Genomic DNA, 114854 nt, shown 5'->3' with positions numbered 1-114854 from the left:
AATTTTATTTTTGGTGTTAAATAGGGCGAGATTTTTACGATTTTTTTTTGCCAAAAAAAGGGACACCTTTATTTTGAGCGTAACTCGCTCAGTTTTGATGCTAGAAACTTTAATATTAAAAAATAAAAATAAAGAGTTTTTTAAACATTTAAAAAAGTTTTAACGAGTTTCCCTGAAAAGTGCTTCATTCTTTGATTATTTCACGTTGAAATACATATTTGATTTAGAATTGGACGAATAGGAACAATTTTTCATGAGCTAGAACTTTGCTTTTACTGTGTCGATGGACTTCATGAATACAAAAATATTTTGCTTAAAATATTTTTTTTATTATTTCATTCATAGGAGATTCTGACCAATAGAAAGCCACAGAAATAAAAATTAAAGTGATAATTTTTTATAATATCCCGTCGTAAAGCATTAGGTCAGATGCCCTTCGTTACTATGCAAAAATGAACATTCAGTGACATTAATGACAATTAATGTCTTACAACTTGTCACAGATAACACCAAGAAACACGTTTAGCAAATATTCAGGTGAAGATATCAATAGAATATTAGTTAAAATGATTTAAAAAGACAGTTTTATTCATGAAACGAGCGAATTAGCCTCGATCTCTAAAATTATTATCGACTTGTTGCCCTCGTGCCACTTTGACATAATTCACGACCCGATGGGAAGTGACCCTTCGGGTCGTAAAATTAAAACCGTCAAAGTGTCACTCTGGAAAAAATCGATAATTTTAGAGCTCTCGTGCAGTAATTATTACTACTGATAATATTTAATTCGATAAAATACTTAATTTTTGAATTATTTGCGAAAAACCGCCTGAAAACATGTTTTTTTGTTGAAAAATAAACAATTTCACTTGCAAATAACTCGAAAAATAGTGAAAAAAGGTTGCTTATAATTAGCCAATTTATCCATTTCCGGACTTATTTTAAACGTATGTTTTTCACCCGCCCAGTGAAGGCTAAGTAGAACCCAAATTGGCCAAATTGTCGAGCAAATCCGTCGTGACGCTGATAATTACACTCCAAAACGGTTAATTACTGGGCTATTAGTGTATATTCATGCACTGTTTATGACAACTTACATTTTTCATCTGTATTTGTACAAAATAAAATAGAAAAAAATTAATAAACGATTACATTATTATTATTGCATAGTATTATTGATGAGGGGAACAACTTTCTTAGTGAACTACTATCAGCGAGTATATCTACAATTTTATTAATACATATTATCTATCTGATGGACACCTTCATTTTCAATACTACACTGCTTAAAAAACGTTGCGTATGTATGCGTAAAATAATATAAAAATGACATACTTTTACATATTATATTAGACGACAAGATGGGGCCCCTGACACATTGGGACCTCCGCAAGCTTCATGCTGCGGGGGCCTCTGTTACGCCTCTGCACACAACATACACATCAATACCACAACTTCCTATGTTGGAGATCAAATTAAATCTGAGGTCCAAAGACGATTGAAAAAAAGTTAATCAATATTCACCCAAAGTGTGGAAGAAGCATGAAATACTGTCAAAACTATTTCCTGGGGAATACATACAAAAGGATGTTAAACAAGTCAAACAATCCTGGCTGACTGAGAAGATACTAATACTGATAAAATAAAGAAGACATATCGGAATTAAGAATATCCAACAAAAATGCAGAGCAGTACAAAACAACATTCGCCAGAAAATACGACAAGCTAAAGACAAATGGATAGCTGATAAGTGCAAGGAAGCAGAAGAATAGTATCATTCGCAGAATTGTTATAAAACATTAAGAAATAGTACATGGATGTTTCAAACAAAAAACATCCGTTCAATAATAAATAATGGCAATAGAATTGTAATCGACTGATTTTAGTTCATATAAATCTAAAATTGTATGTAATATAAATAGTAATTTGTCTAAAGTGGAAGTGGTATTTATATGGGCAAAAGGACATGCCGGTAGACTGAGTAATGAGAATGTGGACTGATTGGCCAAAGATGCAATAAAAAAGGGTGGGATCGTAACTCAGATATTAACGACAGATGCAATAAATGACGTCAAAGCTAGAATATGGAAACAATGGAACAGTATTTCAAGCCAGTCAAAAAATTTATATTTTTCTTTACATCAACAACTTCCTTCGCCATCTATTTAAGTATAGCCTGCCAAAGCGCGATATTTCTAGTATCGTGAGATTAAAAACGCGACACGGAAAATATGAGGCACATCTGCATAAATTAGGAATAGTTAATTCATCAGTTTGCTTTTGTAATAATGTTTCGATTAGATATTTGAATCATATTTTCTTTGAATGAATTAACGAGAGATACATAGACCAATTATATTACAATCTACGACAAACACAAGTGTATATTCCAATTAGTATAGAGTATCTACTAAGTTGTCATGAAATGGAGATAATTCAATTACCGATTAACTATTTCAAAGAAACAAATATAGTCATTTAAATTAAACAGGTATAAATATAACAAAACTAATAGATTATGGTAAAAACAAATAAAAATCCGTGGCTAACGTACCTGAATCTAAGCCATCTTTTCACACGCACACGCCCCTTAAGAGATGCGCAACACTTTGAAGGAAGGACTATATTACAAGGCGTATTTAATACTAATCGTCCAATAGAAAAAAATAACAGATAGTACAAGCACACTTATTCTTATAGGAGCACCCACAGTTCAATTAGAAGTGCTTACACATATTAAAAATGGCAATACATCTGGCGATCACAAAATATATGAGTCCTGAAACCGATGGGTAGGAAAATCTTCTGTGAACTTTTGAACAAAATTGGCTAAGTCAACATTTTTTGCTATTCCTATGAAGCCAAATTCCACGAGTTGCAAAGAACACATGCTTATTGGACACATGAGCCACGATCTTAAAGCATTTTTTTTTAATATTCATTGGAGAATATATTAAGATCTGAAGACGTTAGTGGTGAATCGCAGTTTTGTTAGGTACCAGAAGCGTTCGAGTTGTGGTGTTACCGTCGCATACTCAGAATCCCATGGACAGCACACATCCAACAAACGTGTGCTGGAGACCATGCACAAATAGCGAGAATTGATCAACGTCATCAAAATGAGAAAGGTTCAATACTTCGGTCATATAATATATAATGTTCTTGAACTCCTAAGTGGAGCATAGAGCTTCAGTGAAAACGCGCCATCGGGTTCTATTCTGCGCTAGGGCCTTCATCTCATTCCAAGACTTGCCTTGACTTCTTATCTCGTCCATGATGGATCTTCTCCAAGTTTGTGCTGGGCGACCTCTTTTTCTTTTTCCTTGGGGATTCCACTCTAGGGCAGTTTTTGCAATACTGGAACTATCTTTTCGGAGTGTGTGACCTATCCACCCCCACTTTCTTAATTTTATTTCATTTTCTACCCTTTTTTTGTTGGGTCAGGTGTAGCAGATCTTCATTTCTGATGGTGTTTGGCCAGAAAATACGGACAATTCTTCGTAGACATTTGTTAACAAAGACCTGCAATTTGTCTGTAAGGGATTTTGTCACTTTCGAGGATTCACATCCATAGAGTAGAACAGACATAACATTTGACTGGAATATTCGGATCTTTGTCCTTGTAGTATATTCCCCAGACCTCCAAACAGGGTTAAGCATGCTGAATGCTTGTTGAGCTTTTCGTATCCTCATACGAATATCGTTTTCTGTACCTCCGCTTTCTGTTATGACACTTCCAAGGTACGTGAAGTTTTCCACATTTTCAATCTGCATGTTGTCGATATTAAATAGCTTGTTGTTCCTTACATTTATTCTCATGGATTTGCTTTTAATAATATTGATTTTTAAACCTTTTTTATGTGCCTCCGTGGATAGTGTTTCCAATTGGTCGGCCATATCCTGGAACCTTTGTCCTAACAGGCAGATATCGTCGGCGTATTCTAGATCACTTAAGCGTGTGGTTAACGTCCATTGTATCCCTTTTGTGTCGAAGTCTAGTTTGGAGAGAACATAGTCTAGAGCTATGTTAACAGAAAAGGAGAAAGCACACATCCCTGTCTGACTCCAGTAAGTGCGTCAAATTCGACACTGTTGATCCCATTGCGTGTCACGCTGCACGTCGTCTCAGTGTACAGTGACTTTATAATCGAAATTATTTTATGAGGAATGTTTCTTCTAAAAAAAGCTAAAAAAATTTCCATATAGCAGCATGAGATAGGCTGTCAAAGGCACGTTCGAAATCAACAAAAACCATGTATAGAGGTGTGTTCCATTCAACCGATTGTTCCATTATTACCCTCACAGTATTAATGTGATCTATGCAGGAAGATTCTGGTCTAAAACGTGCTTGATTTGCTCGAAATTCAACCTTGTTTGTTAATCTTTTATGTATGATGGTCGTAAAAATTTTATTTATGACGGTAAGCAAGGTTATTCCTCTCCAATTTTTGCACAGTGTGAGGTTGCCCTTTTTTGGAAGCTTGATAATGTTACCTTTTTTCCAGCCCGCTGGAATGCAGTTTGTTTTCCACACCTCTCGGATTATGGGGAGCAAAAGTTCAGCGGTTAGATGCGGGTCAGTTTTAAGTAGTTCGACAGCAATGTTATCGATTCCCGGGGACCTGTTATTTCTCAGATATTTGATAGCTGCTATTATCTCCGTTTTGGAAGGGGACTCGCAAGATATATGCAAGTCTATATTCTGCGGGTTTTCGACAATTTCATCTGCGTTATCCCTGGGTGTGCGGTGTGCCTAGCATCTCCTGAAAGTGCTCTTTCCATCTCTCTACTTGGTCATCCGTTGTAGTAAGTAATTCACCTGTCTTGGATCTTACAATGTTCGAACAGTTGGGCCCATTTTTTGTTAATCGTCTAGTAATTTGGTACAGCTCTCTAGTCCTGTTGTGTTATGCATGTTCTGCCAGTTCTTCAGCCCACCTCCTTTTGTCTCTTCTTGCATTCCTTTTAACTGCTTTATTTAGTGTTTCATATTCTCGATGTCGGTTCGTTCTTCCTTCTACAGTTCTTGCTTGCAAGATATCTTTTTTTCGTTGTTTTCTTTCCTCGATAAGATTCCAAGTTTCATCTTATATCCATTCCTTTCTATCTTTCTCTTTTTTACCCAGTTTGTCTTCAGCTATTTCTGTCAGAACATTTGCAAAATCTTCCCAACTATTTACTTCACGTTCTCTTGTTTTTACTTGAAGCTCCTCCCTAGACATGTGTTTTCCTGGGAGCGTTTTTAATTTGTTTAGATTATATGTGGGTCTGTTAGTGTTTCTTGTGATTTTGTTTTTTGCCATCTTGATTTTAATGGTACCAATTAACAGATGGTGATCACTTGCGATGTCTGCTCCTCATTTATTTCGTACATCAAGAAGAGATGATCTCCATCTTTTTGATATGGCAATGTGGTCTATTTGGTTTTCTCTTGTATGACCAGGTGCAGTCCATGTTACCTTGTGAATATTTTTATGTGGGAAGCTGGTTCCACCAATAACTAAACGATGATTGTAGCAAAAATTTGTAAAGCGCTCTCCATTTTCATTCATCACTCCCAGGCCATGTTTGCCCATTATGGTTTCTAAATTAATATTGTCTTCTCCAACTTTAGCGTTCATATCGCCCATCGCCGGTCATAGAATGAGAGAACCTAAATATCGCTTACTCTTGTTGATCATTCAGGCCAAAATCGAAGGAAAACGCTGGGTTGGAAGAAAACAATTGTCCTGGCTGCGTAACATTAGACAATGGACAGGTCGAACGGTCAAGGAATTGTTTCATATAGCTGCTCATCGAGAAACATTGCATCAGCTTGTTAATAAATACGACGACAGCCAACGCTTGAAAACAAGCACGGCACACAAAGAAGAAAGGTATTATTTTGTATGCCACTACTGGTACAAAAATGTTACTTCTTCTTCTTCTTCCTACTTTATAAATAGGCATAATGCCTGTTTTACTTCGGTTTTTAGCCTCAATTTACATTGTCTGACCATCTTTTCCTCGGTCGTCCCAATGATCTTCTTCCATTTGGCGATTTGTCTCTTGCTATTCGTACTATTCTATTTTCTGTCATTCTTTCAATGTGTTGATTCCATTCCATTTTTCTTCTTTTGGTCCACATGTTTATTTCTTCTATACCACATCTCGCTCGTATTTGCTCACTTCTTACTCTGTCTCTTAGAGTTTGGTTTGTTATTTTTCGTAAGACTTTCATTTCTGCTGTTTCCAGAAGTCTTTGTGTTTTTGCCGTATCTGCTCTGGTTTCCGCTGTGTACGTCATTATTGGTCTTATTGTTGATTTATATATCCTGGTTTTCGTTTCCATTGTGAGGTATTTGTTTCTCCAGATTGTGTTGTTGAGACATCCTGCTGCTCTGTTCGCCATGTTCACTTGTTTTTGCACTTCTTCTTCCACTCGTAGCTTGACAGTTTTATTCCCAAGTATTCCGTTTCCATCACTTGTTCTATTATTTTGTTATTTACGACCAATTTACATCGTCTCGGTTCCGCTGATATTACTATCGATTTAGTTTTCTCTGTTAAGATCACCATGTTATATATTAGAGCCGTGTCTTAGAATTCTTTAATTAATCTTTGTAGGTCATCTTCATTTTCGGCTGTTATTATGGCGTCGTCGGCGTAGCAAATTATCTTGATTTCCTTTTCTCCCATTCTATATCCTCTTCTTTTTTTAACTTTCTTTATGATTTCATCCATTATCAGATTAAATATTAATGGGCTCAGCGAATCTCAGCGAAAAATGTTACGATCAGACAAAATATTTATTCATTTGTTTTATCGTGTACCAATAGGCTTTCGCTAATGTGCGCCATTCTACATGACACAGGTGACGGCGAAAAAGATATTCGGATTATTAAATTTCTCTATTTTAACCAGATGGCCGAACGTAATATTGTTGTCTGTCGGGCCAATTCAATTACACTGGGGAACAATTTGAAAGTCAATTTCTGTTGAGTTAGATTGTTTAGCTGTTTTCTATAGAATTATGTCCACTTTACATCAACAATAAATTGAACAAGAAATTGACAAAGTTATTCAAGGCCAAATTTGACGTGTACAAAATGTATGGTTTGTAAAAGAAAATGAAGGAATTTGATGAAATAGAACAATTGGATATGTTTTATTTTGTCAAATTTCTTTATTTTCTTTTTATTCACGGCAAAATTGGATGTAGAATTGTGTTTTGTATAAGTCAAATTTGACCTTGAATAACTTGTTGTCAATTGAACAAGAAATTGTTGATGTAAAGTGGACTTTAGGCATGCTGATTTCAAAACTGTTTTTAGTTTTCTTCTATCACGTCACGTTCGTTTTCTATGTGGTTGGGGCGCCTGGTGGGGGTAATGACGCTCTGATAACTGCAACGTGTCTAGACTTGCCTGTTAAATTCAGTTGTGTCTGTTATACTGTGGTGAAACGTTGTGTGTAGGTTAGCAGTATTTAGTACATATTTTGTTACTGAAGTGTATAGAACTGCTTAGTGTGTTTGAACTGAAACATTTCCTCATGGCTACCTCTGCTAATATACGTAGTAAGTGCGAAAACAGCCCCGATTCGTTTTGTTATATATGTGACAGTTTTACCATTTCCAGTCAAAGGACAAACATCAGTACATTTGTCAGACAAGAATATTTTGCCTATTTTAAAGTGAAACTTGGTGATCAAGATAAAGTATGGGCACCTCATAAAGTGTGTAAACAGTGTGTTGAGGGTTTATGGATGTGGACCAAGGGAAAACGTGCTAAACTTCCATTTGGTATACCTACGATTTGGCGTGAGCCCAAAGATCATTCAAGTGATCGTTACTTTTTTATAGTGAAATCATCAGGATATAACAAGAAAAACAAATGTAAAATAGAGCATCTTAGTTTACTGTCAGCTATACGCCCAGTGCTGCATTCAGCCGAAATTCCGGTGCCAGTTTTCAATGAATTTCCCTCTTTGGAAGAAGGGGAATACGGATATGGTGCAAATGAAAGCGACTCCAATGATGAAGATTTCGAAATTGAAGATGACTCCGTACGTAAGGAATTCGAGCAACAAGAGCTAAATGATTTGGTAAGAGATTTGGGATTATCCAAAAAAGCTTCAAAACCCTTAGCATCACGACTCAATGAGAAAAACTTGCTTGAAAAGGGAGCCAAGGTATCCTATTTTTGAGCACGAGAAAGGGCATTTCTGCAATATTTTCAAAGTGAAGTTGAATTTGTGTTTTGCCATAATGTAAGTGGTTTAATGGAAGAATTGGTAATTTCAAACTATAACGCATCTGACTGGCGACTGTTTATAGATAGCTCAAAGCAGAGCTTGAAATGTGTTCTCCCCCATAATGGAAATTTATTTGGTTCTGTTCCAATTGGCCATTCAGTTTGTTTGCGTGGAGAATATGACGACATAAAGAAAGTCATTGATCTGTTGCAATATCACATGCACCAATGGATCATTTGTGTTGACCTTAAAATGGTCTGCTTCCTACTTGGTCAACAACGTGAATACACAAAGTATCCCTGCTTTTTGAGTATGTGAGACAGCAGAGCTCGTGCGCAACATTGGGTGCAGTCGAATTGGCTGCCAAGACAGGACCTGAGACCTGGTGATCCAAACATTGTAAATCAGCCACTTGTCGTCAGGAAGAACATTATATTTCCACCTCTGCATATAAAATTGGGTCTCATGAAGCAATTTGTTAAAGCTTTGCCAACTGAAGGAGACTATTTCAAGTATCTCGTGTCGAAATTTCCTAGGCCATTTGAAAAGATAAAGGCCGGTGTTTTTGATGGTCCACAGATTCGGTTGCTTCTTGCAGATGAACATTTCGTGGTCACAATGTCAGAAATTGAAAAGAATGCTTGGTTGGCATTCAAAAACATGGTTAAAAACTTTCTTGGAAATACACGAGCATTGAATTACGCCGACATTGTCCACCACCTCTTGGAGAGCTTCCAAAAGCTAGGTTGCAACATGAGCATTAAAGTGCATTTTTTACATAGCCACCTTGCTAATTTCCCGGACAATCTTGGTGCGATTAAAGATGAGCAGGGTGAGCGTTTCCATCAAGATTTGAAGGTCATGGAAGCACGGTACCAAGGTAGATGGGATGTACATATGATGGCTGACTATTGTTGGAGCATCAAACGCGAATGTACACAAACTGAACACTCCAGAAAAAGCCATAAGCGCAATTTTTTTCCTAATTTGTAAGTACTGTTCATTAATTAAACAATTTTATTTTTATGAACTCGATTTAACTTAAACTAAATGATTTGTAAACTGTATAATTGGTACGTTTTTATTTTATGTTCCTTTATATGCATGATTTTTATGATTTTTGAGGATATCCTGCAGTTTAAAAAGTTGACGTGATAGACAAAATCTGAGGTTAATCTCAGATTCAGACGCCAAAAATTAGTGAAAAACAAGTGTCAGATCTAACTCAACAAAAAATGTGTTCCCCAGTGTTATTAAAAACATTTTTTTTGTTTTTTAATAATACGCGGTAGATGCATATTTATTGTTTATTTTTAAGCAAAATTAATGATATAATATTTCAAAAATTACAAATATTTCTAATTGTTGGAACACGTTTGTAAAACAGGTAAACATACAACAATAATTAAACATATTCACAATTAAAATTTTATTTTACTAGTTAAATGTGCTTCATCTATCTATATCACCAAAGACAACGTCCAAAGTAGCTGAAAAATAAAATCGTGAATTATTTAGTTAACATGTTACAATTTGATATAATATGGTTTAATATTGATAATTTAGGTCAGTGTATTAATCTGTAAATTATATGAAGTCACGAATGAACTTAACATTCCCCATAAATTAATAAGACTTAAAAACGATAATGAGTACAGTGATCTGCAGAGCGCAAATACGACGTAACGAGGTGATCTGTCACAAGCCTTTGAAGTTGAAGCCTATGCGCTATGCAGGGTTATGGCAGGAAGACACATTCTTCGAAAATGCGGAGAAATCGGCCTGACATATTGTCTGTAACTCTAAGCCTGACCAGGTAACAAATATCTCTTATAAGCGAATAACAGGCTTTCTTAGAAGCCTTGATCTGTTGAACTGAATATATCCCAAAGAACGGTAGTTCTCGCCAGTGGCGCACACACCCTCCATGCGACACTATAATATGTATATATTATATACCTACACAAAGTTTTCGATTCTGTCAACTTGACTGAATTGAAAAATGGGCCAAATCCCATCTTAAAATTTAGGAAAAGTCCCGCCAATCCATTTATCAAGATCAAGGGTTTTGATTTTACGGCTCTCCCCATTTGGGATCTGTTTTTCGTTCTCGTCCCTAAAACTCCCAAAAATTTCGAAAATTTAAGTACGACCTCTTCGGCTTCTGATAGTATTAATCATTTAAGTCTGGATCCCGCGTATGAAAAAAAGTTGATTAATAGCAAGCTGAGAATTTGTTAATAGCTTAAGGGTGTCTAGTTGGATAAACTTTGACATATGGGAACACTGGAAAAGGGGCAGTTTTAATTGTGGAACAGGTTAAAAATTTGGAACGGTCAGACCACGAAAACGGCACATTTATTTTGTCCGACAGAACAGACTTAAACTCTCCGAACAGAGATTAAACTCTCATGCAAAAATCAGACTGCTATTTATCACCTGTCATAATTCCTGTCATTTGACATATTCTACATGTTCCACTCATTAAAACGTCCATTTGGTGATAAATGGCAGTCTGATTTTTGCATGAGAGTTTAATCTCTGTTCGGAGAGTTTAAGTCTGTTCTGTCGGACAGAATACATGTGCCGTTTTCGTGGTCTGACCGTTCCAAATTTTTAACCTGTTCCACAAATAAAACTGCCCTTGTTCCAGTGTTCCCATATATCAAAGTTTATCTGACTAGACACCCTTAAGCTATTAACAAATTTTCAGCTTGCTATTAATCAACTTTTTTTTCATACGCGGGATCCAGACCTAATTACCTTTCCAACGAATGTCTAATTTTGAAAATCGGTTATACCATTCGAAAGTTACCGAGCTCAGTAATTTTACTTAAAAAAATTTTAATTTAAAAAAGGAAAATGTTTGTAGGTATTTATGTTTGTATATGTGTGGAAAAGTTACACCGATCTGAATTTTTTTTCTATGGTTCAAAAGGGGGTCGGGGCCGATCCAGAACCGCTTTAGTTTGTAACTTTTGATCACCCATAAGCCGGCTATAGGACTGGGTAGGTACAACAGGGCATATTTTTTGGGTAAATGTATCTTAAGTTCAAAGAGAGACAGGAAAGCAAATATGTATACCAAATCAATAGCGCTTGAGTGCAGCTTTCAAATGGCAACTAAAGTGTAAGGCTGCATCTACATTGGATCCGTATTTCTCCCGATCCGACGTCGGATTGAAAACAAACTCATGGTATTAATGCGTAGTGCCTATACTGGAATGGGAAGCCCGATCCGATAGTGAATCCATCGATAGTACATCAGATCGGGAGAAATACGGTTCCAATATAGGTGTACCCTTAATGGTCAGGTTTGGACATACACACGGCTCATTATAGCCGAAAAACTGAAAAATTGAACATTAAAAATTTTGGTTTTTCGACAATTACTCAAAATTTTCACCTACGAATTGCGCCAATAACTGAGTCTAACGGTGTATATCTCCTATCTAGGAAAATTCGAATTTTTAAGTTACAGGCCTCATAAATATGATCAGATCCATTTCCTATTTGAAAAACGGTTTTTCAAGCTCACTAAATCATATAATATCTACCTCCAGATATCATATGTGACCTTAGGTGCATCAGATACTACATATCAATATTTTTCAAACTCATATTTAGTGATCAAAATCGGTTAAATCGTTTAGAAGTTATCGAACTCCAAAAGTATAATCTCGAACTCAAAAGAAAATATTAATGGTTTATTAGTCTAGTTGTTACGACCCTAAACTTCATCGGGCAATCGGAATTCATTTGGCGGATATCTCAAAATCTTTTTTCATTATATTCCGAATAGAAAAAAAATCTAGTGTATATTCGATGAACACAAAGAATTATATTAAAAAAATATTAAGATGGTTTGGACATGAACTCTGATTGGCCTATCACTAGTTTAGTGTCGTACGCTTAACGCATAATCGAGAAAATTACATTCAAGTTCATACATTGAAGTCATAAAAAACTTTGAAAAACTCCTGATAAAAGAATAAAAAAACCGCTAAATGCGGTAAAAATGAGTGGTGCACAAAATAATCCAGCTGCAAAAGAGCTGATATGATTGTTACGTGGCGCAAGAATGTATTTTCATTTTGATGGAAAATAAAATTATTATTTTATTTTGAAAGATTCTTCCACAATATTTGCTAAGTTTGAAGTGAAACGTGGCACAAAAGATCCTCCAACTGCAAACGGTATCAAAGGTATTCTTTTGTGGCACGTTTTACTTCAAAATTATAAAATGCTATGGAAAAATATTTCAAAATAAAACTATAATTTTATTTTATTTTCCATCAAAATGAAAATATGTACATTTTTGCGCCACTTAATATTCATATCAGCTCTTTTGTAGCTGGAATATTATGTGCGCCACTCATGTTTACGGCGTTTAGCAGTTTTTTAATCATGTGTAGGATATACACAAAAGATCTTTCACTTTGCAGTATGGAAAGGTCTACAAAATCAATCAACTTCTTTGAAATCTACAGTCTACCATGTCCAACCGATCAATACGACGGTTACGGAGAGATATGTAATCCTATATAAACTATATAAATGAGTATTTTTTATCTATTTGCCTTTTAACATATATTATGTAATCTACTTACCTAAAATAGCTACGACGTCTGCCAATAAATGGTTTTTACCCATATAATCCATTCCCGATAAATGGATAAAACTGGGCGAACGAAGTTTGCATCTATAAACTAGGGATGAACCATCAGAAACTAAATAAACACCAAATTCACCTTTAAATAAAAAATGTATTTAACATTATACGGTAATGATGTACAAAATGTGTTTATAGTTGGCTAGTTCAGTACATCATCCAATGATGTAACACCTTTTAATTTGCAGACCAATAGATATTACTGTATATGTTACAGTTTAAGTTGATTATCCAGTTGGAGTTGACTATACCTAGTTCGAGTCAACTCAAACTGCTGCTTTTAGTAAAAGTTGGTTTTAAATATAAAATGAAGACTTGTATTCAACATTTCGTAGTAAAAGAAGACTCCAACTAGAAAAAGTATACTCTTCCCAATGCCATGTAGTAAGAGTTGATTCTTTCACAACATAAACACAAACAACCGATTCTAGAAATAAAATGTTACTGGATATGTTCAAACCGACCTAGTTGAAACAGTCAAAACAAAGAGATGCGCACTCATGAAAAAAGCACGTGAGATTCTACATTTAGTGAATCTATCCAGGAATAGTCAACTCAAACTATCAGTAAGAGTTTATTCTCTTTTCCTTGCGATCTACTCTCACTAACACTAGTTAGGTTAGGAAGAGTCTACTACAAGTACTACAACTCGGAATGGGACGTTTCATCGCCGCCGGTTCATCGCCGCCGTTTCGATGCCGCCGGTTCATCGCCGCCGTTTCGATGCCGCCGGTTCATCGCCAGTCCGTTTCATCGCCGGCCGTTTCATTGCCGGCCGTTTCATCGCCAGTTAGTTAGTTGATCTTGTATTATCGGAGATGACACGACACGACGTTAAATTCAGTTCAAAACTTATGACAAATTAATAGATGAAAAATATTATTATATTAATTTACTGTTCTATTTCTACTTCCCCTAAATTTGATACTAAACAGTATTAAATTTGTAGTGTTAAATTATATTTTATATTATAAAAGTTTAAAAGTCTATTAAAAGATTAAGTATGGCAACGGGAATGGTCATATCTCGCATTTCCTAGAATTCCTAATTAATACTAAAAATAAATAATAAATGTAACTGTCGAAAATTGGTCGAAAATTCGGAAATATATCAGTTAGCGATTAACTGACTGGCGATGAACCGGCGGCATCGAAACGGCCGGCGATGAATCGGCCGGCGATGAACTGGCGGCATCGAAACGGCGGCGATGAACTGGCGGCGATGAAACGTCCTAGACCCACTACAACTAGTAAAAGTTGAGTTAAATTTTTCAAATCAACTCTTACTGCTATTTTTTATATTTTTTATGATTTAAGTTCAGATTTGCATCCTTTTTTTTTATCATTAATGTTTTATCACTTTATCAGAGTTCCATTATTGTTTTTATTGTATTATTATTGTATTGTATTATTTATTGTATTACTATATTGTTTCTGTTTAATTTTGTATTAGGGATAGGATTGTATATTGTTTATTGAAACTGGCTGAATGACTAATGTCTATGCCATTAAATAAAAAAAAACTCTTACCGCTTGTTTTAGTTTGAGTTGACTCGAACTAGTAATAGTCAACTCTAACTGAGAATCAACTTGAACTGTAACATACACATACACAAAATATATAAAAAGCACGTAATAACACTATACTGCTATTTTGGAATATACTGCTATTTAGCAAGAGATTTTAATCAGATTAGATGTATCCGAGATGAAAATAATAAAATACTAATTCACGAAAAGGATGTCAAAAAGAGATGGAGAAAGTATTTTGACAGTTTATTAAATGAAGAATTTGACAGGCCTGTGGAGTTAACGGAGACAGTAACAGCATGGTTACCAGAATAACAAACGAGGAAGTGGCTCAAGCGCTTAAAAAAATAAAGAAAGGAAAAATAGTCGGACCAGATGATATTCCTGGGGAAGTATGGAGAGCATTGGGAGAGACAGGAATAACTTGGCTAGCAGGTCTATTTGATAGAATTATGGAAGTTGGACAAATGCCAGACGAATGGAGAAGCAGTATATTAGTACCTGTCTACAAAAACAAGGGAGACATACAACAATGCACCAACTACAGGGCTATAAAACTACTTAGCCACACCATGAAAATATGGGAGAGAGTAATTGATAGACGGATACGTGAAGAAACCGAAATATCCGATAATCAATTTGGCTTTATGCAGGGCAGATCAACAACAGATGCAATTTTCATTGTAAGGCAACTGATGGAAAAATACAGGAATAAAGAGACCAACGCTCATATGGTATTCATTGATCTTGAGAAAGCATATGATAGAGTTCCTCGAGAGATTCTGTGGTGGGCACTCAATAAGAAAGATTGTGAGAGATATGTATGAGGGAGTAACGACTAGTGTTAGAACAGGTGTGGGAGAGACTGATAAATTTCAGGTGAAAGTAGGATTGCACCAAGGCTCGGTGCTTAGTCCTTATTTATTTTCATTAGTTAAGCGAAATACCACCAGATAACCAGATAACAGCGAAACTACAGGGTAGTATTCCATGGTGCCTAATGTATGCTGATGATGTAGTGTTAATAGGAAATAGTGAAAGAGACTTAGAACAAAAACTGGAACAGTGGAGACAAGCTCTGGAGGAAAAAAGTTTAAAACTTAGTAGGACAAAAACAGAGTATTTGGAATGTTCATTTAAAGATGGAGTTACTACAAATAAAATGGTATCTTTGGATGGTGAAATGATTGTGAAAAGCAATAGTTTTAAGTACCTAGGATCGGCATTACAGAGTAATGGAGAAATAGATGGAGATGTATGCAGTACAATTAAGGCTGGATGGATGAAGTGGAAAGAAGCGAGTGGTGTGTTGTGTGACAGAAAAATGCCAATGAAGCTGAAGGGAAAATTCTATAAAACAGCCATAAGACCGGCTATGATGCACGGAACTGAATTTGGGCAGTAAAAAAGAAAGAGGAACAACGAATGCATGTGACGGAAATGAGAATGCTTAGATAGATGAGTGTAGTGACAAAGAAGGATAAAATTAGAAATGAGTATATTAGGGGAAGTCTAGGTGTGGCACCAATTGATGCCAAAATGAGAGAGCATAGGTTAAGATGGTTTGGTCATGTTCAACGTCGAGACGTTAATCACCCAATACGAAGAATAGCTGAAGTGCCGATTCCTGGAAGGAGTAGGAGAGGAAGACCAAAGAAGACCTGGGGGAGACGATAAGGCAGGACATGTTGGTAAAGGGGATTAACATTGATATGACCCAAGATAGAATTGTGTGGAGAAATGCAATTAGGGAAGCCGACCCCGCATAGGGATAAGGCAAAGAGAATGATGATGAACACTATACTGCTATTTTAATCTAGAAATTTCTCCCATTTCTCCACCCCCGTAGATCCGCACTAGTTCTGATAAAAGCAAAGGATAGGACCCCCTTCCTAGCAAAGGATAGGACCTACTTCTTCTTTCACGTGCCATATCAGACTTATCTGACTTTGGCGATCACCACTGCGAACGCCTCGATCTACTGCAACATGGAACAATTGTCCTGAATCTGAAATCTGAGTCCATTCACGAATGTTTTTTAACCAAGACACTTGTTTTTTCCTACACTTCCACCGCCCTGTATTTAGCCTTTAGGAATCAGTTGTAATATTTTATATTGATTTCCCTCACTATGTGTCCCAGATCCAGATAAGACATTTTCCGGTGTCTAACATCAGTGTCTTTAGCAGTTTTCTCCCTTTGTTGACCCTCCTTAGTAATTCCTCATTAGTTTTTCTTGATGTCCAAGGTGAAGTAGTTCTAAACTGAGATAAAATTATTTCAAAGAAATTATTTCATTTTCACAAAAGTAGTTTTAGTCGTTGCTATTCTGCATTTTATTTCTATGTCTTGATCTAGTGGGTCCGTTTTAAAAAAGGATTTAAATATCGTTCCACGTTCTCGAAAAAGCTATGCTGAAAAATCATGTGCTCAAGTTCTTTAACCCTTCTTCTTCTTCTTCTTCTTCTTAACTCAGGCGAGACTCGTTAGTCTCTGGCACTTGGTCATAAGACCTATGTACCAAACCCTGTTCTTCTCCTTACACTTTAATAAGTCCTGTGGCCTCAACGAAGGCCAACAGTTTTCTTATTGGTAGTTTTAAGATCTCTTCTGGTTCAAACCTCATTTGACCAGTGAAGTTCTGCCTTACATCACCTAGCACACTGCAATAGCATAGTATGTGTATGGCAGTTTCTTCTTCCATTTCGCACTTTCTGCACCATGGTTCATTCACCTTACCTAGTTTGTATAGGTGATTTCTTAAACGACAATGTCCAGTCACCATTTCAGTGACCGTTTTGATCTTTAACCCTTAAAACTACCCCTAAATTAAAACATTGAATATGTATGATTTAGTTTTTGGGCCATAACTACTTCAGTTTTGAAGCTATCACAACTTATAAAAAACAATTTTGAAGGTAATTAAAAGAGCTACAACTTTTTTCTTCATAATATGTAGTGAAAACCTTTTATTTTGAAACGGTTAAGGGTTAAAGGGCTCGACAGGGACTGTGGTTGCGCTACCGCGCGCTTTTTAATCAGTCATATCTTCATCACCTATTTTTTTTATTATTACACTTTTTTACGTATCTTTCCTTATTTTTGAGATATTATGAAAAAAAGGTGTTTTTTTTAAATTCGAAAATTTTTTTTTCTTAAAATCATAATTTAATAAAAAAATATGTGTTCTGAAGCAGCGAAACTGCTAGAATCCATCAATCTTTTTGAAGTAATACAAGATACTGCATGGAAGTCAACTCCAGATGATAAAAAAATTACCACCCATGATCATAACATTCCTTTACAAATTAAAGAAATTTTAAATGAAAAAAGAAGAGCTAGAGCCAAATGGCAGCGGTCAAAGAATCCCCGGGATAAAACACAATTAAATCGGTTAACACATCAACTGCGTACAGCTTTAATCCAGGCCCGTAATGAGACTTTTAAATATTACATCTCCAACCTAACACCTAATGACCATTCATTATGGCAAGCGACCAAAAAATTCAGGAGACCAATAGCATCTATTCCACCAATTAGAAAATCGGATCTAAGCTGGGCAAAAACTGATGAAGAAAAATCAAACACATTAGCACAACACCTCGCCCAGGTATTTAGTCTACATACAGAAGTCAATGCTGAAGATGAAGAAGTATACACATTTCTCGACGCTCCTTGTCAATTATCACTACCACTGAAACCATGTACACCAACAGAGATCTGGAAGGCGATAAATAAAATAAACCCTCATAAGGCTCCAGGTTATGACTTAATTAATGGTGATGTACTAAAGCATTTGCCTAGAAAAGCGATAGTCCTGCTAACTATTGTATATAACAGCATGATAAGACTGTGTCACTTTCCTATTCAATGGAAATACGCACAAATAATTATGATTGCGAAACCGGGCAAACCGCCTACAGAACTCTCCTCCTATCGTCCTATAAGCCTTCTACCAATAATGTCAAAAATTTTCGAAAGACTTCTTTTAGTCCGAATTATCGAAAGAATAAACATAAATAACATAATACCTGACCATCAATTTGGCTTTCGACAGAACTACTCAACAATACAACAGTGCCATAGGATTGTAAATTATATAAAAGAAACTTTAGAGGGAAAGAAAATGTGTGCCGCAGTATTCCTTGATGTGGAAAAGGCATTTGATAAGGTGTGGCATAAAGGCCTGTTGTATAAAGTGAAAAAGAATATGCCTAATGAAATATATATATATATATATATATATATATATATATATATATATATGTATATGTATATGTATATATATATATGTATATATATATATATATATATATATATATATATATATATATATATATATATATATATATATATATATATAATTAAGAAGACAATGAGTCTTTGCTGACAGTAAATGTACAGTTTTTGGTTATTGGGTTATGCAGCAATTGATAAGTGTACTCTTTTAAGTCTTTATTCCGAGCTTTCGTTCATGATTATGAACATCGTCAGGGTGCTACAATTATATTATATATGTGAAACAATATGAAAATATGTATATAAAATTATATGTACTTACAACTTATTGAGGATATTTCAAATAGGTGGTCATTAAAATGAGAATTGTACTTATTAAAATGGTCATGTAATGTCTCGATAAAACAAAATTATTCAAATAAAAATTTTATAATTTAGTTCAACTTCAAAATCGACGAAATATAAAATGACACTTGGACATTCATGACATGGCATTATTTGAAATATCTAACAAAAATTTTTTAAAGATGATCAATTTAGTAAACGACCAATAGGGTCAATGATAATTAAGAAAGTATTTTTTAAATTTTATAAATTACTGTTGAAATTATAAATTAAGGTAAAATTTAAAAAAATTAGTAAGATTTTTTGATCAAGTTTAATTAGAAGTTTTAAATTATTTATATAAAAGTAATTTATAAAGTTGTTGACAAAAATTAATTTATACAAAAGTAATTTATAATGTTGTTGACAAGTCAGAGTATCTAGAAGAGGAATTAGGAGATAACTCACGATTATCTAAAAATAGTAGATAAGAAAACATTTCATTTAGGTGGCCTATATCAGTACGATGATTCATCGAATTTGGATTTTTATTTATGTGAACCATTTCCAAAAAAAGCCGCTTTGAAGTATGTGACTCACGGTCTAATATTTTAGCGTTATTGTAATCAATTCGATGATTATTATTTAAAACATGTTCACCCAATGCACTTCTGTCAGGGTACAATCTGCAGTCTGACTTATGTGAAGTTATTCTGTCTTTTAATCTTCTTGATGTTTGACCAATATATATTTGATTACAATCAAAACAAGGAAGACTGTAGACTGTACCAGTTTTAGAAAGCATTGAAGTCTTATCTTTGACGTTTGAAAAAACCTTATTGACTGTGAGAGTCGTCTTAAATGCAAGTTTGATGTTTTCGAAAGACTTAAAAAGTCTAGTAAACTTCGGTGCAATATCGCTAATATATGGTAAGGTCATATAAGTTACGTTAGTAACGGGAGTCGCGTTGGTTTGCGAGTTGTCTGCATCAAAATTGTTATTAACATTTGTTGGTTGAATGTTAATTGTATTAAACAGTAATTTCTTCAACAAAGACTCTGGATAACCGTTTTCCAAAAAAAGTTGATACAATATTTTTAAATTTTTTGAGTGAAAAGAAACATCGCTGATTTTTAAAACGCGGTTTTTCATGGATTTAATTAAATTGATTTTCATAACGTGTTTATGGTATGAACAGACTTTTGGTACACCTATGGGTAGTACAATTTCCCCTATCTTAGCTGATTATGTTATGGATTATATTTTAGATTTTGTGTTACGTGTGTTACCCTTCAAATTATTTTTCATCAAAAGATATGTAGATGACATTCTACTTTGCTTGCCTACTAATGAACTTGATAATTTGTTATTCTATTTTAACAGCTTTAACCATCATATACAATTTACTCTTGAAAAAGAGGACATATTGAGTTCTGTACCTTTTTTGGACACTAGAGTTATACGTAAAAATAACATTTTATTAGTGGATTGGTATCGTAAACCACTTAGTTCAGGCAGATATCTAAATTATAGTTCATACCATAAACACGTTATGAAAATCAATTTAATTAAATCCATGAAAAACCGCGTTTTAAAAATCAGCGATGTTTCTTTTCACTCAAAAAATTTAAAAATATTGTATCAACTTTTTTTGGAAAACGGTTATCCAGAGTCTTTGTTGAAGAAATTACTGTTTAATACAATTAACATTCAACCAACAAATGTTAATAACAATTTTGATGCAGACAACTCGCAAACTAACGCGACTCCCGTTACTAACGTAACTTATATGACCTTACCATATATTAGCGATATTGCACCGAAGTTTACTAGACTTTTTAAGTCTTTCGAAAACATCAAACTTGCATTTAAGACGACTCTCACAGTCAATAAGGTTTTTTCAAACGTCAAAGATAAGACTTCAATGCTTTCTAAAACTGGTACAGTCTACAGTCTTCCTTGTTTTGATTGTAATCAAATATATATTGGTCAAACATCAAGAAGATTAAAAGACAGAATAACTTCACATAAGTCAGACTGCAGATTGTACCCTGACAGAAGTGCATTGGGTGAACATGTTTTAAATAATAATCATCGAATTGATTACAATAACGCTAAAATATTAGACCGTGAGTCACATACTTCAAAGCGGTTTTTTTTGGAAATGGTTCACATAAATAAAAATCCAAATTCGATGAATCATCGTACTGATATAGGCCACCTAAATGAAATGTTTTCTTATCTACTATTTTTAGATAATCGTGAGTTATCTCCTAATTCCTCTTCTAGATACTCTGACTTGTCAACAACTTTATAAATTACTTTTATATAAATAATTTAAAACTTCTAATTAAACTTGATCAAAAAATCTTACTAATTTTTTTAAATTTTACCTTAATTTATAATTTCAACAGTAATTTATAAAATTTAAAAAATACTTTCTTAATTATCATTGACCCTATTGGTCGTTTACTAAATTGATCATCTTTAAAAAATTTTTGTTAGATATTTCAAATAATGCCATGTCATGAATGTCCAAGTGTCATTTTATATTTCGTCGATTTTGAAGTTGAACTAAATTATACAATTTTTATTTGAATAATTTTGTTTTATCGAGACATTACATGACCATTTTAATAAGTACAATTCTCATTTTAATGACCACCTATTTGAAATATCCTCAATAAGTTGTAAGTACATATAATTTTATATACATATTTTCATATTGTTTCACATATATAATATAATTGTAGCACCCTGACGATGTTCATAATCATGAACGAAAGCTCGGAATAAAGACTTAAAAGAGTACACTTATCAATTGCTGCATAACCCAATAACCAAAAACTGTATATATATATATATATATATATATATATATATATATATATATATATATATATATATATATATATATATATATATATATATAGACCGGTCACTCTAGTATAGAGTATAGGTCGCTCAGGTTCATGAGCTCTTTTAATCCATTTCATGCGGTGGATTGGTCCGCATAATTCCTCTTCATTATCCTTTATAGATTTTCGTGTTTTTTTGCTTTTTCTGTAATCTGTTTCCATTCTTTCCTATTCTGTATTTTTTCTCTCCAGCCTGTAATTTCCATATTGGATATATCCTCTCGCAGTTGGTCTTCCCATTTTATTTTCGGTCTTCCTCTAGGTCTGTTTATTACTGGCGTCCAATTTGTTATCTGCCTAATTAGTGCATCTGCTTCTCTTCGTTGGATGTGGCCAAACCATTTTAACCTTTGTGCTTTAATGAATCTCACTATATCTTCTCCTTCCATTAGATTTCTTATTTCGTGATTCATCAGAATTCGTATTTCTCCTTGATCTGTTTTGATTGGGCCATGTATTCTTCTAATAATTTTTCTTTCTATTATTCTCAGTTTTTCTTCATCTTTTTTTGTAAGGCACATTGCTTCTGCTCCATAAGTGATGACTGGTCTAATTGCCGCTCTATATATCTTTGTCTTTGTTTTCTTGCTTAGGTTTTTATCTTTAAGTAACTTGTGGTATTTCCAGAATGCCCTATTCCCTGCTTTAACTCTTTCATTTATCTCTATGCTTCTTCTGTTTTGACCATCTACTATCACTCCTAAGTATTTAAAGCAGTCAACCCTTTGGAATACATTATCACTTATTCTTATCTCTTTTATTCTATTTACTTGGTCTTGATTTCTCGTACTTATTAAGTATTTTGTTTTTTTCTGATTAATTATTAACCCCCTGATTTTTGCCTCTCTTGTCAATGTTAGCAGTGCATCTTCTAGACTTCTCTTGTCACGGGCTATCAACCCTAGGTCGTCTGCATACCCTATTATTTGTGTAGAACTTTGGATTATTGTCTTTTTTGTTAGTCCTGTGTTTCTAATTACTCCCTCCAAGGCTATATTAAAGAGCGTTGTCGATAGGCTGTCACCTTGTCTTACCCCGTGTTCTATGTTGATATTCTTCGTTTCACCATCCACTGTTTTGACCTTTGCTGTTGTGTCCATCATTGTCATTCTGGTCAATCTTATTAATTTTGCAGGTATATTCATATTTTTCATATAATGAAATATACCTGATATTAAAATCATATCTGAGCGAGCGATTTTTCCAAATCAAAGTAAATACCTCACTTTCCAAATATCATCCTATACAATCCGGAGTACCTCAAGGTAGTGTCCTCGGTCCCTTCCTTTATCTCCTTTACACTGCTGATATACCTGCTGATGATGACATTACTATGGCCACATTTGCCGACGATACAGGAATCCTTACATCAGACGATAACCCAGATAGAGCTTCTAATAAACTGCAAAACTATTTAAATTCACTTCAAACATGGTTAACAAAATGGAAGACTAAAGTAACCGGTGAAAAGTCTTCACAAATTACGTTCACAACAAGAAGGATCGACTGTCCACAGGTTCATATTAACAACATTCCTATCCCCTTAAAATCAGATGTCAAGTACCTGGGACTCCATTTGGACCGAAAGCTGACATGGAAGAACCATATCAAAACCAAGAAAGCTCAACTAAATTTAAAAGTCAGACAAATGTATTGGCTGCTAGGTAAAAGATCCCAGTTGTCATTAGAAAACAAAGTATTATTATACAAAATTATACTAAAGCCGATATGGAGTTATGGTATAGAGTTATGGGGCTGCAGCAAACCGAGCAACACTAAAATACTGCAAACTTTTCAATCAAAGACGCTGCGCATGATAGCGAATGCACCATGGTACATTTCCAATATAACTATCCCTAATAACCTTGGGATACCATTCATCGAAGATGTTATTAAACTACAGGCAAACAAAGCCCAAGAAAGAAATTTCGCCCATGAAAGTCAAACTATTCAACAACTCTACCAGCCGCCACTTGTGGGAAGAAGACTGAAAAGGACATGGCCAGAGGACCTAACTGATTAGGTGTATTGGAGAACCATCGATGGATGGTGCCCAAAGCATGCCAGGATTCAAGACTTTGCTACTATTTGCTAAATACTCTGTGTTGTAATTGGAGTAGATTGTAAATTTGCACTTAATAAAATGAAAAAAAAAAATATTAAAGTTGATTCTATACGGAATACCATTAATTTTAATTTTGGTGGAAATGGCACTTATGAAATCCATTGATGTAAAAAAAACCATTAGATGTTCCTCCATTTTTCATTACAGCTCACTCATTTTACGTACAAAAGAGTTTTAACAGTGCTCATTTAAAGCTTATTTTAAGCACTATAAAATCCTTTCTCATTAGCATGCATAAAATTTATTCGCTCTCCGCTAGATTGCATTGAATACATCGATTAAATTTCACACAAAATAAAAAACAGCTTTGATCTTCAATATCTCGCATAATACTAACACTCTTTAAACAACCAATTTGTTCATTTTGTTACCTGCTATAATTTTGTTCATTATAATATCGTTAAAATGCATATTTTTGGAGATATTTGCAAAAAACTGTTGAAAGTCGTGAGAAAATTCCGAATTTTCAATTGCCAATAACTTGAAAAGTATTGGGTTTTTGAAAAAACTTTATACAACATTTGTTGCTTAAAAATAGGTCTTCTATTTATATCCGAGGTTATTTTGAAAAAAATTTCCACCACCGAAAAGGGGTGGCAACCACCCCTACGGTGAAAACGGAGGTCGGGTCAATATCACTTTTTAAGTTAAGGGTAGGATAAGCCTAATTCCAAAATTTCATGTAAATCGGTTCATAGTAAAAAATTTCTGAGCTAAAAAGCTTCAATGACTGCACTAATATGGAAATTTCGTCGGTATAGTTATCTCCAATTTTTACGATAGCATCCAGCATAAATTTTTATTGACACGAATATCTGTATCATCTATTCGTATATTGTTAGCATCTACATTAATTTTATATGCTGTACTTTATCAAATACCTTTTAGAAGTCTACGAAGCATGCAAATACATCTTTTCTTTGATCACGGCATTTTTGTAATAGGATGTTTAGCGCAAAAACTGTCTCCATGGTTCCCATAGCATTTCTCAAACGAAATTGAATATCTTTGAGATATTCTTCGCATTTGCGTCTAATTCTGTTGTGGAGTATTCTTAGTTAAAATCTTAGGATTCTGGCTCATTAGGCTAATTAATCGGCTAATTAAAAAAACATAAAGGTGAAAATATATTATCCCACAGGAACAAGTCAAAAGATGGTATGAATATTTTACCGAGTCTCTAGATGCAGTCCCAGCACCACCAGAAGATGCACAAAATACAAACTCAAATGTCAATAAACTAAGAATTAACACCACTGAACCAACAATGCATGAAATAGAAATGGCCATAGAAACACTGAAAGCTCACACAGCAGACGGCCATGACAGAGGAAAAGTTTCCCAAATAATGGAAAACGGATTTATAATAAAGATAACAAAAAAAGGTGACAAAAGATTTCAGAAATGGAGGAGAGTGATAGTTTTAACAGCAATAATTAAAACAGTTGGAACCAAAGTTAAGAAGTGAAAAAGCCGGCTTCAGATCAAACCGATCGTGCTTATACCAAATTAACACACTTATTGTGCCAAGTTCGCCATAATAGTCGGAGAGATAGAAGCGGATTTTGTGCATGATAAGTAATATGGAAAAACTATACGGGGATATGTTGAATTAGTTGTGTACATGACTTTCACCAACGGCCGGAAACCAGAGTTTAGGCCGAGGGTAGTTATAAGGGGTCAAAGTCGCGGATTTTATTATTTTTTTTATGACGCTCATGATCGAGATAGTGCACCAAAATTTGGGAATAAGTAGGTCATGACGTAACTAAGTAAAATCTCTAAGGGCGGAACGCTGCGTGGCCGACAAAGGGGTGGGGGTAGGAGAGAATATAAAAAATATAAAGGCGACGTTTTTTGCGACGTTTTTTGCGACGTTTGTGATTGAGATAGTGGACGAAAATTTGGGAATAAGTAGATCATGACATTACTAAGTAAAATCTCCAGAGCCGGAAACCAGAGTTGGGGATGAGGGTAGTTATAAGGGGTCAAAGTCGACGTTTTTATTACTTTTTTTGCGACGCTCATGATCGGAGAGTGCACCAAAATTTGGGAATAAGTAGGTCATGACGTAACTAAGTAAAATCTCCAGGGGTGGCACGCTGCGTGGCCGACAAAGGGGTGGGGCAGGGGTGAATACAAAAAATATAAGGGGTTTTTTGCGACGTTCATGATTGAGAGAGTGCACCAAAATTTGGGAATAAGTAGACCATGACATAACTAAGTAAAATCCTCAGAGCCGGAAACCAGAGTTGTGCATGAGGGTAGTTATAAGGGGTCAAAATCGCCGTTTTTATTATTTTTTTTTGTGAAGCTCATGATCGAGAAAGTGCACCAAAATTTGGGAATAAGTAGGTCATGAGGTAACTAAGTAAAATCTCCAGGGGTGGAACGCTGCGTGGCCGATAAAGGGGTGGGCGTAGGTGTGAATATAAAAAATATAAGGGGTTTTTTGCGACGTGCTAGATTGAGATTTGCACCAAATTTTGGGAATAGGTAGACCATGACTTAGCTAAGTAAAATCCCCAGAGCCGGAAACCAGAGTTGGGGATGAGGGTAGTTTTAAGGGGTCAAAGTCGCAGTGTGTATTATTTTTTTTGGGACGCGGCACAACATTTGTCCCCCACGCAGCGTTCCGCCCCTGAAGATTTTACTTAGTATTGTCATGATCTACTTATTCCCAAATTTTGGTGTACTATCTCGATCACGAACGGCAAAAAAACCCCCATATATTTTTATACTCACCCCTGCCTACCATCCCTTTGTACCCCAAGCAGCGTTCCGCCCCTGAATATTTTACTTAGTTACGTCATAACCTACTTACTCCCAAATTTTGGAGCACTACCTCCATCATGAGCGTCACAAAAAAAATAAAAACCGCGATTTTTAACCCCTTATAACTACCCTCGTCCACTACTCTGGTTTGCGCCTTTGGGGATATTACTTAGTTACGTCATGGTCTACTTATTTCCAAATTTTGGTGCACTATCTCAATCACGAACGCCGTAAAAAACCCCTTACATTTTTTTATATTCACCCCTGCCCCACCCCTTTGTCGGCCACGCAGCGTTCCACTCCTGGAGATTTTACTTAGTTACGCCAAGATCTACTTATTTCCAAATTTTGGTGCACTATTCTGATCATGGGCGTCACAAAAAAACATAATAAAAACGGGACTTTGACCCCTTATAACTACCTTCCTGCCCCACTCTGTTTTCCGGCTCTGGGGATTTTACTTATCTATGTCATGGTCTACTTATACCCAAATTTTGGTGCAATATCTCGATCATGAGCGTCACAAAAAAACAATAAAAACCGCGAATTTGACCCCTTATAACTACCCTCGTCCCTCGCTCTGGTTTCCGCCTCTTAGGATTTTATTTAGTTATGTCATGGTTTGCTTATTCCCAAATTTTGGTGCACTATCCGACGGAATTGGACGTTTCATCGCCTCTGGTTCATCGCTGCCTTTTCGATGCCGCCGACTCATCGCCAGCCCATTTCATCGCCACCCGTTTCATCGCCGTCCGTTTCATCGCCGTTCGTTTAATGGCCAGTTAGTCAGTTGATTTTGTATTATGGGAGATGGCCTGGAACGACGTTAAATTCAGTTCAAAACTTATGACAATTAAAAAGATAAAAAATATTATTATATTTACTGATCTATTTCTACTTCCCTTAAATTTTATACCAAATAGTACTAAATTTGTAGTGTTAAATGGCCTTTGTAGAAATATATATGTTCAAATTTATGTAGGGTTATGTTAGGTCATTTCCTAGAATCCCCCCCCCCTTGTCGGCCACACAGCTTTCCGCCAATGGAGATTTTACTTAGTTACGTCATGACCTACTTATTTCCAAATTTTGGTGCACTATCTCGATCATAAATCACAAAAAAAATAATAAAAACCGTGCCTTTGACCCCTTATAACTACCCTCGTCCCCCACTCTGGTTTCCGCCCGTTGGGGAAAGTCATGTACACAACTAATTCAACATATCCCCGTATAGTTTTTCCATATTACTCATCACGCACAAAATCCGCTCCCAGCTCTTAGACTATAACTTGTAATCCACACAAAATTTTCATAAATATCGTTAAAGTATATTTATAGTTTCCGATATTTAGGCCCGGTCTTTTCACCTCCGGATAACTAGTTATCCGGTGATGAAAATACCGGGCCGTGAAACACCTGGTATAATTGAAGTGCTTATTTGAAAAACAACACTTGTCCAAAAATTAAAATTTTGGCAAATCAAGAAAAACTGCCCAGCTTCAATTTCTTTTAAATCCGACTTTTACTAAGGTATTCATTGGAAGGAATGTGCATAGTATCAAGATTATAATAATATAATTATATAATTTTATTTATATAATTTTGTACTCTACTTACCTTTTGGAGCTTCAACGACAGTATATGTTGCTCCCGGTGGTACTTGAAATCCTTGACTGAATAATTTAAAATGATGAATTAGAGCTTCCATTGAAGTCTACAACAAAGTATGTAATGTATCTACTTCTTGAAACAAAAGTAAAACGTGTTCCTTAAAAGTAAGCAACAAATGACAAAACTGTTGTTATAATTAGAGCGGGCTGTATCGTCGCCCCCGTTAGCGAAACTATTCCGATTCGATTTTTTTGTACAAACTCACTCAAAAAGAGTTCCTTATTAAAAAGTGGTCCTATTAGGTCTAAAAATTGTTTAAACAATTTTTTTAAACAAATTCACAAAAATTATTTTTTTATATCTTTTTTTAGATAACTTGGGTTATTCTGAACAAAAAAGGTCTCTTGTCATTTTTCTATAAAATTGATTGTTGTCGAGTTATACACGATTTAAAATTTGAAAAATGCGAAAATGGCCATTTTCAAGGATTAAGGTGATACAGTAGCGATCAACAGGTAGCAAAAACGCGTTCCAAGATTGCGGCTGTAATTTTGAATATTTTTTCGAGATATTTGGCACACGTATTCGTAATATAATAAAGAATGGCGGTACAGAGCCCAATTTAAAAAATATTAATATGTGGAAATTACTCTATAATTAAATACACCATTAAAAAAACGAGCCTGTACCGCCATTAAGAAGAACAAAAAAATACACTTTCTTCAAATAAACTTTTTTATCCGATGCCTAGATTTTGTGTCATTTTTCATTTTGGAACTACTAAAATTGTTTATTTCATTAGTAGTTCCAAAATGACACAAAATCTAGGCATCGGATAAAAAAGTTTATTTGAAGAAAGTGTATTTTTTTGTTCTTCTTAATGGCGGTACAGGCTCGTTTTTTTAATATTTTATTTAATTACAGAGTAATTTCCACATATTAATATATTTTTCAAATTGGGCGTTACTCTGTAACGCCATTCTTTATTATATTACGAATACGTGTGCCAAATATCTCGAAAAAATATTCAAAATTACAGCCGCAATCTTAGAACGCGTTTTCGCTACCTGTTGATCGCTACTGTTTCCTCTTAACAACCCGATTAAAAATTATTATTATGAAAGTCAAAAAGTGACCAAATCAAAGTTTAAGACCCCTCCTTCAAGAACCTGAAGAAATTTTTATCATAATTTTATTACAAAGCTGTTATTTTTAATTATTAACAATTAGCGCTATAGTCCAGGTTGTATCGTAGCTCCCGTTAGCGAAATTATTTCGATTAGATTTTTCTGCACAAAGTTACTCAAAAAGAGGTTCTTATAACAAATCCACAGGGTGCCGGGCGGTGCCGTGGTCGAAAAATTGTTTAAACAATTTTTTAAGTTCTCAAAAAACTCAAGAATTTCCCCATGGCTCTTAATTTGCTGAAATTTATCACTTAATGCATTAACAGTTGTGTATATATAATTTTTAAATAGAAGTCTTATATCGTGTCTCTGGATCTAGGTCCATATTTTCATCTTCAGTCTCATAGCCAAATTGTCTTTTCACTTTACTCTTTCTTGCTATTACTGTGCCTCCGATTTTCGGGTTCTCAATTTCTAACTTTGACGTTTCTCAATTTCTAACTCTTTTGCGTCTGTCAAATAGCTCTGGAATTTTAAATCACTTCTGAGAGACTTAAAAATGGATTTCGGTTTTTTCTAATAAACTGACAGCTTGATACATTCCCAGTATCAATACTCTGCAGTGATTTGCTGTCTACGCTGATGTAAAGTAAAATGTCATGCCATATTACCACAGAGCAAAGAACAGTAAAATGACGGATTTGATTTACTAAACAGTTTGCCTCAAGAGAAACCATTTTATCGTTGTTTTTATTGACAGTGATTTCTACAAGAGCATCGTAGATTTCTTTAATTTGTTATCTGATCGAAGTCATTGCACCAATTCTACTTTCCCATCTAAGTTTCGGACAAAGGTTTCAATGTTATGCTAGAAATATGATTTTTCAGTATAGCCCAGCGATGAATAGATGCTGAGAAAAAGTTGTAAATTTTTGTCACTAAGGAAAAGAAACTGCAAACTGTGAGGCTTTAGCAACATCGTTCACGACTAAGTTGAGTGAATGGCTAGAACGTGGGACAAAAAATGCTCTTGGATTCATTTTCAAAATTCTGTTTTGAACTCCCAAGTTCTTTCCTTTCATGTTTGCCCCATTATCATACCCTTGTCCTCTCATATCTTCCAAAGGTATTCCCAGTTCATTCTGTTTTTGCAAAATAACTTATGTAAGTCCTAATCCTAAGCCAGTGGTTTCCAGTACAGGCACAAATCCAAGTTCTGATCCCACTATTCTTATGCGATGAAGAAGTAGGTGGTGTTGTCGATTTCCCGTCAAATGAACCTTGCAATAATTATTGTTATTGTTTCACTGATTTAATTCTCATTTTTACAGTTGCATTTTGCCGCTCTTGTTCATAGTATTAAAAACATAATTTATGATTTCTTCAATTTCAAAAATTGGCTGTTTTCTAAAATTTGCCGCCCCTAAATTTCCCACCCTGGGCGGCCGCCCAGTTCGCCCACCCCTGGGGCCGGGCCTGCATCCCAAACATAAAACCCGATTCTGTTGGTTAAAAATCTGTATCATAAAAAAAACTGTATTATAATGAAGCCCATTATGATACAGGAATGATACAGGTATCGAAATTGTAATTGGTAGGTATATAAAAGTACTACAGCAGAAAAATGCTAATATGAGTTACCTTCATTTCAGACCTTGTTGGTGGACATATTTTGTGATCATCCGTCTTGATTTCTCCTTCAGGCATTTTATTTAGGCATTGAATTATCATGTTACAAGATTCTCTAATTTCTGCACATCTTACTAAGTATCTAGGAAGAATAAATTTGATTTAAAAAGTAAATAAAAAAGTACACAAACCTAAAAATATAAATATGTGCCTTCTAATAAAAGACTAATGAGTTTAGAAACCGGTAGAGGTGCTCAGGGCCGCCGCTAAAGTGTTGGCCGCCCGTGTGCAACTTAATATTTGCCGCCCCCTTTTAACACTTTAGTCGTTTCAACATAGGTACTAGTATTTAAAGAAATGTGCAGGAGATACATCGTAACCGTAACGGGTATATGAAAAATAATTGCTCTGATCTCGACGTTACTTTTAGACCTGGATCCCGCGTACCAAAAAAAAGTTGATTAATAGCAAGCTGAAAATTTGTTAATAGCTTAACGGTGTCTAGTCGGACAAATTTTGATGTATGGGAACACTGGAACAGGGGAAGTTTTAATTGTGGAACAGGTTAAAAATTTGGAACGTCAGACTACGAAAACGTTCCATGTATTTTGTCGGACATAACTTCCAATTGATTTGTTACCATTTCAATAAACTCATGCAAAAATCAGACCGGTGTCTATGACCAACTGGGCATTTTAATATGAGTGAAACACGAAGAATATGTCAAATGACAGGAATTATGTTGGTTAGTAAAAGCAGTCTGATTTTTACATGAGAGTTTAATGAAAGGGTAACAAATCAATTGGATGTTCTGTCCGACAAAATACATGGGACGTTTTGTAATCTGAAGTTCCAAATTCTTAAACTGTTCCACAATTAAAACTTCCCCTGTTCCAGTGTTCCCGTACATCAAAGTTTGCACGACTAGACACCGTTAAGCTATTAACAAATTTTCAGCTTGCTATTAATCGACGTTTTTTTGGCACGCGGGTTCCAGGCCTATTTGAAATACAGTAGTGTGCAAAAGAAACGGGCACACTACTATTCATCTATTACAAACAAAATCGTTTATCAAAAGGGTGTCTAAAATCATCAAATTCTCAACTTAGACTGAACTATAACCCATCCTTTTTTATTACCTTAACCTTTTTTATTACTAAATGAGAGCAACTTAACAAGCACTTACCTAAATTCTTGGAAAGTATCCTATTGTCGTGTCGTACTCTCTTAACAAATCATAAACGTTCAGAATTTGAAAAATTCGCATATGGACCACGTAGATAAAAATAACCTTAAAGTCCGAAAACCTCCAGCCACTTTGAATTAAAAAGCATTCCCGGAACTACTTTATGACTACAGCTGGAAAAGGGCAGTTCATATAATAAATAACATTTTCTGTCATTTTTGTTTAGATTGTTTGAAATATTAGAGTTTATAGAAATATCTGAATCATTACTATTTGTTTTTTGAATTTATTTTCGTTTAAAAAAAATTATCATCAGTGGACTGCTTTTGGCCGCCCCTATAATCGGTCGCCCTTGTGCGATGCACACTTTGCACACATGGTAGCGGCGGCCCTGGAGGTGCTTGCTGCACTCTCTGATTGGACTAGAATATGCTGCAGCTGTGTTTTCGTTTTGCAACGAAATTGAAAATGGTTATTCATTTTTGACTAAAAAAATAACTTACCAACTACAGCGTCTCAATGCTAGTGGTCAAGTCATCAAGACAAAATCGTTTTTTGTAAATGTTTTAAAAGGTTGTGAACATGTTTACGAATTTATATTTTTGCAATATGTATTAAGAGTTGGATACTTTGTGCCTACTATCAGCAGACTTAAGAGGAAACAGTAGCGATCATCAGGTAGCGAAAACGCGTTCCAAGATTGCGGCTGTAATTTTGAATATTTTTTCAAGATATTTGGCATACGTATTCGTAATATAATAAAGAATGGTGGTACAGAGCCCAATTTGAAAAATATATTAATATGTGGAAATTACTCTGTAATTAAATACAATATTAAAAAAACGAGCCTGTACCGCCATTAAGAAGAACAAAAAAAATACAATTTCTTGAAATAAACTTTTTTATACGATGCCTAGATTTTGTGTCACTTTGGAACTACTAATGAAATAAAAAATTTCAGTAGTTCTATCTAATCTAGGCATCGGATAAAAAAGTTTATTTGAAGAAAGTGTCTTTTTTTCTTCTTAATGGCGCTACAGGCTCGTTTTTTTAATATTTTATTTAATTACAGAGTAATTTCCACATATTAATATATTTTTCAAATTGGGCGTTACTCTGTAATGCCATTCTTTATTATATTACGAATACGTGTGCCAAATATCTCGAAAAAAGATTCAAAATTACAGCCGCAATCTTGGAACGCGTTTTTGCTACCTGTTCATCGCTACTGTATCACCTTAGTGACATAAATACTTTATTTAAAAATGTATTGCATTTCTATTTATGCCAGAGTAAGTAAGTAGCAGATAAAGAAACTATTCATGACGGTACAAACGATAACGGAAGAAAATTATATCACCTATACAGCGTTTCACGTTAAGAGCGTAAGCACAAAATCTCGGACCATTGCATTTTAAATGTACATATTCATATTTTTCGAATCCTGAGAAAACCGATAAATATTTTTGAAAAATTTAAACGCAGATTGAAATATTACATTATTAGCGAGGGCCGAAAGTCCCTTAGAGTAAACAAAAAGTTTCTTTTGAATGAGATATTTGAAATTAAAAATCACATTAAATTTTCTCTTTCTTTTTCACTCCAGTATATATATATATATAACAGCGCTAACAGGCCTTATAGGCCTACGGCTTCTAAATTCTGGATAATATTTCTCCATTCTTTTCGGTCCTCTGCACTCTTTCTCCAGTCCTTCACCCCGATTTCTTCCAAATCCCTCTCTGCAGCCTCTAACCATCTCTTCCTTGGGCGACCTCGTCTCCTTTTTCCCAATGCTCTGTCATTCAATATTCGTTTGACGTTTCTAGTTTCTGGCATTCGAGTAATATGTCCCAGCCATCTAACTCTTTGGGCTCGTATTTTTGTCGTTATTTTTGGTCTCCCATAGATCCTCATTACTTCTTCATTTGTTCGTCTCCTCCAGGTTTTCTCCGCTATCTGTATACCTCCAAAAATTTTTCTCAGGACCTTCCTTTCCCATATCTGTATCTTCTTCTCCTCTTGTTGATTCATTACCCACGTTTCGCTCGCATACAACACTGTGGGCCGTATTATCGTTTCATACATTCTGATTTTCGCGTTTATTGATACATTTTTTGCTTTTAATATCGTGTTTAAGGCACCCACAACTCGACTTCCCTTCAATAATCTTTTATCTATTTCTTTTTCTTCCCTTCCAGTACTGGTTACAGTCACTCCCAGGTATTCGAATTCTGATACTTCCTTAAATTTATATTCATCTCCTTCTCCTTTCATTTTTATATAGTTATCCTCTTTATTTATATCTCCTTTCATTACCATGTATTGTGTTTTTCCTTGGTTGATTCTTAATCCATACCTTTTTGCTTCCGCTTCGAACTTTTGGAATATTTTTTGGAGATCTTCCTTTGTTCTTGTTAGGATTACTAGATCATCAGAGTAAGCTATAAACTGCTGTCTGTTGTTAAATATGGTACCGCTTGTACTAATTTTTATACTTCTTACTATGTGCTCTAGTACCAAGTTAAATGAGTCTATAGATAGAGGGTCACCCTGTTTCAGTCCTTTATTCACTGTAAATTGTTTTGAAAAATTTCCTTCCAGTGTTATCCTGTTTTTTGTATTGTTGAGCGTCATTCTCACTAATTTAACCAGCTTTCCTGAAATACCCAAGGATCTCATTGCTTCATCTCGGCCTACTGAGTCGTAAGCCTGTTTAAAGTCAATGAACAACATGTGTAGTCCCAAATTTTGTTCGTAGCTGTTGTTCTGTATTAGTTTTAATAAACATATTTGATCTGTTGTTGAGCTTCCTGGTCTAAAACCTCCTTGGTATTCTCCAATGATCTTATTTACCTCCTTTTACAATCTATTTCGCATGATTTTTGCAAGTATTTTATAGGCCACTTCTAATAGAAAATTCCTCCATAATTTTCGCAACTTGCTTCATCACCTTTTTTGTAGATTGGACAGATGAGTGCATTGTTCCATTGTTGCGGCATTTCATCATTTTGCCCGACTGTTAGTATTAGTCGGAAAATTTTTTCTTGCAGATTTTCTCCTCCTGCTTTAAAAATCTCTGCCGGAATTCCGCTTTCTCCTGCGCTTTTGTTATTTTTTTGCTTCAATATTGCTTCTTTTACTTCTTGTAGTGTAGGTTCTTCTTCACGTAGTTGTTCTGTATTATCCTGTTCATGTTGTTTTATTTTCTGGGGTTCTGCTTGTTTATTTGCATTTAATAGTTCTTCAAAATACTCCGCCCATCTGTTCAATTTTTCTGTTGTTTCTCCTAAAAGCACATCGTCTTTACCTCTACAATAACTTGTTTTACTCTTTGCAGTTCCTCGGGATTTTTTTACTTCTTGGTAGAAATTTCTTATTTCCTTGTTTATGTATGATTCTTCTATTGTTTTCAACTGTTTGTCAAGATGTTCTCTTTTTTTTTTTCTGCAGATTTGTTTTACTTCTCTTCTTGCCATTTTATATTTTTCTGTAGTATCCTGTGTATTATTTTTGTCTTTTTCTATTTTTGCTTTATTTATACGTATCAATGCTATTTTACAATCCTCGTCAAACCAGTCTCTTCGTTTCTCTGCTTCTACTTTTCCTATACATAATTCCGTTGCTTCTGTCATCGCTATCTGTATATTCTTCCATTCTTCATCAATATCTTCTGCGGTGGGGTAACGAAGTCTTTTATTTATCTCTGCCACAAATCTCTTTGCCGTTTTTTCTTCTTTAAGTAATTCTATCTTGTATGTTAATCTTTCTTTTGCTGTTCTTGGGTTTCTTGGCAGCTCTTGTTTAAGTTTGGCTATCGTTAGAATATGATCGCTATTGGTATCTGCCCCTCTGTAGCTTCTGGAATCGGTAATTGCTCTGATATGTTTACTTTCTATTAATACGTGGTCTGTCTGGTTTTTTGTCCTTCCATCTGGAGATATCCAAGTTATCTTATGAATATCCTTATGGTCAAATCTTGTGCTTACAATTTTCATTTTATTTTCTGTTGCAAATTCAATTAATTTTTTCCCATTTTCATTTGATTCCTTATGCAAACTTTTCCCACCCGTTATACTTCTGTAAATCTCTTCTCTTCCTATTTTGGCATTCATATCTCCTACGATTATCTTTATGTCATATTTCTGAATTTTATCCATCAAATTACTTAGCTTCTCATAGAACTCTGTCTTGGTTTCTAGGTCTTTTTCTTCAGTGGGGGCATGCGCATTAATGATGCTCATTTTTCTGTACTTTCCTCTTATTCTTAAATAACATATTCTATCTGATATTGCTTGGAAGTCTATAACTAATTTACTTATTTTTTATGTCACCATAAATCCAACTCCAAAATATCTGTTTGTCCCGCCACTCTTAAAAAAGGTTCTTTTTCCTATTTTGACTATTTCAGTTCCCAAGTGTTTTGTTTCTTGTAAGGCCAGGATGTCTACTTTGTAATTCTCCATAATATTATCTAAATTTTTTAAGGCACCCTCTTCGTACGTACTTCGTACATTCCAGGTTCCAATTTTTATTATTTCCTCAGGTTTTTCCTTATTTGTATCGTTTTTTCCTCATTTTCCAAAGTCGTTATTCCTTTTTTTGCCATTTCAATACCATATTTCAGCCGCTGTTCTTCGTTTATTAGTTTTTTGAATTTTCTATCAGCTGTTCTCTCTTGTCCCATATCCAGATTTTGCCATTCACTATTAATTTCTTGTAGCCGATTTTCGTTTGCTTACCTTTGCTTCTTTCTTCCTTTGCTATTTTAGTTATTTCCTTTTGTATTTCTTTTTCTTTTAATGTCAAATCGTTGTTTATATAGATACGGTCTTTATGCTGTTTTCACCCCAGTAACTTATTAAAATAAACATTATAGAAGTTTTCAGGGACTTTCGGCCCTCGGTAATAATGTAATCTTTCATTCTTCGTTTAAATTTTTCAAAATACTTATTAGTTTTCTCAGGATTCGAAAAAACTTCAAGCACAGAGGAGAACATGACTGATATCTGGCACAATAGTATTATACTAAATACTAATATCCAAAAAATGGAAAAGAGTAATGCATGTCGTCAAGCCATAAAGGAAGAAAATGCGAACACAGACTATTTTCTAGTAAAAGGAGAAATAAAAATGAAAGTAATTAAAACAGAAAGAACAAGACAAAACAAAAGAAGATAAAACCTGTAGAAATTAAGAGTACAGGAACTAAGAGAACAATATGAGACCTCCCCAAAGGAAAATCTAAAGGTGCGATTCTGACAACGACTGCAGACGGCAGACGGCAACTGTAGACGGCAGTTACAGTTGTCACCATGACAGACGTACTAACTTTGCACTATTAATTTGTATAATTATTAGCAACTGACGTTTTGCCGGACAGCCGTTGCAGTCAGATGTCGGAATTAATCTCATACAAATTAATAGTGCAAAGTAGTGACGTCTGTCACGGCGACAACTGCAACTGACGTCTGAAGTTGCCGTCTGCCGTCTGCAGTTGTTGTCGGAATCGCACTTTAACAGAACAAATAACATAGAGGTAATATGAAAAGAATTCATTTTGAATTCAGCTGCAGAGGTGCTAGGATAGAGGAGAATAAAAAGAACGAAATAATGGTTCGAAACAGAATGCAAAATCAAAATCAAACAGAACACCAAGCAAAAATAAATGAATATGAATACAAAGACAAAAAAAGCAAACCAATGTTGCAAAAACAAAAAAAGGCTGTGGATGAAGGAGTTGTTAAATAACCGAGAAGAGAATAGTAAGGACAGCGCTGAACTATTTGGATACCTAAAAGCTCAACAAATAAAATGCAGACCGGTGCCGGTGGTTAAAATTGACAATGGATCATGGAAAACACACTTCACTGAACTATACATTGCTAGCCAAAAGTTCCCTCCTCCCTCGAATCTTGTGAACGGTTATACAGGGTGTAAAAAAAATACAGGTCATAAATGTAATCACATATTCTTTGACCAAAAATAGTTCGATTGAACCTAACTTACCTTAGTACAAATGTGCACATAAAAAAGTTATAGCCCTTTGAAGTTACAAAATGAAAATCGATTATTTCCAATATATCGAAAACTATTAGAGATCTTTTATTGAACATAGACATGTGGCATTCTTATGGTAGTAGTATCTCAAGAAAAAATTATAGTGAAATTTGGACACCCCATAAAAATTTTATGGGGGTTTTGTTTCTTTAAACCCCCCCCCCCAAACTTTTGTGTACCTTCCAATTTAATTATTATTGTAGTACCATTAGTTAAACACAATATTTTAAAAACTTTTTTGCCTCTTAGTACTTTTTCGAAAAGTCAGTTTTTATCGAGATATTTTGAATATTTTTCAAATCCACCACATATTTGTATATGACTAAGTACGAGTATGGAGACTTGGTAATAATATGAAAATTGATTTATGATTTACATTTTTAGGTATATTTTGAACCATATTAAAAAAGAAGTAATATCTCGATAAAAAGTGCCTTCTCGAAAAAATACAAAGAGACAAAAAAGTTTTAAAAGCACTGTATTTAACTAATGGTACCGCAGTAAAAGCTTAATTGGAACATACACAAACATTTGGGGGGTTTAAAGGAACAAAAGCCCCATAAAAATTTTATGTAAACATATTAAAAAAGAAGCCGCAACTCGATAAAAACTGCCTTATCGAAAAAATACTAAGAGGCAAAAAAGTTTTAAAAATATTGAATTTAACTAATGGTCCCACAATAATAATTTAATTGGAACGTGCACAAAAGTTTGGGGGGGTTTAAGGGAACAAAAACCCCATAAAATTTTTATGGGGCGCACAAATTGCACTATAATTCTTTTTTAAGATGTTCCTGCCATAAGAATTCCACATGTCCATTTTCAATAAAAAAATTTTAATAGTTGTTTTCGATATATTCGAAAAAATCGATTTTCATTTTGTAACTTCAAAGAGCTGTAACTTTTTTTATGTGCATATTTGTACTAAGGTAAATTAGGTTCATTCGAACTATTTTTGGTCTCAAAATATGTGATTTAATTTATGACCTGTATTTTCGTTACACCCTGTACTTATAATTACATTTAAAGGAAGGGAATAAACATAGGTAATAGGCTTCTCAACTACAATAGTTATTACAGTTGACGTAATAGTCATAGATGACGTCGTAGGGACACTGTGACGGATAATTTTAAATGGGATCTTATGGCAAGTGATATCTCGTTTAAAAGGTCTCTTTATCTGCTTTGCAACGATGTATTATTCAAATATTTATTTCTACAGGGTTAACAAAAATTATGTACTTAGTAAAATATGATGCAAAAGTATAGAATAAATTGATTACTTTTAATGTTTGAACGGCCATCAATTGCTATAGGTATATTTGTTGGGAATTCCGTCATCAGTGTTAGCGTAATGACGTAATCGACGATTTTTTAAACACAAACTGAGGTCACGGAATACCTGATTTGAAAGATCTCCTAATCGTTATTGTAACGATACAATAATTGTAATATATTTATTTCTACAAGGTTGCTTTTCTATTGTAATTAACTTTACTAAATGTTTTTAATAATAATAATAATAGAGTTTATTTGTAGCAACTAGTTACATAATAAATAAACCCAGTTTCTCACTGAAGTTGTTTGTCAGATGGACTACAACTTGTGCGTGAGGGTTAAATTTTGATTATATTAAACAACATTAATTTATCTTAAAGTTTACAAAAATCAATCAAATATTGTTTTTTTCGCTCATCTGTCTCCAAATTTGGGCTCCTCTTCTCACTATTTTGTTTATCAGAAATACGAAAATCTCTCATAAAATTCAAGAAAGGATTGCGAAACATTTCCGATGGGATTCTTCCGACGGACTTCGTTTTCTATGAGAATTATCGTAACTTTTTGAAGGTGTTTTGTCCATTTTTACAATAATTTTCACAATTTAAACATCTATAAGTGACATTTTTTGGTTTAGTAATATACAATAAAGTTATAAGAAATAATGAAATTGACGACCTTCAGCAATGATGCAATGAGAAAGACAGGCAGTAATGTCTTTCCGAACGTAATTTAGTTTAGCGAATGAATTTTTATTGTAACTGCATTTTACTTTACATACATAATTTTGGTATACCCTGTAGAAATAAATATTAGAATAACATATCGTTACAAAGCCAATTAGGAGACCTTTAAAAAATATCTGGTATGGCCACGTTAACATACTTGAATAAAAATCTATAAGTATTAAACAAATATTGGACATTAATTTAATAAAAAAACTTCAACTTCAATAGCTCACTCATGATTGACAAAGACTAAAAAAATCTGGCAAGTTTATGATTCTTTAACTGAGAGCGTAAAAAACTGACCTATCATAGATATCCCCATTTTTACCGACAGGTACATTAAAATCCAATTCACTATATACTTCATACGGTTGAGTTTTTCTCATATCCCATTTAACGCCAGATGCTCTTAACATAGGACCACTAAAACAATAGAGAGTATGACAAATAATTTTTGTTAATTTATTATAGGTACAAAAATTTCTTACGAAAATGCTCTATTTAGTGCTTCGTGGGCATCTACAACTCCAATACCTTTAGTTCTTTGTACAAACAGACGATTTTTTGTAACAACATCTTCCACTTCATCAACTCTTTCTGGGATTTTCTTTACGATCTCATAAATGTCATCCATTAGTCCAAGTGGTAAATCCTAAAATCATGCAGATATATTGACCAGCAAATGAATAGGTACGTCCAGGGCCGTCGCTAAAGTGTTGGCCGCCCGAGTGCAACTTAATATTTGCCGCCCCCTTCCAACACTTTAGTCGTTTCAACATAGGTACTAGTATTTAAAGAAATGTGCAGGAGATACATCGTAACCGTAACGCGTATATGTATAAAAATTGCTCTGATCTCGACGTTACTTTTAGAACTGGGTCCCGCTTACCAAAGAAGTTGATTAACAGCTAGGTAAAAATTTGTTAATAGCTTAACGGTGTCTAGTCGGACAAACTTTGATGTATGGAAACACTGGAACAGGGGAAGTTTTAATTGTGGAACAGGTTAAAAATTTGGAACGTCAGACAACTTCCAATTGATTTTTTACCATTTCATTAAACTCTCATGCAAAAATCATACTGGTATTTATCACCAACTGGGCATTTTAATGAGTGGAACACGAAGAACATGTCAAATGACAGGAATCATGTTGGTTAGTAATAGCAGTCTGATTTTTGCATGAGAGTTTAATGAAAGGGTAACAAATCAATTGGATGTTCTGTCCGACAAAATACATGGGACGTTTTCGTAATCTGACGTTCCAAATTTTTGAAGTGTTCCACAATTAAAACTTCCCCTGTTGCAGTATTCCCCGTACATCAAAGTTTGCCCGACTAGACACCGTTAAGCTATTAACAAATTTTCAGGTTGCAATTAATTTTTGTTTGGTACGCGGGATCCAGGCCTATTTGACATGAAGTAGTGTGCAAAAGAAACGGGCACACTACTATATTATAAAATATTACCATTGATTAATAACCTACACCTGGGTAGTTTTTAATCAATGATGTTACAAACAAAATCGTTTATCAAAAGCGTGTCTGAAATCATCAAATTCTCAACTTAGACTGAACTATAACCCATCTATAGCCATACATAAGCATAAAGGAACAATATTATAACAGAGCAACCATCGAGTAATTAATAATATTTTTTAAACCATCGAGTAATAAAAAATACTTTTTTATTACTCAATGAGAGCAACTTAACAAGCACTTATCTAAATTCTCGGAAAGTATCCTGTTGTCGTAACTCTCTTAACAAATCATAAATTTAATAAAAAAAAAAAATTTTGGTTTTCATAAATGTTCACAATTTGATAAAATCGCATATGGCTCACGTAAATAAAAATATCTTAAAGCCCGAAAGCCGCCAGGCACTTTGAATTCAAAAGCATTCCCGGAACTACGTTATGACTACTTACAGCTGCAAAAGGGCAGTTCATATAATAAATATCTAACATTTTCTGGCATTTTTGTTTAGATTGTTTGGAATATAAAGGCGGGTATACATATGCGCTCTGCTCGGTGTGCGAGCCGCTCGCGCGCAGCATATTCGTCAGATTAGTACCTGTTTTCAAGTGGCGCACAAACGGCACGCACACGGCGCACCACGATCTATCTTCTGTCGGTTTTTCAACAAACGCTTTGATGGTTCGCAATACGTATTTGGACGGGTTTGCAAATGGTTTGTTAGTAATGAATGGAGTGGTCGGAAATGTCGGAAGGAAATATCAAACTGATTGATGTTTACCGTGGAAAATAATTATTGTGGGATCCTCAACAAAGAACTATTTAAAGAAACAACTTAAAGCCGATATCTGAAGGGAAATAGAAGCTGAAATAAATATACATGCAGACCAATGTAAAATAGCTATTTGTATAACAATGGAGGAAAGTGCTACTTTTCCTCCCGAGAATGAAGTTTACTGCCCGACGGGTAGCGGAGGGCAGTAATCATTCAAGGGAGGAAAAGGCACTTTACTCCCATGTTATACATATGGTTTTTCCACCTTCCTCAAATAACAAGTCATTTTTTCATTTTTACTTAATTTATTTATGTAACTAACCAACAAAATTTATTAGAACTAAAACTAATAAGTCGGGAGTTCGAATCCTACCAGGGGCAGAAATTTTTCGTTTATTATAAATTAATAAATGAAAAATAGTTCCTGTCCTTGTGGGATCGGTACTCACCGGAGGGACCGCAGACGTTCGGAAACAATTAGCGTCTCTTTGCAAAGACAATGACGTCGACTTTGCAAAGTAACAAGACACTTACTCAACACACACACTACACATTACTCCCCTGACTTAGTGATAAGTTATACAATTACGTGGCTAAAGGTTATATAAACCAAAGCCAGAATCAGAGAAAAAAAAACTAAAACTAACAAGTAGTTACAATATAACTGTCAACTGTCAAATATAAGTCAAATTATTAATGTAACCATTGTTAAATCAAAATAAAAATTTACTGTTTTTTACCATTCTGTAAAATACAGGGTGTTTTATAAATAAACATTAAAATGTATAAATACTTACGTAATAGAAAGTAGATATTGTACGTCAATAAGTTATATTTCATGAATGAAATACCATGACGTCACTTTTACTTTTCCTCCCTAGGGAGGAAAAGTACAACTTTGCTCCCTACAATCAGGTCCGGAAAAGTATACTTTCGGTAGAGGTAGGTGGAAAAAGTCATTTCATTGTTGTCTTTTTACCGGCCCGGCGTGAGAAATACAAAATAAAATTTACTATTTTACTTTTTATTAATTATTAGTTTATTAATTAGTAGTTTTTTTATAAAAACTACTAATTTACCATTATAGCTGATCGTATGGATAATGAAAAATGTAGGAAATCTTGTGCTAAATCGTAATATTGCTGTTTATATGGAAGGGATAGTGAGTAAAGTGCATCGTATAAGTACTCAGGACACGAAATTCGGTTGGGTAGGGATAACCAGACATCTGAGCTCCTATGTCGGATAGGATTAGCCTAGACAGCGTTTGGTAAATTAAACTATGTGTATAAATCGGACCTACCCATATGCCCCAAAAGGGAACTTTGGCCAGTGTGTATTACCTGTAGGTACTCACTTATTAGTCAAATATTAGTCCACAGATTTAACATAAGAGCAAAAGAATTCAATATGACAATTTCATCTCAGAAAACTAAAGCAATAGTAATCAATAAAGGATCAATCAGATGTAAAGAATAGAAATTAATGGTATCAGTATGCGCAGAACATGGAGTGACAACTTTCTATAGAGGTATGAATCCGCCAATGAACACGCAGAATTGCTTATAAAGAGGAAGAAGAAGAAGACTTATGAAGCGGAAACATTAATACACACAAAAAAGGTAAAAAAAAATGAATAACCATTTTCAATTTCGTTGCAAAACGAAAACACAGCCGAACCATATTCTAGTCCAATCAGAGAGTGCTGCAAGCACCCCTACCGGTTTCGAAACTTATTAGTCTCTCATCAGGAGGCACATATGCTGCTCTCCCTGATGCTGCTGCTCTCCGGTAGGGGTGCTTGCAGCACTCTCTGATTGGACTACAATATGGTTCGGCTGTGTTTTCGTTTTGCAACGAAATTGAAAATGGTTATTCATTTTTGATTTACATTTACTCTGTGTGGAGTATGAAGGGAACCATTCTCGTTGGAACTTTACCGCGCTGAGCAGATGGGACGTGAATTGTAAATTGTGGAATTCCGTCATCTTCCTTAGTCTCAGCATCCGTATGGCTTGCAAATTGTAGAAGCCTCGGAGGTGTAACCAGAGAAGGTTCCCATTGTTTTCATTCTGGTGGGGTGTAGAATAGCATTATGTTGTTTTATATGCCATTAGAGTGAAAACTTAGTCTTTTTGCTAGCAGTTGCCGCTAGGGCATCTATGCCATTTCGTTCGTTGCAATCCGGGACTGCACGCTGGGGCTTGTTTTGGTTGGATCAGGGAGAGCAGCATATGTGCCTCCTGATGAGAGACTAATAAGTTTCGAAACCGGTAGGGGTGCTTGCAGCACTCTCTGATTGGACTAGAATATGGTTCGGCTGTGTTTTCGTTTTGCAACGAAATTGAAAATAGTTATTCATTTTTGATTTACATTCACTCTGTGTGGAGTATGAAGGGAACCATTCTCGTTGGAACTTTACCGCGCTGAGCAGATGGGACGTGAATTGTAAATTGTAGAATTCCCTCATCTTCCTTAGTCTCAGCATCCGTATGGCTTGCAAATTGTAGAAGCCTCGGAGGTGTAACCAGAGAAGGTTCCCATTGTTTTCATTCTGGTGGGGTGTAGAATAGCATTATGTTGTTTTATATGCCATTAGAGTGAAAACTTAGTCTTTTTACAAAAAAGGTAGTGAGTGAGATTCGCGTAACTCAGAGGGCTATAGAGCGCCAGATAGTGGGTGTCTTTCTGAGAAACAGAATCCCAAACGAAGAAATACGTTGTAGAACAAAAAAACAACAGACGCTATCGAAAAAATCGTGTCGCTAAAATGGAATTGAGCAGGAAACGTCCGCAGATTATCAGACAACCCATGGACAACGCGTATTGTCGAATGGAAGCCAAGACAAGAAGCACTACGGAGCAGAGGACACTGACCAACCAGATGGACTGACGACCTGCAGCGTGCAGTAACTGAATACAAGCCGCACAAGACAAAGAAGGATGAAATGGGCTGATGGAGACCTATGTCCAGTAGTGGATGGCTATAGGTTGATGATGATGATAAGCTAAAAAGCAAACTTACCTGGCTGACTCCACCAATTCTGAAATAACAAGCGTGCATTCTGGAACCGCATGCTCGTTCACAGAGCTCATATATTTTTTCTCGTTCTTCGAAAAACCAAAACAATGGTGTGATAGCACCAACATCAAGGGCGAGAAAAGCAGTAGCGGCCATATGATTGCTTATTCTGGTTAGTTCAGAATACATAGTTCTTATATACTGAGCTAAAAAAGCAATTGGAATAAATGCCAGTAATTATGTGGCATGTGGATATATTAAATTATATAGGTTTATAGAAGTAGTAGCCTTTTATATAGGGTGTCTCAAAGTAGCGAGACGGTAGAATATTTCGCGAAATGAACATCGGATCGAAAAACTGAAAAATACGTATTCAATATTTTTCAAAAACCTATTGAATGACACCAAACTCGACCTCCCACTCCACCTCCTGGAGGTGGGGTAAGGGGTATCTTTAAAATCTTAAGTAGGAACCTCCATTTTTTATGACAGATTTATATTCCTTACATAAAAATAAGCAACTTTTATTCGAGACATTACCCTAGGTAAATTATAGAAACGGTCTAATATCTCGAGAAATAAACTTATAAATGGAAAATAAAAAAACACGTGTTTAACATTTTTTAAAAACCTATCGAATGACACCAAACAAAAACCCCATTCCACCCTCTGGAGTTATGGTGGGGGGTAACTTTAAGGTCTTAAATTGGAAGCACCATTTTTTTATTGCAGAATGTTGTAACAAAAGATTACTTTTGACTGACCCTCGTATAACAGGTCCCATCTCCACAGACGCATTCCACGTGGATTTTCTAGATAAGACGCGATGTACCGGAACGGAAGACGAGAAATTCTCCGAATGTCTGGCGATAACTAGAGATGAGCGTGGAACGTTCCAGAAATAACGACTAGGATATATAAGCCATAATTTTTGTAAATAGAGTCAGTGTATAATATAAATTCATCTGTAACTTGTATAAATAAATTCGTATAAACGAACCGAGAGTATTATTTTAACGGTAATTACGCTACAGTGGTGTTAACGGTGTGGAGTGTAAATAAATTAAAAGTGAAAAAAAAAGAATTTTGAACTTTATTCGTCGGGAATAATTAAAGTGCGTTGATTGTTCGGTATTCGGAAAGACTTTTAAAAGACATTTTGAAAAGTACCTACGTGTGTGCCGACCAAAGATGTTGCTACAAGAACTTTCCGTAAAACCGCTCCGTGAACAGCTAGAGGAACGGAATGAAGATAGCAGTGGGACCAAGAAAGTCCTACAAGCACGACTCGAGGAAGTCCTCACGAAGAACGGAGATGATCCAGAGACGTTCCACTTCTAGTCAGCAGAACAAGCAATCTTATCGAAATTAAAAACTGTTTCTCAAACGATTAATGAGAGATTCGACGATAAATTCGAAAATGTTGCTAAAAAATTTTACGAGACTTCTCAAATAAATTAAAGACGTTTCTCAAAAGATCGATGAAACGTCTAAGATAAATAATGAGAAATTCGACACCATTTCTCAAAAGATCGATGAAACTAGTAGAAAGAACAACGAGACATTTGAAAAAGTTTCTAGAACATTCGATAAGATACAGAAAAGTGTAGACGACAATCGACAATAAAGAAATGTTAGAAGAGAAGATCAAACAATTAGAGACCGTAGAAGAAAATATCAAAGAATTAGAGAGCATAATAACTAATACAAAAGTGCAACCGTCAGTTAATGCAGTAGCTTTAGATCCTGTAGTGAAAGATGAACTACCGAGAGACGAAACGTCGCATCATATGAGATTTAAATTACCACCATTTGATGGAAAGTCTTCTTGGTCCATATACCTTAGACAATTCGAAGCTATTGCGATCGCCAATTATTGGACCGAACAAGAAAAGGCTGTTTACTTGACTGCTGCTTTACGAGGTGATGCTGCAGATATATTAAGGTCAATTCCTAAGGGTCAAGAAAAATGTTACCAGACCTTGTTCACTCTCACTCGTCTAGAAAAACTCTATGGAGATGCCCATCTACAACAAGTATACAAAGCACAACTGCGAAGTAGAAGTCAACAAGCAAGTGAGAATCTGCAAGAAATTGAAGCAGATGTGGCTCGTGTGGTGAGGTTGGCTTATCCGGAGGTGCCAGACAGCGTTTTAGAAGACATTGCGGTAGATACCTTTGTCAATGGGTTGAAAGATAGTGAACTACAGAAAGCTTTACGACTAGGAAGACCGAAAGTTTTAGATGAAGCACTTGCTATTGCCTTGGAACCGAAAGTTTTAGATGAAGCACTTGCTATTGCCTTGGAACACGAAACAATCAAGTACTAACTGTGGAAAAAGGCGATAAGAGAAAAGATGAACGTTTGATGGAAATGTACGGAGGGTGATTCGTGACACGATGCCGAAGAGACGCGTGAAGAGGGCTGGAATAGTTCGTTCAAATACAGATGCTTCCTCGATACGGCCATGCGGTGAAAGTTGTAATCACCGGCTTAAAGTAGAGGAACAGGTTTGCCCTGTGAGACAAACTACCGTCGTTAATGAACAATGGCAGCCCCAACAGTTACAAGACGCCCAAGAAGATGATCCATGTATAAAAAGAGTATTGAACTGGATGCGGCAAGGTGAGAGACCTAGTTGGCAAAACATTAGTGCATGTAGTCCGGAAGTCAAGGCCTACTGGAGCCAATGGAATTGCCTGGTACTAAAAGATGATCTTCTGTACAGAACCTTTGAGAGTGATGATGATACAGAATCCAAGCTGCAGTTAATTGTACCTAAAAGTAAAGTGTCAGAAGTATTGCGTCAGTTGCATGACGGCATTTGGTATTACGAAGACTCTGCAAAAGGTTCGAGAACGGTTCTATTGGGTGAACTGTAAAGATGATGTAAGAAGATGGTGCCGGAAATGTGAACTGTGTGAATCCGGTAATAGTCCAGTTGGTAAAAAAAAAGCACCCATGAGACAGTACAATGCTGGTAGTCCTATGGAAAGAGTAGCAATCGACATTGCAGGTCCATTTCCAGAAACCGATGCTGGAAATAAATACATCCTGGTGGCCATTGATTATTTTACGAAATGGACCGAGGCCTATGCATTACCGAATCAAGAAGCTGCTACCGTTGCAGAGGTACTTGTTAAAGAATTCTTCAGCCGATTTGGTGTTCCCTTGGAGATCCACTCCGACCAAGGGCGAAACTTTGAGTCAACTCTTTTCCAAAACGTTTGTAAGTTGATTGGTATCAATAAGACCTGAACGACACCCCTGCATCCTCAATCAGATGGAATGGTCGAGAGGATGAACCGAACGATGGGTAAACACTTGTCCAAAGTTGTATCTGAACATCAGCGAGATTGGGACCAACACATTCATTTATTCCTGATGGCCTACCGCTCGGCCGTGAATGAAACTACAGGTCAACCACCAACCGGCCTGATGTTGGGTAGTGAAGTTCGTTTGCCCTGCGACCTAGAGTTTGGCTGCAGACCTTCCGAGGAACATGTTGCAGGCGAAGAATACGTCGACCGCCTGAAGTTACGAATGAACAACATTCATGAACTTGCCCGACAACACATCCAGATAGCCAGTGACAGAATGAAAGACCAATATGATTCTCGATGCAAGAATGAAAGCTTTGAAGTAGGTGATCTTGTCTGGCTTTATAATCCACAACGTCGTCGAGGCTTGTGTCCTAAACTGCAAAGACAATGGGAAGATCCGTATGAAGTTAAGAAGACAATAAATGACGTAATATACAGAATTAAGAAGTTGCCAAACGGTAAACCAAAAGTTATTTACATAAATCGTCTTGCATCATATGCTGGCTCAAATGAAACAGAAGAAGCACGAGTCCTCCAACAGGAGATGAAAGATGCCGCACAGCCAAGTTTTAAGGAATTTATGTCAAATTACGCAGAGAGACAGAGTGCTAGATTTGGCGTGACAACAGAAGTTCAGCAAGATCTGTTTAGTGTTCCAGAAAACGTCTCTCTAGCCCACTGTGTTGCCCAAGACCTTGAGATGACTAAAGGAATCTCGTCCGTATTCAACAGAAAGTTCGGCCGCCTGGACGAGTTAAGAAATCAGCAGCTTAAAATTGGAAGACTACTGCAATTGGAAGATGGACCTCGATCTTTGCTGTATATGGTGACCAGGAAGTCTTATACGGACACGCCAAACTACGAGAACATATGGCGTGCTCTAACCAATTTGAAGAAAATCTTGTGTAATTATGACATCAAAAATTTGGCTTTACCAAAAATAGGCCATGCAGTAGAAGATCTGGATTGGAAGATTGTGAGACGTATGCTTGAAGTGATCTTCAGAGAGACCGGCGTACGAATTACTGTGTGTTGCATTAACCCAAAGATGTCGTACCCTTCAAAGACAGTAGACTGTTACTTCTTCTTGAGAGGTGTATGCAGAGCTGGAGAATCCTGTAAATTCCGCCATCCTCGGCCATCTAGAGTTGCTGATCGGGACGCTCAGATCTTAAGAGGGGAGCAGTGTAACAAAAGATTACTTTTGACTGACCCTCGTATAACAGGTCCTATCTCCACAGACGCATTCCACGTGGATCTTTCTAGATAAGATGCGATGTAGAGGGACGGAAGACGAGAAATTCTCCGAATGTCTGGCGATAACTAGAGATGAGCGTGGAACGTTCCAGAAATAACGACTAGGATATATAAGCCATAATTTTTGTAAATAGGGTTAGTTGATAATATAAATTCGTAATATTAAAATTAGAAAAACAAACGTTTTTCAGTGTTTTATTGTGAGATAAAATGAACTTCCATCAAGTAACGGTCGAATCCATCAATTATATAAATTCGTCTGTAACTTGTATAAATAAATTCGTATAAACGAACCGAGAGTATTATTTTAACAGTAATTACGCTACAATATGTAATTTTCAGTTTTCCCATCCGATGTTCACTTCGCGAAATATTGGTCCCCCCTGCTACTTTTGGTGCATCCTGTTTAAAACTTTTGTAGATATGTACTTCAGTCGTCAGAGATGAAAACATCTAGTCCACAGTACATCGTACTTTTTGGAAGATGGTTACAAAAGTCTTAAAAATTCTCTTAACTGCTTCATTTGAGCGAGTCTACCACTTTCTGAAAAATTTCAGAAAGTATGTTGGACGCGTTTCCGCGTCATGCGTCATTAACATATTTACATTGTCGGACTAACGAAACGCGGCTGTAAATTTGTCTGACAAGAGATCGACAATCTTTATTAATTAAATATAAGTACTTTAAATTGAAAATTAAGAGTTTAGTAATAACAAAATCGTAGAGTCCGACACCCGCAAGATGTCACTCTGGCGCGGTAGTTTTGTTTTCACAAAACTCTTAATTTTCAGTTTAAAGTAGGTACTTATATTTAATTAATAAAAATTGTCTGTCTCTTGTCCGACAAATTTACAGCCGCGTTTCGTTAGTCCGACAACGTAAATATTAATGAGGCGGGACGTAAAATCGCGTCCAACCTGCACTCTAAAATTTTTCAGAAAGTGGGAGACTCGCTCAAACGAAGCAGTTAAGACCACTTCTAAGACTTTTGTAATCATCTTCCAAAGGATGATGTACTGTGGACTAATCGATTTACCAAGAATATGTACGCCGCATAAAAATTTTTTTTGAACAAGAAGTGGAGCTGAGATAATTTTGAACGAAAATATTTGTTGGCACTTTTTGTACTGAATGAACCGTCCTCTCAGAAAAAACGCTTGAAGCGACTGACGATTTTGAAAAACAATAAAATTTGTGTAAACTCAACGCAGAGTAGTTCCAAATGCTGAAAACGAGGTCATGAGATAAAAGAAAAAGTCCCTATCTAGGGATTTTCTTGTTTATAGTTGCTTGCTTGCTTGCTTGGTTATTGGCCTTGCTTTATGCAATTTGGCCAGCTCGATCAGGTTGGCGGTCACGACGTTGACTGGCTCATGACCATGTCGGGCCCACCGAATATGTCTACTTCTTGATCTCTTTTGAAGTAAATTGGCTATGGTGATAACTTTGACTAAATATTTACTTTTTGTACAAGGTACAATAACAAACATAATCTATTAGTAATAAGCATGGATTATAAATAAGTTGTAGCTAGTTGAACATTATAATTTTATTCTGTTTATGCTAAGAAACCTCATAATTGCTCTGATTGATTCTTCATCAGAGCCGTGCGGTGCTATGATGCGGTGAGGCAGCCGCATCAGGCGGCATCACAAGGGGGGCGGCATAATCAGTAAAATCAAAATATAAATTGAGCCATTCAATAATTAAAAATATATATAGGGCCAAGTGTCAGCCGAAAATATTTAACTGGTGAAGGTTTAACAGAACTTATTTTGACAAATTTGGAAAAATTAGTTCTTGATTTAAAACGGCTCCGAGGACAAGGCTATAATAACGGGGTTAATATGAAAGGAATGTAGGGTGTACAAAACAGAATATTTCTTCTACAGAAACAACAACCCTTTTTTGTATTATACAAGAACTGTGCACTTTTTCCTGGTTTTACAAAGCTTTGAGAAGTTCTGAAAAAAAACATGTTTCACAACAACACTAAAACCGTTGAGTACTACCAGATGGTTCAGTCGAATAGATTCATCAAAACCTCTAAGATTTAAATTTTGTGAAATATAATATAATGATTCGAAATAATAGAAGACGTCAACAATGATTCAGAAACTAAACTCAAAGCACGAGTATTATAAATTTATATGCGGTGTAGTTCTTTGGCATGATATTTTATTTCATATAAATTTAGTCTCGAAGATGTTTTAACATGTAACTATAAATTTGTCAGATTGTGTAAAAATGTTATTAGAAACTATGGAAAAAATGAAAATTTGCTGACAATTTGGCTATGACCAAATGAAAATTACAGAAATTACATGAAATTGCAGAAAATCTTGTAAATAAGTTCCGAATTTCCTGCTGAAAATGAATACTGAGGCAAGAGAAAAATACGTCAATTTGATCTGTGGATCAGCTCTCAATAGAGGAAGATAAATTTAAACTAAATTTTTTCATCTATATTTAAGACATTGACTTTAATTCTTTGATTGATCGATTTTCGCTTTAAAAACTCATAAAAAAAATTCTAAATGTTTATATGATATTTTTAAATTGAGGGAAATATAAGAAAAGGGAAAAGGGAAAGATGATAAAATACTAGAAAAATACTAGAAAATCTTCATTCAATACTTTTCATAGAAAAAGAATCGGATATAGAGGAAAATTATTTTCTAGAAGAATTATTGCATGATTTATCCCAAACTTAATTTCTTTATACCCAAATATAGTTGTAAGGGCCGGTATTATCTGTCCCGATTAAACCCCGGTTAGAGGAATTTTGTCATGCGAGGTGTAGAAAGTACGGGCCCTAAGAATTTTATTAACACTCTCTCTCGGTAACTTGCGGAAAGAAGTTTTTCAAAATTAAAAATGATTAAAAACTATTTACGAAGCTCCATAAGACAAACAAAACTAAAAAAATTAGCACTTATTTCCATAGAGTCCTCACTAGCTGCTACTTTAGACCAGCGGTCCGCAACCCTGGGGTCGCGACCCCATGTGGGGTCGCGAAAGATCTTTATGGGGTCGTCAAAAAAGTCAACAAGGTCCTGTACTTATCGAATTTTATTAAGGTTTATGCGTAAAATATAACCTCTCTTTACTTACACAATTAAACAATGTCCTTAAAACGGAGAGAATCGAAAATAATTACGACTGTACGTCCTGTCCAGTCCCGCCCGTCACAACCTCACGTAGGCTTTGTTCACTGTATGATTCACCGTGAAGCTCTTGCAGCAAAACATTTGCAACCAGATGTAAATAAAGTGTTAGAATAAGTCGTAACAATAATAAATTTTATTAAAGCTCGCGCATTGAACAGTCGCCTTTTCAAAATAATGTGTCGCGAATTGGGATCAGAATACGAAAATCTACTGTTACATACGGTGGTTATCGCGAGGAAAAATACTTCAACGTGTATTTGATCTCAAAGATGAAATCAGAATATTTCTACTTGAACTGGAACCAAAGCTAGCAGAATATTTCTTGAATGGAAATTGGCTGGCAACAGTTGGCTATCTTTCGGATATTTTTGAAAAACTTAACGATTTAAATCAATCATTGCAAGGGAAGAGTACAAATGTATTGATTTGGGCTAACAAAATAAAAACTTTTTGTAGGAAAATAAGTTTGTGGATAGACTAAATCAGTGCTGAAAACTACGAGCTGTTTGCATGTTTGGAGAAATTTTCTGAAGAAAACAATATAAAGCTCAAAGAAGAAATTAAAACCAAAATCATCATGCATCTTACAAGCCTTAAGCAAGACTTGGTAATACGATTCCCAGATACGTCACACGGCGAACAATGGATAATTAATCCATTCACTTGTGATCTTAACACTGTGAAGATGAACTTAAAAGAAAAGGAGCAGCTGATCGATTTATTGTCTTTATTTATGAAAGCCTTCGATCTATTATCAAAACCACGGATCTATCCAAGTTCTGGATAATGATGGAAAAGGAATATCCACTGTTATACAAAACATCTCTGCTGAAATTGCTGCCATTCGCATCTACATACCTATGCGAGACAGCTTTCTCCACATTGACTGCTATAAAAATAAAATATTGCTCCAGACTTAACGTAGAACCTGATTTGAGGGTGTCTCTTTCTGATAATATATCACCAAGAATTAATACATATACTGACTGCAAGTGTGCAAGTACAAGCTTCACATTAGTTTGTAAACTTACGTATATGTACCTATTTTTTTTTTAAATAAAATGTTAAAATAATTGCTTGTCTCATTTAATGCCATCATATGCATAGTTTGCTCTAATATTACTTTCAAAAATAAATAAACGCTTCAACATAATCTACGAAATAAAAACAGCTAAGTACAACATGGAGGATAATAATTGAAGTTTACCTTAATTTCGTCCTGAACCAACCTTTGCACTTGTTAATTTAGTGATTTTTTCTGGGGTCGCTCATAACTCTTTTTTTAATTTTGGGGTCGCAATATCAAAAAGGTTGCGGACCGCTGCTTTAGACTACACCAATCTGATTGACGAGTTTGCCAAAATTAAAATCAAAAGGATAAAATTGTAATTTTCATAAATGTTATTTAATGTTAAGAGGATCGGTACGTATTTTCGGCTGCAATGCAATTCAAATGGGGATTCATTTTTTTCGAATCCTGAGAAAACTAATAAGTATTTTTGAAAAATTTAAAGGCAGAATGAAAGATCACGTTATTAGCGAGGGCCGAAAGTTCCTGAGAACTTCTATAATGTTTATTTTAATAAGTTACAGGGGTGAAAAACTAAGAGAAAATTTAGTGTGATTTTTAATTTCAAATATATCATTCAAAATAAACTTTTTATTTATTCTAAGGGACTTTCGGCCCTCGGTAATAATTTAGTCTTTCATTCTGCGTTTAAATTTTTCAAAAATATTTATTGGTTTTTTCAGGATTCGAAAAAAATAAACACAATGCCGTGGTCACGGTTATTAGACTTTATTACGGTTGTCTTGTCCGACGGTGGTGGGGAGACTTATTTTTTGACTTTACGTCACAAGAGTTTACATTCCCAGATTTTTAAATGATTTTCGATCATTGAATGTGTGTTATTGTGTATATATGTGTATTATTTATGTTATTATGAAATAATTAGACAAATAGTACACATTTTATCTTATACCGGGTGGTGAATCGTAAAAAGAGCCATAGGAAACTCAATGTAAAATTCTGAATTGTTGAATTCCTGCTTCCCTAATTATTTTACATCAAAAGTCATGAGAGAATACTTGTAGAGAATTAAAATCTGTAAATCAAAAGTTAAAATTGTTCTACGATTTAAATGCATTCCAAAATTTTTAAAAATATGATACATTTGCCACAATAGGTATGCGTGTAAAAGTAAGGCCACACGTTACTATTTAACTGACAGTGCTCACACCATTGACTGAATAAAAAAATCTTTATTATTAATCCTCTCTCCGCAACTGAGGGTATCTTATCAACTGTATTGTTTTTAAACAATAGATGATAAAATAAAAATATTGACAGTTCAAAAATGTGAACATTACTGCATTGTGTGTGGCCTAAGTTTGGGCTGAAAACTAAAATGTATTACATTTTTACAAAATTTTGGAATATGTTTAATTACGTAGACCAATTTTAACAGTTATTTCCAATACAGATTTCAATCCTCTACAAATAGTTTCTAATGTCTTTTGATGTACAATAATTATTAGGGAAGCTGGAATTCAACAGTTCAGAATTTTACATTGAGTTAATGCAAAATTTTGACGCATGTCAAAATTCTCAATGTGTTTTAATTGTATTCATTTTTTCGAATCCTGAGAAAACTAATAAATATTCTTGAAAAATTTAAACTCAGAATGAAAGACTACATTATTACCGAGGGCTGAAAGTCCCTGAAAACTTCTATAATGTTTATTTTAATAAGTTACAAGGCTGAAAATAAAAGAGAAGTGTGATATTTAATTTCAAATATTTCATTCAATAGAATCTGCTTGTTTATTCTAAGGGGCTTTCCGCCCTCGGTAATAATGTAATCTTGCATCCTGCGTTTAAATTTATCTAAAATACTTGGTTTTCTCAGGATTCGAAAAAAATCATATTACGATTCAAATGACAGTAAACTCTCGTGACGTAATCTCACCCTTAATGTTCATTGGCTAGTCGATTTAGGCAACCGTAGTAATGTCTAAGAACCGTGTGCCGTGGTAATATTTTCCAAATCTATCTTTGTCTTACAACGCACTCAGCCGAATATAATATTGTCAGCATATATAGGGCTTTTCATCGATTGTCATTTGTTTCGAGCTTCTGTCATATGTCACATAATATTAATATATCTACGTCATACGTCTTTGGTTTGTATTATTGTATATACCAATAACGTATGTCGTAGATATATTAATATTATGTGACACATGACAGAAGCTCGAAACAAATGACTGTGAATGAAAAGCCCTATTGTCAGTCAGACACTGACAATCAGTGACAATTTTAAATATTTGTCATTGCATCGGGAATATGTTGAGTTATTGATTAAATATTATTGAAATATAGTGTATTTGATAAATAATTGATTTAAGATGTGAACTTAATAAAAAGTTATTTATTGTGTATTCTTTTTGGAAGATCCAAGCTGAGAATACATCAGGATAGTATATTCTGTGATCCAAGTATTTTGTTGTTAAAGATGTTCAAAATTGTAAGCGTTCCATAACAATATCTTATTAAAAAATCACTTTAACACTTTTCCTCTTTTCTCGATTGAGTATTAGTCTTTGTTGTACAAATAAATTATTACAGTCACTGAATACATAGTTAGTGAAAAAATTATCACATTTATTAACTGAATTAATAATTTCCAATTATAAAAATAACAGTTATCCAAGAACATTCAAAACCCATCTCTTGAAATTAATAATGACATTTTCAAGTAGAATGATATTCTAGTAATGTTTACATATCCGTACCAGAGTGAATTTTACTACGCGTAATTTGCCGTGTAAAGACAGAAAAAGTAGGGATACACGTAAAATATTTGCGAATTATGTACCCATAGCCTTAATACATATTTCATTTAATTTAAAGTATGTTTTGTTTTTAAGATAAAAGTTTTCGTTCATTTTGTGTAATTTCATTTAATAAAAATAAATACTAATAGTATGTATTAATTAACTAGTTTTGATGGAAAATAAGCCACAATTTTACTAAAAAAATGATTTTATTAACGTTTTGACGTCCAAATCGGATTTTGTGTCCAAAATTGTGGCTTATTTCCCGTCAAAACTAGTTAATTACAAAAATGACACAAGAAAATAGCTTCAGAACAACTATTATTAAGTTTCAATAATATTTATGGAGCGGCATTTAGAAGACTTGCATCATATTGAAAAGATGTACCGCACGGCTCTGTTCTTCATCTACGTTATGTAAAATTGAATATATTGTTATCGGGGTGGGAAGTCCTTTAGTGTTTATAGTTCATACCAAACCCTTCTTTACGTGACATTTTACTTTAATCTGACAATTGCCAGAATATTTATATTTTGTAAGTATGCAAGCCAATAAAAAGAAAAAGAAGAACAATATATTTATATATAATAGTTATTTATGATATGTGTTAAAAATACACGTTTAAGGCACGCATGTGAAAGTTTGCAGAATGAACGAAAGCGAGTTCTGCAATTCACATGAGTGCCTTAAAAATGTACTTTTTAACACGCATACCATACAATATTTTTGAAGTTATACTTCTTTACGCGCGATATGAGGGTGAATTTTTATATGTTAAAACCTACGATCCCGGCGCATGCGCATTATAACTTAGTTCTGATTGGATGTTCAAATGACATGTCAAAAATTATCCAATATGGCAGCTGTAGCGCAGCTGTGGTTTGGACGGTTGACGGTTTGGTTATGTATGGTTGTTGCGTTTTAAAATTTGTGGGAAGAGAAACAACAAAGGTTAGTTAATAGTTATACTGCCTTTTTAAATAGTTTTCATATTATATTTTTAAAGTTATACTTCAAAATGTTTTAATTTATGTATGTATCAGTCCAGAAAAGGCGTGTAAAGAATATATTAGTGTTTTTAAGGGCCGGTTGTTCGAACGCTAATCAACAATGATCATTATCAAATATTTAATTACTGTCACCAAAACTGTCAATGTCAACTTTGTTTGGGTTGCTGAAAACATAATTAATTACAATTATGAGATTTATTATTAATTATGTTATTATGAGATGTAATTATGAGATTTATTATGTTAATAATTATTGTTATATTAATTGATTATAGTCTCAGAATTGTAATTAATTATGTTTTTAAAGTTGACATTGACAGTAATTAATTATTTGATAATGATCATTGTTGATTACCGTTCGAACAACCGGCCCTTAATATATTTTTCTACAAACGTGTTAAAAATGCAATTTTTAGGACTCCATAAGAGCGTTAAAAATTCTACTTTAAGGCACTAGTGCTTTAAAAATTTTAAAGCACTGCAGTTAAAAGTGAATTGTCAAGTTGTGAAACGTCAAAATATTTATATTTCATTTATTAACATTAATATTAATAATACAACTTGCGCAATTTGAAAAAGGTGGTTTAAAAGGTTTTTTTATTATAATTTTGTGTCTTTGGATTTGTCTTCCTTGGGCGTAAAATAATAAAACATCTATTTTTTATATTTCACTTGTCACCGTAATGTATAATTATGTATATCTGAAAGGTAAGTAGCATGCGGCTTGATGGCCTTGTTGGTAGAGCATTGGACCAGAGATCAAAAAATCGCGAAATTGCGGGTTCAAATCCCGGACGATTCATATTTTTTTCTTTTTTTTTTAATATTTGGCATTGTTAAGTTTTGGTTCATTTTTGGTAATTATTGTTAATTTTTTGTATTGTAACTGATAAGTAGGTATATTTATTTCGTTGAAATTATATTATAATGGAAGTATAACTTCTTACGTGCGTACAAAGTACACACACATTCTTTTTTCTACGAAGGTAATTACAGGACAATATCTACAAAAACTTTTACTTGAACTTGACTGACATTCCAATTTTATATTTTTTTGACAATACATCAAAATTGTATATACGGTCAATACGAACTGCAGTGCCTTAAATTTTTTTTTAAAGCACTAGTGCCTTAAAGTAGCATTTTTAACGCTCCTATGGAGTGCTAAAAATTGCATTTTTAACACGGTTGTAGAAAAATATAATTATTTATATACAAATATTTGCCTGAACATTAATTTAATAGTTATTTATGATATAAGTGTTAAAAGTACAATTTTAAGGCACGCATGTGAAAGTTTGCAGAATGAGCGAAGCGAATTCTGCAATTCACATGAGTGCCGTAAAAATGTACTTTTTAACACGTATATCATACAATATTTTTTCTGCAAACGTTATAAATTTATAAAATACAATATTTTTGTTAATTGCTGAAACCATGAAACCTATGACCCGTAAAAGGTAGAACTGGTTGTCTACACTCGAGGGGAACGTCTAAAAATTCTTAGCGAAAATATTATACCGTTACATAAACTTGTTTTTTCTACAAACGTGTTGAAAATGCAATAATACAGTTTAAATTAAATTTTAAAAAACCTTTTAAACCACCTTTTTTAAATTGCGCAAGTTGTACATACCATGTATTAATATTAATGTTAATAAATGAAATATAAATATTCTGACGTTTCACAATTTGACTATTCACTTTTAACTGCAGTGCCTTAAAATTTTTAAAGCACTAGTGCTTTAAAGTAGCATTTTTAACGCTCCTATGGAGTGATAAAAATTGCATTTTTAACACGTTTGTAGAAAAAATATTTTAATGAAAAAATAAATAAATATAAAATAAAATTTTCACTTAAATGTAGAAATATACAAAGTATGCAACTACCCGTCAACGAATACATAATTTTCTGAGTTCTATGTAGGATAATCACGGACGTACGTTTCTTTCTGTCACTTGCAACGTAATGCGTTAGAGAGAATTCGATAAACTATGACGCATTGAAAGAAGGGTTTAGTACGAACTATATAGTTGTTTTCTCATACTATCGTAGAGTTGTATTACGCAGGTATAAGGATCACACCGGATGTATTATTATTCATAGCTCAGGGACAAGTGAGCCATGTACGACGTTATTTTGGCCGGCACTGAAAGTGAAAAATAACGCGTATATTGAAAACATTGTACAACGTTTTGTAGTTTATCAATAATATCGTTGTAAAGCAAATTCTTCTTTTTCAAGCATGTAATAACGTAACATATAAGTTGACTTAAGATTTGACAACAATCGATGCATAAAATTTGTTAATGAATAAACAGTAAAAATATACTCGAAATATTTGCGTTTAAAATAAAATTTTCGAATTTCTTTTCGCCATATTAGATCGTCCATTTTGTTTTTCAAAAAAATCTTGTCAGATTTGTAATTAGCGACCTTATGTTACCAAATTCGGAAAAATATTGCTATTTTCAATTTCTTTTCGCCATATTGGAAATCGCCATTTGTTAAAAAAATAATGTCAGATTTGTAATCAGCGATGCCAAATACCTTTAAGCATGAAAGTAATTCCGAAGTGTATGAACAATATACCTACGTTTTTAAAAGTTCATTACCACGTTTTCGGCATTTGGAACCACAGTGCGATGTTAAAAATTCGATATCTTTTGATAAGAGTATCTATCTATCCTATCAACAAAAATCACAATGTTTTAAAGATGAAGAGTGCAGCTCTCGAATGTATTTTTTGTATTTTGTGGCAAATGAAGTCAGTTTCTATAAAAAATAAAAACCTTATTTTGTAAAAGGCATATGTATCTAAAATCCCTAAAAAGGGCTGTATAAGATTGTTATAAACAAAGAACTTGAGGAATCACATAACAGCGATTTCTCGCAAAATAAAACATTTTTTTGTATTTTTTGGGTCGTTCTAAGCAAAAAATGTTTTTACAAGTTTTTTCGTAGGATGCATAGTTTTCGACATAAACGCAGTTGAACTTTCAAAAAATCGAAAAATTTCAATTTTTGAACCCGAATAACTTTTGATTGAAAAATACAATAGCAATTCTGCTTACCACATTTGAAAGTTCAAGTCAAATTCTATCGGTTTTGATTACTTTCATTGCTAAAAATTAATTTTTTTATTGTTAAACAAAGCTATAAACACATAGTGATTGAATGATGTTTTCAATGCATTTCCCATTTGAAATCGAACGAGTAGGCGCGCATACAAAATTTCTACGTAGATTTACGTACATTAAAACGCATGCATTGGGCACGGGAAACACTATGTGTTTATGGCTTTGTTTATTTTTAGCAATGTAAATAATCAAAACCGATAGAATTTGACTTGAACTTTCAAATGCAGTAAGCAGAATTGCTATTTTATTTTTTAATTAAAAGTTATTCGGATTCAAAAATTACACTTTTTTTTCGTTTTTTTGAAAGTTCAACCACGTTTATCTCGAAAACTATGCATCCTACGAAAAAACTTGTAAGACATTTTCTGCTGAGAATCACCCAGAAAATACAAAAAAAATGTTTTGTTTTGCGAAATATCGCTGTTATGTAATTCCTCAAGTTCTTTGTTTATAACAATCTTATCGACATCCGGATCAACTGTTACCCAAAAAATTCGTGTTCTACGGGTCAAAATACATAAAATAAACTTGGATAAGACCATCTGAATTAAGGAGGCCGTTATACCCCCACTGGCGACAGGACTATTTGGTGTAATTGATTATTAATTGAAGGATCCAACAAAACATAAAAAGATAATATACAGGGTGAGTCATGGGGAACTGTACATACTCCTACCTCGTATAGAGGCTCCTATGGGGAATAACAAATGACCATTAAAAAGTGTCTGCTCCCATTGTTTAATAATATACAGGGCGAGTTTCGCATTTTGACAGAAATTTGCATTCGTCATCATTTTTGAACGGTCAAATCGATGTGTCTCTTATTTTGGTCAATCGTTACACTATTATCACCTAATCAACTGATTTATTCAAACTAGAAAAAAATCAGGTCCGGCTTCAAAAAAATTAGTTGGTTTGGGTCTTAGAAAAAATTTCACCTTGTATACGCTTTTTGAAAACTATAATATGAATTTTATAAATTAGACAAACAAGCAATTAAAATGACATATTTATTTTTTTCCCCACACGATTAATTTTTTGTAAAAAAATCAAATTTGACTATGAATTAAAAGTTTGGTAAAGTGAACCATAGATTTAAAAAAAATAACTTTTATTACAAAAATTAATTTTTTTGAACAAATATTTAATTTATGTTACCACTCAATCAACTGATTTATACAAACTAGAAAAAAATCAGGCCCGGATTTAAAAAATTAGTTCGTTTACTTAGTTCGTTATTAATTAGTTCGTTCCCCACTCGATTACTTATTTTTTTTATTAAAAAATCAAATTTGTCAAAATCGGAATTTTACCATAAAAATATAAAAAATTAAACAACGTTTTTCTTAAAATTAAAAGCTTCTCCATTTTTTTTCTATACCACGTCTAGATCTAAAACCCATAACACTTCTCTTTGGATTCTATAGTTTAACATAGACGTGATCAAATAGATAAATTTTTTCACTTAATTTTTGCGATTTAACTTTGCAATTAACAAATCTGCACCTTTTATTTTTAAAAATTCATAAGTTTTATGAGAAGAAGACTGAAAGTCTACAACCATTTCCATAGTCTTCACAATGGTAAGAGATATGTGCTGTAAAAATTTCAGAAAAAAAAATACTAAACTGAAACAGAGTTGTAGCGAGTTAAACCGTGATTCCATTTTTTTTTTCATTTTTAGGTTAAAATTCCGATTTTGACAAATTTGATTTTTTAATAAAAAATTAAGTCATCGTGTGGGGAAAAAATAAATATGCCATTTTAATTGCCTATTTGTCTAATTTGTAAAATTCATATTAGACATTTCAGAAAGCGTATACAGGGTGAAATTTTTTCTAAGACCAAAACGAACTAATTTTTTAAATCCGTACCTGATTTTGTTCTAGTTTGTATAAATCAGTTGATTGGGTGGTAACAAAAATTAAATATTTGTTCAAAAAAATTAATTTTTGTAATAAAAGTTATTTTTTTTTAAATCTATGGTTCACTTTATCAAACTTTTAATTCATAGTCAAATTTGATTTTTTCATAAAAAATTAAGTAATCGTGTGGGGAAAAAAATAAATAAAATATGTCATTTTAATTGCTTATTGGTCTAATTTGTAAAATTCATATTATAGTTTTCAAAAAGCGTATACAGGGTGAAATTTTTTCTAAGGCCCAAACGAACTAATTTTTTTGAAGCCGGACCTGATTTTTTTCTATTTTGAATAAATCAGTTGATTAGGTGGTAATAGTGTAACGGTTGACCAAAATAAGAGACACATCGATCTGACCGTTCAAAAATTATGACGAATACAAATTTCTGTCAAAATGCGAAACTCGCCCTGTATATTATTAAACAATGGGAGCAGACACTTTTTAATGGTCATTTGTTATTCCCCATAGGAGCCTCTATACGACGTAGGAGTATGTACAGTTCCTCATGACTCACCCTGTATATTTAGTTTGGCTGAAGAAATATGTATTACTAGATGTGAATATAAATAAGAAAAGTATTAATGAGGAGACTGAGATATCCAGAGACCCGACATCAAAGTATCTGGAGATGAAAAACATTTTTATTTTTTTTTGCAATGATGGGACAGGAAGGATATAAGGTTATTGGTATGTAAGAAAGGAAAAAGAAGTAGTGATAAAAGAAGGGATGTTAGTTGATATTGGTGAATTGGTCTGTTACAGAAAATTAGACTATGAATGAGGTTTAAATGAGTGTGATAAGTCATAGGTATCACTTATCGAAAATATGGTTAAGAGTCGAAGTGTAAATGAAGATGGTTATGTAAAGAGGAATAGATGAATAGTGGATATCTTGACTATGAGAAAAGTTGGCGATGTAATGGAATGAAGTCTCGAGACTTCGTAGTCAAGATATCCACTATTCCTCTTTACATATTCATCTTCATTTACACTTCGACTCTTAACCACATTTTCGATAAGTGATACCTATGATTTATCACACTCATTTAAACCTCATTCACAGTCTAATTTTCTGTAACAGACCAATTCACCAATATCAACTTACATCCCTTCTTTTATCACTACTTCTTTTTCCTTTCTTACACACCAATAATCTTATATCCTTCCTGTCCCATCATTGCAAAAAAAATAAAAAAATTTTTCATCTCGAGATACTTTGATGTCGGGTCTCTGGATATCTCAGTCTCCTCATTAATACTTTTCTTATTTATATTCACATCTAGTAATACATATTTCTTCAGCCAAACTAAATATATATCATCTTTTTATCTATTTTGTTGGATCCTTCTATTAATAAATTACACCAAATAACAAGCTCATAACTTCAGCTTACCCAATAACATAATTTTCCATCTAATGTAATGATAATTGCCTACCCTAAAGAAAGTATTAATTTACTTCTGTTTGATTCTATAATTTAACTTTCATCCATCATACTTATTTAGGGTAAATTATTTTTAATCCCAACAAATATTTTTCACTACTGTTATTATTTAAATATTAACATAAAATTTATATTCTTTTGGCTGAATTAACTTCACATATTAGATTCTGTCAAGGTGCGGTGTCACAGTCTGGTAATGACATCCTTCCGGGGGTCATACCGATCAGTTGTCACCTAAACTCTGCCATGTAAGGTTATACCTTCACTTTTCCAACCAATATGGTTGATGTCATGTGAGGCCAGGGGTTAATCTTGAAATATTTTAAACATCTTTCAAAATCAGTTAATATAATGTAACCCCAACTGTTTAAAATCAATTTTAGAGTTATACTTATAGAGTTATACTTATTTTAGGTGATAACACTGATGATGGAATATTGATTCCGAAAACGTTTTGTGATACAGCCCTTTTTAGGGATTTTAAATACATATACCTTTTACAAAATAAGGTTTTTATTTTTTGTGATTTATGGTATACAGCCAGTACAGGAATTTTTCCTTGTGATAGTTTCTATAAAGTTGTTAAATAAATAAACGCGCGATTTTTCTCATTTTTTAAGATTCTCATGGGAATTAGAGGGAGCATGAGTGCACATCTGACGTCGTTTCCGGTCGACGGAATTTTTTTAAGTAAATTATTTTTTAATTTTTTTTTTAATTAATTTTAAGTAAATTAATAATCCTAATTAATTGTTAATATTATGATACATTTTTAAAGAAAGTTTTATAGTTAATTTTAACAAAATCCATAGATAACATTGAATTTTTTTAAAAATCACTGAAAAGGGGGTCATGAGTTGCAATAACAATCATGGGTTTCAAAATGGTACAACCCACGTTGTTAAAACCCCACACATAGTAGTTACATAATATTTGAAATAAAAAGCTATTATTAAAAATATTTAATGCAGTTTGGAGAGAAGAACAGACACCGATGGACTGGCAGAAGGCACAGATAGTGCCGATTTATAAAAAGGGCGATAGAACAGATTGAAACAATTACAGAGGGATAAAACTGTTAAGCACTGCCATGAAAATATACGAAAAAATACTGAACAAAAGAATAATCGGAAAAATTGACAGAATACTCGAGGAATCACAAAGCGGTTTCAGAAAAGGCAGAAGCACCCAGGATGATATATTTACAATCAAGCAAATAATAGAAAAATATCAGCAACAGGAGAAAAAAATGTATATGGCTTACATAGATCTTGAAAAGGCTTTTGACACGGTATCAAGGCAAAAATTATGGGAAATATTAGAGAAGAGAGGTATAAGTAACAAAATGATAAGGGTAAGTAAGAACATTTACAACAACAATGTGAATTATATCATCAGCTAAGCGAGGAGAACATCAAAACCATTTACTACGAACGAGGGACTAAGACAAGGAGGAGGATAAGTCCAACACTGTTTATAATTTACATGGATGAGGTAATTAAAAAATGTAAAGTAAAAGTGAAAAAAATGCATATGGGTTATAGAAATTTAAGAAGAGTAGACATTTCATAAGGAGCATTCGCCGATGAGGTCGTCATATTGGCCGAAAATGAGAAACAACTACAAAGAAATATGGAATGAAACACTAAAAAAATATGGAATGACAATTAATAAAAATAAAACAAAAGTTATGGTCATGGGGGAAAAGGAAGAAGAAGAAAAGATAAACATAAAAATAGAAGAAGTAAATATAGAACAAGCACGAACATTTCAATACTTAGGAGTAGAATTAGAAGACAACGGCAGACAGGAAACAGAAATTAATAATAGAATTCAAAAAACAATGAACCTATACCATGCAATGAGCAATAAATTCATAAATAAAAAATAAATAACACGAAAAACAAAAATTAATGTGTTCAAGTCAATATATAGACCTGTATTAACCTTTGGTTGTGAGTCATGGGTATTAACAGAACGACAAAAGAATAAAATACAGGCAGTAGAAATGAAATACCTTAGACGAGTTCGAGGAGTTACCAAAAGAGATAGACTACGGAACACTCAAATAAGAGAAGATTTGGAAATCGAGTCAACGTTAGAATTTATAGAGAGAAGCAACTCAGTTGGTGAGGTCATCTGCAGAGAATGGATCAGACAAAACCGGTGAAAAAAATTTGGCAGGAAAAAATGCAAAGAAGAAAGAAGAAAGGTAGACCACGACAAACATGGGATAGAACACTAATCAAAATAATCGAGAAAAGGGGAACAACGTGTATAGAAGCAAGGATGCTGGCTAGAAATAAGAAGGAATGGGTCAGATTTGTACATAATATAAATGTATAGCAGTTATTAGTTAAATTTAAGAGGATGGGTACGTATTTTCGGCTGCAATGCTATTCAAATAAGGATTTATTTTTTTCGAATCCTGAGAAATCTAATAAGTATTTTTGAAAAATTTAAACGCAGAAAGAAAGATTACGTTATTAGTGAGGGCCTAAAGTCCCCGAGAACTTCTATAATGTTTATTTTAATAAGTTACAGAAGTGAGAAACTAAGAGAAAGTTTAGTGTGATTTTTAATTTTAAATATCTCATTCAAAATAAACTGTTTATTTATACTAAGGGACTTTCGGCCCTCGGTAATAATTTAGTCTTTCACTCTGCGTTTAAATTTTTTAAAAGTATTTACGAGTTTTTTCAGGATTCGAAAAAATGGACACCATGTCCGTGGTAATATTTTCCAAATCTATCTTTGTCTTACAACGCACTCAGTCGAATAGACTATAGGTATAATATTGTCAGCCAGACCGTGACAATCAGTGACAATTTTAAATATTTGACGTGGCATCGGGAATATTTTGAGTTGTTGATTTAAGACGTGAACTTAATAAAAAGTTATTTATTGTGTATTGTTTGTGGAAGATCCAAGCAAAAAATACATCAGGATAATATATTCTGTGATCCAAGTATTTTGTTGTTAAAGATTTCCAAAATTGTAAGCGTTCCATAGTAACAATATATTATTAAAAAAATCACTGTATTACTTTTCCTCTTTTCTCGATTGAGTATTAGTTTTTGTTGTACAGCATATAAATTATTACAATCACTTAATACATAGTTAGTGAAAAAATTATCACATTTATTAACTGAATTAATAATTTGTAATTATACGATAAATAACAGTTATCCAAGAACATTCAAAAGCCATCTCTTTAAGTTAATCAAGACATTTTCAAGTAGAATGACATTCTAGTAATGTTTACATATCCATACCAGTGTGAATTTTACGACACTTTTTTACGATAGCCGTAAAATATTTGCGAATAGGGAACTTGCATATTTTTTTATTACATAATAATGTTCAGTCTTGTATAAAAGTGAGATTTACAAAATTTCACGCTTCAAAAACTTATAATAACTTAGAAGTACAAATTTAAAGTCTTCCTTATCTTAAAATAGTTCAAACGACCCGTGACGTCTTCTTCTTCTTCTTCCTTTATTGGGTTATATCCCTCGGGATAATTCGCCCAGCTTACACCAGGGAAATACTCTTGTCTTGCTCTGGACAATCGAATATTTCCAAATATATATGCTAAAGCCTCAATTTTTTTAAATATATATTAGTAGGAACATCTTCTTATAGGGCCAGACAGTCCCTACAGGAAAGGCAATATTATAACATAAGGGTTAAAACTTTTATCGTTTGGAGGTCTAATATCTTTTTATATCTTTATCTTCTTAATTTTTTTAATTCAAAGTTGGGAATTGATTAATTTATAAGTTAAGTTTAACTAAGTTAAGGAATTTAACGATCAAGTTAATCCTACGTGGATTAAGGTTGGACATAAGTAGGCAAATTTCAATGGGGGTAGGGATATTTGTTTTAGCTAATTCTTTATATAGGTCAAAATGACCCGTGACGTCACAGAGTTTGACTATGTGGTTCTATTTATGGTTATATTTACGTATATTCTTCTTCTTCTTTAGTTTATTGGCCTCCACCTACTTGGGTATTTGGTCAGCTCGTCGTCGGGGAATAAAGGAAAAATATTTATATTCTAATGACATTTATCCTATGTCGTCGTAATAATATATTCGCGATTAAAACGGAATATAGAGGGCAGGTCGAATGCAGGAAAATGGCCGGTATAAATGGTATAAACAAACATTCATTTGAGGAACAGAACAATACCGATTTGATTTAAAATATTTTAATATACTCATAATGCTGAAATTTACTAATAATTTCTTAATAGTGACCAAATTCCATTCAAATCAACAATTTTCTAGTTTGTTTATACCACTTATAGTGGTTTAAATTTATTCCACCAGAGGTCATATACTTTGTTTTTCATCGCGAATACCAGTTTGTTGAGATTGGAGTTTGATACAGTTTTTGAAGGAAAGGAAAGAAGGTTTACTATTGAAAATAAAACCATTTTGTAAAAGTACAACTATCTAAAAAATTTCTACAGGGTGGTGAATCGGAAAACGGGCCATAGGATACTCAATGTAAAATTCTAAACTGTTGAATTTCTGCTTCCCTAATTATGTTACATCAAAAGTCATGAGAAGTTATTTGTAGAGGATTGAAATCTGTATTAGAAACAGAAGTTACAATTGTTCTACGATTTAAACACATTCCAAAATTTTGAAAAATATAATGTATTTACCGCAGTAGGTATGTGTGGGCATGTTAGGGCACACGTTATTATTTAACTGACAGTGAGCACATTATTGACTGAAGAAGATATCTTTATTATTAATACTTCTCCTTAACTAAAGGTATCTTATCAACTTTATTGTGTTTTAAACAGTAATTGATAAAATAAATAAAAAAATTGACAGTTCAAATTGTTAATATAATAAATTTATTGTCAACAAATGCAACCTTATACACATTATGGTATTGCGTGTGGCCTAACTTTGGCGTATTACTCTGAAAAATGTATTATATTTTTACAAAATTTTGAATAATTATTGTTCGTAGAACAATATTAACAGTTGTTTTCAATACAGATTTCAATTCTCTACAAATAGTTTCTTATGACTTTTGATGTAAAATAATTAGGGAAGCAGGAATTCAACAGTTTAGAATTTTACATTGAGTTTCCTATGGCCCGCTTTCCAATTCACCACCCGGTATGAATAGTTCAAACGATCAAAAACACTTTTAACGTCACATAACTGTATTTTTTACTGACGTTTATGATGTCTAATTTAAAATTATATATACAATTGGTGTAGAATGTAAACTTACAACCCTGTGACGTCACGACGCGTTTTGGGGTGGCTGGTATAAGTTGAATTTTTAGTCGTCTTTAGGGGCCAAACGAAAGACAAACAAAACTTTTTTATCTTTGATACAGGTTCTAAATTCTAAATTATGTTCTGTTGTGATTTATACCATTTTTTTCGAATTTAAAATTTTATGCAAGTTCCCTATTATGTACCCATGGCCTTAAAGTTGTTTTTGTATTGTATTATAATGTAACCTAATGTATTGGCGCCTTACACCACTATGTGATAAAAAGGTTTTTTTTTTTGAAAATATAAATAAAATTAAAAGTAACCTACCTCTTTTTGGCACTTTCAATCCTAACAATTTTTCTGTTGCTATACAAAACGCAAGTTCACTAACAAGAGGTGACAGGTAGTCCAGTCGGTCTAAGTAGGGTAAAGCTTGGGTATACGTTTTGTACTCCATTAATTTTTCCGTTCCTCTATGGAGTAGACCTATATGAGGGTCTAATTTTCTAACTATCTATCACATGAAAATATATACTAGTCTTAAGTTTTCTATGGAAATAAGATAACATAAACAGGGAAAATTAAATCATTAATACAACGTAGTATGAAGTACCTAAACGATTCTGTTGCATGTTGGTATATGAATTTATTTAAAAAAATTTAAAATCTATCCAAAAGATAATGGAAAATCACAAAACACAAAACGTTTTCGGTCTAAACTGACGATCTTCAGTGTGAACGTCCATTGTACATGTATTTGGAACTAGCTACTGCAGTAGGTGTGAAAACCTTTAAATTAGAGTGTTAACATAATACACTCATAGAGAAAAATATTGCATATTTTGTTTTTGACGTATATCTTTTTCCTTTTAAAAAATTTTGTACTTTTTGTTGCCAAATAAGTTGAGCTGGACTATCCTACGTATATTTATTGTCAAGTAACTTGCATATTGCAGAGTCACAACTAGTTTGTAGAGAAATTTATGAAATAGTGTGAATTTGCCTATAACATTTAATTAGAAATAGAAACAATAACGACAATATAACAATTTTTTACGGCAACATTGTAACAATTTAGTACCTAGTATTTCCTCCTCTAGCTCTAATGATTGCCTGCATCCTTCTAGGTATGCTCCGCATATCTTGGATGGTTTCTTGCGGAAGTCGATTCCATTCTTCCTGTGCAGCAATTCTTAATTCTGCAATTAAGTTTGGAGCTGAATTTCTTGCTCGTATACGTCTTTTTAGGATGTCCCATATATATTCTATGGAATTTGCATCAGGGCTCATTGGTGGCCAGTCTAGAGGCTCAACGTCAACATCCTCAAGATCTTGTATGACTGCTCCTACGGTATGTGCACGGGCATTATCATTCATTAGCACAAAGTTATCATACCCAATGAAGCCAGCATAAGAAAAAACATTCTCTTCAAGGATGTTCCGTATGTACCAGTCAGCATTAATTCGAATATTCACCTCAGTAAGCTCCGTACGACTCTCCCAACTAATGTCACCCCATAGGATTATGGAACCGCATCCAAAGCTAACATTTTGTACAAGATTATATTCTGTGAAACGTTCACCAGACCCTCTGTATACTCGTTCACGTCCATCTGACTTCCACAATTGTATCCTCGTTTCATCTGTGAAAAGCACTCTTCTCCATTGATGTTCGTTCTAGTTAACGTGGAATCTTGCAAAGTGCAACCTTTGAGTTTAATGCCGTGGTAGAAGGGGTTGAACTCTGGCAGGCCGTTTTGGAGTCAAACCAACATCTGCGAGTCTTCTAGTCACAATTTTGACACTTACATTAACTTGTCTTGTGATCAGTAATTGATTTTTGAGACAGAGAGCTGTAAGTGTTCGAATTCGCAAAGATTTAAGTCTTAAATATTGGTTATTTCTTGGCGTTGTACATATTTTTCGTCCTTGACCAAGTCGCCGTTTGTGTTCTCCAGTTTCATTGTATCGCTTTACTATACGAGAAAGAGTCGACTGATGGATATCTGTTATCCACGCAATATCTTCTTGTCTATAACCCTCATTTTTTAAAGTAACAATTCTAACACACACTGTAAGTGTGCAAAAAAGCTGCAGTATCGAAAAATAAATCTCTCCAACTGACATATTCTAACTGACATTTCAACAAAACAAGAATTGTCAAGTCGCCAAAGCACACTTTCCATACTATGCAATGTTTGTTAATTTGTGACATTATTGCATACTCGGTCATAAAGACTATGTTTAACCATTTATTTATCTTTAATAAATTAAAATAAATAGATAAATAAATAAATAAAAAATTACTTAACATTTCAAAGATAAAACATAAACAAATAATGACGATTGAAGATAAAATATGCAATATTTTTGTCCGTGAGTATATTTAACATTATGAACTTTGCGACATTAAGTCGAGGTATTAAGATTATTATAAACCATGTGGATGTATTCGAGCAAGGATGAAGTATATCCAAACGGTTTATAATAATCTTAATACATCGACTTAATGTCGTATAGTTTATAATTTTTAACGAACAAAAACTCTTATGAAGAAACCGGTAAACTTAACAGATTATGTTTGTAGTAGTTTAAGTTACATATTAGTTGTAACTTAAATACTAAACACATATGTACAATGTACAAGAATACAATGGCACAGCGATCTTTTATAAAAAAAAGAGATATGTCTTGTTAGTCTAGTTCAGTGATTCCCTAGTAGGTCCGGGTCCGGGACCCCATGGGTCCACGAGGAATTCAACGGGGGTCTACGTTGGCGTTAAATGGGGATTCACAAGTGGTAAGTAGGGGTCCACGAAAATTTTATAGTGATTTGGTATTTATTTTTTTTTTTTTTTTTTTTTTTTATTTGCTAAGTGCTACAATCTGGTCTTTGACCAATGAGTAACTTTTTATCTATCCTATCTTACTAACTACTTAATATCTAAGAGTCACCCTTTGATGTCTTCTTAGTTGTCTTTATTATTACTGGCGCACTTTTTGATTGCGCACTATCACACGAAGCTCTGCTTTTCAAATATTTATTTAAATAAATTTGCATTTTTTTATCGTAAAATATCAATGGAAAAAATAACGTTTTAATAGTAGGGACTCAAAAATGGCATTTTAATCAAATTTTAGTGTAGAAAACGTTAAAATACCGTTTTTTACATGTCTTTCGATTTGACTGAAAATTTGTCCACAGATAGCCAAAATACAGGACATTAATTGGTTAAAAGAATTTGTGTAGTTTTACCATACAAAAAGAAATATGTGGAATAATATCAGAGTCAAAAATATAGGCGTAAAAAAATGTTTAAAAAAATTGTAATAATTATTGTAAAATTATTGTAAACATGATTTATTTGGAATAATTTCAGTTCCTACCATTTCTGTCGAAAAATTGAAAATAGCGGATATATTGAACAAAAACCACTGCTATCAAACCAATCAGGTCTTATGCTCGCGCTTTTACCGCATACGTAGTACCTGAAATACTGATTTTAGCAAAAAAATTAAAGAAATCAAAATCGTATAAAATTGAATTCTCTCCATTTTTGTATAGGTACATTTTTATTCTAAAACTAATAATAAACGAGATAATTCAATAATTATGTTCTAACTGTCACTATTTTTCCCCATAACTCGGGAAATATCGACGACATAAAAAATTTATAATAAAAGAAATTATAGGAAATCATATTTTCAACAATTTCAGTCCTTCTACTTTTTGTCGGAAAGTTAAAAATTACGGAGATATTGAGCAAAAACGGTTCTCCTTTAAAATCAAGATGACGGCTAACGCAACGGCGGAATTCATTCGCGATTTTAAATTTACACTACTATTAACCCCCTAAAGATTAGAAAAATAGAATCTTGCTTGGGTAGCTGGGCATGCAAGATCAAATGCTAACCCGACTGGACTAATTTTAACTCTGATATTATTGCATGTAACTTTTCTTGTATTGTAAAACTATACAAATTCTTTTAACCACTTAGGAGTCCTGTATTTTGGCTATTTGTGGGCAAATAAATTTTCAGCCAAATTGAACATGTATTTTGGGAATGGATCTTCACATTTGGGACGAGTTTTGGGAATATGGTAAACATGTAACAGCAGGGGGTCCACCGAAACCAGTAAATTTTTTAAAGTGGTCTACGATAAAAAATAGTTTGGGAACCTCTGGTCTAGTTTAAGAAATAAATGCCAGTTAGGCAATACATATTAAAACGGGGCTGTTAATGTCAGGTGTAGCCTTAGAGCATGGAACATTTTTTCTCTCTCTGGGAGAGGGTAAAAAATTTTCCATACTCTAAGGGTGTAGCCGAAGCTCGGGCAAGGATGTAGGATGTTTTTGGGTTGATAATAAACTTATGTTTATATGAAGTACCCAACCAGGCTATTATTTATAACGCCTCTTTGATAAAACAAAATAATGGGTCTATTGAATAAAAAGAAGTATTTGCTTTTACTTCCTCGTATTTAAGTATTTACTTAATAGTAATTGAATAAAGTATTAAAGAAATGACTTTATTCAATTGGTATTAAGTAAATACTTAAATACTTGTAAGTAAAAGCAAATAGTTCTTTTTATTCAATAGACCCTATATACCTATATTCCAGAACTTAATTAAAACAAGAAAATCATGAGAAAATGATTTGATGGTGGAAGAACGTGAAAATATGACATAGAATCTGCAAAGACGACGTTCTAACAAAATAAATCAATCATATTAACCCGGTCTATATAGACATTTCAAATAACAAAAATTGCCGGAGAGCCAATTTTGGTGGAGAGCTAGGGTATACCATAACAAATAAAGTTTAAAAAGTCCCCATCGATCCCACGTGTGCTTCAAAAGTTATTCGGGGTCAAAGGTCAAAATTTGAGATTTTTTGGATTTTTTTCGAAAACAGTAAGTTTTATCAAAAAAAACCTTAAACCAAAGTTGTAGATCTCAAAATTCTCTACAAAAATAGTCCTTACTATTTTTTTCCTAAGAGTTGCCATTCCTGAGATATCGCGATTCAAAGAGTCACATTATACATGATATGCACACGTTTCCACACCACCTGTGAGGTAGTGTACTCGGCGCGTTTTTTTACCGTGGTTTCCCCTGTAGGCCTACTCCACTAACTGTTTTGACAATTTTAGGAAAATTTAAGGAAACAATACGGGTCAAGTTCTAGATATTACCTTATTATTGATATTGATTATTGATATTGCTATTGATTATTAGGTTAACAACTATTGTTTTGATTTCTTTAGATATTTTAATCAGATTCATATCCTTGAAAGTCTACTTTAACAGTCAAGTCTTCTTCGATTTCATCTTCTCCCTCTTCCTCTTGCTGGATGTTCAAAAATTGTTCAAATGTGACTGAGTCATTGGTCTCTTCATTAAAATCACAGGAGTCTTCCTCTGTTGTACTAAACTGGACATTTGAGCAAGACTGACCTTGGCAGTTGGTACACACTAGAGAACACAGCAACCCGACTTTTTTACATCCACATTTGGCACTACAACCTTTTTTGCAATTGCAAAAAATAGTGTTAAGGAGTTTTTCTGGAGCAGGTGGGAGTAAGGTTTTAATCGGTTCCAGAGTATTATCTATTAATTTCCAACCCCAGTCTTCTGGATTCAGTTCATTGCCTAGTCATGTTTGAACTTGATAATATACTCGATACAAATGTTGAAAAGCAGATGCTGATGTTGGAGGAAGACATGATAGTTGTACTTGTTTCTTGTTTCGCGTATTTTTTACAAAAGTTAAGTATCGGTATTTATCAAGACAAATAATTTTTTTTGGAGCTCCATAAACCGCAAGAAGAAAGCTGAAAGGAGGCTCAAATGTTAACTGACAAATTAACAGCTGCGAATATTGAAGTGAAACAAGCTAAAAATGACGCAGATGTCCTTATAATTGAGACAGCAATTGAAAAATTTAAGGCAACAAACACAACAATTGTAGTTGGTGATGGTGTTGATTTATTGGTACTGATTACTGCAAGGACTCCAGTAGATAAAGTTATTTATTTTCTGAAACCTGGAAGGGCTCAACAGCGAACAGAGATATATTCTTCGAATAGTTTATCGGCTTATCCCAAATGCCAAAAGTACATTTTATTTTTACATGCGATAACCGGCTGCGACACTACGTCCGCAATGTACAGAAGGGACAAAACGTCAGTACTTAAATCATTCGAAAAAAAAAAAAAGATTTGACTGACTGCTGTAAAGTTTTTACAGAACTTGATTCTACACCGCAAGCAATAATTACGGAAGGAATTCGCTTTCTTCTTGCGGTTTATGGAGCTCAAAAAAAATTATTTGTCTTGATAAATACCGATACTTAACTTTTGTAAAAAATACGCGAAACATGAAACAAGTACAACTATCATGTCTTCCTCCAACATCAGCATCTGCTTTTCAACATTTGTATCGAGTATATTATCAAGTTTAAACATGGCTAGGCAATGAACTGAATTCAGAAGACTGGGGTTGGAAATTAATAGATAATACTCTGGAACCGATTAAAACCTTACTCCCACCTGCTCCAGAAAAACTCCTTAACACTATTTTTTGCAATTGCAAAAAAGGTTGTAGTGCCAAATGTGGATGTAAAAAGTCGGGTTGCTGTGTTCTTTAGTGTGTACCAACTGCCAAGGTCAGTCTTGCTCAAATGTCCAGTTTAGTATAACAGAGGAAGACTCCTGTGATTTTAATGAAGAGACCAATGACTCAGTCACATTTGAACAATTTCTGAACATCCAGCAAGAGGAAGAGGAAGAAGATGAAATCGAAGAAGACTTGACTGTTGAAGTAGACTTTCAAGAATATGAATCTGATTAAAATATCTAAAGAAATCAAAACAATAGTTAACCTAATAATCAATAGCAATATCAATAATCAATATCAATAATAAGGTAATATCTAGATCTTGACCGGTATTGTTTCCTTAAATTATCCTAAAATTGTCAAAACAGTTAGTGGAGTAGGCCTACAGGGGAAACCACGGTAAAAAAAAAACGCGCCGAGTACACTACCTCACAGGTGGTGTGAAAACGTGTGCAAATCATGTATAATGTGACTCTTTGAATCGCGATATCTCTGGAATGGCAACTCTTAGGAAAAAAATAGTAAGGACTATTTTTGTAGAGAATTTTAAGATCTACAACTTTGGTTTAAGGTTTTTTTTGATAAAACTTACCGTTTTCGAAAAAAATCCAAAAAATCTCAAATTTTGACCTTTGACCCCGAATAACTTTTGACGCACACATGGGATCGATGGGGACTTTTTAAACTTTATTTGTTAAGGTATACCCTAGCTCTCCACCAAAATTTGGCTCTCCGGCAATTTTTGTTATTTGCCAAGCATTTTGATGTCTAAGTTGACCGGATTATATTTGATACTGATTATTTTCGACGAATAATCATTTGTTTCTACAATAATTTAAATTTCTTACCTCACCGTCCAACGTTAATATCATTCTTAAACACCCATGGGCAGCTGGATGAGCGGGTCCAAAATTGATCACCATGTTTTTAATAGTTTTTTCTTCGGGTGCTTTTTTGGCGTTATATGGACACGTAACCCAATTTTTAGTTATTTCATCTGGATACATAACTGGTCCATCAAATTGTGCGATATATTCGTTATCTGGATACCATCTTTTAAGACTTCTTGCAATAATATGGATTTTTTGTGGAATGATTAATTTTCGGTGTCTTAATAGAAACATCATATTGACAATTCTGTTTTCAAACTGACAAAAATATTGGTAGTCCATTGAAATGTTACATTTAGGGTTGCATTTCTTAGAGGAGTCAATTTTATTTTTTTAATGTGTAGGGGGTTCAGTAGAAGCTTAAGTTCAAGTTTTTGGGGTCGCCTCCCTTGTCCCCCGGCCGCCATATTAGAAAAAAGGGTGCAAAGGGCTATCGCGCTGTATTTCCTAAACTAGCAATCCTACAGAAAATTAAATGACATATAAAATGTAGCAAATTAAATTTTCTACAATTTTATATTTATTACTTTTTATCGTCAAGTGACTAACAAAAAAGTTATAAACAAAAATAAGAGAAAATTTAGAAATTTCCTTTTGGAGGTTATAACTTTTTTTCCGTTCATTTCGCAATAAAATAACATCATAGCGATTTTGTAGAGGATTTTTCAATGATCAATTTTCACTATAAAATTGTTTAATTTTATTTATTATCTAGGTTTTACAGCGCTCCAAACTTGACCAGATTCTCGAAGGAATACAATAAAAAATAATATTTTTCTATCCATATATATTAGGCGAGTGGCATCAACCGCTATGCCGACCACGAAAATCAAATTTAAGGTGAATGACCAATTTTGGTCTATTTTTATGTTTTCGAGGTCGCTGAATCCGAATATGAAGTTTATTTTTATCTACGTAGAGGTGGTGATTTTGATGATTTTTCAAATTTACCTCGCTGTATCTTTGGTCGCTGTAAATATTTCCTTTTGAAAATTTTACTGTGTCATCTCTGAAGTATGTAGATAACAATGAAATTTGTCCAAAATGTTTAAACACATTAAAAAAGGAGTTGTTAATTTTTAAACATTTTGTCATCATATTTCGTTAGTTTCATGTTTATGTACTTAAAAAAGTTGAGTGACAAACTTTTAAGTTTATAATTTTAACCAAAATAACAATAAAATATATTTCATGCAAAAGTTTTTTGGAAAATTTTAAGTCAACATATACAATAGGAAAAAAGATATATTACTTCATAGACAAGCGGCACACCCCAAAAAACGCTTAAATCTCGAGATACTGACCACGGTGTGGTGAATGGCTAATTTTCATCATACTTTATGATTTTGATATCACAAATCGTTTTTGCTCTTAAGAATTTTGCATTTTGCGGTTGCGTCATTCTTCTTCTGAACCGGCGAGTTTGTCCTCAAACAACTTCTTGGGCCTTTTCTATATATGCTTAGGGTTATAAGTTTTATAGTGGGGAGAAAGGTCAAAAACAGATTAATAATAGCATAGGAATGTTAAAACCATAATAAATTGTATGAATAAAAAATATATATAGATAGAAAAGTAAGCCTAACTTTTGTTTTTATTGTATCCCTATGAGCATTCGAGAATCTGGTCAAGTTTGGAGCGCTGTAAAATCTATATAAATAAATAGAATTAAACAACTTTATAGTGGAAATTATTCCCTGAAAAACCCTCTACAAAATTGCTATAGTGTTATTTTATTTTAAAATGAACTGAAAAAAGTTACAACCTCCAAAAAGAAACTTGTTAAAAAATTTTTACATATTTTTGGCAATATCATTTTAAAGTCTTCTACTTTAAAATGTATAATATATGTATATGTATGTCTGAATTGCCAATATAAATGAGTCAGATTAAATAAATTATTAGAAGAATATTTTACTTTGCAACAACATTTTTGTTTATTTTAGTAGTATTTTGTATTTTGACAAAGACACCCGATTTGGGCGTCGAAACGTTAAAAAAATTATTTTTTTCAATTTAATTGTGGCTTATTTCCCATAAAAATAGTTAGTTTAAAAGATAATTGAGAAGTAAAAATTTTTTTACGACCGTGTTAAAATGCAATTTTTAGCACTCCATAGCAGCGTTAACAATGCTACTTTAAAGCACTAGTGCTTTAAAATCTTTAAGGCACTGCAGTTAAAAGTGAATTGTCAAATTGTGAAACGTCAAAATATTTATATTTTATTTATTAACATTAATGTTAATAGTACAACTTGTGCAATTTGAAAAAGGTGGTTTAAAAGGTTTTTTAAAATTTAATTTAAACTGTATTATTGCATTTTTAACACGTTTGTAGAAAAAATTATTAAAATTTGTTAGAATATACAACAATAAAAGTAAGATGTTATTCTATAGTTGTTATGATTTACGTATTGACAGTATAGGCAGTTTTGATGTACCTAATGTCAAGAAAAATATAAAAATGGAATGTCAGTCAAGTTCAAGTAAAAGTTTTTGTAGATATTGTCCTGTAATTGAGAATGAATAAATTATAATTGTTGATATATAAGACGTTTGTATAAAAAATATTGTATGATATACGTGTTAAAAAGTACATTTTTAAAGCACTCACGTGAATGTGAAACTTTCACATGCGTGCCTTAGAATTGTACTTTTAACACTTATATCATAATAGTTATTTATGATATAAGTGTTAAAAGTAAGTACACGTTTAAGGCAAGCATGTGAAAGTTTGCAGAACGAGCGATAGCCAGTTCTGCAATTCACATGAGGGCCTTAAAAATGTACTTTTTAACACGCATATCATACAATATTTTTTCTACAAACGTAATTACAGGACAATATCTACAAAAACTTTTACTTGAACTTGACTGACATTCCATTTTTATATTTTTTTGACATTACATCAAAATTGTCTATACGGTCAATACGAATTGCAGTGCCATAAAAAATTTAAAGCACTAGTGCCTTAAAGTAGCATTTTTAACGATCGTATGGAGTGCTAAACATTGCATTTTTAACACGGTTATAGAAAACTAACTATTAAGTGGAATAATTTAAAATGATTATTAAACCGACAGTCATAATAATATTGTATTAGAATTATTAATTGTGAGTTAGTAACATCTCCGCTCATAATTTAAAATCAAATATTTAAAAAAATCCCGGGAAATCTGTAAGAATTTACATTTCCATTTTTTACTGACCTCTTACTATATGACCGAAATATTCAAGCTTCCACCTCTTAATTGTCTTCTCCCCTTTTATTAACATTATCAAGGACTTGAATATTAATAAATTTGTCTACCCATGATATTCATATCATTATTCGACAACACCAACGCTCAAACACTTCCAATTTCTTTCTCTCTAATTGCTTCAATGTCCAGGCCTCAGATCCGTAGAGCAAAGTTGTGCATAAAAACGTAGCAGCGCAACAATCTTATCCGTAGATCCATTCTTAGGGTTTTACTACATATGTTTTATTTTCACAAATTTCGCCGTTGCTATTTCTAAATAGTGCAGTAACTGAAGATTTTCACCTGCGATTTAGTTGAACCTCCATCGATTTCCATGAAAATTAGTGAGTAGGATACCTCAAGGAACAAAGGTGACATGATGCCAACTTGCGCTTTTACCCTGGGGGTGGATGCCACCCCTTCTCGGGGGTGAAAATTATTTTATTAAAAATAATAGCTCAATTCGATAGAGGGATAAATTCTAAACAAAATTTGTTATGCATATAAATTTATGAATATAAAACACTTCTTTTTGAGTTATTAAAGATCAAAGATTTTATTTTTTCGTAAAAGAAATGTATGTTTTAAAGCGGTCTTTCACGTATAACTCAAAAACTATAGGATTCTACAAAAAAGTTATTATTATTCAAATTGAAGAGAATGAAAAATTGAATACACTCCTCACTAAAAAAAACTAAACTAATGTTAATTCAAAGTAAGTTATGGTCAACTCAATGTATTTTTTTTTCGACGAGTACTCAAATCTAAGTATTCAAGCTTAAAACGGAAGAACGGTGCATTTTATAAAATATACCTGTTAAACACTTGTCAAAGTACTTCGGAATACCTATCAAATGAGCCCCAGAAAAAGTTAATAGCATCAAAATTAAGCAAGTTATGATGAAAATAAGAGAACCCTTTCAATTTTTTTTAGAAAAAAATTAAAAATAAAACATACGCCATTTCCACAAAAATTAATTTTTATAGTAATCCTTAAAAAATTTCTTTATATGAGTATAAGTAATGATTAAAAAATATAAGTATATAATTTAAAAAAATCAGAATTTTTAAAATTATCGTAATTTTCATATTCTTTCGATAATAACTCCAAAATTCCTAAATATAAAAAATGCTATATAAGCAAATTTTTGGTTTTTCTGTATCAAATATTTTACCTGTGTTACTATTTCTGTAGGGCAAAAAATAACCGAAATAGAAACGTTTAAAGCTTAAGTTTTGATGTGAGAATCATGTAACCGGGGCTTTTATTTTTAAAAAAGTAAGGGGCGCAAAAGATTAAATTCAACGTGGTTTAATAGCCCTTGTAATTAACTCTCAAAGGGTTTTTAAGTGAACCTGATATCTTAAAAATTAATGGAGTTATTAAAAAAAACAATAACATGTTTTGGAAAAATCTTTAAAAGATAAATTTTGAAAAAAATTTGTAGCATACATTTTAACGGTATCAGCTTGTTCGGAGGCTCATTTGACAGATATTTTCAAGTACTTTGACAAATGTTTAACAAGTTTATGTTATAAAACGCATTATTTTCTCGTTATTTAAGCTTGAATACTTAGATTTGGGTACTCGCCGAAAAAAATATACATTCAATTACCTATAACTCACTTTTAGTTAACATTAAAAGGCTTTTCTAGTAAGCAGTTTATTTCGTTTTTTATTAGCTTTAATTTTGGTAATAATAACTTTTTTGTAAAAACTTATAGTTTTTGAGTTATTGATGAAAAGGTTAAAAACATGCATTTTCTCAGGAAAAATTAAAATCTTTGATTTTTAACAACTCAAAAAGTTTTGATTTATTCTCATAGCTTTATATAACAAATTTGGCTTAGAAGCGTTCCCTCTATCGAATTATGGGGTTATTTTTAATTAAATAATTTTCACCCCCGAGATGGGGTGACATCCACCCCCAGGGTAAAAGCGCAAGTTGGCACCATGTCACTGACTTGGCTGAGGCTCAAACCTCCATCGCAAATCCACTAAACTAGTCGATCCACTGCGCCTCAGCCATCTGGGCCGTCTAGACCGACTTATTGTGTTTTATGATTTTGTTAATTAATGTTGTTAATTGTTCTGTATTGCTGCTCCACAATATTTCAGTAATTCATTTGGTATTCCATCCTTTTACCTGCATCTTTTCTGTTCTTCAGCTTTTCGAACTTACTGTATACCTACTTATATTAACATCTTCCGTTTCTAGTATCATTTGTTCTTCCTCTGCATAGAGCTTTTTTAAATAGTCAATCCATTTATCCTGTTCTATGTGTTTTGGTTCTATTAGTTCCTTTACCTCCGTTCTTTGACCTCTTATAAAGCGCAATATTTTCTTTTCGAGACCATAAAAATCATGTTCCATTTCTTTCAAAAAACGTTCCCAGTGATCACTTTTTTATTCTTCTTACGACTGAATTTTATACGACTTTATATTTCGTTTCTTATTGTCTTATATTTATGGTATACCTCCAGGGCCGCATTTAGGTCAATCGACGCCCTAGGCAATTCTCTAGTAGCCCCTTTCAAACATATACCATTTTTGCGTATTTTTGCTTTTGCCGCCCGCTCATAATTTGCCGCCCTAGGCAACTGCCTATATTGCCCAATGGATAAAGCGGTATATAATATATACTTGTGTCTTAGTATAATATTATAAATTCTAAAGTATGATATTATTAAACGTGAAGACACAATTATGAGGAAAAGTATCCAACCAGAAGACAGAGTAGCAGTAACATTGAGATGAGAAAAATACATATTTACTTACATTTTTATTCATTAAAAATACAATACAAATTACATTAACAGCCAGTACAGAAGATGAAGGTAGATCTTCCAATTGAGAACATTGGTCCCTCTATACAATCAGCCGATGGGGTCCTCTGCATCATCAACAGATGATGTAGAGGGACCAGTACTATAACCCCTTAGAGCACTGTTATGTTGTCCACGGTAATCATTAGGTAACGATGAATTTTGTGTTGAATATCCCCTGTCACTAGAACTTGTAGGATATATATCATGTGACATCCCTTGATAATGTTTTATTATGTTAAGAATTTCTAACTTCGCATCTAATTTATGTTGATCACTAATTTTTTTAAAGTCGCCAACTAGTGATAATAAAAAAAATTTCTCTTCATCTTCAGCATTGCTGGACTTCTGCGATTTTTCTTCAAAGAGTTTGGATAATTTTTCTGGTATGATATCCTCTTTCATTGCATTATTTAATTTTCTTTTGTAATTAGATGTTTGTTTTGCTGCATTTTGACTTCTTGTTCGACATTTTTTATTTTCATTTTCGCTTTCTTCGGTCTTCATTTCAGCATACTCGCTTTCTTCTAGCATGATTTCAGGAAAATCACTATCTTCGTACATTGTCATGATTTCAGCATAATCACTTTCTTCTAAACTGTTTGTTTCGTCTGGTTTGTCTTCTGTTACGGCCTTTAAAAAGGACATCTGTTCGTAATATTGATAGGGCCGTACGGGGGCTGATGAACCACTCTTTGATTTAATTCTTTTAGCATATCTGGTGTACCCATCTCTTAATACTTTCCATTTTTTCTGGACCAACGTGACTGTAACAAAAACATATTTGGTTAGACATTTAATAAAAAAATAATTAATAAATAAAATAATAAATAATTCACGAATATAATATAGAAATAGTAGGTAATTAAATATCTCCCAGTCACGGGTCATGGAAGTCCCATGAACAATTATATAAATTATTTAAGTAATTTATTAAAAAAATGTTTTACGGGTATTTAGCAACTGGATATGTAGCCCAGTAAATGAATGGGAAATACGGCGATACCGTGTAATTTTCAGGGTCAACTCAGAATTGCATGAAAATTTGGATTTAGGTTCTACTTACCCTCCACTTCAAAGTTGAACTTGTGCTGTTTGTTGCTTTTACTTGGGGGGTGACAGTCACCCTTTCTCGGGGGTGAAAAAACACGAGTTTAAAATAAGTCCAGAAATGGATACATTGACTAATTCTAGGCAACTTTCATTCTTTATCAAGTCAATACTTTTCGAGTTATTTGCGATTGAAAACGTTTATTTTTTGACAAAAAAAACACGTTTTCACAAAAATTAAATATTTTATATCGACAAAAATATTTTTAACAAAAATGTAGCATAGAAAAATCTAAAAGAGTTGTATATTCGCGAAGTCTATAAATCCAGCAAAAGCAAAGTTATTAATTTAAACTATTTATTAACATTAGAAAACAATGAGTTGGTATACCGACTATTGTATAAACATATTTTAGATATTAAACTATAAGTGCAATTGTAAAATATAGAGTAAGTATTTCTTGTAAATTGTTAGGTATATATTAAAAGTAAAAAAAAAGAAAAAAAATAAAAAAATAAAAAAAAGGAAAAAATATACAAAAATATATAAAAAAAAATATATAAAGGAAATTAAAAAAAAATAATTAAAAATATTTAATAAAAAAAAAATATGTACATAAAAATGAATGACGAACTTGGACAGTCCATAGTAAAAAGCTTTCGAATTAAGTAGAGGGCTAAAGAAGAATGTTGCAGTTTTTGCTGTGGAACTTTGAGAACATCATTTAGAAAAAAAAATACAAAAAAAATATATTATAAAAAATTATTAAAAAAAATACAAAAATAATTATTTATTAGTAGAATTGTTTATTAGAGATTAATATTAGTATTAGTTTTAGGTTAAGATACGAAAAAATTAGTAATAAAATAAAAAATAGGAAAATTGGCGAATGGATTTAGTGTCCGCAGTCATATAAACCCAAATAAACAACAAAGCAAAGTTGTATCTCATGAAAAATACGTTTTTATTCGTCAAATCCCAAATCGATTATTTCAATGTTTAATAACCAAAAAATGAAGCACTTATCGGGAAAACCCCATTTAAACTTTTCTAAAATGTTTAAAAAAAGCTTTAATTTGATTGTTTATAAAAGTTTCTAGTATTAAAAATAAGCGAGTTACGCTCATAATAAAGTTGGCCACCTTTTTTTGGTAAAAAAAATCGTGAAAATCTCCCCGTGCTTAGCACCCCAAATGAAATTAATTGTTATCGCTTTACAAACAATTTACTTTATAAATCTATTTTTTATATGATCTGTAAGTTTCACCGGTTCAAAGTGCTTATTTTTGAAAGGGTTGCAGATGAAAGGGCTTGAACGAGTCACTAATCACGAGCGTATGCAAACTTTTAACAGTCATATCTTAACCAATTTTTGTCATACAGAAAAACAAAATGAAACTAGTATATTTATAAACAGCAAAACCCACATTTTTTTACTCTTTGAGATTTTGCGTATCACTAATACCTTTTAAGTTATTTAGAAAAATGGGAATTTCTCCGAAATTTTTAAAAAACTACTTACTATAAAACCAAATTTTTTCAAAAATAAGCACTTTAAACCGGTCAAACTTACAGATTATATAAATAATACACATGCATTTAAAGTAAATGGTGAAGCGGTAACGATTAATTTTATTTAGGGTGCTCAATAGAGGAAAATTTTCATGATTTTTTACCAAAAAAAAGGGCTAATTTTTTTCAGCGTAACTCGTGTATTTTTGATGCTAGAAACTTTTGTAAAAAATAAAAATAAAACTTTTTATTAAACACTTTAAAAAATGGTAATAAGTTTTTCCCGAAAATTGTTTAATTTTTCCGTTATTTCACCTTGAAATATTCAATTTGGAATTAGACGAATAAGAACGTATTTTTGATGAGCTAAAACTTTGCTTTTACTCGGTTTGTAGACTTTACTAATATACCATTTTTTCGTGTTTTATAAGCTACATTTTTGTTAAGAATATTTTTTCGGTCAATATTTACTTTTTGAGTTATTTGCGAAAAACCGTCTGAAAGCGTGGTTTTTATGTCGAAAAATAAACATTTTCAATTGCAAATAACTCATAAAGTATTGACTTACATAAAAAACTTTATAGAACTAAATTTACTTATAATCAGTCAATTTATCCATTTCCGGGCTTATTTTAAACACGCATTTTTTCACACACTGTCGGGGGTGACTTTCACCCCCCAAGTAAAAGCAACCAACGCCACAAATTCAACTTTGAAGTGGAGGGTAAGTAGAACCTAAATCCAAATTTTCATGCAATTCGGAGTTGCTCCTGAAAATTACACTCCAATAATGCCGTCATTTACTGGGCTAGTAGCAGTGGCGTACTGAACATGGTTCCGCGAGTTCCCGCGGGCCCGCAGGGGCCCGCTCGAACGCGATTTTGCTTCTTTTGTTTCTAATTTGATGGGGGCATTTTGAACTACGCCAGAACACAAGTACACATTAGGAAATGTAACTGCTTAATAAATTTAAATTTTTGTGTACGCACTTATAAATAAAAACGAAGAATAACCATTCATCCACAAATTTGAAAACAAAATGTATTAAGAAACACAGGGAACGCTTTTGTAAGGTAATTCTTAATAACTGAAATTAAATTCTAATAGACAATAGTGGTAAGGATAATAAGGATACAAAATATAGACACTAATTTCTTTTTAAGAAAATCTCGTCGTTTGATACAAGATATCAACCCCACCGTTATCCAAGGTTTTTTTTGAATTTTTTTTTATTTAAGCGTTTTATCTCCCTAGAGGTTTGTATGTGTATGTAATTATTTAACTTATTTATAATAGTCCAGGGTCCATCTGTTTTGAGATGGACGTTGAGAGGTGACTCAAATTTTTTTGCAGAAATTGCTTGAAAATAACTCAAATAATAATATTTGAGTTATCCTCCCTCTCAAAAAGGTCCGGAACATTGTTTAAATAATTAAAATGTCAAAAAATGAAGGAAAAATTCGATTTTTTTCTTCGTTTTTTGATTATAACTTTAAAAGTATTCATTTCCCAGAAAAGATGTACTGACATAAAAGTTGCGTAATTAGATTTCCTACAATATAGAATTAGTTAAAAGTTAAAAAAATAGTCACCCTTGTTGCCAAATAGCAATAATTGCGAAAAAACCATACAAAAACAAGTATTCGCATTTTACGTTTTTCAGCCATTTATGCTACACTTATGACCTTCATATTTCACCCAGAAAAACTTTATGATACAGTAAAACAATACTGTAAATTTCATTAAGATCGGTTCAATAGATTTTGCAAAATAAATTTTGCAATCCAGCTTTCGCAAAAACAATTCATTTTTTCAAAATGTTACAGGACTGAATATAAAGCAGAAAGCAAGTAGAATTTTTTTTAGCATATAGAAGTGTACTGTATATTTCATTTGCAATTTGCAAAATTAAAATCGATTAACTACTACGGCGTCAGGAATTTTTTAAAATAAACATTAATTATTGGTGCTACGCGCAGGACAGCGGTGTTAGATTCACACGAAGTTGATTTCCACCAAAATTTCTTCCAATCTTCATCTAATATATTATTTTCTTACTCTATATTTTGTTGTATTTTAATATTTTAATTCCACAAAAATCAAACTAATTTTATTATTGTTTGTGAAATATTGTTTAAACAATTGTATATGTTTAAATATAATAAACTTTTATTCTCAAGTTAAAATATATGAACAAAGAAAGTTTTTGCTAAAAAAAGTGTTATTTCAAAGGATAGAGTATGTGTTTTTATTTTGCAATAAACAAATTTATTTATTTATATCGAAATGTAATAAAAATTATAATGTATCAATAATTATCAAAGGTCACTGGAATGCCCAATCAGAGCAAACTCTCCGGTGTCCTGCGCGCAACACCAATAATTAATGTTTATTAAAAAAATTCCTGACGCCGTGGTGGTTAATCGATTTTAGTTTTGCAAATTGCAAATGAAAGTTGCAGCACACTTCTATAAGCAAAAAAAATTTCAACTTGCTATCTGCTTTATTTTCAGTCCTGTAACAGTTTGAAAAAATGAATTTTTTTTGCGAAAGCTGGATTGCAAAATTTATTTTGCAAAATCTATTGAACCGATCTTAATGAAATTTACAGTGTTGTTTAACTGTATCATATAGTTTTTCTGGGTGAAATTTGAAGGCCCTAAATTTAGCATAAATGGTTGAAAAACGTAAAACGCGAATACTTGTTTTGTTTTGCAACAAGGGTGACTATTTTTTAAATTTTTAACCAACTCTATATTGTAGAAAATTTAATTATACAACTTTTATGTCAATATAACTTCTCTCGGAAATGAATACTCTTAAAGTTATAATCAAAAAACGAAGAAAAAAATCGAATTTTTCCTTAATTTTTTGACATTTTGATTATTTAAACAATGTTCCGGACCTTTTTGAGAGGGAGGATAACTCAAATATTATTACTTGAGTTATTTTCAAGCAATTTCTGCAAAAAAATTTGAGTCACCTCTCAACGTCCAAATGTACTAATATTTTTACAGATGCGCCCTGGTCTATAAATGTATCATAATGCAATTTGAGAATCTATTTTGTTGATATAAATATCATTCCAAGGATCATTTTTTAAGAACTGTATTAGTTTTGCGATATTAATTAAGGTTTTTAATTATGACTGGAGATTTAGGCGTAGAAAATTTTTGAGCTTCATTATTTATAAAAAAAAAGGCTGGCGTAAAGTGATCAGTCATGTCAGTATGAAAAACGATAGGTTAATATTAACTTGGACTGTTTTAAAAAAGTTTAAGGTTTTAAAAGTTTTTTAAAAAAGTTTCTAACATCAGTAAAAAACATCAAAATTGAGTAAGTTACGATCAAAATAATGTTGGTATCTCTTTTTTATTGGTAAAAAAAAAATCGTGAAAATCACCCTCTAATTAGCATTCGAAATGAAATTAATCGTTACCGCTTAACAAATTACTTTACTTATCCATTGTTTATAAGATCTGTAAGATTCGTTGGTTCAAAGTGCTTATTTTTGAAAAGGCTGTAGTTAAATGAAGTTAAACTAGTCACTAATCACGATTGTATGCAAATTTTGAACAGACGTATCTTAACCAATTTTTGTCTTCAGGAAAACAAAAAGTCCAAAATATTTACAATAGCAATACCTATATTTTTTACAAATTGAGATTTTTGGTATCACCAATATAATTTTTATATTTTTATATTTTTATAATTTTTTTTTAAATAAGCAATTTGAACAGATAAAACTTACAGATCATATAAACAATAAGTAAATAAATAACTAAAGCAACTTCTGAAGCATTAACGATTAATTTCATTTAAGATGCTAATTAGGGGGTAATTTATACGATTTTTTTACCAAAAAAAAGGATCAACTTTATTTTAAGCGTTATATATTACATATACTTAATATTGGTGGTAGAGACTAAAAAACAGAAATAAAGCTTATTTAAAAAAATTTAAAAAGTTGACATGAGATTTTCCCGAAAAGTGCTTTATTTTTTGGTTATTTCACCTTGCAATATTCGATTTGGAATTTGACGAATAAGAACGTACTTTTCATAACCTACAACTCTGCTTCTCTTGGATCTACAGATTTCGTAGGTATATACACAATTTTTTCCACTATTTCATAAGCTATATTATAACTAAGAACATTTTTCTATAAAATACTTTTTAAGTTATTTGCGAAAACCGTCTAAAAACGTGGTTTTTTGTTGAAAAATGAACATATTTACTCGCAAATAACTCGAAAAGTATTGACATAGTGAAAAAGCTCTATAGAACTAAAATTGCTTAGAATTAGCGAGTTTATCAAATGTATGTTTTTCACCCCCGAGGAGTGAAACTCACCCCCAGGGCAAAGGCACACGTCGGCATAATATTACTTTTTTTGTTTGACGCTATGTGTATGCCAAATTTCATGTCAATACGAGCAGTTTTTTTAACCTATAGCAAAAACCGTGAGTAGGTCAATGGACTATTCGCTGGTATCGCTAACTAGCGAATTACTAATGCAACTTTCGCCGGAAATTTTTAAATTTATTATTTAATTTTTATCGCATAATATTTACAACGCAAAAAAGTAATTAAATTGTAATCAATTTTTTTTTAATTCTGCTAATCATTTTGACGTTCTATTGATGAAATATTGGTATCTTACTTCGTATACTTTCACAGTTATCGTGTAGATGGCGCTTAGATTAATAGATTAATTTATAATTACATACGGTTTATTAAAAAACCAAATTTCAGTATTTAAAACGTAGAGGAAACGTATATTTAAGAGGAAACAGTAGCGATCAACAGGTAGCGAAAAATCGTTCCAAGATTGCGGCTGTAATTTTGAATATTTTTTCGAGATATTTGGCACACGTATTCGTAATATAATAAAGAATGGCGGTACAGAGCTCAATTTGAAAAATATATTAATATGCGGAAATTACTCTGTAATTAAATATAATATTAAAAAAACGAGCATGTACCGCCATTAAGAAGAACAAAAAAATACACTTTCTTCAAATAAACTTTTTTATCCGATGCCTGGATTTTGTGTCATTTTGGAACTACTAATGAAATAAAAAATTTTAGTAGTTCCAAAATGACACAAAATCTAGGCATCGGATAAAAAAGTTTATTTGAAGAAAGTGTATTTTTTTGTTCTTCTTAATGGCGGTATAGGCTCGTTTTTTTAATATTGTATTTAATTACAGAGTAATTTCCACATATTAACATATTTTTTAAATTGGGCTCTGTACCGCCATTCTTTATTATATTACGAATACGTGTGCCAAATATCTCGAAAAAATATTTAAAATTACAGCCGCAATCTTGGAACGCGTTTTTGCTACATGTTGATCGCTACTGTTTCCTCTTAAGGTAAAAATATATACCACAGCTATGGTCAACTAATATTTTTCCCATTAATGTTTTTAATTTCAATGTTTTAAATTAATCACTTTGACATTTATGTCAAATTTCCAGAAAAAGTTCACTGACTTGTCATTACTGGCGCTCACGAACTTTTAAATATCCCCTCTACGTACGAGCTCACAGCGACTAAATTAGCTTGAGTTTTTATAAAAGTATGATATACAGTGATGAGCGCGCTAATGACCGGCAAAATAACGCAAAAGATGGAAAACATAATACATTGAGTAACAAAAAGGGATGAAACTAGAGGAGGTGGAAATTATCGTTACCCGTTGTCCTAGGTGAGCGACGGAAAACGACGCGACGCGATGCGATTCGATGCGACCAGTAATTCACGTGACGTGTGGTTTATGTAGTGTCGCTTTCCATCGCTCAACCTAGGACGCTCAACAATGTGACGATGTCAATTCATTCCTATTCTTTAGTAAGGGGAAGTATACGGCAGTGTTACTAGAAAATTCATATTTGAAATACTTAGCTTTAAAAAAATTCCATAAACGAAGAAGAAAGACAACAAATATCATATATCTATAGTGCAATTTTGGAGAGTTTCATCATTTACATTAGAAATTAAGAAATAATCCACGTTGGTTTAAAGAGTATTGTAGCTTATTACCAAGCACTTTTGATTATAATATTTATTGAAGCATAAATAAAATTGTTCGCATTCACAAGGTATTTTACAAATAAAATTCTTTGTTATTTCTTGTTCATTGTTAGGTTTAGTTTTAGATAAAATAGATCTCAATGTGTTTGTTGTTTTGAATGTTGTTGAAATGTTGAATTAAGATGTGATATAAATGAGTCAGATTAAATTAAATTATATCATCTACAAAAATAAATTTTGTCTACCAGTAGTACACGGCTGAAAAATTGGTTGCCGTATTATATAAAATTATAATTTAGATTTATATTTAACTATATATAATATAATAATAAAACTATAAATATATAATATGTTATAACATATTTAACACAATATAACTTTATAAAATAAAACACAATATAAAATATAAATAAATTCCAATAAACACAGCAAATACGCTAATGTCACTGTCATTGAAAATGATTGTCAAAATTGATAATAAACAAGTAGACAAGGCGAAAACGGCGGGTTCTATGGAGAAAATATCCCCATGAGATTTTTTGGCATAATCACATTCGTGAGACACCCCAGAAAAAGGTTCAAGAAGTCGCCCACGCGAAAAGTGGTTCAAATTTTTTTAAGTTTTTTTAAATAAATTTCAAAAATCAATATTTTTGGTCCGGACAACTCTTTTTGGACCATTCTGGACAAAAAAGGTCTCTTGTGATTTTTCTCTAAAGTTGATCGTTTTCGAGTTATAGGCAATTTAAAATTTGAAAAACGCGAAAATAGCCATTTTTAAGACTTAATAGCTCGGTTAAAAATGATTATTATGAAAGTCTGAAAGTGACTAAATCGAAGTTTAAAGCCCCCCTACATGATCCTGAACAAATTTGTGTCATGAATTTATTACTAAGCTGTTATTTTCAATTATTAACAATGAGTGGTAAGATCGTATTGACGGCCGCCTAACACGTGCATGGCGCTCATTATTATTGCTTAAAAATAACAGCTTAGTAATCAAATGACAAAAATTTCTTCAGGATCTTGCAGGGGGGGCTTTAAACTTTGATTTAGTCACTTTCTGACTTTCGTAATAAAAACGTTTAACCAAGTTATTAAGCCTTGAAAATTGCCATTTTTCGTTTTTTTTTTCAATTTTTAATTGCTTATAACTCGAAAACCATCAACTCTAGAGAAAAATTATATCAGGTCTTTTTTGTCCAGAATGGTCCAAAAAACCTAAAAAAATTGTCCGGGCCAAAAAATATTGATTTTTGCAATTTGATTGAAAAAAAATTTGCACGACTTTCTTGAACCTTATTCTGGGATGTCTCACAAATGTGATTATGCAAAAGAATCTCATGGGAATATTTTTTCCAACGAACCCGCCGTTTTCGCCTTGTCTAAAGATATAAAAGTAAAAAATATACTGACCTATTGTTACAGTTAAAAATTCTTTAAAAGTTTTTCCTAAGTTAATTATTGATATAAATTACAATAATTATTGTATAAAATAAACAAGTTTAATAATTTCATTTATTAAAAGTGGCATTGACAACTTGAACCTAACTTCAGCCCGTGAGTAATGAACTGTTACTCACGGGTAAAGTAATGAGTGTTATTTTATTATCTATTCAAAAATAGTGAATAACGAGCATGTTATTAAACGGTAGTAGATAAACGCTTTTGTATACATGGTAGATTGTATTTCCAGAAACCGGCGAAAATCGAAAGAATAGTTTAGCAACAATTAAATTTACTCCAGGGAAATAAGGCAAAAATATACCATGTTCGGGACACTTGAACAGCCAGGTTGCAAATGGATTTTTTGGGTACTATATACCTAATACATTATACATACAAAAATGCCCCTCACAGTTCGGACGAGAAATTTAGTTATTAACAAATAAGTGTCAAAAATGACAGTTTATTCGTTTAAATCGCTACGGGTAAAAATATGGTAATTAAATATCTTATTTATACTGTTATTCTCGTAGTAGATGAGCCAAGGTTTAAAATGGAAGTTTTTGAATTTCGGTTCGATCATTTGTTGCTTTAGAAATTGCAAAATAAGACTAAAATTTCGAAAATAAAAAAATTGCTATAACTTTTGCGAAAATGACCTTAAGACTTTCATATTGCACGAAAAGTTGAGACAAACAGTCCATGTAATGCACAAAAAATTTTAAGACGATTCGTAAATTAGTTTAAATTTTATTCAATTTGTTTATCCCAATGAGCTTTTTTTTCGCAATAATATTGTTCAGAAAATAGTAATGTAATAGCAATTCTGTGAAACCCACATGAAAGAAGAAAAGTCATTATTCCAAAGTATTTAAAAAAAATTATCAGAAAGTCATTTTTATCATTCCGAAAACATTTTACTAAAGTAGGGTCATTTTTAGTTCATAAACAATTTGAATAACTTTGTTAATATTGACTGTAGATTAAAACTGCTTTGGGATTTGAAAAGCAGGTATTTTTATACGAATTTTTAACGAAACACTTTTTGCCTAGGTTAATTACAGTAAAAGTTAGCCACTTTTTTTATTTAATTGACAGATACTTTGTTGACAACAATTAAGCAACCCAACTAGCACCATTTCGAAGCTAAAGGTATATAGTTTATATGTGAAAGTTTGAGTAAACTTTAAGCTTCAACAGAGTTGTTAATAAAGCTTTAAAAATAACGTTCTAACGAAATCGATTTGTGGTCGGTAGAAATGAAGTATTAAAATCCGTGCACTCAAAAAATGAAACTGATTCTTCAAACATATGCTGCGATTAATATCTCCAGAGCTTGTTGATGGATTTTGATCATAATTTTTTTAAATTGTATGTACTCGTAGTCTTGTAGAGTACGTTATGTACGTAAACCCCCACCTAACATTTAAAATGTTAGGGGGAGTTCCCCTTATCACTCAGGGATATGAAAAGTAGGTTACGACCGATTCTAAGACCTACCAAATATACATATATAATTTCATAAAAATCGGTCAAGCGGTCTCGGAGGAGTATGACAACTAACACTGTGACAGGAGAATTTTATAGATTTAAATTTATAGATGGGTATTAACAAATAGGGGTTGGTGATGGAAAAGTGTAAATTAAGGGTTGTATGTATTTTTTAATCCTACGTCATATAAAATTAAGATAGACAATTTTGTCAAAAAAAAATAAAAAAAAATGTCAGGGGGCAACCCCCCTTATAACTTATGGATATGAAAAATAGATTAAAACCTATTCTCAGTTCCATAAGATACACTTGTAAAATTTCATAAAAATCGGCCAAGCCGTTTCGGAGTAGTATGGTAAATAACACTGTTACAGGAGAATTTTATGTATATTCAAGTAACTGTGAATTAAATAATAAAAGTGGCTAACTTTGACCGTATTTAACATAGGCGAAAAGTTTTTTTTTTTTTGAAAATTTGTGTAAAAATACCAGCTTTTGAAATTACAAGGTAAATTTACTCTACAGTCAATATTAACAAAGCTATTCAAAATTGTTTTCAAGCCAAAAATGACTCTACTTTAGTAAAATGTTTTCGTAGTGACAAAAATTACTTTTTAATGATTTTCTTCAATAATTTGAAAACAAGACTATTGTTCTTTCATGTGGTTTTCACAGAAATTCTATATATTTATTATTTTCTGAACAATAACATTACAAAAAAAAGCTATTTGGGATAAACAAATTGAATAAAATTTAAACTAATTGACGAATCGTCTTATAATTTTTTGTGCAGTATATGGACTCTTTGACTCAACTTTTTGTGAAATATAAAAGTCGTAAGGTCACTTTCACGAAAGTTATAGCAAATTTTTTATTTTCGAAATTTTAGTTTTATTTTGCAATTTTCGAAGCAACAAATGATCGGATCAAAATTAAAAAACTGCCGTTTTAAGCATTGGCTCATCTACTAAAAGAAGAATACTATAAATAAGATATTTAATTATCATATTTTTACCTGTAGCGATTTAAACGAAAAAACTGCAATTTTTGACCCTTATTTGTTAATAACTAAAATTCTCGTCCGAACTGTGACGGGCATTTTTGTATGTATAATGTATTAGGTATATAGTACCCAAAAAACCCATTTGCAACCTGGCTGCTCAAGTGTCCCGACAAAAACCTTATTTCCCTGGAGTAATTGTTAATTAAGAATTTACAGTCATACATAATAATTGTAATACACCAGAATAGCTATGATTTTCATATAAAATGGCACTATACCTATCTATAGTATATTGTGCAACAAGTGCAGAAAGGTACTAATTTCTCACGAGTTTGAAAAGTTGCGGTACGAGCGCAAGCGAGTGCCGCAATTCAAACGAGTGAGAAATTAATTTTCTGCACGTGTTTCACACTATACTTTTTCTACAAGCACAGTTTTTCCTAAAAATAAAAATCACAATTTCCAAACGACGATTAATTATAATAGGTACCTATGTGATAAATTTTAAACTGTATTTAATTAATACCTACTAATCAATTTAAATTCCTTATACCTAAATAAATTGCACAGAAATCAGTTAAAAAATTAATGCACTGCCTTAATTTGTTTAAATTTAAACAATTATTACACATTATTGACATTATATTTATGCAGTCACGGATTTACACAAAACCTACTTCATTCGACGTCTCTTGCACAGGTTGCTAAATCCTTATTGGTTATTTGATAATTATAAAATGTTTAATAAGAATAAAATTGTAAAATAAAACAGTTGTAACATCCATAATTTAGTTTCTATGCTATAGTTAAATATAATAATTGTCTTATAGGTTATATATTTGTCTAAAGTTTAACCACGGATGTAAACAGAATATAACGTTACTCAGAATGCGGTAGTCCACGGATGTAAACAGAATATAACGTTACTCAGAATGCGGTAGTCCACGGATGTAAACAGAATATAACGTTACTCAGAATGAGGTAGTCAACTGTGCAGAAAAGAACTTTTTCTACAACCCCTATTCAAAGTGCACTTTTCTGCACGGTTTTATGTTAGTAAACTTGATATTTTCTCACAGTATAAGATATTTGACATTAGTGTGCAGAAAAGTGATGTTTCTGTGCCGCAAAGTGACGTTTCTGTGCCGCAAAGTTCTTTTCTGCACAGTTGACTACCTCATTCTGAGTAACGTTATATTCTGTTTACATCCGTGGACTACCGCATTCTGAGTAACGTTATATTCTGTTTACATCCGTGGTTAAACTTTAGACAAATATATAACCTATAAGACAATTATTATATTTAACTATAGCATAGAAACTAAATTATGGATGTTACAACTGTTTTATTTTACAATTTTATTCTTATTAAACATTTTATAATTATCAAATAACCAATAAGGATTTAGCAACCTGTGCAAGAGACGTCGAATGAAGTAAGTTTTGTGTCAATAATGTGTAATAATTGTTTAAATTTAAACAAATTAAGGCAGTGCATTAATTTTTTAACTGATTTCTGTGCAATTTATTTAGGTATAAGGAATTTAAATTGATTAGTAGGTATTAATTAAATACAGTTTAAAATTTATCACATAGGTACCTATTATAATTAATCGTCGTTTGGAAATTGTGATTTTTATTTTTAGGAAAAACTGTGCTTGTAGAAAAAGTATAGTGTGAAACACGTGCAGAAAGGTAATTTCTCACTCGTTTGAATTGCGGTACTCGCTTGCGCTCGTACCGCAACTTTTCAAACTCGTGAGAAATTAGTACCTTTCTGCACTTGTTGCACAATATACTATTGCGGCACAGAAACGTCACTTTGCGGCACAGAAACGTCACTTTTCTGCACACTAATGTCAAATATCTTACAAGTTTGCTAACATAAAACCGTGCAGAAAGTGCACTTTGAATAGTGGTTGTAGAAAAACGTACTTTACAGAATTGAAATTAGTCTATTTGAGCGGCATCAGAAAAGTTTTAATACATAGTATAAATAATTTTTTGGCTTATAAACAAATAGAATACCTCGGTAACTATTAGATTAATTTCAATTATGAAAACGGTATTGGAAACGATTCTGCAAGACTCTTCTTTTAAAAGAAAAAGAGTAGGGGAGACCGGGGCTAGTTGTCACAATGCCGATTTTTACCTTATTTGGGAAGTTAACACGCTGTGTCATCTACACTCGAAAGGTCTTATCCATCACCAATTCCACACAAAATATTTCAGAGATCGGCCAGTAATTATTTCTCTTATTTGTGTAAATGTGTTTTGGCGTTTCTCATATGTAAAATTTTTAGTATTCAGTCATCTCGTTCTGTGAGTGAATTTGTAAAAACAAGGTAAGAAAAATATATTTTAAAGGGTACTGTCAATCTTGTAGACTACAATATAGGATATAGGCATATTTTAATATATTTATTCATTTGAATATTTTTGATTTGACATTCAGTTACGGGAGCTTATGTGATGCTAGTTGTCACAAATTATACGGGGCAAGATGTCACTGTGACAACTTGCCCCGCAGCATTAAATATGTTGAAATGATTTTAGAACGTATTAAAATCAAGCTAGATCGGTGCAGAATATACAGGGTAAATCATTTGTGGATTTGTCAAAAGTAAACGTATTTGTGAAAAAGCGATTTAATACCTACAGGATTAAAATGATTGTTATAGTGTTGCCGTTCTGAGACTATCATCCCGTTTTTTGCTTAGAATGAATGTTTTTACCAACATTTGCGGTCAAAATATAATAAAAAGTTTCCACCCCCGAGATGGGGTGGCAACCACCCCCATGGTAAAAGCGCATTTCGACATCATATTTATAGATTTCGATCCTTGGAATATCCACTACTTATTCTCAAATTTTCAAGCTAATCGATCCATTCTGTAAAAATTGCGAAGTTTTGTCCTATTTTAAGCTTCATTACTTGGACTAAATATCAAAAATGGTTTAGTTTTGTTAGAATAAATTAATTTGTTTATAACAGAATAAAGCTACATATTTTTCCTATGTTGCAAACAAAAAAACTATTTATAACATTAAATCATTCCGGAGGCCACTCAAATAGTAAATTTCAATTCTGTAGAAAATCAAAAATTCTTTTAAAATCATAGTTATTCTGGTGTATCATAATTATTCTGGTTGTCTAATTGTTATTAAACTATTAATTTGTTCAATTTTTGTCGGCTTCTGGAAATTTAATCTACTACACAAAGCGTTTACTCTATAAAGTTATTTAATTATTGATAAATTATTATATTCATAAAATTTTAGTTAAAACTAAAAGATTTTGTTGAGAAAACCCGGATTTTCCGAGGAAAATTTTAGTCGAAGGAAATCGGGAAAAATATCTCTATGCAAAATTAAATTACGATGAATTTTAATTCGAGTGTTTTTGTTTAAAGTTAAAATTTTCGGAGTTACAGAGCAATAATTGAAAAAAGATTTCGGAGCGCTAATTCGATAAATAAACAAAATAGCACACTTTCTGAAATTGCAAACCTCCCTGGTTACGCCACTGTTGCCAGATGTGAGGATCGCTTGGTAAAAAGAGATAGATAGACCACCGAACACCGATCGACTGCCCGAGCGTTTTACTATTTTCATATAGCCGTTCAAAAATGGTTCAAAATATACGAGGTAAATACGAGGAGGATATTGGGAAGGACTTTTGACTAGCACTGTATGTATAAATTGACTGACTTTTTTACTTACCGATTTTATTTTGTTCTTGAACAGTTAGTTCATCATAGTTTTCAACTATTTGGCTGCAAATAATTTCCCATGCACTGTTTCTGTTTGTTTTATTGCTGTAATCCGGAAGTTTATAGTTCCAAATAATATCTTGTGATTTCATTGCATTTATCAGAGCATCATTATCACACACGCCTTCCATTTTCGACTAGTCGATAACAGAAATGAACAATGAACGCAGACTGCATGCAGAAGTTCCGTTGAAGCGGTCTGCGGTTGCGGTCGTGACTGCTCGGCAGTGATCGAGCTCGAGCTGTCGTGTCGTCGTGTGTGTGTATTGCAGCTGGCTGGCAGCGTGGCAGCGAAAATATTATAGTTCACCGCGCGGTCGATCTCACCTGCTTGAAGAGGTCTGTGTAATAGGCCGGGGCATTTAGGACGAAAATAAATCGATTTTTAAACACAGCACCTATCGACTTGCAACTTTTTGCATTGTTTTCAAGATGACATCAAGAAAACAGTTTGCAATACAAAAATGGGTGGAAATACATAATTGCAATTTAATGAGCATTATATGCGTCCATGACAACATGTAAAAATCAGTATTATATATTAAGAGCACACAGTAGCGATCAACAGGTATAGTTCGTTCGCTATAACTTTTCCCATGCGTCACGATTCATTTTCAAACAAATTAAGTCAAAACATAAAATGAAACGAACGTCGATGTGTATATACATTTTGTATACTATATATATATATATATATATATATATATATATATATATATATATATATATATATATATATATATATATATATATATATATATATATATATATATATATATATATATATAAAGTAAAGAAAAAAGAAGTACTTTGTTGACTTGTTTGGATAAAACAATTTTGAGTTTCGGTGGGTTGGAGTCAATAAAAGGGCTACTAGAAGACTATTTTTTAATTACTCAAGCTTTCGAATGTGTTTACATTCATTTTCAAGAGCTAAAAAGTAACTGATAAAGTGGAACAAAGATCATGTAAAAATACAACTTACCAGATAAATCTAGATTGGTAATTAAACTTGCTTACATAAATAAATACAAATAAGAGAAAAAATGTTAATAATCATCAAATGAATTCTTCCCAGATATTTTATAATATTCAGTCTGGGAAGAATTCATTTGATGATTATTAACATTTTTTCTCTTATTTGTATTTATTTATGTAAGCAAGTTTAATTACCAATCTAGATTTATCTGGTAAGTTGTATTTTTACATGATCTTTGTTCCACTTTATCAGTTACTTTTTAGCTCTTGAAAATGAATGTAAACACATTCGAAAGCTTGAGTAATTAAAAAATAGTCTTCTAGTAGCCCTTTTATTGACTCCAACCCACCGAAACTCAAAATTGTTATATATATATATATATATATATATATATATATATATATATATATATATATATATATATATATAAATGGTGGATGTGTGAATTGTTCGTAAGGGGATTTTTCCACATTCTCTATTTCATCTGTTTGATTTTATATATATATATATATATATATATATATATATATATATATATATATTATATACTACACACATCGGCCTACGTTTCACATTATGTTTTGAGTTAATTTGTTTGAAAATTTTTTGCTCAATTAGAAATCTAATGAAATCAATTAATTTGTGGTCATCTGATTGAATACAACCAACATTATACTGAAAACAGATCCCATGGGCTGTTTTCACTCAATCATGTAGCTATGGATACCTACATTTCGTTTCATTTCGATTTTGACATTTCAAATATTCAATATTTCAAAATGTCACGATTTGGTTGTAATACTGATGAGAATATTAATGAAATTATCGAATCAAATATACCAAAGAATACTGTTTACAGTAAAAAATTTGTATGGAAAGCGTTTATGGACTTTTGCAATGATAGAAAATATGAATTCCAGCAAAAAATTTTCTATCCGAATAACCCTCGAACATTGATAAATGCTCAAAAATTTTTTAACAACTTTCTCAAGCTTGTTGCTTACAGGCAACAGACCTCCGCCTACGGCGTCGGTCTGTTTCCAAGCAACAAGCTTTCGAAATCTGTTATAAAATTTTTTCGAACAATTATCAATGTCCTTGGGTTATTACTACTGAAAATTTTTTGCTCAATTAGAAATCCAATGAAATCAATTAATTTGTGGTCATCTGATTGAATACAACCAATAAAACCAACATTATACTGAAAACAGATCCCATGGGCTGTTTTCACTCAATCATGTAGCTATGGATACCTACATTTCGTTTCATTTCGATTTTGACATTTCAAATATTCAATATTTCAAAATGTCACTATTTGGTTGTAATACTGATGAGAATATTAATGAAATTATCGAATCAAATATACCAAAGAATACTTGTTAATTGCACATTTAAATAAATTGTTTCTACTCTGTATTTTTTTTTCATAACCAGCAAAAAATTTTCTATCCGAATAACCCTCGAACATTGATAAATGCTCAAAAATTTTTTAACAACTTTCTCAAGCTTGTTGCTTACAGGCAACAGACCTCCGCCTACGGCGTCGGTCTGTTTCCAAGCAACAAGCTTTCGAAATCTGTTATAAAATTTTTTCGAACAATTATCAATGTCCTTGGGTTATTACTACTGAAAATGAATCGTGACGCATGGGAAAAGTTATAGCGGACGAACAATAGCAACAAACGCGGTCCCAGTTCTGCGAACTTTCAAAAGTGAGGCAACAGTGCGTCGGTAATTCGCCACAGTGACGTTTATACTATAAAAAACAATAATTTTTATACACATAGGCGCGAAATGTTGCCAAGTCAGTGACGTTCGATTTCGTGTCATAAAAAAATCGATTTTTATTAGTTTCAATGTGACACAAAATCTAGGCACGGGATAAAGTTTATTTGAAGAAAATGTATTTTTTTGTCTTTCTTAATGGCGGTAAAGGCTCCTTTTTTTCAATATTTTATTTAGTTATAGAGTAATTTTCACATACTAACATATTTCTGAAATTTGGCTCTGTACCGTCATTCTTTATTATATTACGAATATGTGTGCCAAATATCTCGACAAAATATTTAAACTTAGAGCCGCAATCTTGAAACGCGTTTGTTGCTATCTGTTCGATCGCTACTGTTTCCTCAAGAGCCAGATTTTATTACTCCAGGTTTTTGAGGTTAGCCATCAGAACCATAGAGATATATACATAGATATAACACAATAGATTAGACCAGTTCGAAAAATAACGTAACGCGGAACAGTTCGGGTCGGTGGTCTATTTATCTCTCTCTACCGGCGCTTAGCTTTCTCTCTCTAGCATATGATGGCCGCCGCCTGTGTGTCACTGTCGTTCCGTTATTCCCACCTCTTGGTAGATACGCTCACACTCGCACGACAGACAAAGATAGCTAGACCACCGTACTTGATATCGGCGTTACACCCCGATGCATTGAGTGGCATATGACTAGCCTGATCTATTTTCTTTACATATCTCTGGGTATATATTAACATCATAGAGGTATATATTAACATAGAGGGAGCCTACCTTCCGCGCTTCATGACGACAAGATCTCATGGACTGGTTTGCTGCATCTCTTTCTAACACATTGTATCGAAAATCTATGATGACATTCAGTGTGAACATAGGCACGGAAGAGGAGGACAACTATAGCAGCTTTACTATGAGTAAGAGTGAAACAGCACTAATCCAAATAAAAAGATGGTGTCGTCACTTCGCTCTGAATGACACTCTCTCTATGCTAATATATAACTCTATGATTAACATAGAGTGAAACAGCACTAATCCAAATATAAAAGATGGTGTCGTCACTTCGCTCTGAATGACACTCTCTCTATGCTAATATATAACTCTATGATCAGAACCGACCGCCGGAGGCATAGATATATAATACTCTAGATTGCGCCCTGCGATCTTAAAATGGGTGACGGTTGCGACAGAGATAAATGAGCCTGTTTGGTCGGTAGTCTCTTTTTAATTTAAGGGGAATATCGACGACGTGAATATCCCACTTTATCGAGTAATATGTGTTGACAGTTGGAGCGGGTGGTGACCGGTGGTGACGGGAAATGGTCTTTGGTCTTCGGACATGGATAATCGTGGTTCGAATCCCATACCAACTTTACTTTTTTTATTTTTATTTAATCAATATTGCGTTTATTAGATATTTTTACATCTGAAAAATGGACCTAAGTAAATCTAGCAGATAATAAATGTATGTATAGTAAGTTAATATTGGAATACATAATTTGTGAACTGCATAGTAAAATAAAAGTCATTCGTTATTAATATGTATAAATTCGTCCTTATTCGAATGATGTGAATGTTTGTTTTGCTTCTACTTTTTTAAAAAATTGTAACAATAGTTTCATAAATAAAAATAATGTCTAATTACTTATAATTGAATCGGTCATTTCAAACACAGCAAAGTCCACAATTTTCAGAAACTAACTTTTTGAGAGGAAATAGACTCGACTACTCGACTCATTTAAGATAAACGTTGTGTGCAAAAACGACACCAGTCCAGTAAAAACATTAGGAACAAAACTACAAATATAACTCTGAATGGACCGTGATAGTGTGACGTCAAAACGTCACAATTTTTCCAAACACGTTGTGTCTAGGTATTAGGTATATGCTAACGTGTACGCAAATAAAAAGGTTAGGTAGAATTAAACGTCATAACAAATATTTTTCTATCAAACAAACACTAAACATATCAAAATAGCGTGTATCAAAATATACAATCACTGCCCACGCTAAATAGTCACTAGCTTGATGAAGTTTAACTTTTTATTTGCGTACATTTTAGCGTGTACCTAGACACAACGTGTTTGGAAAACTTTTTTTGACGTTTTGACGTCACGACTATCACGGTCCATTTCATCCATCTTTCGACTATATAGTTAGTTTTCTTTGCTCTTCTGTAAAATTAGGAATATGTGACTCATGTTGTTTTTGAAATGACCGATTCAATTAATAAATCGATGGTACATTATGTTAATATTAATTATTGGTAATTTTTTACGAATATTTTTAACAATTACTTTACATTATTCTACCATTAACTTATTAAAAAAATAACATTGGCTTTTATATTTTTAAAAATCTATAGGTACCTACACAGTTTTTCTTATTTGTTATATATTTCTTTGCATGGATTTACTTTAGAGATGTAATAATATCTAATAAACGCAATATTGATTAAATAAAAAATAAAAAAAAGTAAAGATTGGTATGGGATTCGAACCAGGATTATCCACGTCCGAAGACAAACGACCAGTTCTCGTCGCCATCCGCTCGAACTGTCAAACCATCTAAAATACTCGACGAACAGAGTAGGATAGTGACGTCGTCGATACTCCCCTTGAATTAGAAAGAGACTACCGACCAAATAGGCTCATTTATCTCTGTCGCAACCGTCACCCATTTTAAGATCGTAAGGCGCAATCTAGAGTATAGGGCTTTTCATCGATTGTCATTTGTTTCGAGCTTCTGTCATGTGTCACATAATATTAATATATCTACGTCATACGTCTTTGGTTTGTATTATTGTATATACCAATAACGTATGTCGTAGATATATTAATATTATGTGACACATGACAGAAGCTCGAAACAAATGACTGTGAATGAAAAGCCCTATTATATATCTATGGCCGGAGGCGAGATTACAGATCCTGATCCTACTAGTCTAATAATAAGGGCAAATGCAACAACTGTGAATCCTGTGAATATACTTATTTTGATGAGTTGTACATAATTGGTTGAGAAAGTAGCGGGATATCTAAATGAAATATTGAAGTTCTTGTAAATGTTTAGTTGCGTTCGCGAGAACCTGAAATTGTCAGAAAATTGGATAAATTGTCAGAAAACGCATGCTCACTTTAAAATAATATAAATAATATCCAGGGCCCCCGCTACCATATGTGCAAAGTGTGCAATGCACACGGGCGCCATCCTTTAGGGGCGCCAAAACCGAGGGTCAAAAATTGCAAAAATATTTACAAAAAAAATCAAAAGAAAAAATTAATTTTAAAATAAAAGTTGATAAATTAAATAGTTCAGTTTTACTTTGTTTGGATGACATTATTAGTCTTTCTATAGATATAAAATAAAAAATCACGCTATAAAAATAACAAACACCCATTCCGTAGACAAAAATGTAGATAAGAAATACCTAACTTCTAACTATTTTATGCCCTATTTAAGTGTAACAAGATGGTCTAGCAGAATTGATTCAATAAACCCCTTAAACTTTATTCAATTAAGATTTGCTATGGTGTTGCAATGGTGTTATTTGTTCCTATTTTGCTTTATTTGAAGCACCTACCTACCTACCTTCAAAAAAATAAATAAAAAACATTATCTTAAGCCTTAAGGGGCGCCAAAATCCTTTTTTGCACACAGGCGCCAGTAGTTCTTACGGTGGCCCTGATAATATCGTTAATAAATAAATATATAAGGTAGGTATATTTACTTGGTATAATTTAATAATTATTTATTAATATTAATTAATAGTAAATATTCCTTGTATATTTATCTATTAACGGTATTTTTTATATTAGGTGAGGTTAGGAATTGTCGGCGACAAATTGTCCAGAGTACGCGCGAACGCTACTATTATACATAAAAGCGTTCGCGTGTACCTAAACGCTGCTGGTAATACTCTAAACTCAGACACAACTGGCCATAGTGATTTTAGTAAGTAATTTTGCCAATTTAGTAAAATTGACAAAAAATAATTACTAAATTGTTAGTAATTACTAAATAGTTAGTAATTTTTCCAATTTTGGCAAAATTGACAAAAAAAAATTTACCTACTAAAATCACTATGCCAGTTGTATGAGTTTAGCGAACTGACAATTTACCTGTCGTTGACAATTCCTAACCTCACCCAATATAAATAATACCGTTAATAGATAAATAAACAAGGTATATTTACTTTTAATTATTATTAATAACTAATTATTAAATTATACTAGGTAAATATACCTTGTATATTTATCTATTAACGATATTATTTATATTATGTATTTCAAAGTACGCATTAGATTTGCTGACAATTTGTCGCCGACAGTCAGTGGCGGTTCTAGACCAAAAAAACTTGGGGGGGTCAAGTCACAATAGATTTTGAATCATTTTCAAAGACATGAAAACCACCTCTCACGTTTTCATCCGCCGTGATACAATCAAAAGCAGCTTAGAAACCCTATATCACGGTCCTTTTCCAGTTATTAAGCGAAGTGACAAGACTTTTGTCGTCCGTGTAAATGGAAAAGAAACAACAATTTCCATAGACAGATTGAAGCCGGCGTACGAGCTTCACGAAAGTATCCATCACGAGCCCGAAAGAATGACAGTGTCCAGCAAAACGAACACAGACAATGAAAACAACAGACTGAAGAGAAAAGCAAGATTTACCGGAAGTTATCAAGAAAGTGTCGGGCATTAGTGAATTCAGTGATTTTTTTTTCTCCTCGTATAAACACTGCAATGTATTTTTAGTCCATTAAAATGTTACATTTAGGTTGCATTTCTTAGAGGAGTCAATTTTATTTTTTTAATGTGTAGGAGGGTTCAGTAGAAGCTTAAGTTCAAGTTTTTGGGGTCGCCACCCTTGTCCCCCTGCCGCCATATTGGAAAAAGGGGTGCAAAGGGCTTTTGCGCTGTATCTCCTAAACTAGCAATCCTACAGAAAATTTCATTATACATAAAATGTAGCAAATTAAATTTTATACAATTTTATATCTATTAGTTTTTATCGTCAAGTGACCAACAAAAAAGTTATGCACAAAAATATGAGAAAATTGTGTAAGAAGTTTCCATTTGGAGGTTATAACTTTTTTCCGTTCATTTCACAATAAAATAACATCATGGCGATTTTGTAGAGGATTTTTCAATGAATAATTTTCACTATACAGGATGTTTGGTAAAGAATGGGCCATAGCGTAACCTCAGGTTCCTGAGGTTAAAATAGGCCGATTTAAGCTAACTTACCTTAGTACAAAGTTTATAATAACCGAGATACAGGGTGTCAAAGTTAAACTTTTTTTTTATTTATTATTGAATATTTCCTGACAGGTATAAGATAACAACATGAAATTTGGTATGTGGGGGTTTTTTGGGTCGAGAAAACTAAATTCCTTACCAAAAATGATGTATTGCCCAGAGGGTGCCACATACGCCTTTCAGCACTCATTTATTACGTTCAATTTTTTTTATCCCTCACTCTGTATAATTTTGACATTAAAATTTTTATTCTTCTATTAGTTTTACTTAAAAAATGTATACTTTTTCATCTCCCTAAACTCAACCGTTTTCGAGATAAACACATTTTAAATCTGCGATACACCATCATTTTTAGCATAATATCATTGTATGTAGTTCAACCCGAAAAATAACTTAAAACCATAATAATTGTGCCAGTTCTCAAATTTATGTCATTGCATCGCAAATTCCATTTGAAGAAATTTGCGATACATTTTTGGATAATTTTATGGTTTTAAGTTATTTTTCGGGTGTAACTACAATGATATTATGCTAAAAATGATGGTGTATCGCAGATTTAAAATGCGTTTATCTCGAAAACGGTTGAATTTAGGGAGATGAAAGAAGTATACCTTTTTTAAGTAAAACTAATAGGAGAATAAAAATTTTAATGTCAAAATTATACAGAGTGAGGGATAAAAAAAATTGAACGTAATAAATGAGTGCTGAAAGGCGTATGTGGCGCCCTCTGGGCAATACATAATTTTTGGTAGGGAATTTAGTTTTCTCGACCCAAAAAACCCCCACATACCAAATTTCATGTTGTTATCTCATACCTGTCAGGAAATATTCAATAATAAATAAAAAAAAAGTTTAACTTTGACACCCTGTATATCGATTATTATAAACTGTGTACTAAGGTAAGTTAGCTTAAATCGGCCTATTTTAACCCCAGGAACCTGAGGTTAAGCTATGGCCCATTCTTTACCAAACACCCTGTATAGTTGTTTAGTTTTATTTATTATCTAGGTTTTACAGCGCTCCAATCTTGACCAGATTCTCGAATTCTCATAGGAATACAATAAAAAAATACTTTTCTATAGGCGAGCGGCAGCAATCGTTATGCCGACCGCGAAAATCAAATTTAAGGTAAATTTGATTTTTTATAAATAAAAATTAAAAATAAACCAATTTTGGTCTATTTTTATGTTTTCGAGGTCGCTGAATCCGAATATGAAGTTTATTCTTATCTAGATTTGTTGGAACATGTTCAAAAATCAGATTTTATACAAAAATGCCGAAAATCAGTTTTGATGATTTTTCAAATTTACCTCGCTGTATCCTTGGTCGCTGTAAATATTTCCTTTTGAAAATTTTACTGTGTCATCTTTTGAAGTATGTATCTAACAATGGAATTTGTCCAAAATGTTTAAACACATTAAAAAAGGAGTTGTTAGTTTTTAAACATTTTGTCATCATATTTCGTTAGTTTCATGTTTACTTCAAAAAGTTGAGTGACAAATTTTTTAGTTTATAATTTTAATCAACACAACAATAAAATATAATTCATGAAGAAGTTTTTGGGAAAATTTTAAGTCAAAATATACAATAGGAAAAAAGCTTTGTTACTTCATAGACAAGCGGCACACCCCAAAAAACGGTTGTATCTCGAGATCCTGGCCACGGTGTGGTGAATGGCTAATTTTTATCATACTTTATGATTTTGATATCAAAAATTCGTTTTTTGCTCTTCTTAAGAATTTGGCATTTTGCGGTTGCGTCATTCTTCTTCTGAACCGGCAAACAACTTCTTGGGTCTTTTCTATATATGCTTAGGGTTACAAGTTTTATAGTGGGGAGAAAGGTCAAAAACAGATTAATAATAGCATAGGAATGTTAAAATCATAATAAATTGTATGAATAAAAAATATGTATAGGTAGAAAAGTAAGCCTAACTTTTTTTTATTGTATCCCTATGAGCATTCGAGAATCTGGTCAAGTTTGGAGCGCTGTAAAACCTAGATAAATAAATTGAATTAAACAACTTTATAGTGGAAATTGTTCGCTGAAAAACCCTCTAAAAAATTGATATAATGTTATTTTATTTTAAAATGAACTGAGAAAAAGTTATATCCTCCAAAAGGAAACTTGTTAAACAATTTTTACATATTTTTGTTTATATCTTTTTTGTTGGACACTTTACGATAAAAAGTAATAGAAACAAAATTGTAGAAAATTTAATTTGCTACATTTTATGTTTAATTAGATTTTCCGTAGGGTTGGTAGTTTACGAGATATAGCGCGAAGCCCCTTTGCACCCCATTTCAAAGATGGCGGCCGGGGGACAAGGGTGGCGACCCCAAAAACTTGAACTTAAGCTTCTACTGATTCCCCTTACACATTAAAGAAATAAAATTGACTCCTCTAACAAATGCAAGGTATGGCTTAAAAAATGTAACAAACCACAAACTAATGTTTTTAGTTCAGCGGAGTCGTTTTCACCAGTCTCGGTCGATTTCGCATCCCAGCAAGTGGTCTGACACTCTTACGAGATCTATAAGCAAAACACCTTTTTTTTTACCAAAATAAATAAGTATATTATTGACAGTTGTTTGCGTTTTAATTAATATTTATTTTATATAATTAATTCCGTCAACACACACCAAACGGAACATTATATATGGATATGGCAGGACTCAGAAATTCATCACAACTTTCCATTTTTTTCCTCATGGAAAATCTAATTTTCATAGGAAAATGTCACAGGAAACCCGTGGATTTATCCATAAATTGTAAGTACCTTTTCTAACCTTCCAGTATTGCAAAGGGCAGGACTTAGAAAATCGTGGTTGAAGTTCTGTTAATATCTCCCGGTTTATAACTACTTGGCCAACAGTGTTGAATATTTTAGTTGCCAAGAAGTCTTAGTTCTGAACACTGAAACTATGTTTTTGGCACTTACACCCTTGTGTTCTAGGGGCCTCATATAGAAACTCTAATTATTTCTCTAAGAGATTTATAAAAAGATACGTGAAATACTTGAAATAGGGACTAATTATATAAGTACCTACTCTGACAATCATCATCATCATCATCATCATCATCATCATCATCATCATCATCATCATCATCATCATCATCATCATCATCCAGCTCTTTGCGTCCACTGCTGGACATAGGCCTCCCTCATTTTTGTCCATTGTGTTCTATTTTGAGCACTTTGCATAAAATTTCTAGACATTTTCTTGAGATCCTCAGTCCAACGAGTAAGTGGTCTTCCTCTACTTCTTTTGTCTAATCTCGGCCTCCACTCAAGTAATCTCTTCGTCCATCTCCCATCACTAATTCGGGCGACGTATCCGGCCCAGTTCCATTTCAGGGTGGCAATTCGGGAAATTACATCGGTAACTCCTTTTCTTCGTCTTAAATCTTCATTTCTAACTCGGTCACGAAGCGATATACTCAGCATTGACCTCTCCATTTTCCTCTGGGCCATTTGTAGAATTTTAGAAGTTGTAGCTGTCAATGTCAAAGTTTCGGCACCATAAGTCGTCACAGGCAACACACATTGGTCAATTGTTTTACGTTTTAAAGAAATTGGTATATCGCTTTTAAAGATGTCTTTGAGTTTTCCATAGGCTGCCCATGCTAGGTTTATTCTTCTTCGTAGTTCTCATGTTTGGTTATCTCTTGTGATCTTTATTTCGTGTCCAAGGAATATGTATTTTTCCACTAGCTCTACTATGTCTCCAATATTGATATTTCCGCTAGGTACTAGTTTTGTCATGAATTTTGTTTTGGAGATGTTTATTTTAAGACCTACACTGGCACACACTAACTGAAGTTCATGTAGCATTGTACATATCTCCTTAAGGTTGTCAGAGAATAAAACTATGTCGTCTGCGAATTTCAAATTTGTTAATCTTCTACCGTCAATATTCAGGCCTTGCTCTTCCCAGTTAAGTTTTTACAAGCATATTCTAGTACAACGGTAAACAGTTTAGGCGATAAGGTATCGCCCTGTCGGACTCCTCTGCCCATTGGGATATGTGTGTTTTTATGTAATTTCACCGACATAGTTGCGTTCTTGTATGTATTGTAAATTAACCTTGTGTATCGGTAGTCAATGCGGCATGCCTGACAATATGTACATTAAAGTAACTATTAATTATAAGAGTTGAATATAACCTCGACAGATTTGTTTAGAAGATTTTAAGGGGACACGTTTTTTCAAGATTTATACAGTTTTTCTATTAATAATACAATAAAAAGTAGTAATGAATGGAGATAATCAAATTTGTTTTAATACAAAAATGTAATTCTTTAATCCTTTTTTAAAACATACTTTTATATAAAAATGCTTATTTAAGGCTATGGGTACATAATTCGCAAATATTTTACGTGTATCCCTACTTTTTCTGTCTTTACACGGCAAATTACGTGTAGTAAAATTCACACTGGTATGGATATGTAAACATTACTAGAATGTCATTCTACTTGAAAATGTCATCATTAATTTAAAGAGATGGGTTTTGAATGTTCTTGGATAACTGTTATTTTTATAATTGGAAATTATTAATTCAGTTAATAAATGTGATAATTTTTTCACTAACTATGTATTAAGTGATTGTAATAATTTATTTGTACAACAAAGACTAATACTCAATCGAGAAAAGAGGAAAAGTGATTTTTTAATTTGGAATGCTTACAATTTTGAACATCTTTAATAACAAAATACTTGGATCACAGAATATATTATCCTGATGTATTCTCTGCTTGGATCTTCCACAAATAATACACAATAAATAACTTTTTATTAAGTTCACGTCTTAAGTCAATTATTTATCAAATACACTATATTTCAATAATATTTAATCAATAACTCAACATATTCCCGATGCAATGTCAAATATTTAAAATTGTCACTGATTGTCAGTGTCTGACTGACAATATATGCTGACAATATTATATTCGGCTGAGTGTGTTGTAAGACAAAGATAGATTTGGAAAATATTACCACGGCATTGTGTTTATTTTTTTCAAATCCTGAAAAAACCAATAAATATTTTTGAAAAATTTAAAAGCAGAATGAAAGACTAAATTATTACCGAGGGCCGAAAGTCCTTTAGAATAAATAAAAAGTTTATTTTGAATGATATATTTGAAATTAAAAATCACACTAAATTTTCTCTTAGTTTTTCACCCCTGTAACTTATTAAAATAAACATTATAGAAGTTCTCAGGGACTTTCGGCCCTCGCTATTAACGTGATCTTTCATTCTGCGTTTAAATTTTTCAAAAATACTTATTAGTTTTCTCAGGATTCGAAAAAAATGAATCCCCATATGAATAGCATTGCAGCCGAAAATACGTACCGATCCTCTTAAAGGTCAAAATTCTGTTCTTCATTCAATGGTATTCATTCATTTATTATTAACCAAATGTTCATTTCACAGTACATAAATTTTCTATTTTTCAATGTGTTATTACAAAAATGATTATCAATATTTATACAAAAAACATCTCTACAGTGCGTCCATAAAGTAACGCATAAATTAATTATTAGCTAAGTAAATAACATTATTAGAAATTCCCAAAACAGGGCGATTTTTATTTATAAATTACGATTTTTTGGCATATATATCATACTAGTGACGTCATCGATGATGATGTAATCGATTATTTTTTTTTAAATGAGAATAGGGTTCACGTGATAGCTCATTTGAAAGCGTATTAAATTTTCTATTCAGTAATATATACACTAACATAATTATTTATACAGGGTGTCAAAAATAATTAATTAAATTAATTGACACAAAAAGAAGAATGTATGTAATTTATTTAATTCTCAATACATTTTACTGCTATCAGAAAAGAGAAAAAATTTTTATTTGAAAAATAGCATTGATTTTCGCTTTAATGAAATGTTCAAATTGCAAAGAGGCAGGTGGGTTGCAGCTTTAACATTGAATTTTAGCGTAAAACAATTTTTTTTTGTCAAATAAACATTGTTTTCCTGTTTCAATTAATTTAATTAAAAAAACATTATTTTGGACACCCTGTATAAATAATTGCTATTGTTTATATTAGTGAATATAGAATTGAATACCCTTTCAAATGAGCTATCAGATGACCCCTATTCTTATTTAAAAAAATCATCGATCACGTCATCACGCTCAGATGGATGACGTCACTAGTACGATATATTAATAATGAATTTATGCGTTACTTTGTGGACACATTGTATCAGTAGTCATTAATATAATATAAACATTTACAAGAACTTCAAATACATGATTTAAATATCCCGCTACTTTCTCAACCAATTAAAACATCAAAATAAGTATACTTACAGTTTCTCCAGGATCCATAATTTCACCATCCGGTGCACCTGGTGCCAAGATTACTTACTGATAAGAAGCGTTGCCAATCGGCGTATAATTATCCGATTTGCGTATCTTTTTGAGAGTTGTCGTATCTTTAAATAAATCGGATATTTGCGTATAATTTACTACAACAGACTAATAACAAATATAAACTTAAAAAAATCTGCTTCTCATTCATATATTCCCAACAAAACATTAATTTTCTCTGGTTCCACCCAAAGGACACAGCACACATCTTATGGAAAATATAATGTCACTCAAATGAAATAAAATTTACATGAATAGATTTTTCCCGAATGTACGAACATTTTTTATCATTGCGCCAACTCTGTATTTTGATTAACAAGAGCGTAAATTAATAAAAATAAATCTAAAATCAAATGGGAATGTACGTCTGTCAAAGAGAGAAAGAAGATCTTATGATTCGCTTACTCCATAAATCTTTCTGAGGGATTAAGGCAGAGGCTTACTCTTATCTTTTCCAGATTTAGCCATACGGTCACACTCCCTCTAAGGGGAAAATTGACTC

At 32.9% G+C, this 114854-nt stretch overlaps 2 protein-coding genes across 2 annotated transcripts; both read right to left on the bottom strand.

Moving 5' to 3' along the window:
- Positions 1-9598: 9598 nt before the first annotated feature.
- On the bottom strand, positions 9599-77814 carry LOC126888545 (NADH-ubiquinone oxidoreductase 49 kDa subunit-like). Its single transcript, XM_050656891.1, has 9 exons — positions 77536-77814; positions 70394-70580; positions 45710-45912; positions 40926-41089; positions 40741-40860; positions 31198-31327; positions 28436-28532; positions 12846-12986; positions 9599-9725 (listed from the first exon to the last, which is right to left on the bottom strand). The coding sequence occupies exons 1-9, from the start codon at positions 77812-77814 to the stop codon at positions 9688-9690; spliced, it is 1359 nt and encodes a 452-aa protein (XP_050512848.1). The 3' UTR covers positions 9599-9687.
- Positions 77815-83590: 5776 nt separating this feature from the next.
- Positions 83591-100183, bottom strand: LOC126888206 (uncharacterized). Its single transcript, XM_050656260.1, has 2 exons — positions 99914-100183; positions 83591-84413 (listed from the first exon to the last, which is right to left on the bottom strand). The coding sequence occupies exons 1-2, from the start codon at positions 100092-100094 to the stop codon at positions 83698-83700; spliced, it is 897 nt and encodes a 298-aa protein (XP_050512217.1). The 5' UTR covers positions 100095-100183; the 3' UTR covers positions 83591-83697.
- Positions 100184-114854: the final 14671 nt, after the last annotated feature.

The sequence above is a fragment of the Diabrotica virgifera genome, chromosome 7 (genome assembly GCF_917563875.1).
Source record: "Diabrotica virgifera virgifera chromosome 7, PGI_DIABVI_V3a".
NCBI lineage: Eukaryota > Metazoa > Arthropoda > Insecta > Coleoptera > Chrysomelidae > Diabrotica > Diabrotica virgifera.
This window is presented reverse-complemented; position numbering and strand designations above follow the sequence as displayed.

Bases quoted from the DNA above. Each gene is read 5' to 3' on its own strand.
- LOC126888545 (XM_050656891.1), bottom strand. From the start codon at position 77,814: ATGATGTTTCTATTAAGACACCGAAAATTAATCATTCCACAAAAAATC. The intron at 31,328-40,740 runs GTCAGTTTTTTA...TATTCTTCCTAG, and splicing joins AATGGGGATATCTATGATAG to ATACTTAGTAAGATGTGCAG. The intron at 12,987-28,435 runs GTAAGTAGAGTA...TTTTATTTAAAG, and splicing joins TGTCGTTGAAGCTCCAAAAG to GTGAATTTGGTGTTTATTTA.
- LOC126888206 (XM_050656260.1), bottom strand. From the start codon at position 100,094: ATGGAAGGCGTGTGTGATAATGATGCTCTGATAAATGCAATGAAATCA. The intron at 84,414-99,913 runs GTAAGTAAAAAA...TTTTTGTTACAG, and splicing joins TCAAGAACAAAATAAAATCG to TCACGTTGGTCCAGAAAAAA.